This window comes from Salvelinus alpinus, chromosome 38 (assembly GCF_045679555.1).
Source record: "Salvelinus alpinus chromosome 38, SLU_Salpinus.1, whole genome shotgun sequence".
Lineage (NCBI taxonomy): Eukaryota > Metazoa > Chordata > Actinopteri > Salmoniformes > Salmonidae > Salvelinus > Salvelinus alpinus.
This window is the reverse complement of record NC_092123.1, coordinates 13,870,646-14,014,824: the sequence shown is the minus strand read 5'-3', so window position 1 is coordinate 14,014,824 and position 144,179 is coordinate 13,870,646. Positions and strand designations below refer to the sequence as shown.

The window sequence follows — 144,179 nt, the reverse complement described above, 5'->3', positions numbered from 1 at the left end:
TTAATGCCTCAATTTCACACAAATGATCAATGAACCAACCAGGTACAACCCCAAATCCGTAAACACATGCACCCTCATAGATATCATCCTAACCAACCTGCCCTCCAAATACCTGTCTTCAACCAGGATTTCATCAATCACTGCCTCATTGCCGTTATGGGTCTGCTGTCAAACGACCACCCCTCATCACTGTCAAACGCTCCCTAAAACACTTCAGCGAGCAGGCCTATATAATTGACCTGGCCCAGGTATCCTGGAAGGATATTGACCTTATTCCGTCAGAAGATGCCTGGTTCTTTAAAAATGCTTTCCTCTCCATCTTAAATAAGCATGCCCCATTCAAAAAATGTAGAACCAGGAACAGATATAGCCCGTGGTTCACTCCAGACCTGACTGCCCTTGACCTGTGATAGTCAACTTTTCAGGGAAGTTAGGAACCACAGGCAGTTAGGAAAGCAAAGGCTAGTTTTTCAAACAGAAATTTGCATCCTGCAGCACAAACTCCAAAAAGTTCTGGGACACTGTAAAGTCCATGGAGAATAAGAGCACCTCCTCTCAGCTGCCCCCTGCACTGAGGCTAGGAAACACTGTCACCACCGATAATTGAGAATTACAATAAGCATTTTTCTACTGCTGGCCATGCTTTCCACCTGGCCAACCCTACCCTGGTCAACAGCTCTGCACCCCCCACAGAAACTTGCCCAAGCCTCCCCCATTTCTCCTTCAGCCAAATCCAGGTAGCTGATGTTCTGAAAGAGCTGCAAAATCTGGACCCCTACAAATCAGCAGGGCTAGACAATCTGGACCCTCTCTAAAATGATCAGCCCAAATTGTTGCAACCCCTATTACTAGCCTGTTGCCTGTTCAACCTCTCTTCCGCGGTCATCCCTCTCTTCAAAGGGGGAGACTCTCTAGACCCAAACTGCTACAGACCTACATCTATCCTACCCTGCCTTTCTAAGGTCTTCAAATGTCAAGTTAACAAACAGATCACTGACCATTTCAAATCCCGCCGTACCTTCTCAGCTATGCAATCTGGTTTCTGAGCTGGTCATGGGTGCACCTCAGCCACGCTCAAGGTCCTAAAGATATCATAACCTCCATCGATAAGAGACAATACTGTGCCGCTGTATTCATAACCTGGCCAAGGCTTTCGACTCTGTCAATCACCACATTCTTATTGGCAGACTCAACAGCCTTGGTTTATCAAATGACTGCCTCGCCTGGTTCACCAACTACTTAGACAGAGTTCAGTGTGTTAAATCGGAGGGCTTGTTGTCCAGACCTCTGGCAGTGTCAATTCTCGGGTCGACTCTTTTCTCTGTATACATCAATGATGTCGCTCTTGCTGCTGGTGATTCTCTGATCCACCTCTACGCAGACGATACCATTCTGTATACTTCTGGCCCTTCTTTGGAAACTGTGTTAACTTCTTATGGCTGCAGGGGCAGTATTGAGTTGCTTGGATGAAAGGTGCACAGAGGTGCCCATATTAAACAGCCTGCTCCTCATTCCCAGTTGCTAATATATGCATATTATTATTCATATTGGATAGAAAACACTGACGTTTCTAAAACTGTTTGAATTATATCTATGAGTATAACAGAACTCACATGGCAGGCAAAAACCTGAGAAGTTCCACTTCCTGTTTGTATTTTTTCTGGGGGTGCCAATTTTCAACCAAGCTCTCAAAGAAATCACAGCGAGCCATTGATGAGTTTTCACTTCCTACGGCTTCCACTAGATATCAACAGTCAATAAAACTTTGTCTGATGAATCTAATGTGAAGGGGGGCCGAAGGAGACAAATGATTCGCCACTAGCCGACCATGCTTTCACCTTGCGCGTTCACGTGATAGGCATCTCCGTTCCATCTCTCAATTGAAGTCGATGTAATTCTCCGGTTGGAACGTTATTCAAGATGTATGTTAACAACATTGTAAAGATTGATTCAGTACATCGTTTGACATGTTTCTACTGACTAATGGAACGTTTGGACATTTCGTCATGTTATAGTGGTCGCGCTTTGAGACTTTGGTTAGGGCGTTTGGTAAACAATTCGAAAGTAGCTAATTTGACATAAATAATGGACATGAACGAACAAATCAGGCATTTATTGTGGATCTGGGATTCCTAGGACTGCATTCTGATGAATTCATCAAAGGTAAGGAAACATTTATCATGTATTTTCTGGTTTCTGTTGAGTCCAACATGGCGGCTAATTTGGCTATTCATCTGAGCTCCGTCTCAGATTATTGCATGGTTTATTTTTCCGTAAGGTTTTTTTGAAATCTGACATAGCGGTTGCATTAAGGAGAGGTATATCTATAATTCCATGTGTATAACTTGTATTATCATCTATATTTATGATGAGTATTTCTGTTGAAACGATGTGGCTATGCAAAGTCACCTGATGTTTTTGCAACTAGTGAATGTAAACTCAGATCTTTTGATATAAATATGAACTTAATCAAACAAAACAAATGTATTGTGTAACATGAAGTCCTATGAGTGTCATCTGATGAAAATAATCAAAGGTTAGTGATTAATTTTATCTCTTTCTGGTTTTTGTGAAATATTTCGCTGGAAAAAATGGCGGTGGTTATTGTGGTTTTGTGGTGACCTAACATAATCGTCTGTAGTGCTTTCGCTGAAAAGCCTATTTGATATCTGACACTTTGGTGGGATTAACAACAAGATTACCTTTAAAATTATATAAGACACATGAATGTCTGAGGAATTTTAATTATGAGATTTCTGTTTTTTGAATTTGGCGCCCTGCACTTCAACTGGCTGTTGTCATATCGATCCCGGTAGCGGGATGCAGCCATAAAAGGTTAACTAACCTCCAGACATGCTTCACATGCCAAACAACTCTCCTTCCGCGGCCTCCAACTGCTCTTAAATGGAAGTAAAACTAAATGCATGCTCTTCAACCGATCTCTACCAGCACCTGCCTGCCCGTCACTACTCTGGACATTTCTGACTTAGAATATGTGGACAACTACAAATACCTAGCTGTCTGGTTAGACTGTAAACCCTCCTTCCAGACTCACATTAAACATCTCCAATCCAAAATTAAATCTAGAATCAGCTTCCTATTTCGCAACAAAGCATCCTTCACTCATGCTGCCAAACATGCCTTCGTAAAACTGATGTCATTTACAAAATAGCCTCCAACACTCTACTCAGAAAATTGGATGTAGTCTATCACAGTGCCATCCGTTTTGTCACCAAAGCCCCATATACTACCCACCACTGTGACCTGTATGCTCTCGTTGGCTGGCCCTCGCTTCATGCTCATCGCCAAACCCACGGGCTCCAGGTAATCTATAAGTCTTTGCTAGGTAAAGCCCCGCCTTCTCAGCTCACTGGTCACCATAGCAGCACCCACCCGTAGCACGCACTCCAGCAAGTATATTTCACTGGTCACCCCCAAAGCCAATTCCTCCTTTGGCCGCCTTTTCTTCCTGTTCTCTGCTGCCAATGACTGGAACGGATTGCAAATATCACTGAAGCTGGAGACTCATATCTCCCTCACTAACTTTAAGCACCAGCTGTCAGAGCAGCTCACAGATCATTGCACCTGTACATAGCCCATCTTGTAAATAGCCCATCCAACTACCTCATCCCCATACAGTTTTTTTTTTGCTCCTTTGCACCCCTGTATCTCTACTTGCACATTCATCTTCTGCACATCTATCACTCCAGTGTTTAATTGCTAAATTGTAATTATTATGCTACTATGGCCTATTTATTGCCTTATCTCCCTTGTCTTACATTATTTGCACACACTGTATATATATACTTTGTTTCTATTGTGTTATTGACTATGTTTATTTATTCCATGTGTAACTCTGTGTTGTTGTTTGTGTCACACTACTTTGCTTTATCTTGGCCAGGTTGCAGTTGTAAATGAGAACTTGTTCTCAACTAGCCTACCTGGTGAAATAAAAAATACATAAAAAAAATGTACTGTCAGGGCCCAGGTCTAGCAGAATCTGTGCAGAAGATTTAAATGCTGCTGTAGGCCCTCCTTGGTTGGTGACAGAAGCACCAGATGATCAGCAAACAGTAGACTTTTGACTTCAGATTCTAGTAGGGTGAGGTCGGGTGCTGCAGACTGTTCTAGTGCTCTCGCCAATTTGTTGATATATATGTTTAAGAGGGTGGGGCTTAAGCTGCATCCCTGTCTCACCCCACGGCCCTGTGGGAAGAAATGTGTTTTTTGCCAATTTTAACCACACACTTGTTTGTGTACATGGATTTTATAATATTGTATGTTTTTCCCCCAACACCACCCTCAATTTGTATAGCAGACCCTCATGCCAATTTGAGTCAAAGGCTTTTTTTAAATCAACAAAGCATGAGTAGACTTTGCTTTTGTTTTGGTTTGCTTGTTTGTCAATTAGGGTGTGCAGGGTGAATATGTGGTCTGTCGTATGATAATTTGGTAAAAAGCCAATTTGACATATGCTCAGGACATTGTTTTCACTGAGCCAATGTACGAGTCTGCTGTTAATGATAATGCAGAGGATTTTCCCAAGGTTTCAGTTGACGAATATCTCACGGTAGTTATTGGTGTCACATTCGTCTCCACTTTTTGGATTGGGGTGATCAGTCCTTGGTTCCAAAGATTGGGGAAGATGCCAGAGCTAAGGATGATGTTAGGGGGGTTTAAGTATAGCCAATTGGAATTTGTTGTCTGTATATTTTATAATTTCATTGAGGATACCATCAACACCACAGCCCTTTTTGGGTTGGAGGGTTTTTATTTTGTCCTGTAGTTCATTCAAGGTAATTACCAGAACCCACTGGATTATCCAGTCTTTAATAGTGATCATGTATATGTTTTTGTTCTTCGCTGTTTGTTCTCCGTTTTGGATAGATAATTCTTCGTGATGTTTGTTTAGTGTTTCCCAATTTCCCAGAAGTGGTTAGTCTATGGATTCTTCAATTACATTGAGCTGATTTCTGACGTGCTGTTCCTTCTTTTTCCATAGTGTATTTCTGTATTGTTTTAGTGATTCACCATAGTGAATGCGTAGACTCAGGTTTTCTGGGTCTCTAAGTTTTTGGTTGGACAGGTTTCTCAATTTCTTTCTTAGGTTTTTGCATTCTTCATCAAACCATTTGTCATTGTTGTTCATTTTTTCGCAAAATAAACATATCAGAAAACCTATGAGGTTATGACATAGGTAATTCAAGGACAGGTAAAAGAACACACTGTCCAACAACTAAGACCTTAAATGAAAAAGTTCCACTAATTATAGTATATTCTAAGTGACATAAAAAAAACACTGTCATGTTAGACAACAACAAAATGGACTTATTGATAGTGATATAACCTTCCTTCTAATAGAGCAGACTGATGAGCACAGCAGGTCCCGGCTGGAGCATTTAAATGTCAAAGATGACAATTGGAAATCAAAGCACTCGGCAATGGGAACAAAAGCATCATCTGTGTTAAGAGTCTCATTTTAGACAGTAGAGAAGGAGATAAAAAGTAAGGGCATTGACAGAATAGGCTCGACCAGACTCTGGCAGATAACACTGAATTTGAAATGACATTGGTATGGAGAGAGTCGCAACATATAAACCGGATTTAATTAAAGTGGAAATCTGGGATTGATATATACATTTTTGTACTTATGAAAGCTATATATTATTTAAGCAATAAGGCCCGAGAAGGTGTTCGTATATGGCCAATAAACCACGGCTAAGGGCTGTTCTTAAGCACAACACAACGCAAGGTGCCTTATTGCTATTATAAACTGGTTATCAATGTAATTAGAAAAGTAAAACGTTTTTTTTTGTTGTCATACCTGTGGTATACGTTCTGATAACACATATTTCAGCATTCAGGGCTCGAACCACCCGGTTTATAATGAAGAATATAACGTATTAATGTGTCATGAGCTGAGTTCCACTGTCTTACCCCATCAGACCCCTAACTATAACCTTGCTTTACTCCATTGCTTGTAAAAAATGTAATAAAAAACGTTATAGCTTCAAAACATTGTTAAAACGACAATTTCTTCTCACCCTGATCTGTTTCACCTGTCTTGTGATTGTCTCCAACCCCTACCAGGTATCTCCCATTACCTCATGTGTATTTTTACCTGCAATTTCTGTTTGTCTGTTACCAGTTTGTCTTATCAAGTACAACCAGCATGTTCCCGTGTTTCCTGTGCTCTAGTTTTGGCTTTTTCTAGTCTTTCCAGTTCTTTCTGTCTGTCCTGACCCTGATCCTGCCTGCCGTCTTGTACCTGCCTGACTCTGACTTGGATTATGACTCTTTGCCTGCCTTGACCTACCGATTGCCTGCTCCTGTACTGTAAAAAAAACTAACTCGTACTATCCGCCTCCTGTGTCTGCATATGGGTCTTAGTCTGAGCCGTGATACATTTTGAACTACCATGGATGGTCATTCCTTGCATACATTTCTCCAGCCCCATCCCTCAACTGTTTACTCCAAGAAGTGGCTGGGTGGCGGCTTTGTTGTTTTTTAAATAAGTACTTTAAAGGGGCAATCTACTATTCAAAGGGTGTATATGAAAAGGTGTCATGGAGAAGGAAATCCTTTACCAGGCACCATAGTATTGTTTTTCAATCTATTCAATCTATTTATATCCCTAAAAATAATCTATATTCATTTTATACCAACGGGTTGAAAAGTGCTTTTGAACGTTCTTGACGTTCTGAATGAATGGACGTCACTCGGAAACCAGTTGATCAACTGCAGCATATTACTATAGCAGATGCCATAGAAATAACTGGGAAAAGGATGAATATTTTTGTTGAAATGATAGCCAGTTGCCTAATACCATGATTTAGATGGACCTGCCTATTCATTCATATAGGTGTTGCTGATTCTAGAAATAAAAATACAGCTACTGTAGCATTCAGACCTTTAAAAAAAGTATATTTTTATTTTTATTGAATATCCGAAACATACAATATACTTGCAGTGAACAGCTCAACAACTACATCATACCAGTCATCCAACAGACTCCCATTCAGAGCAACACACAGAAGCATCCAGGGTCAATGCCATGCTCAAGGGCACGTTGACTGATCTCCCTTCAGGCCAAAAAACGTGAACCCGAACCCTCCAAGATCCCCCAACAGTTCACCAATAGCTGTCCCTCAACCATTCGAGACCCCTCCCACAGCCAAGAAGAAAAATTAAAAATACAATTAATTCCATTCCCCACCCTCAAGAACCCTCCAATGCACCAACACACCAAGAGAATGAACTGAAGAGAAAAAGATAGACACAAGAAAACAGCAAACAACAATGTAAAATTCAACAACAAAAAAAAACATTTAAAACAAGGACATCAAGGACAACTAAAATCATAATAGCAATGTATATGTTTGTGTGCATGTCTGGCACTATTACATATATGTGTGTGTTCTTGTATGCGTTTATTTGAATGAGAGTGTGTGTATATGTACAGTGGGGAGAACAAGTATTTGATACACTGCCGATTTTGCAGGTTTTCCTACTTACAAAGCATGTAGAGGTCTGTAATTGTTATCATAGGTACACTTCAACTGTGAGAGACTGAATCTAAAACAAATCACATTGTATGATTAAGTAATTAATTTGCATTTTATTGCATGACATAAGTATTTGATACATCAGAAAAGCAGAACTTAATATTTGGTACAGAAACCTTTGTTTGCAATTACAGAGATCATATGTTTCCTGTAGTTCTTGACCAGGTTTGCACACACTGCAGCAGGGATTTTGGCCCACTCCTCCATACAGACTTTCTCCAGATCCTTCAGGTTTTGGGGCTGTCGCTGGGCAATACGGACTTTCAGCTCCCTCCAAAGATTTTCTATTGGGTTCAGGTCTGGAGACTGGCTAGGCCACTCCAGGACCTTGAGATGCTTCTTACGGAGCCACTCCTTAGTTGTCCTGGCTGTGTGTTTCGGGTCGTTGTCATGCTGGAAGACCCAGCCACGACCCATCTTCAATGCACTTACTGGGGGAAGGAGGTTGTTGGCCAAGATCTCGCGATACATGGCCCCATCCATCCTCCCCTCAATACGGTGCAGTCGTCCTGTCCCCTTTGCAGAAAAGCATCCCCAAAGAATGATGTTTCCACCTCCATGCTTCACGGTTGGGATGGTGGACTTGGGGTTGTACTCATCCTTCTTCTTCCTCCAAACACGGCGAGTGGAGTTTAGACCAAAAAGCTCTATTTTTGTCTCATCAGACCACATGACCTTCTCCCATTCCTCCTCTGGATCATCCAGATGGTCATTGGAAAACTTCAGACGGGCCTGGACATGCGCTGGCTTGAGCAGGGGGACCTTGCGTGCGCTGCAGGATTTTAATCCATGACAGCGTAGTGTGTTACTAATGGTTTTCTTTGAGACTGTGGTCCCAGCTCTCTTCAGGTCATTGACCAGGTCCTGCCGTGTAGTTCTGGGCTGATCCCTCACCTTCCTCATGATCATTGTTGCCCCACGAGGTGAGATCTTGCATGGAGCCCCAGACCGAGGGTGATTGACCGTCATCTTGAACTTCTTCCATTTTCTAATAATTGCGCCAACAGTTGTTGCCTTCTCACCAAGCTGCTTGCCTATTGTCCTGTAGCCCATCCCAGCCTTGTGCAGGTCTACAATTTGATCCCTGATGTCCTTACACAGCTCTCTGGTCTTGGCCATTGTGGAGAGGTTGGAGTCTGTTTGATTGAGTGTGTGGACGGGTGTCTTTTATACAGGTAACGAGTTCAAACAGGTGCAGTTAATACAGGTAATGAGTGGAGAACAGGAGGGCTTCTTAAAGAAAAACTAACAGGTCTGTGAGAGCCGGAATTCTTACTGGTTGGTAGGTGTTCAAATACTTATGCCTTGCAATAAAATGCAAACTAATTACTTAAAAATCTGGATTTTTGTTTTAGATTCCGTCTCTTACAGTTGAAGTGTACCTATGATAAAAATTACAGACCTCTACATGCTTTGTAAGTAGGAAAACCTGCAAAATCGGCAGTGTATCAAATACTTGTTCTCCCCACTGTATGTGTACAAACACCTGCACGGCATCAGCCTCAGGCAAACCGGCATTAGTTGTAAAAACACTGCCCCTCAGTGTCATTCAAACGTACTGACTGTACACTCTCAGTCAGTAGCCATATGGGTAGGCTACGCTACTCCCCTGGATAGGCCTCGAGTTGGACAGTGAATGGGTTGTTTGTTGACTGAACATCCCCTGATCAATCCATCCCTGCATCTCATATATTATATTACAAAATTATGTTATTATTATGATATTACAGCTGTTATGATCGGCACATTTCAGTGATGAATAGCTTGCAAATCACCTCGTCATGTATTTATCACTCTATCATAGGACATGGACATCTGTAAATTATCCAAAATGTTGTGATGTAATTGGCTACTGGGCTATTGTTTTAGGAAAAAAAATTACAAAATGATTTCATAGAATGATCTAAAATGCTAAACATGTGTGCAAGGTTTGCAGTTCCAGTGCACTCAGTCGCATCAATTCCTATGCCACCAGTTTAGCGAGTTGTCCCCCCAGTGATTTCACAGAGCAATTGACAGAAACCAACAGTTTTTCAAAATGTCTCTACAAATGCACATACAAAGTATTGTAATTTAATTTTTTATTGGCTGTGAATAGGCGACTTTGTTTCAAAAAGTCCTTTAACAAAAAGATAATATGCCTACTAGTATATTCCCTGCTATTATCTGTGTGAAAGCAAAGACGAGAAACACCTTGACTCAAACTACTCCCTGCAAATAGGCTATATATCTTGAACTCCCACAGAAATATGTAGGGCCTCCACTGTGGGTTTCACTGTGTATTTTACAGACTCCATCATGCAGGGTCACACATTTCATAAAGAATATTCCTTACCTCTAAAACCCCTTTCAAGGATGTCTCAGAGGCGTGGTGTACAGTGGGAGGAAAGGGAAAAGTGCCATATGGATGCCCTCCAGTTCAGCTTGCCATCTCAATCAGCTCCCTAAATCAAATCTGCTACATCAGTCACGCTTAAATAGCATGGACACCATATACCATATGTAAGACATTTTGGGGGGATATTATATATTATCCTCAGACAGTACAAGTCATTCCCGATCCATGTTGACATGAATCTCTTGATTTAGAGGTAGCAGGCAAAACAAAAGTTCTGGTTGATGTGTTGTTATTGTTGATGCAAAATTATTTCAGATAACCAGATAGATTACACCCAGGTAAAGATATATTTCTGGACACAATTATGTCTAAACACAAAACCGGGTAAGTAAGTAAGCCTTGGACAAGTTAGCTTTGTCAGTGCCAGACCAGTCAGGTCTGTAGCGTGAGGCAGCTTGATGTACAAGTACACTGCCTGGACAGGATGCTAGTCTATCACAGAGCCTTTCCCCTTAATCCATCTCTTTAATGCTGTGTGCCAAGCAGACATCAGGTCCCATTCTTGGAGTCTTCGGTATTACTCAACCCAGGATCGAAACCCCAACCTTCCAATCTCAGGTTGGACACCAAACCAAAAAGCCTCTGAAAAAACTGTGACAAACCCCAATTGGCCCCATGTTGGGGAATAAGAAATTTGAACATCTGGTTTTGAGATAAAATATGGTCACGAATTTTTGTCAGATCTTTCATCTTATGGTTGCACTCTAAACATATGCAAATTCCCATTGGTACAGTACACAGCCATTTTAAAAGTGCAGGGCTTGTGCAATGTGCCATAGATTCTTATGACATTGTCAGCAGTAAGACTTGAAAGCCAACGGTCCAATATTTTAGAACACTGCTGTGCCTACGCGTACACGTTTGGACAATGATAAACCTTTAATCCCATCTGCTTGCTGGTCACTGGTGTTTCTGACAGACCACTTCACCTCAGATCTGATCATTGGATCCTTTCAGTCATTATTCCCCTGTCTACACGGCATGAGGAAAGGGCAAGGGCAAAGTAAAGAAAAAATACAGCCTCCTGCAGGCTTACAATGTATGATTCTAAACACATGATTCCAACAGGTACACTCTTAGAAAAAAGTGTTCCGAAAGGGTTCAACGGCTGTCCCCATAGGATAACCTTTTTTTGTTCCAGGTAAAACTCTTTTGGGTTCAATCTAGAACCTTCTGTAGAAAGGGTTCTACTGTACATGCAACCAAAAAAAGTTATTCAAAGGGATCTCCTGTGGGGACAGCCGAAGAACCCTTTAAGGATCTAGATGGCTTTTTTAAGTGCCATATCAGCATCCCTAAGACAGTTCCTGTGCCCATTTTAGCCCACTTTCATCCAAAACTTTTTCATTCTCATCTGCAGATACAAACCATATTAGCATATATATTGTGCTGCCCCTCTGTGCCTCAACATGGGTGTTTGTTCAAATTATATTTTTCTCTTCTGATTCTCCCAGCACAGCTCTCTACATTAGAGTCCCTGCTTTGGTGTTAAGAACTGTCATATTCAGTCAGTTTCACATACCGATATACATATTAGTAATAATAACTTGGTTGTTATTGTTGAACACGTGGGTGGTAATCAAAAATTGCAAAACTCTACAGCCAACTTAATTTGACAACTTTAGAAGGACAGCAGAGTGGTTGGTTTATGTTTTAAATGTAATATTTAGTCATATTTGATTTGTTCACGTTTCTTTTTTTTAAACACTGCTTAGAAAACCTAAACTGGCTTAGTACTGCTTCTTACCATATCATAATCCAAAATACAGTAGTTTCAAGGACATAATGAAGTTTTCTATTGCTACTGTTTTTTGCTATTGTTGTCAACCTCCCAAATGAGAACCAAACGTAATTCAAGAAGTTGTGTACACAACAACAGCCGGACTGTCACGTTCCTGACCTGATTTCCTTTAGCGAAAGCACCACAATAGATTATGTTAGGTCACCGCCAAATCACAGAAAAACACAGCCATTTTTCCAGCCAAAGAGTGGAGTCACAAAAAGCAGAAATATAGATAAAATTAATCACTAACCTTTGATGATCTTCATCAGATGACACTCATAGGACTTCATGTTACACAATACATATATGTTTTGTTCGATAAAGTTCATATTTATATCCAAAAACCTCAGTTTACATTGGCGCCATGTTCAGAAATGTCTCCAAAACATCCGGAGAAATTGCAGAGCCACATCAAATAACAGAAATACTCATCATAAACTTAGATGAAAGATACATTTTTTACATAGAATTAAAGATAATCGTGTTCTTAATGCAGCCGCTGTGTCAGATTTCAAAAAGCTTTATGGCAAAAGCACAATATTCAATAATCTGATTACAGCGTTCAGCCACAAAAGCAAGCCATACAGTTACCCGCCAAATTGTGGAGTCAACAAAAGTCAGAAATAGCATTATAAATCTTCACTTACCTTTGCTGATCTTCGTCAGAATGCACTCCCAGGACTCCCACTTCCACAAGAAATGTTTGTTTTGTTCGATTACGTCCATATTTATGTCCAAATACCTCCGTTTTGTTTGCGCGTTTAGTTCACTTTTCCAAAGGCACAATGCGCGAGCGCAAAATCCAGACAAAAAGTCAAAAGAGTTCCATTACAGTTTGTAGAAACATGTCAAACGATGTTTACAATCAATCCTGAGGGTCTTCTTAGCTGTGAGATGGGGGGCTGTCTCTATCAATTTCCTTTATAATTTGGGTTAAATCTGTATACCTAGACTTTGTTTTAGCTTTTCCTGATTTATTCGGCAAAATTTAAATATATAAACTTGTTGAAAATGCTATTGAATATGTACTGCTATGCGTAACACTCGTGGCTCCGTCAAGTAGGATTTGCAATGGCGAATTAACCTCTTTTACGCCAGAGTTTACGACAAAGGCTGGTCTTCAAACGTATAACCATTACATATTGCCGTTTACCTCAGCTCATTGGCTATCTTCCAAGCTAGATTTCAAGATGATCAGTGGTCATTGGGCCAAAATACAGTCAATCAACGATAGACCGGTCCTACCATTGGTGTGGAATTAGGTCATTGATTGGTGTCTTCAAATCGGTTTGTTTCGGTCAATACGTCCCGGGAAAAGAGCCATCATGTATGGTTGTGTTAGTAACAACCAGAGGATTGCAATGAAACCAACCATGACTGGATAAACGTTTGTTTAGTGTGTGTAATTACCACGAACGCTTCGTCCGATGTTGAATGAGACGGAAATCACGACGCAACCGGTTTACAAATGTTTCGTGTTAGGCTATAAAAAATGATTTTATCAAACAAAACGAACATTCACTGTGTAGTTAGGACACTTGGCATTGCCACCAGAGGAAGATCTTCAATGGTAAGCGATTTATTCTATTGTTATTTCTGACTTTCGTGATGCTAATGCTTGGTTGGAAAATGCTAGTAATACTTGTGTGTGTGTGGGGCGCCGTCCTCAGAAAATCGCATGTTTGCTTTTGCAGTAAACCTTTTTGAAATCTGACACAGCGGCTGGATTAATAAGACATTCATCTTTTAAATAATGTAAGATACATGTATTTACAAGAATGTTTAATACAACGAAGGGTGTATTTAAAATGTTAGCTCTCTGCAGTTTCACCGGATGTTGGCCTGGTGGGACGTTAGCGTCTCACCTACCCTAGAGAAGTTAAAGAAAAAAATCTTCTACTAGTTTGAGGTGAGTAATCGCTGTTCTGATGTCCAGAAGTTATTTTCGGTCTTAAGAGATGGTAACAGCAACATTATGTACTAAATAAGTTTAAAAAATAAGTTTAAAAAAAATGCTAAATGTTTATAAAATAGCACAGTTGGTTAGGAGCACGTAAAACGGCAGCCATCCCCTCCGGTGCCATTCTGTCCTCTGTCAAGGCAAACTCCAAGGTGCTGTCAAGTTCCTTTTACAGAGGAGTGGCTTCCGTCTGGCCACTCTACCATAAAATTCTGATTGGTGCTGCTGAGATGGTTGTCCTTCTGGAAGGTTCTCCCATCTCCACAGAGGAACTCTGGAGCTCTGTCAGAGTGACCATCTGGTTCTTCGTCACAACCGTGACCAAGGCCCTTCTCCCCAGTTGCTCAGTTTGGCCGGGCGGCCAGCTCTAGGAAGAGTCTTGGTGGTTCCAAACTTCATCCATTTCAGAATGATGGAGGACAGTGTTCTTGGGGACCTTCAATCCTGCAGAAATGTTTTGGTACCCTTCCCCAGATTGTGCCTCGACACAATCCTGTCTCGGAGCTCTATGGACAATTCTGTGCAACCTTATATAGACAGGTGTGTGCCTTTCCAAATCATGTGCAATCAATTGAATTTACCACAGGGGGACTCCAATCAAGTTGTAGAAACATCTCAACATGATCCATGGAAACAGGATGCACCTGAGCTCAATTTTGAGTCTCATAGCAAAGGGTTGGAATACTTAGGTAAATAAGGTATTTCAGTAAAAAAAATTATACATTTCTAACAACCTGTTTTCGCTTTGTCACCTAATCAATAGATTATTGGTGTCCTTCGTGGTTTCTTTGCAGCAATTCAACCACGAAGGCCTGATTCACATAGTCTCCTCTGAACAGTTAATGTTGAGATGTGTCTGTTACTTGAACTCTGTGAAGCATTTATTTGGTCTGCAATTTCTGAGGCTGATAACTCTAATGAATTTATCCTCTGCAGCAGAGGTACCTGTGGGTCTTCCATCCCTGTGTCGGTCCTCATGGGAGCCAGTTTCATCATAGCGGTTGATGGTTTTTGCAACTGCACTTGAAGAAACTTTCAAAGTTCTTGAAATTCTCCAGATTGGCTAACCTTCATGTCTTAAAGTAATGATGTACTGTTGTTTCTCTTTGCTTATTTGAGCTGTTCTTGAAATAATATGGAATTGGTCTTTTACCAAATAGGGCTTTATCCTGTCTAGGAACGGGGTTCCGCTAGCGGACCCCTCGCCAACAGCCATTGAAATTGCAGGGCGCCAAATTCAATTAACAGAAATCTCATAATTCAAATTTCTCAAACATACAAGTATTAGACACCATTTTAAAGATAAACTTCTCGTTAATCCAACCACAGTGTCCGATTTCAAAAAGGCTTTTCGGCGAAAGCAGAACATATCATTATGTTAGGTCAGCATCTAGTCACAGAAAATATACAGCCATTTTCCAACCAAAGACAGGAGTCACAAAAAGCAGAAATAGAGATAAAATGAATCACTAACCTTTGATATTCTTCATCAGATGACACTCCCGGGACAACATGTTATACAATACATGTATGTTTTGTTCGATCAAGTTCATATTTATAATCCAAAAACCTCAGTTTACATTTGGCTTCCAAAACATCCCGTGAATTTGCACAGAGCCACATCAATTTACAGAAATACTCATAAAACATTGATAAAAGATACGAGTGTTGTTCACAGAATTAAAGATATACTTCTCCTTAATGACGCTGTGTCAGATTAAAATAAAAACAGATAAAAAAAAAAAAAAAGCACACCATGCAATAATCTGAGTACGGCGCTCAGAGACCAACACAACCCAAACAGATATCCGCCATGTTGGAGTCAACAGAAGTCAGAAATAGCATTATAAATATTCACTTACCTTTGATGATCTTCATCAGAATGCACTCCCAGGAATCCCAGTTCCACAATAAATGTTTGATTTGTTCGATAAAGTTCATCATTTATGTCCAAATAGCTCCTTTTTGTTAGCGCGTTTAGCCCAGTATTCCAAATTCATGACGCGCGATCACTAGGAGCAGACGAAAAGTCAAAAAGTTCTGTTAGTCAGTAGAAACATGTCAAACGAAGTATAGAATCAATCTTTAGGATGTTTTTAACATAAATCTTCAATAATGTTCCAACCGGAGAATTCCTTTGCCTTCAGAAATGCAATGGAACTCAAGCTAACTCTCACGTGAACGCGCATGGTCAGCTCATGGCAATCTGGGAGAGACCTTACTCAATCCCCTCTCATTTGCCCCCACATCACAGTAGAAGCATTAAACAAGGTTCTAAAGACTGTTGACATCTAGTGGAAGCCTTAGGAAGTGCAAGATGACCCCATAGACACTGTGTATTCGATAGGCCAAGAGTTGAAAAACTACAAACCTCAGATATCCCACTTCCTGGTTGGATTTTTCTCAGGTTTTCACCTGCCATTTGAGTTCTGTTATACTCACAGACATCATTCAAACAGTTGTAGAAACTTCAGAGTGTTTTCTATCCACATCTACTAATAATATGCATATATTAGGAACTGGGACTGAGTAGCATCCAGTTTACTCTGGAAGGCCAGCATCCCAGAGTTGCCTCTTCACTGTTCACTTTGAGACTTGTGTTTTGCGGGTACTATTTAATGAAGCTGCCAGTTGAGGACTTGTGAGGCGTCTGTTTCTCAAACTAGACACTCTAATGTACTTGTCCTCTTGATCAGTTGTGCACAGCGGCCTCCCACTCCTCTTTCTATTCTGGTTAGTGCCAGGTTGTGCTGTGTAGGGAGTAGTACATAGCGTTGTACGAGATCTTCAGTTTCTTGGCAATTTCACGCATGGAATAGCCTTCATTTCTCAGAACAAGAATAGACTGACAAGTTTCAGAATTAAGTTCTTTGTTTCTGTTCATTTTGAGCCCACAAATGCCGATGCTCCAGATACTCAACTAGTCTAAAGAAGGCCAGTTGTATTGCTTTTTAATCAGAACCACAGTTTTCAGCTGTGCTAACATAATTGCAAAAGGGTTTTCTAATGTTCAATTAACCTTGGATTAGCTAACATAACGTGCCATTGGAACACAGGAGTGATGGTTGCTGATACTGGGCCTCTGTACGCCTATGTAGATATTCCATAAAAAAATCCAGCTACAATAGTTTCCAGCTACAATAGTAATTTACAACATTGACAATGTCAACACTATATTTCTGATCAATTTTATGTTATTTTAATGGACAAAAAATTTGCTTTTCTTTCAAAAACAAGGACAATTCTAAGTGACCCCAAACTTTTGAACGGTAGTGTATATGTGCCTAATTTTCCACATACCAATCATAACATGACTTCAAGCTTACATAGAAGCAATATCTGCTTTATTTACACAATCTTTGCATGCCAGAAGAAAGTCATTATTCAGATTTGATTAAATAACATTGAAGCTTCTCTATGAAATCAAAAACCTTGGTTCTCTGTGACAATTGTCTACCCATATTATTCCACTTTCTTCCCAATTGTTTGTCTATTTCAATCCACATTTTTCCTGAAACACAATAGAATTCACATTTGTCAATGTGGTAAAGAAACAATTGTTTCCCTCAGACAGCAAATTACATCCACAATATGCTCAGAGAATCAATAGCCTGGGCCCACAAAATAGTGTAGGTTTAACACAGAGAAAAAGTGAAAAGGACGCTCGACGGAAATGGGTAAAAATAATAGAGTGCTGTTGTAGGCTACTAGGGTAACTTCAGTATGATTATTTGACATTTAGTTGGTGGGTAAAATACTTCCTTTTAATTTGGCATTGATTGGATTAGCTGATATCGTGTGTTCATCAATCATAATGCATGGCCGTAACTATCCATTGTACAAAAAAATCCTCTGTGATACTACTTTAGTTGTAATGACATTAAATCAATTAACTCTTTCCAAATAGGACCATACAGTATTCTGCCAGCTTGCTAATTGTGCAGTAGAAATGCTGAATAAGGAGGAATAGATATTGAAGGGATAATGTACTCTGGGATTTCTGGTTATGTTGAACTGTTGGGCCTTAGTGCAGACTCCTGACAGGTGTAGCAATTGAATGGGGTGGGGGGAGGAATAGAAAAAAAGCGAGTGAGTGAGAAGGAGAGATTAATATTATTTGATTGCCTTGCAAAGGTCTCTTTAAAACCATTTTTTGTTGTTGTAAGAGACCTTCTTTTTATGTAAAAGTAGTATAAAATCATAATTAATGTACACCATTTAGCAGTTAGCTACTAAACAACCTACTCTTCATCAGAACATCCAAACCCCACAGGACTAGCTCTCACCTCACTTTCTGAGTTGAAGAAACTTCTTCAAACAAGCCTGAATAAAAAGGGGTGCTGGGGGATTCCAGTCCGCTGAACACGCTCATCACTATTGAAATCGATTGGCCCTTTCTCAGGTCCATGCAGATTGGCAGCCCATCCCCCTCATCCTCAAGCTGTAACTGGCCATGATTGAGATTCTGAGTGCACCCAGACTGGCTAGCCTACTGTATTCCCATCTCTCTCTCTCTCTCTAAAGAAAGGGCAGAGAAAAACACAAGACCTTGGTGGTGAACTGCATAAATCATGCAGCCCTGTCGTAAGCGATAGCTCTGGATAAGAATCACTGAAACAGAGCGGGTAAACAGCAGTGCTAGAGAATGAAGGAAACTTGAATGGTGCATGTTTTTTTTCTCCGTACACTAAAAAGATTTGTACAGCTGGCTGAATTTTCTCCCAATAACATTACATAACATGTAGTTGGAGAACACAAATAGCATGTCTATGCTTTTTTGAACTACTACAAGTGTTTGAAAAGTATACATTGCTCTTATGCATACAGCCAAATTGGGCCCAAGGATTGCAGAGTTTGGTTCCTCTTGACAGAGATTTGTTCACAATACTGCACTCTGTATTCATAAAGGAGAGCAGAGCATTCCTCATGTATGCAGAGATATTGCTGACTCGTAATTTATCAGCACTAGCGCTTGCCACCGAACAGAAATGAGGTGTGGTCATATGATAAAGCTAACGCTTGCTTACATGGTCTCCTCCCTCCTCCACAGTATAGGGCCATTTGCACCACACATATCAGCAGGCAGACAAAGTAATGGGAATTTTAATGTTTGTGCTTTTCTTATAACTAATTTCAGTGTTCTATTCATGTGCTGTTCTATAAACCAATGTGTTCATGCAAGTGGCTGACTACAAATCACACCTATCAGTAGCTGTAATTTGCAGTCCAACAGTCCAGGTCACAACAGGCAATCACACAGATTTTGCTCTCATTTTACCTCCTCTACCCTGTTGTGCAGGGTGCTTCCCCCTTTAATCCCAAAACAATTACTGGCTTAACGAGTTACAGTCTTGCCTCGTTGGGGCAGGAAGTCCATATAAAGCTTGGGGGTGGAGCCAACGGACTGCCAGATATCTCCCCTAAATCACCACTTAAACAAATCCAAATATACACTGCTCAAAAAAATAAAGGGAACACTTAAACAACACAATGTAACTCCAAGTCAATCACACTTCTGTGAAATCAAACTGTCCACTTAGGAAGCAACACTGATTGACAATAAATTTCACATGCTGTTGTGCAAATGGAATAGACAACAGGTGGAAATTATAGGCAATTAGCAAGACACCCCCAATAAAGGAGTGGTTCTGCAGGTGGTGACCACAGACCACTTCTCAGTTCCTATGCTTCCTGGCTGATGTTTTGGTCACTTTTGAATGCTGGCGGTGCTTTCACTCTAGTGGTAGCATGAGACGGAGTCTACAACCCACACAAGTGGCTCAGGTAGTGCAGCTCATCCAGGATGGCACATCAATGCGAGCTGTGGCAAGAAGGTTTGCTGTGTCTGTCAGCGTAGTGTCCAGAGCATGGAGGCGCTACCAGGAGACAGGCCAGTACATCAGGAGACGTGGAGGAGGCCGTAGGAGGGCAACAACCCAGCAGCAGGACCGCTACCTCCGCCTTTGTGCAAGGAGGATCAGGAGGAGCACTGCCAGAGCCCTGCAAAATGACCTCCAGCAGGCCACAAATGTGTATGTGTCTGCTCAAACGGTCAGAAACAGACTCCATGAGGGTGGTATGAGGGCCTGACGTCCACAGGTGGGGGTTGTGCTTACAGCCCAACACCGTGCAGGACGTTTGGCATTTGCCAGAGAACACCAAGATTGGCAAATTCGCCACTGGCACCCTGTGCTCTTCACAGATGAAAGCAGGTTCACACTGAGCACGTGACAGACGTGACAGAGTCTGGAGACGCCATGGAGAACGTTCTGCTGCCTGCAACATCCTCCAGCATGACCGGTTTGGCGGTGTGTCAGTCATGGTGTGGGGTGGCATTTCTTTGGGGGGCCGCACAGCGCTCCATGTGCTCGCCAGAGGTAGCCTGACTGCCATTAGGTACCGAGATGAGATCCTCAGACCCCTTGTGAGACCATATGCTGGTGCGGTTGGCCCTGGGTTCCTCCTAATGCAAGACAATGCTAGACCTCATGTGGCTGGAGTGTGTCAGCAGTTCCTGCAAGAGGAAGGCATTGATGCTATGGACCGCCCGTTCCCCAGACCTGAATCCAATTGAGGACATCTGGGACATCATGTCTCGCTCCATCCACCAAAGCCACGTTGCACCACAGACTGTCCAGCTCCTCATCAGGAGCATGCCCAGGCGTTGTAGGGAGGTCATATAGGCACGTGGAGGCCACACACACTACTGAGCCTCATTTTTACTTGTTTTAAGGACATTACATCAAAGTTGGATCAGCCTGTAGTGTGGTTTTCCACTTTAATTTTGAGTGTGACAACAAATCCAGACCTCCATAGGTTGATAAATTTGATTTCCATTGATCATTTTTGTGTGATTTTGTTGTCAGCACATTCAACTATGTAAAGAAAAAGTATTTAATAAGAATATTTCATTCATTCAGATCTAGGATGTGTTATTTTAGTGTTCCCTTCATTTTTATGAGCAGTGTATTTTACATTTGAGAATCTTTAAAGTAGCCACCCCTTTGCCTTGGTAACAGCTTTGCACACTCTTGGCATTATCTCAACCAGCTTCATTAGGTAGTCACCTGGAATGCATTTCAATTAACAGGTGTGCCTTCTTAAAAGTTAATTTGTGGAATTTCTTCCCTTCTTAATGCGTTTGAGTCAATCAGTTGTGTTGTAACAAAGTGGGGGAGGGTATACACCACATAGCCCTATTTGGTAAAAGACCAATTCCATATTATTTCAAGAACAGCTGAAATAAGCAAAGATAAACAACAGTCCATCATTACTTTAAGACATGAAGGTTAGCCAATCTGGAAAATTTCAAACATTTGAAGAAGTTTCTTCAAGTGCAGTCGCAAAAACCATCAACCGCTATGATGAAACTGGCTCTCATGAGGACCTCCACAGGAATGGAAGACCCAGAGTTACCTCAGCTGCAGAGGATAAGTTCATTAGAGTTACCAGCCTCAGAAATTGTAGCCTAAGTAAATGCTTCAGAGTTCTAGAAACAGACACATCTCAACATCAACTGTTTAGAGGGAACTGCATGAATCAGGCCTTCATGGTCGAATTTCTGCAAAGAAACCACTAATAAAGGACATCAATAAGACTAAAACACTTGCTTGGGCCAAGAAACACGAGCAAAGGACATTAGACCGGTGGAAATGTGTCCTTTGGTCTGGAGTCCAAATTGGAGATTTTTGGTTCCAACCGCCGTGTCTTTGTGAGACGCGGTGTGGGTGAACAGATAATCTCCGCATGTGTATATCTCACCGTAAGCATGGAGGAGGAGGTGTTATGGTGTGGAGGAGCTTTGCTGCTGACACTGTCTGTGATTTATTTAGAATTCAAGGCACACTTAACCAGCATGGCTACCACAGCATTCTGCAGCAATACGCCATCACATCTGGTTTAAGCTTAGTGGGACTATTATTTGCTTTTCAACAGGACAATGACCCAACACACCTCCAGGCGGTGTAAGGGCTATTTTCCCAAGAAGGAGAGTGATGTAGTGCTGCATCAGATGACTTGGCCTCCACAATCCCCTGACCTCAACCAAAATGAGATGGTTTGGGATGAGTCGGACCACAGAGTGAAGGAAAAGCAGCCAACAAGTGCTCAGCATATGTGGGAACTCCTTCAAGACTGCTGGAAAAGCATTCCAGGTGAACCTGATTGAGAGAATGCCAAAAGTGTGCAAATATGTCATCAAGTCAAAGGGTGGCTATTTGAAGAATCTCAAATATATAAAATATATTTTGATTTATTGAACACTTTTTTGGTTACTACATGATTCCATATGTGTTATTTCATAGTTGTAAAAATAAAGAAAAACTCTTGAATGAGTAGGTGTTCTAAAACTTTTAGTATACCCAATACACACAAATATAAGTAGGAATGAATTAAGACTATATACATATGGACGAGCGATGTCAGAGCAGAACGGACTTAGATACAGAATAGTATAGAATACGGTATATACATATGAGATGAGTAATGCAAGATATGTAAACATTGTTAAGTGAATGAGATACCGTAGAATAGTATAGAAAACAGTAGAATAGTATAGAAAACAGTATATACATATGAGATGAGTAATGAGTAATGCAAGATATGTAAACATGATTATGTGACTAAGATACCATAGAATAGTATGGAATACAGTATATACATATGAGATGAGTAATGCCAGATATGTAAACCTTATTAAAAACTTCTTGTCACTATTTTTTAAATACTGTTCCCAAGGTAAACGGACTATTTCTCAGGTCCAGATCGTAGAATATGCATATAATTATGCATATAATTACAGATTAGGATAGAAAACACTCCAATGTTTCCAAAACTGTCAAAATATTGTCTGTGAGTATAACAAAACTGATTCTGCAGGTGAAAACATGAGAAAATCTAACCCGGAAGTGATTTTTTTTTTTTACTGTGTTTCCGGGCCTGTCTTTCTTCCATTTAAAGGGATATCAACCAGATTCCTTATCCAATGGCTTCCTCAGGCTGTGACCAGGCTTTAGACATAGTTTCAGGCTTTTATTTTGAAAAATGAGCGAGATTTTTAAAACTAGTCAGGTGTCCTCTGATTAGTTCATGCGCGCGAGAGGGCAGCTCTCCATTTTCTTTTTCTCTCTTATTGAATAGGTTACTGTCCGGTTGAAATATTATCGATTATGTTTGTTAAAAACAACCTGAGGATTGATTATAAAAAACATTTGACATGTTTCTACGACCATTACGGATACTTTTGGGAATTTTCGTCGAACGGAACGAGGCTTTGGTTTTCTGAACATAACGCGCAACCCAAATGGCGTTTTTTTGTTATAAAAGTAATATTTATCGAACAAAAAGAACATTTGTTGTGTAACTGGGAGTCTCGTGAGTGCAAACATCCGAAGATTATCAAAGGTAAGCGATTAATTTAATAGCTTTTCTGACTTTCGTGACCAAGCTAACCAAGCTAATATAAGGCTAACTGTTCTAGCATTGATTGATACACTCACAAAAGCTTGGATTGCTTTCGCTGCAAAGCATATTTTCAAAATCTGACACGTTAGGTGGATTAACAACAAGCTTGGTATATTTCACTTGTGATTGCATGATTATAAATATTTTTTGTAATATTTTTGAATCTGATACATTTGGGAATTTTCTTCTGCCTTTCAGGACCGGAACGAGGCTTTGGTTTTCTGAACATAACGCGCAACCCAAATGGCGTTTTTTTGTTATACAAGTAATATTTATCGAACAAAAAGAAAATTTATTGTGTAACTGTTATCAAAGGTAAGCGATTCATTTTATTGCTTTTCTGACTTTCGTGACCATGCTAATTTGGGGCTAGCTGTTCTAGCATTGATTGATACACTCACAAAAGCTTGGATTTCTTTCGCTGTAAAGCATATTTTCAAATCTGACACGATAGGTGGATTAACAACAAGCTAAGGTGTGTTTTGGTATATTTCACTTGTGATTGCATGATTATAAATATTTTTAGTAATATTTTGCGCCCTGCAATTCAGCGGTTGTTTAGGAAAATGATCCCGTAAAAGGGATCCGTAGCGCAGAGAAGTTAAAGTGACTAGTGTTCCGTTCCTTAAAGTGGCCAGTGTTTTCTAGTCTAGTCCTACAGGCAGCAGCCTCTAATGTGCTAGTGATGGCTGTTTGACAGTCTGGTGGACTTGAGATTAAAGCTTTTTTTCAGTCTCTCAGTTCCAGCTTTGCTGCTCTGTACTGACCTTGCCTTCTGGATGAAAGCAGGGTGAACACAGCTTGTGGTGGGATGTAAATGGCCGTGGCGATGACGGAGGAGAATTCTCTTGGGACATAATATGTGAGGTATTCTCGGTCGGGTGAACAAAAGGACTTGAGTTCCTGTATGTTTCTAGAATTACACCATGAGTCGTTAATCATGAAACACACCCCTCCACCCTTCTGCTACTCTGAGAGATATTTATTCCTATCTGAGCAATGTACTGAGAATCCTGCTGGCTTTACCGACTCTGACAGAGTATCCCGAGAAAACCATGTTTCCGTGAAACAAAGTGTTACAGGCCCCAATGTCTTTCTGGAAAAAAATCCTTGCTCTAAGCTCATCAATTTTGTTATCCAAAGACTGAACATTAGCGAGTAATATACTCGGGAAGCGGTGGGTGGTGTGCGAGAGTGAACAAAGGATCTGCTCCAGGGAAGTCGTAATGCTGGTAGTTCTGGTGAATTACCTCCCCTCTGTTATCCAATAGTCCTTCCCGGTTGTATGTAATGACACAAAACATTTCCCGAGCTAATAATGTACAAAAATAATACATAAAAAAAAATGAAATACTGCAAAGTTTCCTAAGAGAACTCATTTGGCAGCAAACTTCCAGACAGGAAGTGAAAATTCTGAAAATGGGGCTCTGTTTCAGGGCCTGCCTATTCAACTGGCTTATATTTATCGATATACATGCACTTCATACGCCTTCCACTAGATGTCAACAGGCAGTGGAAGGTGGAATGGGGTGTCTAGCTTGATCTGAGGTCGAACAAGAGCTTTTGGACCTTTCTCTACCAAGGCGCGCGAAGCACCTCGATATTGTCTTCTGATAAGCGTTCGGTTTACACAGCGAATATCTCCGGCTCTGATTTTATTTGATACATGTGATAATAACATCATAAAGTATGTTTTTTCAACCGAGTTTTATCAGATTATTCAACGTTTATTGGGACTTTTGGAGTTTTCCGTTCTTTGCGTAGAGAGAAGATGGGAACGTTATCAAGCTTGGCTAGCATTGTGGCGCAAATTCGACAGAAGAAAAGGACATTCTAAAACCAAACAACGATTTATTCTGGACCAAGGACTCCTTGTACAAGATTCTGATGGAAGCTCAGCAAAAGTAAGAACAATTTATGATGTTATTTCGTATTTCTGTGGAAAATGTTGATTCCTATTCTCTGCCGTTTTGGCGAGCGCTGTCTCGCAATAACGCAAGCTGTTTGTTATGGTAAAGTTATTTTTTTAAATCTAACACGGCGGTTGCATTAAGAACCAGTGTATGTTTCATTTGCCATACAACAAGTATTTTTATGTAAAGTTTATGATGAGTTCTTTGGTCAGATTAGGTGAGTGTCCAAAATATCTCTGGAGATTCTGGTGAATCGATGCTACGTATTCACAATGTATAATCAGGATTTGTAGCTCTAAATATGCACATTTTCGAACAAAACATAAGTGTATTGTATAACCTGATGTTATAAGACTGTCATCTGATGAATTTGTTCAAGGTTAGTGATTAATTTTATCTCTATTTTGTCGGTTTTGTGCAAGCTATTTTTGCGGGGAGTAAATTGCGTTGTGTGTTTGGCTACTGTAGTGAGCTAATATAAATATATATTGCGTTTTCGCTGTAAAACAATTAAAAAAAATCTGAAATATTGGCTGGATTCACAATATGTTTATCTTTCATTTGCTGTACTGTCACGCCCTGGCCTTAGTTATCTTTGTTTTCTTTATTATTTTAGTTAGGTCAGGGTGTGACATGGGGGATGTATGTGTTTTTGTATTGTCTAGGGGTTTTTGTATGTTTATGGGGGCATTGTCTAGTATAGGTGTTTTTATGTCTATGGCTGCCTAGATTGGTTCTCAATTAGAGGCAGCTGTTGTTCATTGTCTCTGATTGAGAGCCATATTTAGACAGCCATATTCATTGGGTATTTCGCGGGTAATTGTCTATGTCTATGTTTTGACGTTAGTTGCTTGTGTCTGCACTTTCGTTTTGTAGCTTCACGGTCGTTTGTTGTTTTTGTCTAGTTTGTATTAGTGTTCGTGTTCGTTTTCATCTTCAAATAAAATATGTATTTATATCACGCTGCGCCTTGGTCCTCTCTTTCACCTAACGACGATCGTGACAGAATTACCCACCATACCAGGAGCAAGCAGCGGGGTAACGGGCAGCGGCAGCAGGAGCAGCGCAAGGAGGAATGGCAATGGGAACAGAGTCTGGACTACACTACGTGGGAGGAGATCGACAGGTGGGCGATCGACCCAGGGAGAATGCCGGAGCCCGCCTGGGATTCTCTGGAGCAGTGTGAGGAGGGATCCCGGCGAATGGAGGCAGCACGACGACGCGGTAGGAAGCCCGAGAGTCAAGCCCAAACATTTCTTGGGGGGGGGGGGGGGGGGCTACAAGGGAGTGTGGCGAAGTCAGGTAGGAGACCTGCGCCAACTCCCCGAGCTTACCGGAGACCTGCGCCAACTCCCCGAGCTTACCGTGGAGAGCGAAAGTACGGGCAGACACTGTGTTATGCGGTAAAGCGCACGGTGTCTCCTGTACGTGTGCATAGCCCGGTGCGGTACATTCCAGCTCCACGTAACGGCCGGGCTAGATTGAGCATTGAGCCAGGTGCCATGAAGCCGGCTCAACGCGTCTGGTCTCCAGTGCGTCTCCTCGGTCTGGCATACATGGCACCAGCCTTACGCATGGTGTCCCCGGTTCGCCAACACAGCCCAGTGCGGGTTATTCCACCTCCCCGCACTGGTCGTGCTACGGGGAGCATTCAACCAGGTAAGGTTGGGCAGGCTCGGTGCTCAAGGGAGCCAGTACGCCTGCACGGTCCGGTATATCCGGCGCCACCTCCCCGCCCCAGCCCAGTACCACCAGTGCCAACACCACGCACCAGGCTTCCAGTGCGTCTCCAGAGCCCTGTTCCTCCTCCACGCACTCGCCCTATGGTGCGTGTCTCCAGCCCGGTACCACCAGTTCCGGCACCACGCACCAAGCCTCCTGTGCGTCTCCAGAGCCCTGTGCGTCCTGTTGCTGCTCCCCGCACTAGCCTTGAGGTGCGTGTCCTTAGCCCGGTACCACCAGTTCCGGCACTACGCACCAGGCCTACTGTGCGCCTCAGCCGGCCAGAGTCTGCCGTCTGCCCAGCGCCGTCTGCGCTGTCCGTCTGCCCAGCGTCGCCTGCACTGCCCGTCTGCCAAACGCCGTCTGCACTGCCCGTCTGCCCAGCGCCGCCTGCGCTGCCCATCTGCCCAGCACCGTCTGAGCTGCCCGTCTGTCCTGAGCCTTCAGAGCCGCCCGTCTGTCCTGACCCTTCAAAGCCGCCCGTCTGTCCTGAGCCTTCAGAGCCGTCCGTCAGTCAGGAGCCGCTAGAGCCGCCCGCCAGTCAGGAGCAGCCAGAGCCGCCCGCCAGTCAGGAGCAGCCAGAGCCGCCCGCCAGTCAGGAGCAGCCAGAGCCGCCCGCCAGTCAGGAGCAGCCAGAGCCGCCCGCCAGTCAGGAGCAGCCAGAGCCGCCCGCCAGTCAGGAGCAGCCAGAGCCGCCCGCCAGTCAGGAGCAGCCAGAGCCGCCCGCCAGTCAGGAGCAGCCAGAGCCGCCCGCCAGTCAGGAGCAGCCAGAGCCGCCCGCCAGTCAGGAGCAGCCAGAGCCGCCCGCCAGCCAGGAGCAGCCAGAGCCGCCCGCCAGCCAGGATCTGCAAGAGCCGCCCGCCAGCCAGGATCTGCCAGAGCCGCCCGCCAGCCAGGATCTGCCAGAGCCGCCCGCCAGCCACGATCTGCCAGAGCCACCCACCAGCCAGGATCTGCCAGAGCCACCCGCCAGCCAGGATCTGCCAGAGCCGCCCGCCAGCCAGGATCTGCCAGAGCCGTAAGTCAGCCAGGAACCGCCAGAGCCGTCAGTCAGCCAGGAGCCGCCAGAGCCGTCAGTCAGCCAGGAGCCGCCCGCCAGTCAGGAGCTGCCAGAGCCGCCCGCCAGTCATGAGCCGCCCCTCAGTCATGAGCCGCCCCTCAGTCATGAGCCGCCCCTCAGTCCGGAGCCGCCCCTCAGTCCGGAGCCGCCCCTCAGTCCGGAGCTGCCCCCAGTCTGGGACTCGCTGAAAGGGTTGCCGCTCCAGAAGCGCCACCAAAGCGGGTTTTGACTATGGTGGAGTGGGGTCCACATCCCGCACCCGAGCCACCGCCGTAAGAAGGCCCACCCCTTCTGTGTCAGGTTTTGTGGCCGGAGTCCGCACCTTTGGGGGGGGTACTGTCACGCCCTGGCCTTAGTTATCTTTGTTTTCTTTATTATTTTAGTTAGGTCAGGGTGTGACATGGGGGATGTATGTGTTTTTGTATTGTCTAGGGGTTTTTGTATGTTTATGGGGGCAGTGTCTAGTATAGGTGTTTTTATGTCTATGGCTGCCTAGATTGGTTCTCAATTAGAGGCAGCTGTTGTTCATTGTCTCTGATTGAGAGCCATATTTAGACAGCCATATTCATTGGGTATTTCGCGGGTAATTGTCTATGTCTATGTTTTGACGTTAGTTGCTTGTGTCTGCACTTTCGTTTTGTAGCTTCACGGTCGTTTGTTGTTTTTGTCTAGTTTGTATTAGTGTTCGTGTTCGTTTTCATCTTCAAATAAAAGAAGATGTATTTATATCACGCTGCGCCTTGGTCCTCTCTTTCACCTAACGACGATCGTGACAGAACACCATGTATTTTTCATAAATGTTTTATGATGAGTATTTAGGTATTTCACGTTGCTCTCTGTAATTATTCTGGCTGCTTTGGTGATATTTTTGATGGTAGCTGCAATGTAAAACTATGATTTATACCTCAAATATGCACATTTTCGAACAAAACATACATTTATTGTATAACATGTTATAAGACTGTCATCTGATGAAGTTGTTTCTTGGTTAGTGACTAATTGTATCTCTATTTGGTCGGTTTTGTGACAGCTACCTATGCGGTAGAAACATGGTGAAAATATGCGGTTGAGTCTTTGGCTATTGTGGTTAGCTAATAGAAATACATATTGTGTTTTCGCTGTAAAACATTTTAAAACTCGGAAATGATGGCTGGATTCACAAGATGTTTATCTTTCATTTGCTGTATTGGACTTGTGATTTCATGAAAATTATATTATATGATATCCCTGTCCCGTTAGGCTAGGCTATGCTAGTCAGCTTTTTTGATGAGGATGCTCCCGGATCCGGGATGGGTATCACTGAAAGGTTAAGAAATAAGGTTAATGAAATCAATAATTTGCCAGTAACAGATGACATTCATATTCTGACTATTTCTGAAACTCACTTAGATAATACCTTTGACGATACAGTAGTAGCAATACAAGGTTATAACATTTGTAAAAAAGATAGAAATGCCAATGGTGGAGGTGTTGCTGTTTGTATTCAGAACCACATTCCTGTAAAGATTAGAGAGGACCTCATGTCAAATACTGTTGGAGTAATATGGCTACAGGTTCATCTGAATCACCTAATGCCAAATCTGGTGGGAAGCTGCTATAGACCACCAAGTGCTAACAGTCAGTATCTGGATAACATGTGTGAAATGCTTTAAATTGTATGTGATATCAACAGAGGGGTATATTTTCTGGGTGCTTTTTCAATATTGACTGGCTTTCATCAAGCTACCCACTCAAGAAAAAGCTTCAAACTGTAACCAGTGACTGCAACCTGGTTCAGGTTATCAGTCAACCTACCAGGGTAGTTACAAACAGCAGAGGAATGAAATCATCAACATGTATTGATCACATCTTCACTAATGCTGCAGAAATTAGCTTGAAAGCAGTATCCAGATCCATTGGATGTAGTGATCACAATATTTTCTTCTTTTTTTAAAAATGTCACCTTTATTTAACCAGGTAGGCTAGTTGAGAACAAGTTCTCATTTGCAACTGCGACCTGGCCAAGATAAAGCATAGCAGTGTGAACAGACAACAACACAGAGCTACACATGGAGTAAACAATAAACAAGTCAATAACATGGTAGAAAAAAGGAGAATCTATATACAATGTGTGCAAAAGGCATGAGGAGGTAGGCAATAAATCGAATAATTACAATTTAGCAGATTAACACTGGAGTGATAAATCATCAGATGATCGTGTGCAAGTAGAGATACTGGTGTGCAAAAGAGCAGAAAAGTAAATAAATAAAAGCAGTATGGGGCGTGAGGTAAGTAAATTGGGTGGGCTATATACCGATGGACTATGTACAGCTGCAGCGATCGGTTAGCTGCTCGGATAGCAGATGTTTAAAGTTGTTGAGGGAGATAAAAGTCTCCAACTTCAGAGATTTTTGCAATTCGTTCCAGTCGCAGGCAGCAGAGAACTGGAAGGAAAGGCGTCCAAATGAGGTTTTGGCTTTAGGGATGATCAGTGAGATACACCTGCTGGAGCGCGTGCTACGGGTGGGTGTAGCCATCGTGACCAGTGAACTGAGATAAGGCGGCACTTTACCTAGCATAGCCTTGTAGATGACCTGGAGCCAGTGGGTCTGACGACGAACATGTAGCGAGGGCCAGCCGACTAGGGCATACAGGTCGCAGTGGTGGGTCGTATAAGGTGCTTTAGTAACAAAACGGATGGCACTGTGATAAACTGCATCCAGTTTGCTGAGTAGAGTATTGGAAGCTATTTTGTAGATGACATCGCCGAAGTCGAGGATCGGTAGGATAGTCAGTTTTACTAGGGTAAGTTTGGCGGCGTGAGTGAAGGAGGCTTTGTTGCGAAATAGAAAGCCGACTCTAGATTTGATTTTGGATTGGAGATGTTTGATATGAGTCTGGAAGGAGAGTTTGCAGTCTAGCCAGACACCTAGGTACTTATAGATGTCGTAGATATAGTAGACATATCTAGGAAAACCAAAGTTCCAAAGGCTGGACCTAATATAGTGTATAAGAGGTCAGACAAGAAGTTTTGTAGCGATTCCTATGTTATTGATGTAAAGAATATCTGTTAGTCCGTGGTGTGTAATGAGGAGCAAACAGACACTGCACTTGACACATTTATGAAATGACTGTAAAAACGGATTAATCCCCATGGATTGATGAGGAATTGAAAAATTGTATTGTTGAGAGGGATGAGGCAAAAGGAATGGCAAATAAGTCAGGCTGTACAACCGAATGGCAAACTTATTGCAACTTGAGAAATCATGTGACTAAACTGAATAAAAAGACGAAACTACACTATGAAACCAAGATAAATAAAATAAAGAATGATTTGGAGAAGCTTTGGAGCACCCTAAATTAAATTCTGGGTTAAAAGGCAAACTCTGCTCCATCATTCATTGAAACTCATTCATGGCTCTTTCATTACAAAACCCACTGATATTGCCAACTACTTTAATGATTTTTCCATTAGCAAGATTAACAAATTTAGGCATAACATGCCAGCAACAACTGCTGACACTACACATCCAAGTATATCTGACCAAATTATGAAGGACAAACATTGTCATTTTTAATTCCGTAAAGTTTGTGTGGAAGAGGTGAAAAATTATTGTTGTCTATTAACAATGACACGCCACCGGGGTGTGACAACTTGGATGGAAAATTACTGAGGATAATAGCGGACGATATTGCCACATCTTCAATTTAAGCCTACTAAAAATTGTGTGCCCTCAGGCTTGGAGGGAAGCAAAAGTCATTCCATTACTTAAAAATAGTAAATCCCCCTTCACTGGCTCAATTAGCCGACCAATCAGCCTGTTACCAACCCTTCGTAAACTTTGTGTTTGACCAGATACAATGCTATTTTACAGTAAACAAATTGACAACAAACTTTCAGTATGCTTATAGAGAAGGACATTCAACAAGCACAGCACTTACACAAATGACTGATGACTGGCTGAGAGGAATTGATGATTAAAAGATTGTGGGTGCTGTTTTGTTAGACTTCAGTGTGGCCTTTGACATTATCAATCATAGTTTGCTGCTGGCAAAACATACGTGTTATGGCTTGCTATATACCCTGCTATATTGTGGATAAACAGCTACCTGTCTAACACAGAGGTTGTTCTTTAATGGAAGCCTCTCCAACATAATCCAGGTAGAATCAGGAATTCCCCAGGGTAGCTGTCTAGGCCCAATAATTTTTTCAGACTTTACTAATGACATGCCACTGGCTTTGAGTAAAGCCAGAGTGTCTATATATGCGAATGACTCAAAACTATACATGTCAGCTACTATAGTGACTGAAATGACTGCAACACTTAACAAAGAGTTGCAGTTAGTTTCAGAGTGGGTGGCAAGGAATAAGTTTGTCCTAAATATTTCTAAAACAGAAAGCATTGTATTTGGGACAAATCATTCACTAAACCCTAAACCTCAACTAAATATTGTAATAAATAATGTGGAAATTGAGCAAGTTGAGGTGACTAAACTGCTTGGAGTAACCCTAGATTGTAAACTGTCATGGTCAAAACATATTGATACAACAGTAGCTAAGATGGGGAGAAGTATGTCCATGATAAGGCACTGCTCTACCTTCTTGACAGCACTGTCAACAAGGCAGGTCCTACAGGTCCTAGTTTTGTCGCACCTGGACTACTGTTCAGTTGTGTGGTCAGGTGCCACAAAAATGACTTTGCAATTGGTTCAGAACAGGGCAGCACGGCTCATGATGTGAGTCATGTGTCCAAAGGGGGAATTTCCGGGCCCTTCACCGGGCCCTTTGTTTACATACAAAAATGTATTTTATTCACATGCCTGTCTGTAAAAGAGAAAAAGAGATGTTGGTGATGGATAACAGTTACTTCAATGAATTGAAGTTATCCCCACCTCGAGTGATAGACAAGTATTGCTGTTGTTGTTTTATTTTATTTTATTTGTTTTTGTCTCGCTTCAATAACAAATCTCACCAGATTTGGTCTGCTGGATGGTCGGGATTTCTCCCTAAGGATTAGCCCTCTGACTCCCTGACCTGTAACTCCGCAATGAGATCGCCAAGATGATAGGGGAGTATAAACCAATTTGGGGGGGAATAAATAGATTTCCTGAATTACAAGTGACCTAAAGTAAACTGTTGTTCTGGTAGGTCCTCTCTCGAGGTAATGGCAGAGATGGTATCTAGATGCATGGAAGATCATTCGGTCGATGAACAGTGTGAACCTCAACACCCCCTCTAACCGGCTGAAAATGGCATTCAGTGTGGTCCACTCACTACCGTGAGATCTGAGTCCGAGCCAGGTGAAGATATCAACTGCCTTTTGTTTTTTTCTCTCTCACGAGTGACATGCGGTGCATGTGGAGTGAGCATGGAGAGAGATCCAGTCCAAACTTCTCTCATGCTGCTGGTGTACTGGTCGAAAAATGGACAAAGACATAATGGACTGTAAAGGATACTGAGAGACATTATCAAGGCCCATCCACTTTGAACATGTGCCATTTAAAGGACGAACAGAAGCCGTATCTGAGAAGAACAAGAAAGAATAATGAGTGCCGTGAAGGGGGGTGGTCAACCGTGCCCGTAATTGATTTAGGCTTGTCCAAAAATGTTTATTTGGGGTATCAGGTTTATTGTGAAGATCTGCACAGTGCAGAATGTAGTAATTTAGACTAAGAATGCAATGAAATACAAATCTGTCATTACCACAAGTGATGAGAAAAGTGAGGGTCTTAGATGAAAGTGATAGAACCAACGTGAAGCACTAAGGACTGTCATTCTAAATTTGTGTTGGATAATATATCAATAGTTATAATTATGATTTGGAAAGGCAAGACTTCTAGAGACAGAGCTGTGCCCTAAAAAATGCAAGGAGAGACACTAGATTGTAGCTTTGGGCTAACCTTGCAGCAATCTCATTCTTAGCTAGGTTGGTGTGAAACTGTTATAACGTGTTCTCTTTCTCTTCCCTGTGAATTGTTATTAACATGCTGTATGGCGTTGTGCTTCTCTGGCTGATAGGATTTCAGTAGCTATATCTTGTTTTCTACTCCTCCAGAGGATGGTGAAACAGTTAAATGCCAACTCTGGATGAGCCCCATTTACCTCTGTAGATACAGGACGATGAGTAATGATTGAAGGTTGTTTTCTTTTAACAAATTGAGAGTAAGGTAATCTAAACCGTTAACTTGTTTACATTAAGTGGAACACTGAGCTGATGAGCAAGCACCAACCTTTTGAAGATCTTAGCAGAATTGTTAAACAACTGGGTTTTATATTTTGACTAGGTGGATGTCCCAGGGACAGTTACTGAAACCATAGGTCAATGCAACCCGACTGTGGTAAGAAATATGGAAACAATGGTTAACGTTGAGATATTTATTCACCTCTGAATCTGCAGATCTCTTGTGTACGTGTGTATTGTTTATACACACTCCCATTAATTAAGTTTAACTTTATTATAATTATAGTATTACCATACTAAGTGGATTGTACAACCCAGAATGAAGGGTCTGAAATGGAATGTCTGTTTTTTTCTGTGTTGATTTCCCTTGCTTTAATAGAGTATAGAATATGTTGATATAGAAGCTAACATCTAAATGCTTACATTAAAATGTAATGATTATTATCACACATAGTGATAAGAGGATGGAATGTAATGGGAATTTCTTAAATCTAATTTTGGTGTTCTATTCATGTGCTGTTCTATAAGCCAATTTATGTGTTCATGCAAGCGGCTGACTGTACAAATCACACCTGTCAGTCGCTGTAATTTGGCAGTACGCCCAGACCGTGTTTTGAAAGTGAACGACCGTGTTTTGAGAACAAACAAAAGATATCTCAGTTTCACTGTCTCAGCTTAGAGAGGTGAAGCCCCGTGAGGTGTTGGTCTGTCACATGTTATGAAACACTATTGGTTGGTCACATGAATGAAACAACACTTTAATGATTAATTAATTATGCAAAATCATGCAAAAATAACTTGTCTGTGTATAGCCGTATACAAGACAACTGCTGGGTCTGCCAAAGGAGAGCTCCTGATTAACCTGTGTATTATGGTGCATTGAGTTGGAACCTCTCCAGCATGCTGACAAACAATGATTAATTTAAGATTTACTTCGAGTGTCCCTGTGTAAGATTTTTTTGCATAACAAGACGGAATCTTTCACTCCTAGCAAAGTGGTTATTTTGTAGTAAATGTGGAGCGACGGGTAATTTGTGCTCGTGGAATATGAGCCTCTGTCCGTCTTTCCTTGGGTGATTTAACAGAGCATGAGAATGCCTCTTCTCGGCTCTAATGCGGATCCACTTTGTAATAGATCATTGAGGTTGAAGTGCAGGAAGAGGGGGACATTAGCTGACACCGCAGACATACATCGCTCTGGCGAAGACCATGCCTGATCCAAAATGTAACGTACAGTTGAAAGTTTACATGAACTGAGTTTAAATGTATTTGGCTAAAGTGTTTCACAATTCCTGACATTTAATCCTAGTAAAAATTCGGTCTTTTAGGTCAGTTAGGATCACCACTTTATTTTAAGATTGTCAAATGTCAGAATAATAGTAGAGAGAATTATTTATTCAGCTTTTATTTCTTTCATCACATCCCCAGTGTCAGAAGTTTACATACACTCAATTAGTATTTGGTAGCATTGCCTTTAAATTGTTTAACTTGGGTCAAACGTTTTGGGTAGCCTTCCACAAGCATCCCACAATAAGTTGGGTGAATTTTAGCCCATTCCTCCTGACAGAGCTGGTGTAATTGAGTCAGGATTGCAGGCGTCCTTGCTGGCACACGCTTTTTCAGTTCTGTTCACAAATTTTCTCTAGGATTGAGGTCAGAGCTTTGTGATGGCCACTCCAATACCTTGACTTTGTTGTCCTTAAGCCATTTTGCCAACACTTTGGAAGTATGCTTGGGGTCATTGTCCATTTGGGAAAGCCATTTGCGACCAAGCTTTGACTTCCTGAATGTCTTGAGATGTTGCTTCAATATATCCACAAAATTGTCTTCCTCATGAAGCCATCTATTTTGTGAAGTGCACCAGTCCCTTCTGCAGCAAAGCACCCCCACAACATGATGCTGCCACCTCCAAGCTTCACAGTTGGGATGATGTTCTTTGGCTTGCAAGCCTCCCCCTTTTTCCTCCAAACATAAATGGTCATTATGGCCAAACAGTTCTATTTTTGTTTCATCAGACCAGAGGACATTTCTCCAAAAAGTATGATCTTTGTCCCCATGTGCAGTTGCAAACGTAGTCTGGCTTTTTATGGCGGTTTTGAAGCAATGGCTTCTTCCTTGCTGAGCAGCCTTTCAAGTTATGTTGATATAGGACTCGTTTTACTGTGGATATAGATACTTTTGTACCTGTTTCCTCCAGCATCTTCACAAGGTCCTTTGCTCTTGTTCTGTAATTGATTTGCACTTTTCGCACCAAAGAACGTTCATCTCTAGGAGACAGACGCGTCTCCTTCCTGAGCGGTATGACGGCTGCGTGGTGCCATGGTGTTTATACTTGCGTACTATTGTTTGTACAGATGAACGTAGTACCTTCAGGCGTTTGGAAATTGCTCCCAAGAATGAATCAGACTTGTGGAGGTCTACAATTTATTTTCTGCTGTCTTGGCTGATTTCTTTTGATTTTCCCATGATGTCAAGCAAAGTGGCACTGAGTTTGAAGGTAGGCCTTGAAATATATCCACAGGTACACCTCCAATTGACTCAAATTATGCCAGTTAGCCTATCAGAAGCTTCTGAAGCCATGACAATTTTCTGGAATTTTCCAAGCTGTTTAAAGGCACAGTCACTTTGTGTATGACACATCTACTTTGTGTCATACACAAAGTAGATGTCCTAACCGACTTGCCAAAACTGTAGTTTGTTAACAAGACATTTGTGGAGTGGTTGAAAAACGAGGTTTAATGACTCCAACCTAAGTGTATGTAAACTTCAACTGTAAGTAGCACCATCTCACCTCAGCCAATATCTCAGTGCAAACATGACACTTAGCCCATAAGTCTGTCCCTAGCAGCTCATTCACCTTGTTTGTCACTACAGACACCTGCCTGCAGCCGTATACACTGCACTAGCACACGTACAGCCACAGACGCCTGCACACTTACCACATGCATGCACATACACATTCATACTCACACACAAAGCAAGAGGCGTTTCATTAGCTCTTTCCTTCAATTACTGTAATGACATACTGTAGATTATGTTGCTTTCGCTCAGTATAAATACTTACAATTTGAAGGGCCATAGGGTATGGGTAAAAAACTGATATATCATAGGCAGCAGCACTTGATCAGAATGAAGGCCTTTGAGTGAGACAAAAAGACAATGTGTAGACCAAACATAATGAGGATTTGTCTGAGAGATTAAGTCAATTTGTTCAGGAGCCAAACTGAACTGTACAGCTGATTCAGTGATTCTATAATGACGCTGTATGAAATATCGGGAACAATTCGTAGAAATCGTCCTAATTAAGAAAGTGCTTTGAAGCAATGGACAATTATTATGAGCGAGACATTTCCTCATTCAGCCATTTCTGTAGTTTGGTTATTGCTGTAATGCAGTGTAATGACATCCACTCATCAGGACTCTAATGACTTGTGTCTGTGCTTAGTAGGAAAGACAGAGAAATACCTGTTATTGCTATTATTTTTTGTGGAAGGACTACCAGGGGGCAGGCTGGTCCCACGGATAGTAGCCCAGCCCAGAATGTGAGTCAAGGTGATCAGAAGCAATTAAGCACAGCTGACGGTACTAATTGACCTAGCCTCTTCCCCCTACAAGAGAGAGGAGGGAACCGGCAGTGGAGGGGACTGGAGAAAAAAAAGAGTGATTGCTTCTCCAAAGGAGAGGACTTAATGGATGGAAGGAAGAAGAAGTGGACAAACTACCTCTTGGGAATGACAACCACGGATCTGCACCACTGCCCGAAGGGAGCTCTCCACAAATGGATAGTTAAAGCAGTGACACACCCGTAATTTTTTTATTTTTTTGTTGTTGCTAGGGACATTCCTGAAAGAAGCTAGCTAGCTAACAAGGAGTGTCTAGTTGGCAGAAGAGAAGAAGGGACAAAGAAGGGACAAAGTGGGACAAAATAAGGACAGAAGAAAAGGGAAAGGGGACATTAAGGTGAAGCAGTCCTCTAAAGACACAAAAGACAATAATACAAGAAACAACACTTCTTTTGCCTCTCCCTCTACGATACGCACTTCCGGTTTGGTTTGGAGCGAGTAGTTGCATTCCGCTTTGCTCCACAGGTAGTATTACAGGTAGTATTACATTTCATTTCATTACAGTACAACAGTTTGATTTGTTTGATCTTAGCTGGCTACATAGCCGTCTTTGTATCCAAGATAATTGTGTAGTCTAGAGTAATTGTCGAGGTTACCTAGCCAGTTAGAGGTTACCTAGCCAGCTACACTTTCAAACAAAGTCAACAACGCAGCCACTGCTAGCTAGCCTATTTCACCAGCCAGCAGTACTATATCATTTTAGTCAATAAAATTTTTTGCAACGTAAGCTTAACTTTCTGAACATTCGAGACGTGTAGTCCACTTGTCATTCCAATCTCCTTTGCATTAGCGTAGCCTCTTCTGTAGCCTGTCAACTATGTGTCTGTCTATCCCTGTTCTCTCCTCTCTGCACAGACCATACAAACGCTTCACACCGCGTGGCCGCTGTTACTCTAACCTGGTGGTCCCAGCGCGCACGACCCACGTGGAGTTCCAGGTCTCAGGCAGCCTCTGGAACTGCCGATCTGCGGCCAACAAGGCAGAGTTCATCTCAGCCTATGCTTCCCTCCAGTCCCTCGACTTCTTGGCACTGACGGAAACATGGATTACCACTGATAACACTGCTACTCCTACTGCTCTCTCCTCGTCTGCCCACGTGTTCTCGCACACCCCGAGAGCTTCTGGTCAGCGGGGTGGTGGCACTGGGATCCTCATCTCTCCCAAGTGGACATTCTCTCTTTCTCCCCTGACCCATCTGTCTATCGCCTCCTTTGAATTCCATGCTGTCACAGTTACCAGCCCTTTCAAGCTTAACATCCTTATCATTTATCGCCCTCCAGGTTCCCTTGGAGAGTTCATCAATGAGCTTGACGCCCTGATAAGTTCCTTTCCTGAGGATGGCTCACCTCTCACAGTTCTGGGTGACTTTAACCTCCCCACGTCTACCTTTGACTCATTCCTCTCTGCCTCCTTCTTTCCACTCCTCTCCTCTTTTGACCTCACCCTCTCACCTTCCCCCCCTACTCACAAGGCAGGCAATACGCTTGACCTCATCTTTACTAGATGCTGTTCTTCCACTAATCTCATTGCAACTCCCCTCCAAGTCTCCGACCACTACCTTGTATCCTTTTCCCTCTCGCTCTCATCCAACACTTCCCACACTGCCCCTACTCGGATGGTATCGCGCCGTCCCAACCTTCGCTCTCTCTCCCCCGCTACTCTCTCCTCTTCCATCCTATCATCTCTTCCCTCTGCTCAAACCTTCTCCAACCTATCTCCTGATTCTGCCTCCTCAACCCTCCTCTCCTCCCTTTCTGCATCCTTTGACTCTCTATGTCCCCTATCCTCCAGGCCGGCTCGGTCCTCCCCTCCTGCTCCGTGGCTCGACGACTCATTGCGAGCTCACAGAACAGGGCTCCGGGCAGCCGAGCGGAAATGGAGGAAAACTCGCCTCCCTGCGGACCTGGCATCCTTTCACTCCCTCCTCTCTACATTCTCCTCTTCTGTCTCTGCTGCTAAAGCCAATTTCTACCACTCTAAATTCCAAGCATCTGCCTCTAACCCTAGGAAGCTCTTTGCCACCTTCTCCTCCCTCCTGAATCCTCCTCCCCCTCCTCCCCCCTCCTCCCTCTCTGCTGATGACTTCGTCAACCATTTTGAAAAGAAGGTCGACGACATCCGATCCTCGTTTGCTAAGTCAAACGACACCGCTGGTTCTGCTCACACTGCCCTACCCTGTGCTTTGACCTCTTTCTCCCCTCTCTCTCCAGATGAAATCTCGCGTCTTGTGACGGCCGGCCGCCCAACAACCTGCCCGCTTGACCCTATCCCCTCCTCTCTTCTCCAGACCATTTCCGGAGACCTTCTCCCTTACCTCACCTCGCTCATCAACTCATCCTTGACCGCTGGCTACGTCCCTTCCGTCTTCAAGAGAGCGAGAGTTGCACCCCTTCTGAAAAAACCTACACTCGATCCCTCCGATGTCAACAACTACAGACCAGTATCCCTTCTTTCTTTTCTCTCCAAAACTCTTGAACGTGCCGTCCTTGGCCAGCTCTCCTGCTATCTCTCTCAGAATGACCTTCTTGATCCAAATCAGTCAGGTTTCAAGACTAGTCATTCAACTGAGACTGCTCTTCTCTGTGTCACGGAGGCGCTCCGCACTGCTAAAGCTAACTCTCTCTCCTCTGCTCTCATCCTTCTAGACCTATCGGCTGCCTTTGATACTGTGAACCATCAGATCCTCCTCTCCACCCTCTCCGAGCTGGGCATCTCCGGCGCGGCCCACGCTTGGATTGCGTCCTACCTGACAGGTCGCTCCTACCAGGTGGCGTGGCGAGAATCTGTCTCCGCACCACGTGCTCTCACCACTGGTGTCCCCCAGGGCTCTGTTCTAGGCCCTCTCCTATTCTCGCTATACACCAAGTCACTTGGCTCTGTCATATCCTCACATGGTCTCTCCTATCATTGCTATGCAGACGACACACAATTAATCTTCTCCTTTCCCCCCTCTGATAACCAGGTGGTGAATCGCATCTCTGCATGTCTGGCAGACATATCAGTGTGGATGACGGATCACCACCTCAAGCTGAACCTCGGCAAGACGGAGCTGCTCTTCCTCCCGGGGAAGGACTGCCCGTTCCATGATCTCGCCATCACGGTTGACAACTCCATTGTGTCCTCCTCCCAGAGTGCTAAGAACCTTGGCGTGATCCTGGACAACACCCTGTCGTTCTCAACTAACATCAAGGCGGTGACCCGTTCCTGTAGGTTCATGCTCTACAACATTCGCAGAGTACGACCCTGCCTCACGCAGGAAGCGGCGCAGGTCCTAATCCAGGCACTTGTCATCTCCCGTCTGGATTACTGCAACTCGCTGTTGGCTGGGCTCCCTGCCTGTGCCATTAAACCCCTACAACTCATCCAGAACGCCGCAGCCCGTCTGGTGTTCAACTTTCCCAAGTTCTCTCACGTCACCCCGCTCCTCCGCTCTCTCCACTGGCTTCCAGTTGAAGCTCGCATCCGCTACAAGACCATGGTGCTTGCCTACGGAGCTGTGAGGGGAACGGCACCTCCGTACCTTCAGGCTCTGATCAGGCCCTACACCCAAACAAGGGCACTGCGTTCATCCACCTCTGGCCTGCTCGCCTCCCTACCTCTGAGGAAGTACAGTTCCCGCTCAGCCCAGTCAAAACTGTTCGCTGCTCTGGCACCCCAATGGTGGAACAAACTCCCTCACGACGCCAGGTCAGCGGAGTCAATCACCACCTTCCGGAGACACCTGAAACCCCACCTCTTTAAGGAATACCTAGGATAGGATAAAGTAATCCTTCTAAACCCCCCCCCCTTAAAAGAGTTAGATGCACTATTGTAAAGTGGTTGTTCCACTGGATATCATAAGGTGAATGCACCAATTTGTAAGTCGCTCTGGATAAGAGCGTCTGCTAAATGACTTAAATGTAAATGTAAATGTAATTTATGTAATAGTTAAAAGTTACTCACCTTGTGTTCCTTGTTCCTGTAAAGAAGAAGATTTGTGAGTTGTGAGATCATCCTTGATTGTGTGGGATTGTTTGAGAAGAAAGAAATACCTCAATAGAGAACTTTATTCAATGTAAGAACCTGCTCCCGAGTCATTTATCCCACCTTTTCGCTTTAGAGCAACCTCAAAGTACTTGCTCCGTTCACATTTATTATATTGCAGTCAAAGGAAAAGCAATTAGCAAGTAAGTAATGTTTAAGTGTTCATACTGATGTACTTTATTTTTTACTTTTGTCACAATGAAAGCCCATTGTCACAAATGCTGTACTGTACCACCACTTCAAGGATGGAAACCAGCTAAGTGCAATCAAGAACACTATTGATCTCTCAAACTGTCTGACTCATCTTAGAAGTAGTTCTTGAAAGAAGTAAAAATTGCGTGTGTCACTTCACTTCATTCTGAACAATAAATAATCACACCAATCAAGAAAGCAATGTTTTAATGTGAAATGCTCAGGCCAATCCCAAGGGCTATGCCTCAAGTGACACTCTATTCCCAATAGTACACTACTTTTGAGCAGACCCCTATGGTCAAAATTAGTGCACTACTGTATATTGGGGATAGGGTGCCTGTGTTACAATTGATGTGTGAGAACTGACTGAGTCATGTTGGTTGTTTCCACCAGTTATATGTGCTTGTGTCTGTGTGTGAAAGCATGGCAGAGGCACTGAATCGAACCAGCAGAGCTAAGAGGTCTGTTCTGCATGGCGTGTCCTGATAGATGTGCTGCTTCCCTGGCAGAGAAGGGAAGGTTGGGATTGAGGGCTAAAATTAGGGCCTCAGAGCCAGCTGATAAGGCAGGAATCTAGCTCCGTGAAGAGCAATGTAACAGGATTCTGCTTCTCTGAACCCATTGTTGTCATTAGAGGATGACTTAAGTTCCTTACCCCTTCACATGAGCCATCAACATGGGAAATCTTTCTGCACTTGAAACACCACACCACTGAAACCGTCTCTAAGTGTGTGTGGGCATGCATGTTTGTGTGCGTGTGTCTACTGTATGTCCTCCAGGGGAAGGGACGGCGGGGTATAGCATGGTATGTCAGACAAATGTCACCATTCTTTTAACCCAGTTCAAGTGTGGCCACTGGAATGTGAAAGGATTTAAACCTCATAAAAATACACTCTTGCATCAAACCACACAACTACTGTAAATGTAGTCAAAGCCAGAGTCCATGTCACCTACAGGCGACAAAACCGATTTCACCTCAGGATAAATACATTCAGCTTTACTGAACACTTTTGATGCGCACCTGTGGGTTGAGAGAATTATTTTCAAGTCTATTGTGATTTGTATACTGCCTGGCTCTCTGTTTTGGCGTAGCAAGCGTGCCAGAGAGGAATAGATCTGCTATTGGTTGTGTGATGTTTTCTGACCCCTGAAATGTATCCTGATGGACCATGATAATGGGCTTTAAAAATAAAGATTCCATCTGTTTATCGATCAGATCATCAAGGCGCTATGCCCCACCCCTGTTCCAGTGAAGAGGATGTTGCATTTGGTTTATTGGGAATGTCACAGAGTATTAAAACACACAGCTCTTTTGCTTGCTGTGAAATGTAATGACTGACAACGAACACAACGGACAGTTTTTCTGAAAAGTAAATTCCACAACTGTTGTAGAGACACCGCACAATGGCTGTTTAAACATTTCTGTGCAGACAAACTTTCTGTTGTATGAAATGCGTTATCAAATTGTTGTACAACTTGAGTGTTTACGGGGCATGTGAGGGAGGCATCAATATCCTGTTAGGAGGGTTGCTAGTTCGAATAAAATCAAAGTTTGTCACATACGCCGAATACAACCAGTGTAGACCTTACAGTGAAATGCTTACTTACAGGCTAAAACCAATAGTGCAAAAAATGTATTAGGTGAACAATAGGTAGGTAAAGAAATAAAACAACAGTAAAAAGACAGGCTATATACAGTAGCGAGGCTACAAACATACCGGTTAGTTAGGCTGATTGAAGTAGTATGTACATGTAGATATGGTTAAAGTGACTATGCCTATATGATGAACAGAGAGTAGCAGTTGCGTAAAAGAGGGGTTGGGGGGTGGGACACAATGCAGATAGCCCGGTTAGCCAATGTGCGGGAGCACTGTTTGGTCGGCCCAATTGAGGTAGTATGTACATGAATGTTTAGTTAAAGTGACTATGCATATGTTAAACAGAGAGTAGCAGCAGCGTAAAAAGAGGGGTTGGAGGGGCACACAATTTAAATAGTCCGAGTAGCCATTTGATTACCTGTTTAGGAGGCTTATGGCTTGGGGGTAAAAACTGTTGAGAAGCCTTTTTGTCCTAGACTTGGCACTCCGGTATCACTTGCTATGCGGTAGTAGAGAGAACAGTCTATGGCTGGGGTCTTTGACAATATTTAGGGCCTTCCTCTGACACCGCCTGGTGTAGAGGTCCTGGATGGCAGGCAGCTTAGCCCCAGTGATGTGCTGGGCCGTACGCACTACCCTCTGTAGTGCCTTGCGGTTGGAGGCCGAGCAATTGCCGTACCAGGCAGTGATGCTCTCGACGTTGCAACTGTAGAAACCATTTGAGGATCTCAGAACCCATGCCAAATCTTTTTAGTTTCCTTAGGGGGAATAGGATTTGTCGGGCCCTCTTCACGACTGTCTTGGTGTGTTTGGACCATTCTAGTTTGTTGTTGATGTGGACACCAAGGAACTTGAAGCTCTCAACCTGATCCACTACGGCCCCGTCGTTGAGAATGGGGGCGTGCTCGGTCCTCCTTTTCTTGTATTCCATAATCATCTCCTTAGTCTTGGTTACATTGAGGGATAGGTTGTTATTCTGGCACCACCCTCCCAGGTCTCTGACTTCCTCCCTATAGGCTGTCTCGTCGTTGTCGGTGATCAGGCCTACCACTGTTGTGTCGTCTGCAAACTTAATGATGGCGTTGGAGTCGTGCCTGGCCATGCAGTCTTGGGTGAACAGGGAGTACAGGAGGGGACTGAGCACGCACCCCTGGGGAGCTCCAGTGTTGCGGATCAGCGTGGCAGATGTGTTGCTACCTACCCTCACCACCTGGGGGCGGCCCATCAGGAAGTCCAGGATCCAGTTGCAGAGGGAGGTGTTTAGTCCCAGGATCCTTAGCTTATCCTTGCTGGCATCAATATCTCAGGTGCCCTTGAGCAAGGCACCTAACCCATAACCTGCTCCAGGGGCGCTGCTCTGTGGCTGACTCTACTGTTCCCAACCTGTTGTCGGGGTGAGTCAGGGTACTGTGACAGCAAAACCTTTAGTATTTTTATTTTCAGAAAATTTCCATAATACTGTATATCTGCAGGAATAGTGGAATGATACCGTTTCAGAGTATTACTTATGATTGGCTCTGATATTCACCTATTGATTTCTCTCACCGGAGCGGCATCTGATGTCAATATGGGAAAGCTGGTTTGACTTTGTGGCTGTGTTATCTACTAGAAATCGGATCAAGTGGACAATATTGAAATCGCTCTGTCGTTTACTGTTTCTTTACGGAACAAAAATATAAACGCAACATGTAAAGTGTTGGTCCCATGCTTCATGAACAGAAATAAAAGATCCTAGAAATGTTCCAAAAGCACAAAAATGATTTCTCTCAAATGTTGTGCACAAATTTGTTTACGTCCCCGTTAGTATGCATTTCTCATATGCCAAGATAATCCATCCACCTGACAGCAGTACTGGTGGTCTAGATGATAGGAACACTATGAGACAATTTTCAGCAGTTGGCAACTGTGAAATATAGTTATGAACAGTTTTCAATAAACAAGGTCTAAAAACATGTTTGATGCAATGTGGAAGTCAAAGGAAACAAACAGGTACAAACAGGTGGACAACAGAGGACTCTGGGTGAGAATATTGCAGACTCTGCCTGCTGCCTCGACTCCCAGAGAGACCAACCCGGCACCGACCGGCAGTGTGCCCTCTGCGGCCACAGATGGTGCTCGTGAAGGCCCCTCCTCTAGCCTCCCTACGCACAGCCCCTCCCAACTCCATGGGCACCAGAACGGGAGTGCTGGGAGATGGAACCGACAAAGCCCCCTCAGGACGTCCACGGATGACCAGCAGGTTATCCAACCGGATGGACAGATCCACCAGTTGGTCAAAGGTGATGGTGGCATCCCGGCAGGCCAACTCCCGTCGGATGTCCTCACGCAGGCTGCATCGATAGTGGTCGATGAGGGCCCTGTCGTTCCATCCTGCTCCGGCGGCCAAGGTCCGGAACTCCAGTGCGAAATCCTGTGCGCACCTCGTCCCCTGCCTCAAATGGAAGAGTCGTTCCCCCGCCGCTCTACCTTCGGGCGGATGGTCAAAGACGGCCCGGAAGCGGCGGGTGAACTCCTCAAAGTGGTCCAACGCTGCGCTTTCCTCTCCCCACACGGCGTTTGCCCACTCCATGGCTCTCCCCGAGAGGCATGAGACGAGGGCGGATACTCTCTTCCTTCCTTAGGGAGCTGGGTGAACGGTGGTCAGGTATAGGTCCAGTTGTAAAATGAACCCCTGGCACTGTGCGGCCGTCACATCATACTCCCTTTGGAAGGGAGAGACGCATCCCACTGGAGCTGGATCCGGACGGGACGGGTAGAGGTAACCCCGGTTGCGCTGGTCGGAGCGGGATACTTCCTGTCTCTCCCAGCGGTCCATGGTCTGCACAACGCGATCCATCATGGCACCGAGATGATGTAGCATTGCCGCGTGTTCCTGGACGAGCTCTTCGACTCCTCTGACCGGGGTACCTGCTCCTGCGGACTCCATGGTTGGTGAAAGATTCTGTCAGGTGTTTGCGTACTGGTAGCGAAGTCAGGTGCAGGAGAGCAGAGATTTGTGAACAGGCGCACACTTTATTTAGGCAAAAGTGCAAAACAGTCACAAGAATTATGTTTAACAATAAACATCTTCGTGAAATACCACAGAAAAAACAAACCAGTCTGGCGCGTCAACAATAAACACGTAACACAAACAATCCTTCACAAAGACATGATGGGGAACAGAGGAATAAATACATGTAGATTGATTGGGGAATGAAAACCAGGTGTACAGGGAACAAGACAAAACAAATGGATCCATGAAAAATGGAGCGGCGATGGCTAGAAAGACGGTGACGTCGACTGCCGAATGCCGCCCGAACAAGGAGAGGAGCCGACTTCGGCGGAAGTCGTGACAATTACTGGTAGTAGAGATGATAGGAACACTATGAGACAATTTTCAGCAGATGGCAACTGTGAAATATAGTTATAAACAGTTTTAAATAAACAAGGTCTAAAATCATGTTTGTCAGCAATCATGTTCAGCAGTTTGCAACTTTGAAATATAGTTATAAACAGTTTTCCATAGAGAAGTTCTAAAAACATGTTTGATGCGATTTGTAATTAAAAATGTGTGCAGTACTGGTGGTTGAGATGATAGGAACACTATGTGACATTTTTATGCCTTTTGCAACTGGGAAATATAATTATAAACAGTTTTCCAGAAACAAGGTCTAAAACATGTTTGATGCATTTTGTAAGAACAAATTTGTGCAGTACTGGTGGTCGAGATGATAGGAGCACTATGAGATCATTTTCATCATGTTGCAACTGTGAAATATAGTTATAAACAGTTTTCAATAAATAAGGTCTAAAAACATGTTTGATGCAATTTGTAAGAAAAAAGTACTCCAGTACTGGTAGTAGAGATGATAGGAACACAATTTGACAATTTTCAGCATGTTGCAACTGTGAAATATAGTTATAAACAGTTTTAAATAAACAAGGTCTAAAATATGTTTGATGCAATTTGTAAGTCAAAGTTACTGCAGTACTGGTAGTCGAGATGATAGGAACACTATGAGAACATTTTCAGCATTTTGCAACTGTGAAATACAGTTATAAACAGTTTTCCAGAAACAAGGTCTAAAACATGTTTGATGCAATTTGTAAGTAAAAATTTGCGCAGTGCTGGTAGTAGATGATAGGAACACTAGAGACAATTTCCAGCAGTTGGCAACTTTGAAATATAGTTATAAACAGTTTTAAATAAATAAGGTCTAAAACATGTTTGATGCAATTTGTATGTCAAAGTTACTGCAGTACTGGTATTTGAGATGATGGGACCAGTATGAGACAATTTTCAGCATGTTGCAACTGTGAAAAATAGTTGTAAGCAGTTTTCAATAAACAAAGTCTTAAACATGTTTGATGCAATTTGTAAGTAAAAATGGATGCAGCACTGGTAGTGGTCCGCTGGTCCGCGACGCATATAAGGCCCTCCCCCGCCCTCCTTTCGGAAAAGCTGACCACGACTCCATTTTGTTGATTCCAGCCTACAAACAGAAACTAAAACAACAAGCTCCCGCGCTCAGGTCTGTTCAACGCTGGTCCGACCAATCTGATTCCACGCTTCAAGACTGCTTCGATCACGCGGATTGGAATATGTTCCGCATTGCGTCCAACAACAACATTGACGAATATGCTGATTCGGTGAGCGAGTTCATTAGGAAGTGCATTGACGATGTCGTACCCACAGCAATGATAAAAAAAATCCCAAACCAGAAACCGTGGATTGACGGCAGCATTCGCGTGAAACTGAAAGCGCGAACCACTGCTTTTAACCAGGGCAAGGTGACCGGAAACATGACTGAATACAAACAGTGTAGCTATTCTCTCCGCAAGGCAATCAAACAGGCTAAGACCCAGTACAGAGACAAAATAGAGTCGCAATTCAACAGCTCAGACACAAGAGGTATGTGGCAGGGTCTACAGTCAATCACGGATTACAAAAAGAAAACCAGCCCCGTCGCGGACCAGGATGTCTTGCTCCCAGACAGGCTAAATAACTTTTTTGCTCGCTTTGAGGACAATACAGTGCCACTGACACGGCCCGCTACCAAAACCTGCGGGCTCTCCTTCACTGCAGCCGAGGTGAGTAAAACATTTAAACGTGTTAACCCTCGCAAGGCTGCAGGCCCAGACGGCATTCCCAGCCGTGTCCTCAGAGCATGCGCAGACCAGCTGGCTGGTGTGTTTACGGACATATTCAATCAATCCTTATCCCAGTCTGCTGTTCCCACATGCTTCAAGAGGGCCACCATTGTTCCTGTTCCCAAGAAAGCTAAGGTAACTGAGCTAAACGACTACCGCCCCGTAGCACTCACTTCCGTCATCATGAAGTGCTTTGAGAGACTAGTCAAGGACCATATCACCTCCACCCTACCGGACACCCTAGACCCACTCCAATTTGCTTACCGACCCAATAGGTCCACAGACGACGCAATCGCAACCACACTGCACACTGCCCTAACCCATCTGGACAAGAGGAATACCTATGTGAGAATGCTGTTCATCGACTACAGCTCAGCATTTAACACCATAGTACCCTCCAAACTCGTCATCAAGCTCGAGACCCTGGGTCTCGACCCCGCCCTGTGCAACTGGGTCCTGGACTTCCTGACGGGCCGTCCCCAGGTGGTGAGGGTAGGTAACAACATCTCCACGTCGCTGATCCTCAACACTGGGGCCCCACAAGGGTGCGTTCTGAGCCCTCTCCTGTACTCCCTGTTCACCCACGACTGCGTGGCCATGCACGTCTCCAACTCAATCATCAAGTTTGCGGCTGACACTACAGTGGTAGGCTTGATTACCAACAACGACGAGACGGCCTACAGGGAGGAGGTGAGGGCCCTCGGAGTGTGGTGTCAGGAAAATAACCTCACACTCAACGTCAACAAAACAAAGGAGATGATTGTGGACTTCAGGAAACAGCAGAGGGAGCACCCCCCTATCCACATCGACGGGTCAGTAGTGGAGAAGGTGGAAAGTTTTAAGTTCCTCGGTGTACACATCACGGACAAACTGAATTGGTCCACCCACACAGACAGCGTTGTGAAGAAGGCGCAGCAGCCTCAGGAGGCTGAAGAAATTCGGCTTGTCACCAAAAGCACTCACAAACTTCTACAGATGCACAATCTCCAGAGGGTAGTGAGGTCTGCAGAACGCATCACCGGGGGCAAACTACCTGCCCTCCAGGACACCTACACCACCCGATGTCACAGGAAGGCCATAAAGATCTTTAAGGACAACAACCACCCAAGCCACTGCCTGTTCACCCCGCTATCATCCAGAAGGCGAGGTCAGTACAGGTGCATCAAAGCAGGGACCGAGAGACTGAAAAACAGCTTCTATCTCAAGGCCATCAGACTGTTAAACAGCCACCACCAACATACTGACTCAACTCCAGCCACTTTAAAAATGGGAATTGATGGAAATTATGTAAAAATGTACCACTAGCCACTTTAAACAATGCCACTTAATATAATGTTTACATACCCTACATTACCCATCTCATATGTATATGTATATACTGTACTGTATATCATCTACTGCATCTTGCCATCTTTATGTAATACATGTATCACTAGCCACTTTAAACTATGCCACTTTATGTTTACATACCCTACAGTACTCATCTCATATGTATATACTGTACTCTATACCATCTACTGCATCTTGCCTATGCCGTTCTGTACCATCACTCATTCATATATCTTTATGTACATATTCTTTATCCCTTTACACTTGTGTGTATAAGGTAGTAGTTGTGGAATTGTTAGGTTAGATTACTTGTTGGTTATTACTGCATTGACGGAACTAGAAGCACAAGCATTTCGCTACACTCGCATTAACATCTGCTAACCATGTGTATGTGACAAATAAAATTTGATTTGATTTAGTAGATAGGAACACTATGAGACCATTTTCAGCATGTTGCAACTGTGAAATATAGTTAAACAGTTTTCCAGAAAAAAGGTGTCACGACTTCCGCCGAAGTCGGTCCCTCTCCTTGTTCGGGCCGTGTTTGGCGGTCGACGTCACTGACCTTCTAGCCGTCGCTGATCCATTTTTCATTGGTTTTGTCTTGTCTTACATCACACCTGGTTCCAATATCATCAATTACATGTTGTGTATTTAACCCTCTGTTTCCCCTCATGTCCTTGTCGGTAATTGTTTGTTTGTTTGTATGTGATGTGCAAGTTATGTTCTAGTGCGCGACGGGTGTTGTACCCACTTTTATTATTTTGTATATTTTGGTTTTCGTTGTTTTGTGAGCACTTATTAAACGACTCCGTTTATACCAAGTTTGTTCTCCTGCGCCTGACATCCCTGCCACCAGCACGCACCCATTACAGAATCACCGACCGGCACTATGGATTCAGCAGGAGAAGGTACCCCGGCAAATTGAGGTGGAGGAGCGCGTCCAGGAGCATGCAGTACTACTTCACCATCTTGGTACCGCCATGGATCGCAATGTTTGGACAATGGACCGCTGGGAGAGACAGGGAGTTCTTCCAGCGCCTCCACCAGCACAACCGGGGTCTCTCGAGCACCCCTTTCCCGCCTGAACCCAGTGGGATCCGTCTCTCCTTGCCCCAGGAGTACGACGGGGGAGGGGGGGGGGAGGGGCTGCAAACTGCCAGGGGTTCTTATTACAATTACACCTCTATCTGGCCACCGTTCACCTGGCGTCCGCCCTCATCTCGTGCCTCACCGGGAGAGCCCTAGAGTGGGCCAACGCCGTGGGAGACAGGGAGATGCAACGTTGGACCAGTTTGAGGAGTTCACCCGCCAATTCCGGGCAGTCTTCGACCACCCGCCCGAGTGTAGAGCGGCGGGTGAGCGCCACTACCATCTGAGGTAGAAGACGAGGAGCGCCCAGGAGTTCGCCCTGGAGTTTAGGACCCTGGCTGCCGGCGCAGGATGGAACAACAGGGCCCTGATCGACCATTACCGCTGCAGTCTGCGCAAGGACGTCCGTCATGAGCTGGCTTGCAGAGACACGTGGACCAGCTGGTGGACCTGTCCATCCGGCTGGACAACCTGTTGGCTACTCGCGGACGTTCAGATCGGGGTCTGGTAGTTTCATCCTCCCGTACCCCCTCTCCGATACCCATGGAGCGGTGAGGGGCGTTGCGCAGGGAGACCGGAGGGGGTTCCCGCTCGTGCACCATCTGTGGCCCTGCCGGTCGGTGCCGGGTTGGTTCCTCTGGGAGTCGAGGCAGCAGGCAGGGCGCTCTGGCGTCACCCCAGGTGAGCCGGCACCATTCTCACCCAGAGTCTTCTGTTGCACAGATGTTTGTGTTCGTCACGTTCCCTGAGTTTTCCCCGCATTCCCAGCATAAGGCGCTAGTCGATTCAGGCGTGGCTGGGAATTTTATTGATAGTGCTTTAGCCCATAGTTTAGGGATCCCCATCGTTCCCGTGGATGTGCCCTTCCCTGTTAACGACTTAGATAGTCGACCATTAGGGTCAGGGTTAATTAGGGAGGTCACCGCGCTTTTGGGCATGGTGACGCAGGGGGGGTCATACGGAGAGAATTAGTCTCTTCCTTATTGACTCTCCTGCGTTTCTCGTGGTGCTGGGCCTACCCTGGTTAGCTTGTCATAACCCCACTGTTTCTTGGCCACAGAGGGCTCTCTCTCGCAAGAGTGCTCAGGTTTCCGTTGGTGCTACTATGATGGAACGTCCAGACCAGGTCTCCACCGTGCGCATTCCCCCTGAATATGCCGATTTGGCTCCGTATTGCAGCCGTGCGTAATTGGCCGACTCCCACCACGGTAAAGGAGGTGCAGCGGTTCTTAGGGTTTTCCAACTACTACCGGAGGTTTATCCAGGGTTTTGGTCAGGTAGCGGCTCCCATTACCTCGCTGCTGAAGCGGGGCCCGGTGCGCTTGCAGTGGTCAGCTGAGGCGGACAGGGCTTTTTAGTCACCTGAGGGCTCTGTTTACCTCGGGCTCCCGTGTTGGCCCATCCGGATCCCTCTTTGGCGTTCATAGTGGAGGTGGAGCTATGCTCTCTCAGCGCTCGGGTACGCCACCGAAGCTCTGCCCCTGTGCCTTCTTCTTGAAGAAGCTCAGCGGAGTGAAACTATGATGTGGGGGACCGGGAGCTGTTGGCTGTCGTAAAGGCCTTGAAGGCGTGGAGACATTGGCTTGAGGGGGCTAGACACCCTTTTCTCATCTGGACTGACCACCGCAATCTGGAGTACATCCGGGCGGCGAGGAGACTGAACACTCGCCAGGCAAGGTGGGCCATGTTTTTCACCCTTTTTGTGTTTACCCGTTCCTTCAGACCAGGCTCCCAGAACGTTAACGCATTGTCCCGGCTGTATGACAGAGAGGAACGGCCCATGTATCCCACTCCCATACTCCCCGCCTCTTGCCTGGTGGTGCCGGTGGTGTGGGAGCTGGACGTGGACGTTGAGCAGGCGTTATGTGCAGAGCCCGCTCCCCTCCAGTATCTAGCTGGGCGTCTGTACGTTCCGTCTGCTGTCCGCGACCGGCTGATCTATTGGGCCCACACGTCACCCTCCTCTGGTCATCCTGGGATCGGTCGGACGGTGCGCTGTCTTGGTGGGAAGTACTGGTGGCCCACTTTGGCCAAGGGTGTAAGGGTTTATGTTTCCTCCTGCTCGGCGTGCGCCCAGTGTAAGGCTCCTAGGCACCTGCCCAGAGGTACAGCCCTTACCCGTTCCACAACAGCCGTGGTCGCACCTGTCAGTGGACTTCCTGACCGATCTTCCTCCTTCACAGGGTAACACCACGATCCTGGTCGTTGTGGATCGTTTTTCTAAGTCCTGTCGTCTCCTCCCTTTGCCCGGTTTCCCTACGGCCCTACAGACTGTGGAGGCCCCGTTTACACACGTCTTTCAGCACTACGGGGTGCCTGAGGATATAGTGTCTGATCGGGGTCCCCAGTTCACGTCGAGGGTCTGGAGGGCGTTCATTGAACGTCTGGGGGTCTCGGTCAGCCTTACCTCAGATTTTCCCCTCGAGTAACGGGCAGGTGGAGAGAGTTAACCAGAATGTGGATAGGTTTCTGAGGTCTTATTGCCTGGACCGGCCGGGGGAGTGGGCAGCGTTTGTGCCCTGGGCAGAGATGGCCCAGAACTCGCTCCACCACTCCTCCACTAACCTCTCTCCCTTCTAGTGTGTATTGGGGTACCAGCCGGTTCTGGCGCCTTGGCATCAGAGTCAGACCGAGGTTCCTGCGGTGGACGACTGGTTCAGGCGCGAGGAGGAGACATTGGAAGCTGTCCGTGTTCTCCTTCAGCAGGCCGTGATGCACCAAAAGGAGAACACAGAAACCTGCCCCTCTGCCTGCCCTGCCGGAAGCTGGGTCCGCGGTTTGTGGGGCCATTTAAAGTCCTGAGGAGAGTGAACGAGGTTTGTTATAAGTTACAACTTCCACCCGATTATCGTATTAACCCCTCGTTCCATGTGTCTCTCCTCAGGCCGGTGGTGGCTGGTCCGCTCCAGGAGTCTGAGGTGCGGGAGGTTCCTCTGCCCCCTCTGGACATCGGGGGGTCCCCGGCGTACTCCGTTCCCTCCATACTGGATTCGAGGTGCCGGGCGAGGGGCCTTCAGTATCTCGTGGAGTGGGAGGGGTACGGTCTGGAGGAAAGGTGCTGGTTTCCGGTCGAGGATGTGTTGGACCCTTCAATGCTGCAGGAGTTCCACCGTCTTCGCCTTGCGCCTCGCCCTCCAGGTCGTCCCCGAGGTCGGTGTCGGCGCACTGCTGGTGCCGCGCATCGGGGGGGGGGGGTACTGTCACGACTTCCACCAAAGTTGGTCCCTCTCCTAGTTCGGGCGGACTTCGATGTCACCGACCTCTAGCCTTCGCCGATCCATTTTCCATTGGTTTTGTCTTGTCTTCCATCACACCTGGTTCCAATTCCATCAATTACATGTGTATTTAACACTCTGTTCCCCCCCATGTCCTTGTCCGTAATTGTTTTCTTGTAGTGCTTGTGCACGTTATGCTGGGGGTTACCGGGTTTTGTTTGACCCATTATTATATTATTCTGTCTACGGTGGTTTTTATGTGTATTAAACGACACCGTTGTAAATCAGTTTTCGCTCTCCTGCGCCAGACTTCTCTGCCGCCAGTATGCACCACGCTACAATCTTGTTATTAGTCCCACCCTTCAGCTCCATTCAACCCCTCCCATCTCTTAACACCATCCATTTTGTATTTCTATTTGCCATATATTTTTCAACTGTGCTGTGATGTTTCACAAAAGTAATGAACCTTTCTATTCTCATAGCTTCCACAGATTGTACATTTAAAATAATATTATTGATATTATATTGTTGATTGATTGACTCTGGCTTTTCAAATCACCCAGTATTGCTATGTGCAGCGTTAGTTCTAGGCAAATGTTGCAATTCTTCAGCCATTCCTGGACCTGTGACCATAAACAAGATACATATGGACAATACCAAAGTAAATGATCTAATGACCCTGCCTCCTCACAGCAAAATCTGCAGAGCTGGGAAGATTGTATCCCCCATATATATAACATTCTATTGACTGCAAGAATTTTGTATAGTAATTTAAATTGAAGAATTCAACATTTTGAATCCGGCATTGTTTTCTTTATCAATTCATAAACCATGTGCCATGGAATGGGTACATCGAAAATCTCTTGCCAACTATTTAGAAATTTATAATGGCACAGCTGTCAGTTTTTGGTCCTTAAATGAAACTGGTATACTTTATTATTTATCACACTTTTCTTCAACCATTTATGTTCTTTAATACAGGGCCGACATACAAGTTCCTTACTTTTTCCCCTTCTACTTGCCTCTTCCATTTTTGTGGTAATGCTGCAATTAGTTGGTTGAAATTTTGGGTAGAGCAGACGTTTCCATATGTCTGTGTTAGCTGCATGTGTGACATAACTCCACCAGTCCTAATTATGATATCATTCACAAAAATGTTTCCTTTTTAAAACATATCTTCAAAAAATACATTTTTTTTATCAATTAGTATATTTGAGTTTAACCACAATATTTGTTGTATTATTTGTTCTGTCTTTTCAGGCAGATTAAACTGAAATTGCAACTAACTTTCTAAGGCTTTAAAAAAAATATTTTGCAATATTTTGGAGATGATTGTCACGAAGGAGTGGACCAAGATGCAGCGTGGTATGTTTCCATCCTTTTTAATTTGGAAGAGAAACTCAAAGGAAAAAACTAAACGTGAGGCTCAAAGTAGTGCTCGCAGGCAACTATACCTAGACAAGATTCCACAAAGCACAATGGGAAATGGCTGCCTAAATATGATCCCCAATCAGAGACATCGATAAACAGCTGCCTCTGATTGAGAACCATACCAGGCCAACATAGATAATTAATCACCTAGATAACCCACCCTAGTCACTGTCAATGATTTCTTCATCAAACAACCAAAAGTGAGCAGGTGTAATCTGAATAAAGGGAAAAAGGCCATTCTTGAACATTGGTAGGAATGTCTCATCCTACTTACTAGAGAATCAGTTTGGATTTAAGTATATTTTTTGTCTGACTGATGCCTTTAGTGAGAAGTCTAATGCTTTAATAGTTAATAATTTCTGCCATCCGAATTCATATTCGTTATATAAATAGGCCCTTTTAATTTTGTGTGGCTTGCCATTATAAATAAAATGGAATATTTTTTGTTCATATCATTTAAAAAGCAGGTCACTAGGTGTAGGCAAAACCATATATATGAATTACAAATCAATCATGTTTCTAGTCTATTGCATAGTTACAATGTGTAATCATTGATGTCCCAGGAGCAGTAAACACTGTTGAAGTGTATAATTGTAATACATACATGCAGACACAGCATCATTCAAATAATGGAGTTTGATATGACTGAAAAAGACTCTCAGAGATTCATACCTGAACCACACCTTTATTTGTCAAGGAAGAGTACATGATCAGTGAATATTCAATGTACAGGCTACAATGTGGGAATCTCATGTGTGGTAATAACTACAGTACGTGTGTATATAGGACTTGCATCCTTGGCACAATACAGTTATTATATTTTACTCTATCCACATGTAACAGTATAGCTTCCGTCCCTCTCCTCGCCCCTACCTGGGATGGAAACAGGGACCCTCTGCACACATCGACAACAAGCACCCTCAAAGCATCGCTCCACAAAAGCCGCGGCCCTTGCAGAGCAAGGGGAACAACTACTTCAAGGTCTCAAAGAGAATGACGTCACCGATTGAAATGCTATTAGCGCGCACCCCGCTACCTAGCTAGCCTCTCACACCAGTTACACAGAGTACATGATCAGTGAATATATTCAATGTACAGACTACAATGTGGGGATATCATGCATTACCACGCATGATATCTACAGTACATGTATATAGGAACTACAGTACATGTATATAGGACTTGCATCCTTGGCACAATAAAGTTATTATATCCTACTAAATCCATAGGCTTCATTAATGCCATTCAGACTTGAAGTTGATACAACAACTCTGATAGCTGAGGTTCATAGATTGGTATGAATATCAGTTCAGAACCTAACGTTTTAGGGTCCATACACAGATCGGCTACATACTGTAGCTTGCTACACATCCATAGGCATACAGTTATTTTTATCCTCCACTACACAATAAGCAAGTATATAGTTAGCTATTTTACTTCAGCTGCATTGCATGGCAAGCTTACACAATTGTACATTCAATTTGCAGTAAATGCTTTAGCTAGCTAGATTCTTTAAATCCACTGTTTCACAAGACGACAGCCTGGTTTGCTGGTTTTCTAAAGACTCCCTAAAACATTAAACACAAATTACAAATTAATTATCCTAACACAAGCTAGCTGGCTAATGTTAGCTAGTCAGATAATTTACTAAAATCGCTATATAGCAAGTTAATGTAGAGACTTTTTGTCATGAAGTTAACATATTCCTCTCAATTGCACATTTTTTGTTTGACTCGTTATGTTATAACAACTTACATTTGGTTCCGCCGTAATGTTTTGTCAGCCATCTTCACCCAGGGACGTGTGGCTCGCGTCAAAATTCGTAATTGGAACCACTTAATATGATTGGTCATATAAAAACCTTGGGACCCAAATGCATAATGAGTGCTCTAACTCCCCCTTGTGGAGGTCTGGAGCAATGCAACCATGACGCTGGGTATCTCTGAGTCCCGTGGTGCAAGCTCACAACTTTTAAAAGGAGGAACCACTCTGTAGTCCCCTCCAAATTCATCATTAAGCTCGAGACCCTAGGTCTCGACCTTGCCCTATGCAACTGGGTCCTGGACTTTGACGGGCCACCCCCAGATGGTGAAGGTAGGAAACAACGTCTCCACCCCGCTGACCCTCAACACTGAGACTTCACAAGGGTGTGTTCTCAGCCCTCTCCTGTACGCCCTGTTCACCCATGACTGCGTGGCCATGCACGCTTCCAACTCAATCATCAAGTTTGCAGATGACACTACAGTGGTAGGCTTGATTACCAACAACGACGAGGGCCTACAGGGAGGAGGTGAGGGCCCTCGGAGTCTGGTGTCAGGAAAATAACCTCTCACTCAACGTCAACTAAACAAAGGAGATGGTCATGGACTTCAGGAAACAGCAGAGCGAGCACCCCCCCCCCCCCCCCATCCACATTGATGGGACAGTAGTGGGGAAGGTTGAAAGTTAAGTTCCTCGGCGTACACATCACTGACAAACTGAAATGGTGAACCCACACAGACAGCGCAACAGCGCCTCTTTAACCTCAGGAGGCTGAAGAAATTTGGTCTGTCACCTAAAACCCTCACAAACCTTTACAGATGCACAATCGAGAGCATCCTGATGGGCTGTATCACCGCCTGGTACAGCAATTGCACCGCCCTCAACCGCAAGGCTCTCCAGAGGGTAGTGCGGTCTGCACAATGCATCACGGGGGGGGGGGGGGGGGACTACCTTTCAGACCTTTTGGTCTGAAAACAGGTTTTAACATGATTCCTAGGACCTTTTCTGAGATGCTTTGTGGATATGGGCCCTGGACTAGTTCAAATCAAATAACATTTTATTGGTCACATACACATGGTTAGCAGATGTTAATGCGAGTGTAGCGAAATGCTTGTGCTTCTAGTTCCGATAATGCAGTAATATCTAACAAGTAATTTAACAAATTCACAACAACTACCTTATAGTAAGGTATGAATAAGAATATGTACATAGAAATATATGGATGAGCGATGGCCGTGCGGCATAGGCAAGATGCAGTAGATGGTATAGAGCAGTATATACATATGAGATGGTTGATGTAGGATATGTAAACATTATTAAAGTGCCGTTATTTAAAGTGACTAATGATAGGCATAGGCAAGATGCAGTAGATGGTATAGAACAGTATATACATATGAGATGAGTAATGTAGGATATGTAAACATTATTAAAGTGCTGTTATTTAAGGTGACTAGTGATACCTTTATTAAGTCCATTTATTAAAGTGGCCAGAAATTTGAATCTGTATGTTGACAGCAGCCTCTCTATGTTAGTGAAGCTGTTTTTCAGTCTCTCGGTCCCTGCTTTGATGCACCTGTACTGACCTCGCCTTCTGGATGATTGCTGGGTGAACAGGCAGTAGCTCGGGTGAGTGTTGTCCTTCATGATCTTTTTGGCCTTCGTGTGACATCGGGTGGTGTAGGTGTCCTGGAGGGCAGGTAGTTTGCCCCCGGTGATGCGTTGTGCAGACCTCACTACCCTCTGGAGAGCCTTACGGTTGTGGGCGGAGCAGTTGCCGTACCAGGCGGTGATACAGCCCGACAGGATGCTCTCGATTGTGCATCTGTAGAAGTTTGTGAGTGCTTTTGGTGACAAGCCAAATTTCTTCAGTCTCCTGAGGTTGAAGAGGCGCTGCTGCGCCTTCTTCACAATGCTGTCTGTGTGGGTGGACCAATTCAGTTTGTCCGTGATGTGTACACCGAGGAACTTAAAACTTTCCACATTCTCCACTACTGTCCCGTCGATGTGGATAGGGGGGTGCTCGCTCTGCTGTTTCCTGAAGTCCACAATCATCTCCTTTGTTTTGTTGACGTTGAGTGTGAGATGTGAGGTGGAATTGAAATACTGAAACACAATTGAAATACTGTCGAATTCCTTTCATTCCTATGGAGGACTGCTTCTTCTGGGGAGTGCCAATATGGCCGACCGGTGACTTCAAAGCCTTTCAATGGCCAAAACATAGCATCAGCAATCCAGGGTTTATATACATCATTGGGAATATCCAATCGTGATGAGGCATCGCCAGCTGTGAACTCTATAGCACGCTTCAGACAACCAAAGAGAATGTGACTGTACATCAAATGTTACAATGGTAAAACGTTTGATAAAATTTGCCTGACATGGTCACTTTGCCCCAAACTTTAAATCGCTTTGGCACAGTAGGCATCACGTCACTTGCCGATAATGTTGCATTCAACGCTGCATATAACATTTTAAAGGTCTATACTTTTCATTGAACACAATCAAAGTTGTGTTCAATTATATACAGTAAGCCCTAGATTCCTTCAATGGCCTCGTAGGCATGCCCAATTTAGGTGCCTGGCTACCCAGACTCCTTGCTCCAGCCAAACGCTACCCCGCGCCCACAGACATAGTTTCTTCTCCGCCCAATTATCTCCCATTCACTCCTTGAAGGAGAGCTTTCCTTGTCCCAGAATCGTCCAGAATGCACAGCGCGCCCAATTGACGAAATGGACAACGTACATAATATGCGATAATACGATTCCAATGGAGTTTCCCATCTCCTCAAAAGTATCCATGGTACCTCCCCAACCCTTCACCGAATGCGAACACATTCGGGACCGCTTGATTGGTCGAGAAGCCGATGGGTTGGGGAAGAGCCAGTACACGTGGGTAAAACAGCGATTCAAAAATGATACTCTGATCGTTTAGAGACAATCCTATCTCAGACTAAAGTATGTAGCGAACGACAGAGCACGTAAAAATCATCTGTCCTCAGTTGCAACACTCACTACCGAGTTCCAAACTGCCTCCGGAAGCAAAGTCAGCACAATAACTGTTAGTCGGGAGCTTCATAAAATGGGTTTCCATGGCCGAGCAGCTGCACACAAGCCTAAGATCACCATGCGCAATGCCAAGTGTCGGCTGGAGTGGTGTAAAGCTCATTGGACTCTGGAGCAGCGGAAACGCTTTCTCTGTTCTTGTGCTGACGTCTGGCAGTCCGACAGACGAATCTGGGTTTGTCGGATGCCAGGAGAACGCTACCTGCCCGAATCCAGTGTCAACTGTAAAGTTTGGTGGAGGATAAATAATGGTTCGGGCTAGACCGTTAGTTCCAGTGAAATCTTAACACTGATGTGCTTCCAACTTTGTGGCAACAGTTTGGGGAAGGCTCTTTCCTGTTTCACCCCCATTTGTCAAGATCAGTGTGGAAGAACTTGACTGGCCTGCACAGAGCCCTGATCTTAACCCCATTGAACACCTTTGAGATGAATTGGAATGCCGACTGCAAGCCAGGTCTAATCGCTCAACATCAGTGCCCGACCTCACTAGCAACTCCATACTAGTGTCCATGATTTTAAAATGAGATGTTCGACCAGCAGGTGTCCACATACTTTTGGTGATGTAGTGTATGTGGTGGTAAATGTTACCAGTGTGCACATGACTGTACAAAGGAATGATGAGGGGGCCATCTTGTGGCCAAGAAATGAAAAACAATAGGTCAATCCCCAAATTAGGTCAATTCTGGCTCGTAGAAATCATCAACATGTATTGATCACATCTTTACTGATACTGCAGAAATTTGTTTGAAAGCAGTATCCAAATCAATCAGATGTAGTGATCACAATATAGTAGCCATAAAACCAAAGTTCCAAAGGCTGGGCCTAATATAGTGTATAAGAGGTCATACAATAAGTTTTGTAGTGTTTCCTATGTTGTTGATGTGAAGAATATTTGTTGAACCGTGGTGTGCAATGAGAAGCAACCAGGCGCTGCACTGACACATTTATGCACCCATTAAGAAAATGACTGTACAAACTGTTAAATCCCAGTGGATTGATGGGGAATTTAAAAAATGTATATTTGAGAGGGATGAGGCTAAATAAATGGCAAATAGGTCTGGCTGCACAACAGATTGGCAAACGTACTGCAAATTGAGAAATCATGTGACTAAACTAAATAAAAATAAGAAACCACACTACGAAATAAAGAAGCATAGTAAAAAGCTTTGGAGCACCTTAAATTACATTTTGGGCAAAAGGACCAACTCTGCTCCATCATTCATTAAATCAGATGGCTCATTCATGACAAAACCCACTGATATTGCCAACTACTTTAAAGAAGATGGAAAATTACTGAGAATAATAGCGGATGATATTGCCACTCCTAAACTCACGAGAAAAAAAAAGATATAATTTTTTTCAGGACCCCGTCTTTCAAAGATAATTCGTAAAAATCCAAAATAACTTCACAGATCTTCATTGTAAAGGGTTTAAACACTGTTTCCCATGCTTTTTCAATGAACATGCACCTGTGGAACGGTCGATAAGACACAAACAGCTTAGGCAATTAATGTCAGTTATGAAAACTTAGGCCACCGACATCACCGGCAACAACGTCACCTATAGGCACAAACCCACCGTCGCTGGACTAGACAGGACTGGCAAAAAGTGCTCTTCACTGACGAGTCACAGTTTTGTCTCACCAGGAGTGATGGTCGGATTCACGTTTATCGTCGAAGGAATGAGCGTTACGCCGAGGCCTGTACTCTGGAGCGGCATCGATTTGGAGGGTCCGTCGTGGTCTGGGGCGGTATGTCACAGCATCATCGGACTGTGCTTGTTGTCATTGCAGGCGATCTCAATGCTGTGCATTACAGGGAAGACATCCTCCACCCTCATGTGGTACCCTTCCTGCAGGCTCATCCTGACATGACCCTCCAGCATGACAATGCCACCAGCCATACTGCTCGTTCTGTGCGTGATTTCCTGCAAGACAGGAATGTCAGTGTTCTGCCATGGCCAGCGAAGAGACTGGATCTCAATCCCATTGAGCACGTCTGGGACCTGTTGGATCGGAGGGTGAGGGCTAGGGCCATCCCCCCCAGAAATGTCTGGAAATTTGCAGGTGCCTTGGTGGAAGAGTGGGTTAACATATCACAGCAAGAACTGGCAAATCTGGTGCAGTCCATAAGGAGGAGATGCACTGCAGTACTAAATGCAGCTGGTGGCCACACCAGATACTGACTGTTACTTTTGATTTTGACCCCCCCCCCCCTTTGTTGAGGGACACATTATTCAATTTATGTTAGTCACATGTCTGTGGAACTTGTTCAGTTTGTGTCTCAGTTGTTGAATCTTGTTATGTCATACAAATATTTACACATAAGTTTGCTGAAAATAAACGCAGTTGACAGTGAGAGGACGTTTTTTTTTGTTGCTGAGTTTATTTGCCATATCTTTAATTTAAGCATACTAGAAAGTGTGTGCCCTCAGGCCTGGAGGGAAGCAAAAGTTATTCCCCTACCTAAGGATAGTAAAGCCCCTTTACTGCCTCAAATAGCCAACCAATCAGCCTGTTACAAACTTTTGGAAAAACATTTGACCAGACACAATGCTATTTTAAAGTAAACAAATTCACAACAGACTTTCAGCACACTTATAAGGAAGGGCATTCAACAAACTTACACAAATGACAGAGAAATTGACAATTAAAAAGATTGTGGGGGCTGTGTTGTTATTCAGTGTGGTTGACATTATCGATCATAGTTTGTTGCTGGAAAAACTTGTGTTATGGATCTACACCCCCTGCTATATTGTGGGTGTTCAACAAAATCCAGGTCAAATCAGGAATTCCCCAGGGCAGCTGTCTAGGCCCCTTACTTCTTTCAATCATTACTAACGACCCTTGCTTTTTATTTTTTTTTACTAACGACATGCCAGTGACTTTGAGTAAAGTCGGTGTATCTATGTATGCGGATGACTCAACACTATACACATTAGCTACTACAGCGACTGAAATGACTGCAACACTTAAAGAGCTGCAGTTAGTTTCAGAATGGGTCGCAAGGAATAAGAGTCCTAAATATAAAAAAAACGAAACGCATTGTATTTGGGACAAATAATTCACTAAACCTCAACAAAATTTTGCAATGAATAATGTCGTAACTGAGCAAGTTGAGGAGACTGAACTGCTTGGAGTAACCTTGGACTGCAAACTGTCATGGTCATAACATATTCATACAACAGTAGCTAAGGTGGGGAGAAGTCTGTCCATAATAGTGTTGCTTCGTATTCTTAACAGCACTATAAACAAGGCAGGTCCTACAGGCCCTAGTTTTGTCGCACCTGGACTAGTGTTCAGTTGTGTGGTCAGGTGCCACAAAGGAAAATTGCAATTAGCTCAGAACAGGGCAGCACGGCTTGCCCTCGCAAGTACACAGAGCTAACATTAATAATATGCATGTCAATCTCTCTTGGCTCAAAGTGGAGGAGAGATTGACTTCATCACTACTTGTATTTGTGAGAAGTATTGACATGTTGAATGCACCGAGCTGTCTGTTTGAACTACTGGCAGACAGCTCGGACACCCATGCATACCCCACAAGACGTCTCTTCACAGTCCCCAAGACCAGAACAGACTATGGGAGGCGTACAGTACTACATAGAGCCATGACTACATGGAACGCTATTCCACATCAAGTAACTGATGCAAGTAGTAAAATTAGACTTAAAAAACAGATACAAATACACCTTATGGGAGAGCGGGGACTGTGAAGCAACACAAACAGAGGCACAGACACATGCATACACACGATAACATATGCATTATACACACACGTACACAGAGTAGGGGCCAGAGAGCACACACTTAAGATGTTGTGAAATCTGTTGTAAATGTATTGTAATATTTAAAAAAATGTATAACTGCCTTCATTTTGCTGGACCCCAGGAAGAGTGGCAGTAGCTAATGGGGATCTATCCAAAAAGACATACAAATATTCACAGATAATGAAGGAAAAACTATTCCCCCCCTCCTAAGTCAAAAGACTTGACCATTTGGCCTTGTTTCTCTTTCAATGGTGTTCAGATTGACTTGGTTGGTGGCACTGCTCTGACTGCACATTTTCTGAAGCTGGGGGTATGAATCAGATGTTCCCTTTCTTAGTACATGTCTGAGGGGTGTCCTAGAAAGTAAGATCAATGACTTAGCCAGCTAACTTACAAGAATATTCTGAAAAAGCTATGTAATATTTTAAGAAGATAAGCATAACATGGTCTAACTGACTCATCAACCAAAAACACCTATGAACCAGAAAATCAATAGTTATTTCAGGTTGTTTATCAATTTTAGCTGGCTAACTCGTTGATCCTGCTTTGTGGTATATCCCTCTGGTCTGTCAGACGTGAAACTAGCTGGGTAGATAAGCATCCGAGTGGCCATCGATGAGCCTCCTCCCCGACAACTTGAAGTTAGTAAAACTAAATGAAAGACAACTGTTGCTCATGGAGTCAGTTTGCACAGTTGACGTTGAGTGGTGAGCGATGTGCACAAAAGGTTGAGAGTTTGTCACAGTTGGGATGGAACTCACTCTGGTACAATGGTCCGTCAACTGAATGCTGCTATATTTGGACTAACAGAGCAGTTTGATATAACCTATTGTTTATTTATGTTATGGAAGTTAGTGTAATTTTCAAAAATGTATAACATAAAGTAGTTAAGGTAGAACAATTTATAAACATTCCATAAATATGCAATAATTTTAATCATACCATATGGGCAGGTACAATGGTGAGTTAATGACACTGAGGCATCATGAGTTAGTAAAAAAATTATACTATGCTTTGTACAAACACCATCTGTTCGTCTTATTATATAGCTACCGGCAACAATGTTGAGTATCAAACCAAATTAGACGCATTTGTGTCAATAATTTGGCAAATATAAAAACCAAACTGTAAAAAAACACACAGAATAACCCATAAAAATCTAGAACAACCACTTAAATAAAATCACTGTTCATCATTAAAGCTCCGGTCAATAAACAGGCAACATGTTTGCATTATTAATAATAAAGATATTTAAAATTCAGCCCCCAAACATCAGAGATTGTTATTTTTCCATTACACCTTTTTCTCATGTTGAAAAACTGAAGCTTCTCATAAAAAAAATTGAATTTAGTAGTGTAAATCATATATTATTTTTTTTATCAAGCAAAACTCATAGGTTACTACTGTATGACTCTTTTAGGAAACGACAGGTCATTAATGCAATTTCACGAGGAGAAAAAAATGTATCCCACAATTTCATAGTGTAGTTTTAAGACCAAGTGAAATGAGCACATGGCAGTTTATGTTAGCAAGGCTCCTGTGGTCCACTTGATGTCCCATGTGAGGGACTTATGTTCTGAAGAGGAGACTTATGCAGAGGAGCTGATGCTCTGCTTGTAGACGGCGTGGTACGCGTTTCTCAGTAACACGTAGGGGAAGCATGACTCCAGGAGGTCCATGGTGAGGAATGGAGACTCTTGGACAATCTGAAACCAAACCAAATACATGTATTTTGTGCCGAAACCTAGTTGTAGCACTTCCGACTCCAGACTAAACATTGCCCCGTACAGCATGGGTTTAACGCACACCTGCACCTTGTGTATTTCTCTATCCGTCTTCCCCACTCATTTATGAATTTCTATCTCAAAAAGAAAATATGAATAAAACAAATACAGTATGCATAAAAAAGATTCTCAGAGAAAATGTGTGGGTGTGAACTTTTATTTATCATACATATGCATAATGATAATGGGTGACATTCATAGATGGGATGGGACATTATTTATGCAATTTGCTGTTCAAAATAATTGTCTACTTCCCACGAACATCACATAATAAAAGTAGCTAAATAAATCAATAGTTGCAGTATTTGGAAATCTCCTTGGGTGATGTGCCATACCGTATTGTGCCATCCCAAATATATTGAATCAGCACAAATACTCACCATGTCCAGCAGCAGGTACACAGACTCCCTGTTTCGTGTCGTCATTTTGTCAGTCTCCTGGCCGATCTTCAGCAAGCTGGAAGACGCCAGCTGTAAATACCAAAACAGCAGAGGATTAAAGGTCTGCAGCAACACTGATTGATTTTAAAGTTGCTCATCAATTTCAAAAATACGTTTGAAGTTTTCAAAGATAATGCATTTCAGAAACTGCTCAGTTGTGGGAAGAAAAAAAAGTTCTGACAAATCCATTTGTAATGTTAAAGTGAATCTGGGATTCAAACAACAAAGCGGTCACCTCGCCTCTTTTTTGACCAACAGCTGACGGATGGGGCTAGAGAAATGTAGTCACTCAAATTCATAGACAGAGCCATGATACATGAACTGGCCCTCCATGAGGTCAACATTATAGTTTTAACTATGTTCTGAAGCTATACAGTCTTTGCTTACAAACAATGAAGTAAAACAAGCTCACATTTTGGGTTTAGATGGGGTAAGAAAGTTGAACTAAACTCAAGAGGTATTTATTTATAAAGTTATATCCAAGAATCAATGGCTAAATATAATGAATGTAAAAGTACAAAAATGGATGCACCAATCCAATGTGATAAATCACAGGGAGGGAAAGGAAAATATGCATATAATATATCAATGTTGACAATTCATTGCATATGGTCGATAGGCATAAGAGCGACATGTTGCACTTACAGCCAGAAATTCTTTGAGACGATCTTCAATGCTTCCCTTGTGAATGGTGAACAAGGCAGCAGCTATCTGGTTGACAGCTTTCGCCAGACAGTGAATATTGTTGCAGTGTCCTTAGAATGATTGAAGAAAACATTTACTTCTCAGTTATCACAGTCCAACAACAATTGCTCGACTGTTTACCTTGGCTACCTCAATCACTCTATAGTTATACACAAAATCAAAAGAAAGTATTAGCCAAATAGTTATTGGTTACTACTTACTAAAACGACATACTGTGTACTAATCATAATACGTACAACTATGGAACATACCGTTTCAATAAAAAATATGCAGTAAGCAACACATATCAATATACTAGGCTCATTCATACTGAGAAAGAATCACATAATGTGCCATCGCGCCTGTTCCCCCCCGCCATTCATTTATTTTGGAAGTGCATGTCTCCTTATCTTATGATCAGCTGTTTTCGAACACACGTGGGTCTGAAAAGACATTTCTCTTGTCCAATAGAAAAAAATTGAAAAGCTGAAATGAGCATACCATACTGGCATATAAAGCATACCAAATGTTCCATATTTCACATAGACCTACTAAAAAGTATTATATTTTCGCATACCCGATCAGAGTACTTACTTTTTAGAAAGGGTATTCGGACATGGCCACTGTGTACTAACCATACTACTAGTGATGCACCGGTATGACATTTTTGCACGATACCGATATCCAATATTTTCTTTGCCAAAAAATCTGATACCGATATTTACATTTTTAGTGGCCTTTTAAGCATTCTAGTACAGTTAAATAGTACACACACACACACACACACACACACACACACACACACACACACACACACACACACACACACACACACACACACACACACACACACACACACACACACACACACACACACACAGCGGTCTAAGGCACTGCATCTCAGTGCAAGAGGCGTCACTAGTCCCTGGTTCGAATCCAGGCTGTATCACATCCGGCTGTGATTGGGAGTCCCATTGGGCTGTGCAATTGGCTTTAATGGATTTTGCCTTTGAGTTCTCTCGCTGAAATGTTCTTACTCTTTCAAATGACTGCTCGACTTGTTGACTGCTCGATCCACACAGCAGACATTTTGGCCTAGGTTAGGAATGCTGTGTTGCATGTGTAGGGCAGAATTTTATGTGGCGTCATTACGTCATGTACCTACGTTATATAGGTATGCACGGCAGTTTTGACATCAGTTTTTAACATCGGTGTTAAACTAGACATCGGGCCGATACCGTTGTTGGCATGTTTAGCTAATATCGGCCAATTCTGATATGTTCACCGATAAATCGTGCATCCCTACATACTATTAAGGATATACGGCCTGTCCTATAGGGCCTGTCCGAATACCCAGACGTGTGTTCTAAAAAGTACTCAGACAGATCTATATCTGCGCCTGGTGGGTTCTATGGTTAATCAGATATGGCCACTATTACCCAAACAGCCATTGACAAATAGAAATGATTAAAATACCTTCGATTGCAGGGCTATATTGAGACATGACGTTGCTGGCCAGAGTTGGCATGGAAACGGCAACGAAGACCATGAGCAGACAGGCGATCTTATACTCCTCCTCTGGGCTTATGTTTTCTGGAAACAGTGGTATTATGTACAGTTAATAACTGGACGGCAATCAAACAGTAGCTCTTAGAAAACAATGTCAAAGCTCTGCCAACTACACCATAATCATGTTTATGTTTTTCCAGATAGCAGTATTCAGTACAGCCAGGCTTTCCTTTTGTAATGAATTGAAGATACACATAAGAAACCTGCACACTGTGAACATACACATGAAATGAACATCTTCCTCAAATGTGTTGATCTCCATTGGCAAACACTGTCAGCCCTTTTGCAGGGGCCTAGTTGTGGCGCTCACCTGATTTCTGTGAAGAAAGGGCCACCACTAAGGCTGGGTCTATCTCACAGGGCAGGCCTGCTGCAGACGACAGCTCATACACATTCATGGCCACCTGACAGGAAGAGGAAATCATAGACTCAGCCAGAAAAACAACAGATCATCATCTTTAAAAGTTTCCAAAATCTATCCTCCAGCACAGGGGACACCAGTTCCACCTATTTTATGTATTCCAGAACTAGCACACCTGATTCAACTAATGCAGGACTTGGTGATTGGTTAACCAATTGAATCAGGTGTGCTCATACTGGAAAACATCTAATAAGTCAAACTGTATAGGGGGTACTCAAGAGAGGTTTGGGAAAGACTGATCTAGACTGTTGTCTCCATTGTAACCCACTGAGAAAGGTTCTATATACACACGTTGCCTCCTACCTTCATGTCAGTCTCTCTGGGAATGTGGTCCTTGAAATCCTCGACGGAGCTCACCAGGAAAGGAATGTGGAAGGACAGCACCTGACGACGGGTGAGGGGACAGAAAAATGGGTCACATTTGAGTGCCGGCATGTTGTCATGTTAAATCTAGTTACTGGCATCTTTCTTTCACATCTTATATATTTGTATACATTTTATTGGACAGAGAAAGTCGGGAATAATAGGACGAGAGTGTGTTTTCAAACCCATGTCGACACTGGTATAGAAGTGCTGTAGGCGGTGGCACTAACTGCTATACCACCCAAGCTACATTACTGACAATTTTGACTTGATCTTATTTGTACCCAGATATACAGCAGAGGACTTCAGTGATGATACAGAAGCCTAGTTAGTGACAGTGATACAGTATTGGCCAGGATAAGTGTTGTGACTGGACTTACGTCGCGGAGTGCTTCCTGGGCCAGTGATCGGAATGACAAGATGACTCCAATGATGGTCATCCTCTTCAGGACGCTGTCAACAGCTACAGAACACAGACAAGGACACAAACAAGGCTTTAACCTCCTGTAAAAGTGTTTCAAAATGAAAAACATATAACTAAAGAGAGTTCAATGCTCAGTGCTGATCTGATGGAAAACCATTTAGCGAGCACATCTTGAGTCATTACCATATACAGGATGTGTTTAATATGGCAACAAGCACACTGACAAACACACTGTTTCTTCTGTTTTGGGGCTACAAGAGTAAGACATGGGCAAGGCAAGAGAGAGACGTACATGAGAGCTTCTTAAAGAGGGCAGCCATCTGCTCTGGCTTATCAAAGCTGGTCCTCATCTGGTTCAGAACCTCCATGTTGTCCACCACCAGTTTCTATGGAAGTGAGAAGGAAGGGGGAAGAGCGAGAAAGACGGTGCCAGACAAAAAAAACAGAAAGAACAAAATAAAGGAAAGAGAGAGGTACTATTAATGAGATTCAACAGAGATAAAGAGCCCAGGGGCATCCACATCAGTACAAAAAGCTCTGAAGGAAAATAAAAACAAACGCCTCTGGTTCAGTCAGTGACCACACCTTGAGTTCTGCCACCTGGGAGGATATGTGCCACATGAGGCTCTCGCTGAGGAACTTCATGCCATAGGGTCCCAGCAGCTCTGACAGTGACCTCATCTCTGTGGGAAAGACAGAGAGCAGGGGGATGTTTTTGGGATTGCTTTTGGGATTTAAGTATGTAGGTGGCCATGATTAAAATGTACACATATTTAACCCGATAAAGGCAATGCTTTCCCCCAAAAATTACTTGTCCCAGAGTGGCGGAATATTCACAAAACTATATTCACTATACAGCAGCCTCAGCATACACTATACCCATCTCGTCACATTATCCTATTCAGGACAGGCTACAAATTCCTACTCAAAGTACTGCAAGCCTCTATTATGTCTAATAAATTATTCTGATGGTCTCACCGGATATATCTGAGTACTCCTCAGCATTAAAGGTGAGCTCGTTCTCCGTAGGCAGGTTGACAAAGGCCTTCATGGCCGGGAAGTAGGCAATGTGGCCGTTGCTTACCTGCCGGAGCAAGGTCTCCAGATACCTATGGACACACAAGCAGACTCAATCTCACTGGGTGACACGATAGAATGGATATCTATCAAGAGTGCTGATCTAGGATCAGGTCCCCCAGTCCATGTTACCTTATTCATTGTGATCCTAAATAAGCACTGCTACTCTGAGACGCTTAATACATACAGCCCAAATGGACATTTTTTTGTCCTGGTTTTGTGAGGAATCACCTAGGTGACATAATACAGTGCCTTGCGAAAGTATTAATCCCTCTTGGTGTTTTTCCTATTTTGTTGCATTACAACCTGTAATTTAAATGGATTTTATTTGGATTTCATGTAATGGACATACACAAAATAGTCAAAATTGGTGAAGCCAAAAAACATTACATGTTTCAAAAAATCCCCAAAAATTCTAAACGGAAAAGGGGTGCGTGCAAATGTATTCACCCCTTTGCTTTGAAGCCCTTAAATAAGATCTGGTGCAAACAATTACCTTCAGAAGTCACATAATTAGTTAAATAAAGTCCACCTGTGTGCAATCTAAGTGTCACATGATCGGTCACATGATCTCAGTACATATATATCTGTTCTGAAAGGCCCCAGAATCTGCAACACCACTGAGCAAGAGGCACCACCAAGCAAGCGGCATCACGAAGACCAAGGAGCTCTCCAAATAGGTCAGGGACAAAGTTATGGAGAAGTACAATTCAGGGCTGGGTTATAAAAAAATATCTGAAACTTTGAACATCCCACAGAGCACCATTAAATCCATTATTAACATCCCACAGAGCACCATTAAATCCATTATTAAAAACTGGCAAGATTGGCACCACAGCAACCCTGCCAAAAGAGTGCCGTCCACAAACAGTCACGGACCAGGCAAGGAGGGCATTAATCATAGAGGCAACAAAGACCCCAAAGATAACCTTTAAGGAGCTGCAAAGATCCACAGCAGAGATACACTCCATACACTCCACAGAGCTGGGCTTTATGGAAAAATACATTGCTTTAAGAAAAAAATAAGAAAACACATTTAGTGTTTGCCAAAAGGCATGTGGGAGACTCCCCAAACATAGGGAAGAAGGTACTCTGGTCAGATGAGGCTAAAATGTAGCTTTTTGCCCATCAAGGAAAACGCTATGTCTAGCGCAAACCTAACACCTCTCATCACCCCAAAAACCCCATCTCCACAGTGAAGCATGATGGTGGCAGCATCATGCTGTGAGGATGTTTTTCATCAGCAGGGACTGGGAAACTGGTCAGAATTGAATGGTGCTAAAGGGTGCTAAATACAGGGAAATTCTTGAGGGAAACCTGCTTCAGTCTTCCAGAGATTTGAGACTGGGATAGAGGTTCAGCTTCCAGCAGGACAATGACCCTAAGCATACTGCTGAAGCAACACTCGAGTGGTTTAACGGAAAACATTTAAATGTCTTGGAATGGCCTAGTCAAAGCCCAGACCTCAATCCAATTGAAAATCTGCGTTATGACTTTGCTGTACACCAGCCGAACCCATCTAACTTGAAGGAGATGGAGCAGTTTTGCCTTGAAGAATGGACAAATATCACAGTGGCTAGATGTGCCAAGCTTATAGAGACATACCCCAAGAGAATTGCAGCTGTAATTGCTGCAAACGGTGGATCTGCAAAGTATCACCTTCGGGGGGATGAATAGTTATGCATGCTCAAGTTTTCTTGTTTGTTTCACAATAAAAAATATTTTGCATCTTCAAAGTGGTAGGCATGTTGTGTAAATCAAATTATACAACAACCCCCCCCCCCAATAAATTTGCATTCCAGGTTGTAAGGCAACAAAATAGGAAAAATGCCAAGGGGGTGAATACTTTCGCAAGCCAACGTATGTGAACTGAGGACTGGTGTGTTGGTTGGGTGGGACTCACCAGTTGGTGTAGAGGCTGGTGATGGTGGGCTCCCCATGGCTGTCCAGGTGCTGGGTCTGCTGCAGCAGCACATTGTTGAACACCCGCGTGATGTCAATCTGCACATAGTTCTCGATGGACTGCAGCACTGTCATGTAGGAACGCACGCTGGTGAGCAGCTCGGAGGGCTTGGCGATCTCTTGCGTGGCCTGGTTGTACATGGTCATCCCCACAATGGACCTGAGAGAAGAGGGAGCATCATGAGTCTTGGATCGATCTATAGATTGTATCTTTCGATCACATTGTTTCAATCCAATAATGTATCATACAGTTGAAGTCAGAAGTTTACATACACCTCAGCCAAATACACGATTCTGCCACCCCTGTGCTTCACGGTTGGGATGGTGTTCTTTGGCTTGCAAGCCTCCCTCTTTTTACTCCAAACATAACGATGGTCATAATGCCCAAACAGTTCTATTTTTGTTTCATCAGACCAGAGGACATTTCTCCCAAAAGTACGATCTTGTCCCCATGCGCAGTTGCAACCCATAGTCAGTTTTTTTATGGATCAGTGGCTTCTTCTTTGCTGAGAGGCCTTTCAGGTTATGTTGATATAGGACTCATTTTACTGTGGATATAGATACTATTGTACCCGTTTCCTCCAGCATCTTCACAAGGTCCTGTGCTGTTGTTCTGTAATTGATTTGCACTTTCCGCACCAAAGCACGTTCATCTCTATGAGACAGAACGCGTCTCCCCTCCCCAATTTCGTGGTAGCCAATTGGTAGTAGTTACAGTCTTGTCTCATCGCTACAACTCCCGTACGGACTCGGGAGAGGCGAAGGTCGAGAGCCATGCGTCCTCCAAAACACAACCCAATGCTTCTTGACACAACGCACATCCAACCCGGAAGCCAGCCGCACCAATGTGTCGGAGGAAACACCATACACCTGGCGACCTGGTCAGCGTGCACTTCACCCGGCCTGGCACAGGAGTTGCTAGTGTGCGATGAGAAAATGATATCCCTGCCGGCCAAACCCTCCCTAACCCGGACGACGCTGGGCCAATTGTGCGTCGCCCCATGGACCTCCCGGTCGCGGCCGGCTGCGACAGAGCCTGGGCTCGAACCCAGAATCTCTGGTGGCACACTGCGATGCAGTGCCGTAGACCACTGCGCCACCCGGGAGGCCCCATGGTGTTTATACTTGCGTATTATTGTTTGTACAGATGAATGTGGTACCTTCAGGCATTTGGAAATTGCTCCCAAGGATGAACCAGACTTGTGGGGGTCTACAATTTATTTTCTGAGGTCTTGGCTGATTTCTTTTGATTTTCCCATGATGTCAAGCAAAGAGGCACTGGGTTTGAAGGTAGGCCTTGAAATACATCCACAGGTACACCTCCAATTGACTCAAATGATGTCAATTAGCCTAACAGAAGCTTCTAAAGCCATGACATACTTTTCTGGAATGTTCCAAGCTATTCAAAGGCACAGTCAACTTAGTGTATGTAAACGTCTGACCCACTGGAATTGTGATTGTGAATTATAAGTGAAATAATCTGTCTGTAAACAATTGTTGGAAAAATGACTTGTGTCATGCATAAAGTAAATGTCCTAACGAATTGCCAAAACTATAGTTTGTTAACAAGAAATTTGTGGAGTGGTTGAAAAACGAGTTTTAACGACGCCAACCTAAGTGTATGTAAACTTCCGACTTCAACTGTATATATCGTATCATATCCATAGTATTTATTGTATCGTATGATATCCTAACACAGCATAAATACTTGAAGACCAGAGGGATAGGAAACACTGCTGTTGAAATATACTGTGTCCCAAATGAAAGCCTATACCCTATATCGGGCACTTAGGGCCCTGGTCAAAAGTAGAGCACTAAATAGGGAAAAGCGCACCATTTGGGAGCCATTCTATGTGTAGGTGGGCGGACTCACTTGGTGAAGCGGATCTCCAGGTGGGAGGTGAGGTATTCGCGGGGGGTAAAGGTGTGTTCCCACACCACAATGTTGGGCACGTAGTTAATGGAGAAGCACAGCTCTGACAGCGCCGTGTGCAGCTTGTCCAGGCTGGAAGACACAACAAGATAGAAATGAACATCAGCAACTACTAACATACACCATCACACACACACACACACGCAGGAACAACTCACTTGGTGACCAGGAGCCTGTTCTTCCTCATGCTCTCAACACCCGGCTTCTCTCGCTCCGGCTCGCCTTTCTTCCCAGTCAGCTTTTTGGACTTCTTGTTCACTGCCTGACTGATGGTTTTCGCACAGTGTTTAGGGAGCAGCTGCAAAGAGATCAAATCTAATCTGAATGAAAATCCACGTGCAATAATTGTATCTATACTTTGATAAGGTAACATAGGACTCCATGAAACTGTCATATATCGTCAATAAGGCCTTACATCAATATGGCCCCTGTCCATTCATTATAAAAGGCAAAACTGATCCTAGAATCAGCACTCCTACTCTGGATCACATACTAAAAATATATGCATTCACTGTACTGAAGTCACTATGGAAAAAAGATACCGCTAAAGTGACAAACGCATCCTTATATACCCTGTTCCACAAGGACATGGTTCTCCATGCCGATGACCCCTCACCTGGTCACTGAGCATGCACTGCTCTGTGCAGATGTCGGTGATGAGGTTGCGCGCCTGCTTGGCCATCTCGTCCAGGAACATGTTGCAGAGCGACAGACTGCGGTCGCCAATGTGATGCCGCTGGGAGAACGCAGGGAAGGGGCAGGTAGTTAACCACTCAGGAACAGTGTGAGATGGGAATCTTAGGGCAACACTTCCGTAGTGCAAAATAATTATTCAAAGTGCAAAACTGACAATAAACCTCAATCTCGCAGTGATTTAACTTGAAACGTTTCTTGAACAATGTGCTTTATAAGCAGGCCTCTTTTTTTCTCTTCTTTTTTTTACTTGAGTAGTAAACTGATCAATACAATCACTTTGTTATGCACATTGCAAATTGTTGAAGAAAAGTTTCAAATTATATCACACTGAGATGATTATAATGACATGTTATAGTAAGTTTTGCACTTTGCACAATGAAAAATGCTGCCCTTAGTGTTTTATGAGAATCTCAAGTTGGGTTGCAAAAATCCAGAAACTTTCCCAAAGTTCCCCGGTTAAAAAAAAAATCCCAGTTGGAGGATTCCCAGAGTCAGAAGGGAAAATGCAGGGAGGGAACACTCCAAACGGGAATCCTGCAACCAGGACTTCTGGAAAACCAAGGAACTTTAAATATGTTTCCTGAATTTTGCACACCTAACCTTACAAAACAAATTGTAGATATGGATGTGATGTTACGCTTCATAAGGGTTTCTTTCAACCATTGGTTGTGGGGCCTTACCTCTTCGGGACAGAGCTCGTGGGTGCAGCTCATGAAGTGTGTGCACAGCAGGGGGAATGAGATAGAGTGGCGCGACTGTGAGGGCAGTTCCAAACACTGCTGAAACATCTTCTCAAATGCTCGGCTGTAGAAGCTATCACCACCAATGAGACGAGGACACCAAGAAAGACAAACTCAACATCCATCTAGAGCAATCATATCCAAAACAATAAATGAATTAATCTTGTTTTCATATCTTGTCATTAACATATATTTTCACAAATATTTATTTATGCAATTATTTTTTACATTTGTGTTATGCCCATTTATTATCGTTAGCGCTCATGTTTATGGCAAATTATTTGACCGAGCGCCTTGATGTCATTCATTGTTTTTTTGGTAAAAAATAAGCCCTTACTGGACTGTATTACTTACTATAACTCTATTACTAATTGCATTTATTGTAAGGTAAATTAAAACATGCTACGTGTTGCAGTAGGCCTTTAGAATAATGCAAAACATATCGTTGACTATCCGAGGTGACAAGTGAGAGGAAGCGAACTACACCTAAACAATACCGAAACTAATTTCACACATAAGTTAGCCTAAAGACAAGATTAAATTGACAATAATCTGATGACTGACAATACTATCAGTTGTAAATTGTACATGAAGAGATGGGCGCAGCTTGGAATTAATTGAACGAGGCAGGCACAGGAGCACCACTTTATCAAGTCCTCCTTCAGTCACATGCAGGTAGAACATTTGATATATTAGATTGAGCATATTCTGCAGTTTCTAAGATGCTTAGCTTTATCAAATAGCTCTCCAAATATCACTTTTTAAAAGAATAACAGTGCTGTGCCGTGTGTTCAGCACATGATAATCGCACCAGAGGGGATGGCTGCCGTTTTATGGGCCCTTAACTTCTTGGAACTATAGGGGGTGCTGTTCTGCATTAGCATATTTGGGTCTCCAAATTAAACTGCCTCGTGCTAAATTCTTGATCGTACAATATGCATATTATTGTTATTATTGGATAGAAAACACTTTCTAGTTTCTATAGAAGTTGGAATTTTGTCTCTGAGTGGTACAGAACAATATCTACAGCACTTTTCATGACAGGGGTCAGATTTCAGAAATGTTTACCCCTGATCTGGAGTCTGTTTTTAAGGCGACAGTGAATGCTATGAAGAAACCGACACTGCCTACGTCTTCCTCTGGGTGTCTGTACGTCATCACGTTTTGAATGGAATCGATTGCACAATCACAGCCATTATAAAAGAACAAAACGTATAGGTACCTCCCTTTCTCGTCGCGCGCCTGAAGCGTGAAGGACATCGGACTTGCCTCATTCCAAATCCTTGTCTAACCAGCAATATTTCTCCGGTCATGTTTTCAGTCGTTATAGTTGTTAAAAACATCATAATGTAGTTAATTTGAACCGTTTTATAGCAATTTATATCCGTTTAGTGCGATTTTGAGGAATTTCTTTGTTGTGCACTCTGAAACTTTGGACACGTTTTGTGGTCCCGTTCGATCGTTAGTGGATATTTCGAAGGACAGAGGACATCTATCGACCAAAAGAAGATTACAACATAGAAAGGATACATTGCCCAAGAATCTGATGGAAGAACAGCTCAAAGTAAGCAATATTTAATATGATAAATCGTTGTTCTGTCGAAATATTTTAAACGCATATTTCGCCATTTTGTTTGTTATCGCGTCACTTGGCGAACCCTGTATTGAAAAGTAAGGATAATTTTAAAAATGTAAGTCAGCGGTTGCATTAAGAACTAATTTGTCTTTCGATTCCTGTCAACCCTGTATTTTTTAGTCAAGTATATGATTAGCTTTCAATTAAACTAGATCACTCTGATAGATGACGTCAGACATATTGAGGCTTGATTTCCTAGTATTTTTATTGTGTAACCACGGTTTTGTATGGCTAAATATGCACCTTTTCGAACAAACTGTATATGTATGTTGTAAAATGATGTTACAGGAGTGTCATCGGAAGAATTCTGAGAAGGTTAGTGAAAAAATTAATATATTTTGGCGGTGATTACGTTATAGCGCTCTTTGGCTGGAATCGATGCTCTGGTAACGTTTTCACATGTGGTATGCTAACTTATCGATTTATTGTGTTTTCGCTGTAAAACGCTTAGAAAATCTGAAATATTGTCTGGAATCACAAGATCTGGGTCTTTCCATTGATATGCTTTGTCTATTCTTATGAAATGTTTTATTAAGAGTAAATTAGTCATACACGTTGCTCTCTATAGTAATTCTAGTCGTCTTGTGATGGTAGGTGCAATTGTAAACTGTGATTTCTACCTGAAATATGCACTTTTTTCTAACAAAACCTATCCTATACCATAAATATGTTATCAGACTGTCATCTGAAGAGGTTTTTTCTTTGTTAGTGGCTATCAATATCTTAGTTTAGCCGAATTGGTGATAGCACCTGAAGTAGTAAGAAACTGATGGAGTTAGAAAAGTGGTGTATTTTGCTAACGTGTTTAGCTAATAGATTTACATATTTTGTCTTCCCTGTAAAACATTTTAAAAATCTGAAATGGTGATCTGTATCTTTCATCTGGTGTCTTGGACTTGTGATTTAATGATATTTAGATGCTACTATCTACTTGTGAAGCTATGCTAGCTATGCTAATCAGTGTGTGGGGGGTGATCCCGGACCCGGGGTAGAGGCTCGTGAAAGGTTAACCAACCATGCTATTTTGTTTGTTTTTTCGCATTGTTTGTAACTTATTTTATACATAATGTTGCTGCTCGCTGTTGTTATTTTACTGCTACTCTTACCACTGCTCTTTAATTATTTGTTCTTTAATAATTCTTCTTAAAAACTGCATTGTTGGTTATACGGGATCGGTCATCCACGGGACGGATGAGCTAACATGCGCTAATGTGATTAGCATGACGTTGTAAGTAACAAGGACATTTCCCAGGGCATAGACATGTCTTATATGGGAGAAAGCTTACATTCTTATTAATCTAACTGCACTGTCCAATTTACAGTAGGTATTACAGCAAAAAAATACCATGCTGTTTGAGGAGAGTGCACAACAACAAAAAACTTTTCACGGTCACTGGTTTGGTGACCTCTGAAGGTAAATAATGTACTTACATTCAGTAATCTTGCTCTGATTTGTCATCCTGAGGGTCCCAGAGATAAAATGTAACAGTTTTGTTTGATAAAATCAATTTTTATATTCAAATGTAGGAACTGGGTTCTACAGTTGGAATCCCTGCTGTGTTTGCTGCACCCCCCATCTAGATGTGTGAAGGTTAGTGTCTTTTCTGTAGGGAAGCTAATTATCCATCATGTATGACATTCCTGAAAGTGTGTAAACTTATATTTTGTATTACCATATCATTTGTTAATAATGGCCTCTTGCATTTCAAAGGTGGAATATTTTTCTATTTAAACTGAAGTTTTTTTCTTAATAATATTTTACCAGATCTAATGTGTTATATTAATTTCACATTTCCACAAACTTCAAAGTTTTTCCTTTCAAATGATATCAAGAATATGCATATCCTTTCTTCAGGTCCTGAGCTACAGGCAGTTAGAGTTGGGTATGTCATTTTAGGCGAAGATTGAAAAAAAGGGTCAGATCCTTAAGAGGTTTTAAGGGCTTGTAGGTAAGCATTTCACTGTAAGGTCTACCAACGCCTGTTGTATTCGGAACATGTGACAAATAACATTTAATTTGATGAGTACTCGTGCAGCAGCATTGCTCAGGCTACTAGGCAAAGACTAGTAACAGACTTTAATAATAGACCTGCCAAAACAAAATTATAATGATTTCTGTTTTATGGTTTTCATTTTGTTTTTACTTATAGCCTACAGTAACAAACTAATAAATGCTATTATATTCTAATGTTACCTTAACACCTTCATAAACACAACCAAATTATTACTCTTCCGATTGCATATATGACATGTATTTATTAGACTGTTAGAATGCTGACCCGTCATTGGCTGGAGGCTATGCGTATGCTAATGGGGGTCCCCAGTGTAAGTAATGAGTGGTCCACGTCTCCCAGTCTGCTGAGGGCTTTGAGAACACCCAATGTGAGTCCAAGGCCCCCCACCCCCACCCTCAGCCCCAAACTCCAGCGATTTTTTGAAATGGGGGAGCAGCAGGAGATTCATCTGCTCCAGCTGGAAGGAATCGTCCTCCATGAAGCACAGGGCTCTGCAAACCTGTTCCTTGAAGTGTTACCGTCCTATAGGTTTTCACTCTGGGGTTGGAGCAAAAATCTACAGGAGGGTAAGCTCTCCAGGAACAGGGTTGGAGACCCCTGATCTAGCATCATTGCTGAAACCTCCATGGTTTGTCATGTGGCCGTCCCAGATACAAGTACTCTTGATTACCTGGGGGTGCGCATGATGGATTTACAAGAACTGTTCCCAACCATCAACATTCATGTCAAGTGAGTGAAAGCAGAAAAGCTCAAATCCATTTTCAAAACAGCTTATTGAGACCATACAGGATTCGGGTAAACAACCCATAATCTCTGGTCCTATTCCTTCTGCGCGTTGGAACTGCGAGAAATTCAGCCGTAAGTGGTCTCTACATGTTTGGCTAAGAAACCATTGTAGATCTATTTCACCCTAATGAAAAAGGATCCAGACTGCTATCACCAACATTTGCTCAGTACTAAGAGCTGTTAGGCTTACTCGAGCAAGAACCCTCACTAACGCTTATTATATTCCATGTCCTCGCTTGAGGCATATACCCAATGGTACAGTTTTATACAATCTTACATCTATAACAGGACAAAATGTGTGCTTATCAAATGTAGTTTCCTCAATATTAAGAAAGGAGTGCCGCAGGGGTCAATTTTGGCCTCCGTTCTTTTCACTATTTATATAGACAAATATTATCTTAAAACCTGTAACAATCATCTCTATAAGCAGATAGTACAGCAGGCCATTCATGACTTTCAACATTATTGACTCAATAAAAATTGCTTACTGATCTTAAACTAGTGCTTAATCCTAATAAAACCAGGTTTATGTTGTTCTCTGGGTCTCGTAATATTGACCCCGAGGACCTGCGTATTTGCACATTGAAGGGAACCCAAATTGAGCAAGTTCCCCATTATAAGTACCTGGACTGACGACGAGCTATTATAATTTTTTTAAACACACATTGAAAAGCAGATCTATAAAAAAAAAAATAATCTTAATGAAATACATCCTGCCTCAATTTTAAAAGTAGGAAGAAGGTTGTTCAAGCATCTTCTCCCAGTACTTGATTATGGTGATATAATCTACATTCACGCTGCAGTCTCGGTTTTAAAATCTTTAAATTCAGCACTGCGTTTTATTACTGGGGACAATTTCAGTACACATCACTGCATTTTGTATAGTTTTGTTGGCTGGGAGTCTCTGACTACCAGAAGGGTCCAGTATTGTATCCTTTTTAATATGAAGCGTTTTTTTTCCAGAGACTCCCCCACATCACGCAATAATTGGAGATCCAGCTAATTTTCAGACCCGCTCTTGGACTGGCTGGTTCTGGAGGTCCCACGGGGTCTCCACTGAGAGGGTGAAAAATACTTTGTTTTTATACCCCCAGCTCATGGAATAGCCTTGAGGCCATTGCTGGTCTGCATTGGACAGATTAGATCAAATTTAAGGACGGTGATATGTGAGACTTGTTTGTTTTGATTAATCTTGTTGTACAGATATTGTCATTGTATTGTATTACATTGTATTGTGCATGTACATGCTTACACAGCTCCCTTGTATATGATACCCTGGTATCAATGCTGACCTACCCTGTATGAACAAAATGAAATATGTATATATTTTCTGTCTGTTGGGTTATGTATTACCAGAAGATGGAGATGTCTGAGGTTTCCGCCAACATCTCCACCAGGGAGTCCACCATCTTGGTGTGGAATGTGATGGTGTTCATCATCTTGCCCAGTTCACGGTGGTCAGCGATGCCCAGAGAGGCTTTTGACACACTAGTGTAGGCCTGGAGAGAGCGAGAGAGACAGACAACCGTTTCATCACATCAATCAAAACACCTTGAATTTCAAATCAAAACCATTCTCCATTTCAGCTAGTATCATATTACAAGTCTCTCTTACAACTGGTGTTTAACCCCCTAGAGTCGATTGACACGTCAATCTAAGTTACATATCACATCCGGCTGTGATTGGGAGTCCCATAGGGCGGCGCACAATTGGCTCAGCTTCGTCCGGGTTTGGCCGGGGTAGGCCAAATAAGAATTTGTTCTTAACTGACTTGCCTAGTTAAACGGCCTCGTACTCAATTCTTGCTCGTACAATATGCATATTATTATTACTATTGGATAGAAAACACTCTCTAGTTTCTAAAACCGTTTGAATTATATCTGTGAGTAAAACAGAACTCATTATGCAGCAAACTTCCTGATCAGGAAGTGGAAAATCTGAAAACGATGCTCTGTTCTAGGGCCTGCCTATAAATGGGCTTGATACGTATAAATGCACGTCATACACCTTCCACTAGATGTCAATAGGCAGTGAGAGAAGAAATGGAGTGTTTATCTTGGTCTGAGGTGGAATAAAAGCTCTTGGCATGACGTGTCACCCATTTCCTGTTTTCTGGAAAGCGTGAGAAGGAGCCGGGGATTGCCTTCTGGAAAGCTGTCATTATAGACCACTAATATCTCCGGCTTTGATTTTATTTGATAAATGTGACAATATCATCGTAAAGTATGTTTTTTCAATATAGTTTTATTAGATTATTGACATTTTTTCGGGACGTTAGGCGTGTTGCGTTGTGTGCCTTTGTTCAGGAAGGAGAGCTTCGCGCTACTTTGCTAGCTTTCTGTGCTAATTGACTGGAGAAGAGGACGTTCTAAAACCAAACAACGATTGTTCACGACAAAGGACCCCTTGTACAACATTCTGATGGAAGATCGTCAAACGTAGGACCCATTTTATGATCCTATTTCATATATCTGTCGAACATGTGTACTATTAGGTAGCGCCCAGATTTTGGGCACGCTCTCGCTATAACATAAGCTGGATGTCGTAATGAAGTTATTTTTAGAATTCTAACACGGCGATTGCATTAAGAACTAGTGTATCTATAATTTCCTATACAACATGTATTTCTTAGTCATGTTTATGAATAGTTATTTGGTCAGAATAGGTGGGTTTTAGAAAAATATCCGCACATTCTGGGAAAAAGATGCTACGTTAGCACAATGTATAACCACTGATTTCAGCTCTAAATATGCAAATTTTCGAACAAAACATAAGTGTATGTATAACCTGATGTTATAGGACTGTCATCTGATGAAGGTTTATGAAGGTTAGTGAAAATTAATATATTTTGCTGGTTTATTCGCTATCGCTAACGTGCCTATTGCTATCGCTAACGTGCCTTGATGAATGAATGCGGTAGTGTGGTAGGCTATTATAGTAAGCTAATATAATGCTATATTGTGTTTTCGCTGTAAAACACTTTAAAAAAAAATCGGAAATATTGGCTGGATTCACAAGATGTTAGTCTTTAATTTGCTGTACACCATCGATTTTTCAGAAATGTTTTATGACGAGTATTTAGGTATTTCACGTTGGTCTCTATAATTACTCTGGCTGCTTCGGTGCTATTTTTGACGGTAGCTGCAATGTAAAACTGATTTATACCTCAAATATGCACATTTTTCAAACAAAACATAGATTTATTGTGTAACATGTTATAGGACTGTCATCTGATGAAGTTGGATCTTGGTTAGTTATGTTGGTTTTGTGCATGCTACCTGTGCTGTGAAAAATGTCTGTCCTTTTTTGTATTTGGTGGGGGGCTAACATAAATATACGTGGGCGGGACCCCGGAGCCAGACAGGTTAAATAAAGGTTAAATCTTTTATTTTTTATTAACGAAAAAAAAAGGGATATCAGTTTCTTGCATTGGATGAGTCTCAATTCACCGCATCTGCCAGTGTCACACTTCCGCTTCTTGGTCCCATGTTTAATAAGCTGGAGAAAAAAAATCCCAGAAATTTTCCATTCGCACAACAGAGCTTATTTCTCCCAAATGTTGTGCACGAATTTGTTTACATCCATGTTAGTAAGCATTTATCCTTAGACAAGATAATCTACCTGACAGGTGTGGCATATGAAGAAGCTGATTAAACAGCATGCTCATTACCCGGGTGCACCTTGTGCTGGGGACAATAAAAGCCCAGTTTAAAATGTGCAGTTGTGTCACACAACACAATGCCACAGATGTCTCAAGTTCTGAGGGAGCGTGCAATTGGCATGCTGACTGCAGGAATGTCCAGTAGAGCCGTTGCCAGACAATTTAATATTCATAAGCTGCCATAAACATTGTTTTAGAGAATTTAGCAGTACGTCCAACCGATCTCACAACCACAGACCATGTGTAACCATGCCAGCCCAGGACCCAGGGTGGGTGGAGTATTTCTGTCTGTAATAAAGCCCTATTGTGGGGGGGAAAAACTCATTCTGATTGGCTGGGCCTGGCTCCGCAGTGGGTGGGCCTGGCTGCCAAGTGGGTGGGCCTGGCTGCCAAGTGGGTGGGTCTATGCCCTCCAAGGCCCACCCATGGCTGCACTCTTGCCCAGTCATGTGAGGGCCTAATGAAACTCAGTAAAATCTTTGAAATTGCATGTGCCGTTAATATTTTTGCTCAGTACATTATGACCAATCTATGGAAAGGGGAGAATCTCATGAACACAATGGTGTTCTCCATTTTGCTCTTCGACCCCCAGAGTGTCACAGGACTCTAATGGAAGGATGAAGGTAGTTTTGTGCCTATAAAAAAAAGGGGTTAAATGTGTGTAAAAAATATATATATATACTGCAAATAGTGCATTCAGAAAGTATTCAGACCCCTACACCTTTTACATATTTTGTTACGTTACAGCCTTATTATAAAACGGATTAAATAATTTTTCACCCTCATCAATCTACACACAATAATCAGGTCGTGAGTGCTCTGGAGCAGGTTTTCAAAAAGGATCTCTGTATTTTGCTCTGTTTATCTTTCAGACGTGACACTTTGCATTCAGGCCAAAGAGTTCAATCTTGGTTTCATCAGACTAGAGAATCTTGTTTCTCATGGTCAGAGTCCTTTAGGGGCCTTTTGGCAAACTCCAAGTAGGCTTTCATTTGCCTTTTACTGAGGAGTGGCTTCCATCTGGCCACACTACCATAAAAGGTCTGATTGGTGGAGTGCTGCAGAGATGGGAGAACCTTCCAGAAGGACAACCATCTCCACAGAGTAACTCTGGAGCTCTGTCAGAGTGACCATCAGGTTCATGGTCACCTCCCTGACCAAGGCCCTTCTCCACCAATTGCTTAGCTTGGCTGGGTTGTCCTGGTGGTTACACATTTCTTCCATTTAAGAATGGAGGCCACTGTGTTCTTGGGGACCTTCAATGCTGTAGAAATTTGTCGGTACCCTTCACCAGCTCTGTGCCTCAACACAATCCTGTCTCGGCGCTCTACGGACAATTCCTTCGACATCATGGCTTGGTTTCTGCTCTCACATGCACTGTCAACTGTGTGACCTTATATAGACAGGTGTGTGCCTTTCCAAATCACGTCCATAGACTGAATTTACCAAAGGTGGACTCCAATCAAGTTGTAGAAAAATCTGAAGGATGATCAATGGAAATGCACCTCAGCTCAATTTCGAGTCTCGTTTTCGCTTTGTCATTATGGGGTATTGTCTGTAGATTAAAGAGAGACAGTTAATGTAATACATTTTAGAATAAGGCTCTAACGTAACAAAATGTGGAAAATGTCAAGGGGACTGAATACTTTCCAAATTAACAGTACATTTCCTGAGATTTTTATAGCTCCTAAATTTAGAACAGACACTTCAAAACCATGTTTCTTGTTTTTTTAACTGCCCTTTATGCCATTTATGAATGTGTTATTCAATGCATTTCTTTGGGATTTAGTAGAAAAGGTCAAAATCAACATTTTATCAAATATTTTTTTTATATACAGTACCAGTCAAAAGTTTGTTAACACCTACTCATTCTAGGGTTTTTCATAATTTTGACTATTTTCTAAATTGTAGAATAATAGTGAAGACATCAAAACTATGAAATAACACATATGGAATCATGTAGTAACCAAAAAAAAGTGTTAAACAAATCAAAATACATTTCATATGAGATTTTTCAAAGTAGCCACCCTTTGCCTTGATTACAGCTTTGCACACTCTTGGCATTCTCTCAACCAGCTTCATGAGGCATGCTTTTCCAACAGTCTTGAAGGAGTTCCAATATATGCTGAGCACTTGTTGGCTGCTTTTCCTTCACTCTGCAGTCCAACTCATCCCAGGCCAGGTCATCTGATACAGCACTCCATCACTCTCCTTCTCGGTCAAATAGCCCTTACACAGCCTGGAGGTGTGTTGGGCCTGGAGGTGTGTTTTCCTCTGTGTTTTCCTGTTGAAAAACAAACAATAATCCCACTAAGCGCAAACTAGATGGGATGGCGTATTGCTGCAGAATGCTGTGGTAGCCATGCTGTTTAAATGTCCCTTGAATTTTAATTAAAATCACAGACAGTGTCACCAGCAAGGCACCCCCACACCTCCTCCATGCTTCACGGTGGGAACCACACATGAGATCATCAGTTCACCTACGCTGCTTCTCACAAAGACACGGACAGATTTCCACCAGTCTGTCCATTTTTTGCCCAAGCAAGTCTCTTCTTCTTATTGGTGTCCTTAAGTAGTGGTTTCTTTGCAGCAATTCGACTATGCAGGCCTAAATCACGCAGTCTCCACTCAACAGTTGAGATGCGTCTGAAATCTGTGAAGCATTTATTTCAAATCAAATCAAAGTTTGTCACGTGCGCCGAATACAACAGGTGTAGACCTTACAGTGAAATGCTTACTTACAGGCTAAAACCAATAGTGCAAAAAAGTTATTAGGTGAACAATAGGTAAGTAAAGAAATAAAAACAACAGTAGAAAGACAGTGAAAAACAGTAGCAAGGCTATATACAGTAGCGAGGCTATAAAAGTAGTGAGGCTACATACAGATACTGGTTAGTCAGGCTAATTGAGGTAGTATGTACATGTAGATATGGTTAAAGTGACTATGCATATATGATGAACAGAGAGTAGCAGTATTGTAAAGAGGGGTTGGCGGGTGGCGGGACACAATGCAAATAGTTAGCGGTTAGCCAATGTGCGGGAGCACTGGTTGGTCGGGCCAATTGAGGTAGTATGTACATGAATGTATAGTTAAAGTGACTATGCATATATGATAAACAGAGAGTAGGAGCTACGTAAAAGAGGGGTTGGGGGAACACAATTTAAATAGTCCGAGTAGCCATTTGATTACCTGTTTAGGAGTCTTATGGCTTGGGGGTAAAAACTGTTGAGAAGCCTTTTTGTCCTAGACTTGGCACTCCGGTACCGCTTGCCATGCAGTAGTAGAAAGAACAGTCTGTGACTGGGGTCTTTGACAATTTTTAGGGCCTTCCTCTGACACCGCCTGGTGTAGAGGTCCTGGACGGCAGGCAGCTTAGCCCCAGTGATGTGCTGGGCCGTACGCACTACCCTCTGTAGTGCCTTGCGGTCGGAGGCCGAGCAATTGCCGTACCAGGCAGTGATGCAACCAGTCAGGATGCTCTCGATGTTGCAGCAGTAGAACCTTTTGAGGATCTCAGGACCCATGCCAAATCAGCTGTTTATAAATATGCACAGACCACCCCCCCTTGTCTTACCGGAGTGTGCTCTTCTATCTTGCCGGTGCAGCGTATATCCCGCTAGCTGAATATCCATGTGGTCATAGGATATTCCAGTTTTTGATGTCACGTTGGTAGGATATTCGTGATCGTACCTCGTCTAATGTATTGTCCAATGATTGCACGTTGGCGAGTAATATTGACATTAACGGCAGCTTTCCCACTCGCCTTTCTGCGGGTTCTCACAAGGCATCCCGCTCTGTGTCCTCTGTGCTTGCATTTCTTCCTCTTGCAAATAATGGGGATGTTGGCCCTGTCGGGTGTTTGGAGAATGTCCTGTGCGTCTTGCTTGTTGGAGAAAAATTATTTGTCTAATCCGAGGTGAATGATCGCTGTACTGATATCCAGAATAATTTTTGTGCCGTAAGATACGGTTGCAGAAACATGATGTACAATATAAGTTACAAATAACGCGGAAATCAACAACACATAATAGCACAATTGGTTGGGCGCCTGTAAAACTGCTGCCATTTCTTCCGGCACCAATGTATTTGGGCTGCAATTTCTGAGGCTGGTAACTCTAATGAACTTAACATCTGCAGCAGAGGTAACTCTGGGTCTTCCTTTCCTGTCGCCTTCCTCATAAGAGCCAGTTACATCATAGCCAATGATGGTTTGAACCTGAAGCAAGGATATGCATATTCTTGATACCATTTGAAAGGAAACACTTTGAAGTTTGCAGAAATGTGAAATTAATGTAGGAGAATAACACATTAGATCTAGTAGAAGATAATACAAAGAAAAAAACATGCGATTTCAAATTTTTTGTTTTGTTCCGTCATCTTTGAAATACAAGAGAAAGATTTATATTTTGCCCACTAGATGGCAGCAGTGTATGTGCAACGTTTTAGACTGATCTAATGAACCATTGCATTACTGTTCAAAATGTTGTATCAAGACTGCCCAAATGTGCCGAATTGGTCAATTGATACATTTTCAAGTACATAAATATAGAGAACATCCAAAAATGATATGGTAATAAAAAATGTAAGTTTACACACTCCCAGGAATGTCATAAATGATGGATAACTAGCATCCCATCACATTAGCTCAACCGTCCCGTGGGTGGGGACACACCGATCCCGTAGAGGTTTTAAAGTAATGATGGACTGTCATTTCTCTTTGCTTATGTGCTATTTGGTCTTTTACAAAATAGGGACATCTTCTGTATACCTTGTCACAACAAAACTGATTGGCTCAAACGCATTAAGGAAATAAATTCCACAAATGAACTTTTAACAAGGCACACCTGGTAATTGAAATGCATTTCAGGTGACTACCTCATGAAGCTGGTTGAGAGAATGCCAAGAGTGTGCAACGCTGTCATTATGGCAAAGGGTGGCTACTTTGAAGAATCTCAAATATAAAATATTTTTAGTTTACTACCTGATTCCATGTGTGTTATTTCATAGTTTTGATGTCTTCACTGTTATTCTACAATGTAGAAAATAGTACAAATAATGAAAAACCCTTGAATGAGTAGGTGTCCAAACTTGTGACTAGGTATAAAAGAATATACGGTACCAAAGGGGTCCTAAAGTTCTAAACCAAATAGCTAAATGATCCATAGTATGACCAGCTTATAACAATTCCATGTCAGTTCAGCAATCCCCCCTACCCCAGTCTTATACTGTAAAGAATTAAGGGGGTAAACACCACCGTTTATGTGCTGTAAATGCTGCAAACTAGCATATAGTAAACCAGGACACAATGCCAAAACGTAACTGTTTTGTTCAATTTATGTTGCTCTCAAAACATTTCACTCCCTAAATAGCGGCCAAATCGCTAGCTGTACCCCCCTATCGAATACGGCATGTAGCAGATTGTTTACAAATAGACTATTATTTATTTAGACTAAATATAATATTCATAGGGACAGCTATTAAACCTAATACTAGTCTAAAAAGCACTTCCAAAGGAGATTCCAATCTGGGTCAAAACAACTGGCCCATAAGGGTATAACTAGGGTAGCATAGAGTTATTGAGCTTTGTAATATGAGGACTGTTTTTGATATGGCTACCATAACCAGTCCTGGGCTGGCAGTGGCTTACCTGTAGACGGAACCAGTCAAGCCTCATGCCCCGGAAATCAAACACGTCTCCGTCCTCCACTGCAACACAAGCAGAGACACTCATATCCTGATGTCAACATCCGCACCCACCACAGTGTCTATACATAAAGCAACACTTGGGAAGGAGGTAGTGGCAGGCAGGCGAGTATCGTAAGTGTCAGGGCTGAATACCTTGCTTCACGCTGAGGGAGGTCATGGTGTTCACAAAGGAGGACATGATGATGGACTCGTCCTCAGGGCAGACGGAGAGGTTCTGGAAGGGGAGATCTACGTGTCACTGTCTTGTTGTTGCAAAATGTTGTTGAACGCAAAGAACGTGTATGCGTGTGTCAGCGTGCACATGTTAATGTGTGTATGGGGGGGGGGGGGTCTCACCTGCACAAGCTCGTTGAGAATCACAGCGTCAAAGCCAGACAAGTACTGCACATAGTACCGTTGCATTACGGGACCGTACTTCCTGATGTGTGCCCGGAGCTCCTCCATGTAGAAGATGAGCTCTGCAACATGCCTGAGAAGCAACAAGAGAAAAGGAGAAGTCAGGGGTCTATTGATTGGTGAACACTGTAGCAAAACAAGTGTTTCTTATGGAACGAGTTCAGGTTAGTCTAAGGCAGCCAAGCCATACTCAACAGTATTTCAACTTCAGGAAATCGGTCAGCTTTTATCTTACTGCTGTTGAGAGTTGTAATTGTAGAAGGCACAAGGTGCAATTTCAAAATGTGGTATTGCATGGGCAGTTTTCCTTGTTACGTTAGTCACTGACTGACCTTGGAGAGCTATTTATAACCGGTCAGAAATGTTCAGTTGATCACCTACTAGCCCATGTTAGTTAGGTAGGTAAGTAAGGCTAACCAGCCATCTAAATCTTGTAGTTATTATGGCCAGATTACGTGCCCAGGACCCTCGACCCCAAGGGGCCCCAATTTGCTTTTTATTTATTTTATTTATTAGGATCGCCATTAGCCGACGCCAATGGTGACAGCTAGTCTTACTGGGGTCCGACATATAACGAAAAATACATTAGACAAAATAATTTTTTATTTACACACTACATGTTAATGTTTTTAAAAATGTGTGTGTATGCGTCGATCAGTCACACATACATGTCAGTACATACACACAACAAGTAGGTCACATGTGGGAGAGGCGTTGTGCCGTGAAGTGTTGATTTATTTGTTTTTTTGAAACCAGATTTGCTGTTCACTTGCACTATATAAGAAGGGAGTTCCATGCTCTTATGGCTCTTTAAAATACTGTACCTTGAATTTGTTCTGGACCTGGGGACTGTGAAAAGACCCCTGGTGGGCATGTCTGGTGGGATAAGTGTGTGTGTCAGTGCTGTGTGCAAGTTGACTATGCAAACAATTTGGAAGTTCCAACACAATGTTTACTATTGTGACGCAGTCAGTCTTTCCTCAAGTCTTAGCCAAGAGAGACTGTCATGCATAGTATTAATATTAGCCCTAAGATTACAAATGAGTCGCAAGACGTGTCGCTCTGTTCTGGGCCAGCTGCAGCTTAACTATGTCTTTCTTTGCAGCACTTGACCAAATGTGTTTTTATTTATTTAACTAGTCAAGTCAGTTAAGAACAAATTCTTATTTACAATGATGGCCTGGGCCAATTGTGCGTTGCCCTATGGGACTCCCGATCACGGCCGGTTGTGATACAGCCCGGGATTGAACCGGGTCTGTAGTGATGCCTCTAGCACTGCGATGCAGTGCCTTAGACACCTGTGCCACTCGGGATCCCAATAATCAAGATCAGATCAAACTAGAGCCTGCAAGACTTGCTTTGTGGAGTGTGGTGTCAAAAAAGTAGAGCATATCTTCACTAACAGACCTCTCCCCATCTTTAACCACTGAATCTATATGTTAAGACCATGACAGTTTACAATCTAAGGTAACACGTAATTTAGTCTCCTCAACTTGTTCAACAGTCACACCATTCATTACCAGATTCAGCTGAAGTCTAGAACTTAGGGAATGATTTGTATCAAATACAATCCTCTTTGTTTTAGAAATGTTTAGGATCAGTTTATCACTGGCCGCACATTCCAAAACAGACTGCAACTCTTTGTTAAAGGGACTTCATTAGCTGTGGTTGCTGATACGTATATGGTTGAATCATCAGCATACATGGACAAACATGCTTTGTTTAATGCCAGTGGCAAGTCATTGGTAAAACTAGAAAAGAGAAGAGGGACTTGAGCTGCCCTGGGGTACACCACACTTTACATGTTTGACATTAGAGAAGCTTCCATTAAAGAAAACCCTCTGAGTTGTATTAGATAGATTGCCATATCGTGGATTCAGAGCTGAGGTTGAAAAGCCATAACACATAAGTTCTCAACAGGATATGATCAATAATATCAAAGGCTGCACTGAAATCTAACAGGACAGCTCCCACAATCTTCTGATTATCAATTTCTTTCAACCAATCATCAGTCATTTGTGTCAGTGCAATACATGTTGAGTATATGCTGAAAGACTGATGTTAATTTGTTTACAGAGAAGTAGCATTATCTTTGGTCAAACACCATTTTTTTCAACAATTTGCTAAGAGATGGCAGCAAGCTGATAGGTCTGCTGTTAAAACCACTAAAAGGCCGCTTTACCACTCTTGGGTAGCGGAATGAATTAGGCTTTCCTCCAGGCCTGAAGACAAAGACGTTCCTCTAGGCTCAGAATAAAGATATGACATATAGAAGGGGCTAGAGTCAACTACAATCCTGAGTAGTTTTCCATTTAAGTTGTCAATGTCAGGCGGTTTGTCATTTTTGATCAAAAACAAATCTACCAAACTAACTTTACAAAATTCTAACTTGCAGTTTTTGTGTTTATTATGGATTAGCTATTCCTGGGGCCCGTCAAAATTGAGGCAGTTATACATTTTTAAAAACAATACACAATTCACAAAACACTAAGTGTGTGCCCTCAGGCCCATGCTCCACAACCACATATCTACAATGCAAAATCCATGTGTATGTGTGTGTATAGTGTTAGATAATTTCCAGTCATCTGGTGATTTTCAATATTCAGGTCCCCAAGAGAGTAGACATCTCTGTTTACATCAGATACAATAACAAGCATTTCACACATATTATTTAGATACTGACTGTTAGCAATTGGTGGTCTATAGCAACACCCAAAAAGAAAAGGTTTTAGATGTGCCAGGTGAACCTGCAACCACAATACTTCAATAACACTTGACATAAGATCTTCTTCTATGCATTGCAGGGATATGGCTCTGAATATATACAGCAACACCTCCCCCATAAGCACCTGTCTCTTCTATAGATGTTATATCCTTGTATTGCTACTGCTGTATTATCAAATTAAGTATCCAAGTGAGTTTTGGAAATGAGTAATATATTAATGTTATCTGATGTTAGTAAGTTATCCATTAATCAGTTGGTGTGTAAGTGTGCGCGCTGTGGGGTTGAAACTACGAACCAATAAGCTTGGCTCTCGCATCCCTTCCAGGCTTTTGAGAGGAAGGGTGGACAATGAGCCTGTCATGGCGAATGCAAGCAATATCCCCACGAGCTCTGGCAGCTTTCATGGCTGGGATAAGTTATTTTCTCTTCTGGCGCACAGCTTCAGGATAGTCCTCGTTGAGGAAGATATACGTTCCCCTCAAGTTCTTGGTTCTTTCCAGAACAGCTACCTTGTCCTTGAACCTCAGGAACTTGACTACTATTGGCCTGGGTCTGTCACCTGAGCCGGTGGTGGGTTTTCCAGTCCTGTGGGCGCGCTCCACCTCAGTCTTCCTGTGGTCCATCTTCAGTTTCTCTGAGATCATTTCCCCCACTTTATCCTTAGACTCCGTCCAGGTCTCATGTGGAGATTCTGCAATTCCGGCCACAACCATGTTGTTCCACCTTGATTGTCCCTTGAGATAATCTGATTTCTCCGTCATTCACATCCAGAACTGATGTCCTCTTTCAATGACTTAAAGATTGCGGTCATCTTGCCGTTCTCCTGTTTAAACTCATCGAGCTGACCCTTGGAGAACTGCAAACTCTTCTTCAGGTCATGGATCTCTCGTCAGATCGTCAATTATTTTATTAGTTGACTCCACCAGTATTTGGACAAAACACTTGAAGCCATTTTCTTCTTGTTGTATCAACTGCTTGCAGGAGGTCTATTTGTTTATTTAACGGTACTCCAGCTGGCTTTGGTCTTTGTCATGGTAAGAATGTAGGTTAAACTGTTACACTTCGTAGTTTGACACAGGGCAGGTCGCAGAGAATATTGAAGACAATAACAACAAACAGCAGGGTCTAGACAGCCACAAGCCAGGGACAATCTGCAGTCCCAGCCACAATGGCTAAATGCGTTGCAGGCTGTGTTCAAGCAGCCTGCAACACATTTAGCAAGAAAACCATGCTAGCTTGATAGGCAGCTAGTTAGCAGCTAGGCCAAACAGCTCCTCAGATCCGGTCGGTAGGATCACTGGACAGATAGCAGCGGTCCCAGCAACTGATGCCAACCGCGTAGCGGGATCCAAACTCAAAAAAGTAGTTATGAGTCACTCAGGTATCATTATGACGACACATAAGACATTGCAAAATGTGTAGAATTGCAACATTTTCTCTGTCCAAAAAGAAGGGTGAGAAGAGTTTGGGGTACATGTGTTGCGAGGTGGGGGTTTGTTACTACGCCGATAAATAACAATATACATCCTGACCTATGCCACCTAGGAAATGTGCGTGACCGAACCTTCTCAAATAGTGTGAGTACCCCTTGTCTAGGGGTAGGCGATATTGCCTAAAAGTAAAAATACATGTTTTACTTATACACGGTATACAGTACCAGTCACAAGTTTGGGCACACCTTCTCATTCAAGGGTTTTTCTGTATTTTCTACACTGTAGAATAATAGTGTAAAAAAAACTATGAAATAACACATATGGAATCATGTAGTAACCAAAAAAGTGTTTAACAAATCTAAATATATTTTATATTTCAGATTCTTCAAAGTAGCCACCCTTTTCCTTGATGACAGCTTTGCACACTCTTGGCAGTGGAAACGCGTTCTCTGGAGTGATGAATCACACTTCACCATCTAGCAGTCCAATGGATGAATCTGGGTTTGGCGGATGCCAGGAGAACGCTAACCGCCCCAATGCATATTAGCTGTATAGTATAGAATGACATTCTAGACGATTGTTTGCTTTCAACTTTGTGACAACAGTTCGGGGAAGGTCCTTTCCTGTTTCAGCATGACAACGCCCCTGTGCACAAAGAGAGGACTATAAAGAAATGGTTTGTCGAGGTCGGTGTGGAAGAACTTGATTGGCCTGCACAGAGCCCTGACCTCAACCCTATCGATGAAATTGGAAATAGTGGAAAAGACTTCCCAGATGAGTAGAGGGTGTTGTAGCAGCTAAGGGGGACCAACTCCATATTAATGCCCATGACATGGAATGTGATGTTCGACGAGGTGGTGTCCACACTCTTTATCATGTAGTGTATATCGATATTTAAAACATTTCTCTAAATAAGCTTTTCTGTACAATGAAACATCAATATACAGCAAACAGTCAGCAATAATCGAAAGAGCTCAGGGCATGTAAAATGATACCTAGGATAATTATAAGCCTTCCACAACCATAAGAACCACTTATTAAATTCAATTAATTTATTAAAAAATGGTTTAACCTGCCTTTTTGCAGTAATGACGGATCTGGCAATGTTAAATTGATGAAGGCAATAAGGTGATAACTTCTCTTTCTTATCCAGCCACTGACAGATGAGATCGCTATATTATGAATGGCCCACCACTAGGTGGCACTGATGTAATACCATAACACTACTTTTATATCTACTGAAACAAGGCCCAAACCAAACGTCATCACGATTATATTTTAGACTAGAGTATTGGAACGAGGCCCATCAAAACGAGCAGATTAGCGATCTCACTGGCTAGCAAGCTAATAATAATGAAAACATACAGTTATAGAACAGTTATAGCATACTAACAAAACTTTATCTTCAGAAACTCTGAAGTTTCTAAAACTGTTTGAATGATGTCTGAGTATAACAGAACTCATCAGGCAGGCAAAAATCTGAGAAAAAAATCCAACCAGGAAGTGAGAAATCTGAGATTGGTCGATTTTCAACTCAGCTCCTATTGAAGATAGTGGGATATTGGTAATGTTGCACTTCCTAAGGTTTCCACTAGATGTCAACAGTCGTTAGAACCTTGACTGATGCCTCTACTGTTTAGTGTGGCCGAAGGAGAGAGGAATAAGAGGTCTACCAAGCTCTGACCATGCGCGTTCACGTGAGAGCATGGAACATTGAAGAATTATGTTAAAAACATCCTAAAGATTGATTCAACACTTCGTTTGTCATGTTTTTACGGACTGTACTGAACTCTAGAACAACAAGGAGGAATTTGGACATAAATGATGGACATTATCGAACAAAACAAACATTTATTGTGGAACTGAGATTCCTGGGAGTGCATTCTGATGAAGATCATCAAAGGTAAGTGAATGTTTATATTGTTAGTTCTGACTTCTGTTGACTGCATAATATGGCGGCTATATTTGTGTCTTGATTGGGCTCTGAGCACCGACTCTTTTTTGAAATCTGACACAGCGGTTGCAACTTCTTATGGCTGCAGGGGCAGTATTGAGTAGCTTGGATAAAAGGTGCCCATTTCAAACGGCCTCGTACTCAATTCTTGCTCGTACAATATGCATATTATTATTACTATTGGATAGAAAACACTCAAGTTTCTAAAACCGTTTGAATTATATCTGTGAGTAAAACAGAACTCATTTTGCAGCAAACTTCCTGTCAGAAAGTGAAAAATCTGAAATCGAGGCTCTGTTCCAGGGCCTCCCTATCAATTTGCTTGAAATTTATGACTATACATGCACTTCATACGCCTTCCACTAGATGTCAGTAGGCTGTGAGAGGAGAAATGGGGTTTCTAGGTATTTCTATGGTCAAAAGAGAGAGCTTGCAATGACATGACCCCGAATTCCTTTGTTCAGGAAGACGCATAAAGGTCATCAGTATTGGCTTCTGAAAAGCATTCGCTATAGACATTCGTCTAATATCTCCGGCTTTGATTTTATTTGATAAATGTGATAATATCATCGTAAAGTATGTTTTTTCAATATAGTTTAATCAGATTATTGAATTTTTTTCGGGAGTTTTGGCGTGTTCCGTTCTCTGCGTTTGTTCACGAAGGAGAGCTTAGCGCCACTTGGCTAGTTTTGCTTGCTAATTCGAGTGGGGAAAAGGCCATTCTAAAACCAAACAACGATTGTTCTGGACAAAGGACCCCTTGTACAACATTCTGATGGAAGATCATCAAAAGTAGGACCCATTTATGATGTTATTTCATATATCTGTCGAACATGTTTACTATTAGTTTGCGCCCAGATTTTGGGCGCTCTCTCGCTATAACGTAAGCTGCATGTCGTACTGAAGTTATTTTTAGAATTCTAACACGGCGATTGCATTAAGAACTAGTGTATCTATCATTTCCTATACAACATGTATTTTTTAGTAAAGTTTATGAATAGTTATTTGGTCAGAATAGGTGAGTGTCAGAAATATATCCGGACATTCTGGGAAAAAGATGCTAAGTTTTCACAATGTATAACCACGGATTTCAGCTCTAAATATGCACATTTTCGAACAAACCATATATGTATTGTGTAATATGATGTTATAGGACTGTCATCTGATGAAGTTTATGAAGGTTAGTGAAAAAATTTATATATTTTGCTGGTTTATTCGCCATCGATAACGTTGCGTTGAATGAATGGGGTTGTGTGGTAGGCTATTGTAGTAAGCTAATATAATGCTATATTGTGTTTGCTGTAAAACACCTTAAAATTGGAAATATTGGCTGGATTCACAAGATGTTTGTCTTTCATTTGCTGTACACCATGTATTTTTCAGAAATGTTTTATGATGAGTATTTAGGTATTTCACGTTGGTCTCTATAATTACTCTGGCTGCTTCGGTGCTATTTCTGATGGTAGCTGTGATGGTAGCTGCAATGTAAAACTGATTTATACCTCAAATATGCAAATTTTTCGAACAAAACATAGATTTATTGTATAACATGTTATAAGACTGTCATCTGATGAAGTTGTTTCTTGGTTAGTGACTAATTCTATCTCTATTTGGTCGGATTTGTGCAAGCTACCTGTGCTGTGAAAGAAATGTCTGTGCTTTTTTGTATTTGGTGGTGAGCTAACATAAATATACGTGGTGTTTTCGCTGTAAAACATTTTTAAAAATCGGACATGTTGGCTGGATTCACAAGATGTTTATCTTTCATTTGCTGTATTGGACTTGTTAATGTGTGAAAGTTAAATATTTCTAAAAAATATCTTTTGAATTTCGCGCCCTGCACTTGGACGGGCTGTTGTCATAAGTGTACCGACATTGGGCTTGCAGCCCAAAGAAGTTAAGGAGAAGTGCATCTAAAATTCCATGCATAACTGTTGTATCTTTTAGCAATGATTATTATGAGTATTCCTGTAAATTGATGTGGCTCTCTGCAAAATCAAAGGATGTTTTGTGACTTCTGAACGTAAGGCTCCAATGTAAACTCAGATGTTTGGATATAAATATGAACTTTACCAAACAAAACATACATGTATTGTGTAACATGAAGTCCTATGAGTGTCATCTGATGAAGATCATCAAAGGTTAGTGATAAATTTTATCTATATTTCTGCTTTTTGTGAATCCTCTCTTTGGCTGGTGTTATTCTGTGAATAGGCACTCACCTAACAATCGTTTGGTTTGCTTTCGTCGTAAAGCTTTTTTGAAATCGAATACTGTGGCTGGATTTAAAGTGTATCTTTAAAATGGTGTAAAATACATGTATGTTTGAGGAATTTTAATTATGGGATTTCTGTTGTTTTGAATTTGGCGCCCTGCACTTTCACTGGCTGTTGAAGACGTGGGACGCTAAAGTCTCACGTACCCTAGAGAGGTTAAGGGGAACTGACCAGCACCCCTCACCTCCTGACCTCAACCCCTCCACCTAATCCACAGATATCCATCCGTCTTCCCTATATCAACACATCGCTCTCCTCCATCAAACACATCCCAAAGCCTTCTGGCTTTCTACAGACTGTCTATTCAAGGCTTCTTCTCTATCATTTATGTAAAATCTCAATGTTCAAAGTTTAGCCGATTCCAACAAAAGTAACAAGGGATCTTCCATAGTTTGAGTAAAGAAGTATATCAAGTCAATTTAGTCAACTTTCCTGCTGTCTGTGATGATGGAACCAACCTCTTAGCACTGCTGCTGTTGATGCTTCATTCGATGGGTGCGGTTACAACATGTAGGTAAGGCAGGTCAGGATTGTTTGTGATTGGTAGATCACTTTTTGAAACACGGTGCATGTGCTGTGACACAGTTGAGGTGTGCTTTGGTTGATTATGGGCTGACAGACTCGATCCAGATGTGTGAGATGCCGCAAATGCTGATGTTATAACAAAAACATAAAAATGTGCTACCCGTGATACAGGCATTTCCTATTACACTCAAAAACTTTTGCAAATGAATAGCCAAAGCACGATTTATCGCCCACCGCTACCTTAGTCTAACCACATTTTGGCTGTTCCTAGTGAATACATCCCAGGTGAGGATTTCATATAAGCAAACCACTATTCATTTGAAGCTAAACATCTGCAATTATCCCCCACAGATGGTTTGTACCGTTAAGAATACAGCTTACTTGTCAATGAAGTCATCTGTGCTTTTCTTCTGTATGTTGTCTGCATGGCGGAGGAGCCAGATGATCTCGTCTCGTGCGAAAGAGAGAGCCATGAACACAAACAGAGCCTGTGGGAAAAACAACCTGGCCTTTAGACTCAGACATCCTATCACACAAAAGGGATCACAGATGCAAAACACATGAATTGAGGAGCAAACTGAAGTGAAGAGGAAATTCAGCAACTCTTGGGAGGACAGTGGAAGTTGATCAAAATAAGCCTTTATCAACTTCCACTGTCCTCCAAGTTTTGCTGAATTTCGTCTTCAGACTATCACACATAATCAATCAATCAATCAATTTTATTTTATATAGCCCTTCGTACATCAGCTAATATCTCGAAGTGCTGTACAGACACCCAGCCTAAAACCCCAAACAGCTAGTAATGCAGGTGTAGAAGCACGGTGGCTAGGAAAAACTCCCTAGAAAGGCCAAAACCTAGGAAGAAACCTAGAGAGGAACCAGGCTATGACATAACATAGATAACGTGTTATATTTATTGAAGATGACTTGTTAGTGACAGAAGCAAATTGCACACTTATTCAACATATCCATCGACAGATTAAAAAGGGGATATTTTTACCTTTGGGCCCAGCAGTCCAGGCTGGTCAGACAGAACTGTGGCCAACTCTTTCAGGGCAGACCTAAGATACTTGCGCCTTTCTCTATGCATGGATCCACTGCAATGAATGCAAAATGTATGTTTTATTTATTTAGCATGATGAACATTCTATTGCAAGGCAGTATAAAAAAAAAACTACTGGGGACAATGAGGACGATATACTTACGCTTGCGATAGTGCTTGTTCTTTGCATTCTTTGATGTCATTTAGACGTTTATTGTAGCTGGAAAACAACGGACGTTGTTAAAATGATGGAAGGTGAAGGGAGACTTCTGTACACATTTACTAAGGTACTTTCATTTTGTAAAAATGTCTCACACACGTTCTCAAGGCTCCAATTACAGTACAACAACAAAATGTGTCTGAATTCATTTATTACGTCTCTCTCTCTTTGCAAAGGTACTTGGTTCTTACATGGACTAGTTACTCCGCTATGATCGAAAATACACTCTGCCCTTGAAACTAATGCCTGAGTTCAAAGTTGCAGCTAGCAGTCTTTCCACACTGAGCTTTCAGAAGAGCAAGTTTGGATTTACACAGCAGTGAGTTGACACTTGACTTAGAATTCAACAGTCCTGTCGTTTGTGCTAGTTTGATGACATATCTGGCAGATTCATTGCCAGTACTGGTTGAGCAGATTTCAAAATCAAGGATCAACCCACCAGGAAAAAACATGTTGAATCAATGTTCTATCAACGTCATCTTTCGTCACATTTTAATGTTACGTTTTAGTTGACCATTCTGGTCCCAATTTAAATGCAGCTGATAACGGCTTCATAAACACTACATGCTTTATAAAGGGTTCATAAATGTGGCATAACAGTGTGACGTAACCCACTGTCAAATGACAAACCTGTGCTTTATAAAGGGTGGCAAAAGTACTGCTTAATAAAGGCCTTATGAATCATTAAATTGAGGCTTCACAAAGCATTTATAAGCAAGTCATGTATCTTGGTAGAGCATTGCAACGCCAGAACAGTGGGTTCGATTCCCGGGACCCCCCATAAGTAAAAATGTATTCACGCATGGCTAAGTCGCTTTGGATAAAAGCGCCTGCTAAATGTTATACATTTTATTATTACTCTTAAACATTTCTTGGATGGCCCAACTTCTTTCCCTATTGGGTGCATAGTCAATATTGGACCTGACCTCAACTTTCCCCAAAAAGCCATGCTGCAGGATGACAGCACATACACAGCAAAACACTTTGGTGAGGCCTTTGAAAGTCTGTTTACTTGTGTTTTTTCCCCAAAGTACATTTTCTCAGTTTGGTTTTTCCAAGTTTCGGATTTCCCATTTCTTCAGGTTTTCCCCCAGTTTGGCAACACTTTTTAAATATAAACACATTTCATTTTATGTATTCACAACAATGCTTTTGAGGTCTGTGAAAAATCTTAGAACATTTTATTTGAGTGTAGTTGCCCTTAAATTCAGTGTGTATGCTCTGCAGTGTGGTTTGGTTAGAAGGTTTTCAGCACGTGGTGATTATGTATTCCATATAGTGATTCGCATTGTGGCCGCCAATGGAATGGGTGGAGTAAAAGTCCAGCAACACTCCGTATTATTCAAAATTATTTTTGAACTGTCTAACTATCTGGTGGACGAACGGTTCTTGCCGTTCGTCCACCAGCTCGGGGACAAGCTACACTACTGTGTAATGTTCAATGTAATTGATTTGCTGGTGTGTAATATGACTTCACGAGCATTTCGCTACACCCACAATAACATCTGCTAAATATGTGTATGTGACCAATTAAATTTGATTCGACTTTAGAGCGTATTCTAACCGACCCAACCTGTCACCCTTTATAAAGCAAATGTTTATCATATTCTACATAGTGGGTTATGTCATATTTGACAATGGTGATTATGTCAGTTATGCCACATTTATGAACCCTTTATAAAGCATGATATGTGATTATAGATCCTTTGAAACATGTCGTGCTTATGAAGGCTTTATGAAGCCTTTATGAGCTGAACGTCATTTAACTAAAACTTAACCTAAAACAACAAAAAAACTTAGTATAATTTTTTTAATCAAAACTAACAAACAGAACTGTAAACTAAAATTAAACTTAAATGAAAAGTGAAAATGTATAATAACCTTGGTACAGATGACTTTGGAATGATACTTCAAATTCAGCATGAACAAAAAACAAAACAAAATAATTTAAGGGTTTCAAATGTATTTACTACTTGTATCAGTCATGTAAAACAAAACAATTACAAGACATGCTTCATGAATAATCCTGCAGCTCCTCATAAGAAAGACACAGAGCGGTGTATTCTGAGTGGTTTGAAGGTGGTGTGTTGGCGAGCGGCTTACCCACGGATGTTGACGAACAGGTCCTCACAGGACTTGTGAATGTGAAAGACCTCATCCCTGAAGAGACAGAGGCAGGTGCTGCTCTGGAGGGCCAGCTTCCACAGGCTCAGCGCTGCTGGGTCAGTATTCAGCACCGCGTGGCACAGGACGAACCCGACTAGTGGAGAAACGGGTTAGTACTGTAAAAACAGCTGAATGCTGCTCTACAATTGCAAATATAGTAACATTTATTATTATACTTATTATACTTTTTTCACAGTCCCACCTGAAGCATTTTAATATTTCTTGTGACTGTTATAAGACAGGATTTTGGAGCGGGGATCTAGTTTTAAGTAAGCAATCCTTGGACAAGTAAAGCCTTAGGGGCAAGAGCCTAACTCCTGTTAATGTAGCGCGAGGCAGATTGATGTACAAGTAAACCCCCTGGACAGTACACTAATCTGTCGCAGGGCCTTACCCCCAATTCAATCTCCTTATTGAGGAGTGCCAAGCAGAGGCATGAAGTCCCATGGTTCGGTATGACTTGACCAGGGATCGAACCCCCAACCAGCCAATCTCAGGGCAGACTCAAAATGAATCCTCCCTGACCAATTTGGGAAAAAAACTTAACACAATAACTTGAGCAGTAAACTTACACACAATCCATTTCTCCATACAGTCTAAGGAGAGGTATTCACAGGGCATCTAGAACAGAGACCAGAGATTTGTCAGGATGTATTCACAGATGAAGTTAACTGAAAATATATTATTGGCCTGTTAATAATGTGGACTATAAAAACAGCTTGTCCAAAACATCTATGAACACAATTGTCCAAACGGCAGAGCTGGCTAGTACATTTACAGAATGAGTAGAATAAATGGGAGAACACATGGCATGTCAACCAGATAAGGTGTTGGATGGGTGAGAGGTGTTAACTGATTGGTGTGAAAGTGGGTTTAGTAGCAGTTTAGTAGTAGTAGGGGCTTAGGAAAGTGACTGGGCAGTAGGCACTGACTGTGTCTGACTGGGCTGGGTTGAGCATGGTACTGGGGGCGCTAATCAGGCTCAGAAGCTGGGCGTTCCTCCACTGGTCTGCAGACAGGTTCCTCCTGGGGTAGACCATCTGCAGCGAGATGAGTGCGTCTGACAAAGACTATCGCCATTGGAACAGAAAGAGAAGGAGATAAATTGGAGGTATTTCTGGGTGCATAATCATTTCTATAGGTATTCACTTGCTAGTTAATAGGAAATTGTGGACATTTCTTACATGGTGCTATCTGTGCCGTGTATGTAAAAACAGTGCTATCTATTTTTCGTTTGTATATTAGTGTTATTGAGGAATATATTCACAGATGTCTAGTGTCTCACCTTCCCATGAGGGACAAACTCTTCCATCATCTTTTTCAGAGGATTCTCATAGTCCACGATCATTTGGCCCAGCCTTGGGTATTCCCTGTCACTGGTTGCGGAGGAGAGGGGGAAAAAAAGTCAAAAGACATCACATAATACATTTCACAGAGGATAATCCTGCTCATAGCTCTAGCTGTACCTGGCCCCGTGGGTCATTTCATGGGCGTAGTTGTAGAGTCCAATGATTGCTTTCCGCTCTTCAATACGGGACAGTAGCATCATTAGTGTAGTGTAGGTGACAACTAAGTCAAGGTAGTTCTTGGTGAGGTCAAAGTTAACCGTCTATAAAGACAGAAAGAAAAACTTCAGATAGCTTTGATTAGGATTATAGAAACGGTATAATCTGAGGAGATTTGAAAAAACATTTATTTGTATACTTACAACATCAAAGAAAACCTGGCAAGCGTCAATAGTGTTCAGCAATTCAGAAACATTGTCCTAAAAGTAATATAAAACACTCATGTCTGGATTGTATAGGTACAACATAGCTAAATCGTATATGATTGTACAGGTGCAGCATTTTCCTACCACTATTCAGAGTAATGAAGAAATGGCTACACAGACATTGATCTATCCTAATTAACACAGCTATATACACATCTATGAGCGTTGGACTTGTAACCGAAAGGTTGCAAGATCGAATCCCTGAGCTGACAAGGTAAAAATCTGTCGTTCTGGCCCTTAACCCACTATTCCTAGGCCGTCATTGAAAATAAGAACTTGAAAATTGAAAATAAGAACTGACTTGCCTAGTCAAATAAAAGGTAAAATAAATAAATATATATATAAAAAGCATATTACATTATGCTTATTATTACATGAATATACCTATTAAAGTAGTTTAACATTGAGTTAAAAAAAAGTATTTCCTTACCTTGAATTCCATGACATCCACAAATGTGAAGTAATATAGAGATAGATTCTTTAGTATTTCAGACTTTTCTTTTTGAAGCTGTGCAAGCTGTTGCTGTAAATGTAGAATAAACAATTTGTTAGTCTCTCAAGGAGCATGTCAAAGTAGTCATGTCAAACTTATCTGTAAGGTTCACTTCTTTCACCAGCAGTCACACACCATGTCATTCTCCTGGTTTGATGGTTGACATTTTACGGCACTATTATTTTCTATATTTCATATCTAACTTTTGAATTTGGCCAATAACCTATAACTTCTTGAGTAAACCATTTGTCAGTGTTAAAGTTTAGATAGTTTAAATACACCAGTCTCCAGATGTTATTAGCTAATGACTTCATGACAAAAATGCACTGTAGGGAACCCTTAGGTACTGAGTGACTATCCAGTATTAATTTTTTTTTAAATTATTATTATTACCCTTTTTTACTTATTATTAGCCAATTTCATGGTATCCAAATTGGTAATTACAGTCTTGTCTCATCGCTGCAACTCCCGTACGGACTCGGGAGAGGCGAAGGTTGAGAGCCGTGCGTCCTCCGAAACACAACCCAACCAAGCCACACTGCTTCTTGACACAATGCCCACTTAACCCGGAAGCCAGCCGCACCAATGTGTCGGAGGAAACACCGTACACCTGGCGACCGTGTCAGCGCCCACTGCGCCCGGCCCGCCACAGGAGTTGCTAGTGTGCGCCGCCCCATGGGTCTCCCGGTCACGGCCAGCTGCGACAGAGCCTGGACTCGAACCCAGAATCTCTAGTGGCACAGCCTTAGACCACTGCGCCACTCAGGAGGACGTTATCCAGTATGGTTTGTAGTTGTGGTATGTATGACTCTAATATTACCATGAGCTATGCTTTATTGCCAAATTGAGACTAAATATTGGTCTAGCTATGTTTATCTAAATCAGCTCTAGCATTAGCTATATACAATTATTAATTGTATTCTCTTACATATATTATAGGACTGTCTTGTATGTCAGTAAAATGTTAATGCACCGATAAGGACATGTTTGTTCTGACGTTAGTAAGTCATTTCAGGCAGTTAGATTACCGATGCCCTATATTCCATTTCATGGAAGACCAATACAATACAAATATTGTCTATTATTAATTCAAAAAACGTTTCTCTCCTGCGAAAATGGAAATACAGTCTTAGTTGTTACATTTTCACATGAATAATGCTCCAATCAACATCTCAACCATACAATTCAATATTAGATTTTTTTTAGCTGGGCCAACTAGTTCTGACATAACGTTGCCTCAGAGTTGAATAGCATGAGGGTAAAGGGGCTTAGCTTTCACATATTTTTAAGACAAATTAGCAAGAACAAGTTGTGTTTGCATGTTTCCCCACTGATATGTGGTGTTTACACAGGTAGCTCAACTCTAATATTTTTTTCTCCACTTTTGACCAATCAGATCAGATCTTTTGCAAAAAATATCAGAATTGGGCTAACTGTGTAAACCCAGCCATATAGGTCTAGCTTGTACGATAAATGTATAGTCTAATTGTTAAGAATAATGAGTATTCAAATAGAATGGTTTAATGACCAGATAACCTAGTTGTCAAGATGCATTACTAGGCTATACGAAGGAATCCAAGAGCTGAAGCAGAATTAAACTGATTTCCGCCTTAACCTAGATGGGGTGGGTAAAATGAAACTTAGATTCCTTTGCATAGTCTATCAGGATAAGAAGCAATAGGCTAGATGAGAACTAAAACTGTTTCACTACAAAAAGGCAGACTAAGCAAAGCAAAATGGCACTCCAAATAGCACAAAATCACCAAAAAGAACAATCCAGAAAAAGCCAAATTAAGCATGCAAAACATTGAACAAAAACAAACAAAGAAAAAAACATAAAGGGACATAATGACACAGTTAAACATAATTAAGCTCAAAGTCATTCCAATAGGCAGTAAGCTACACATTTCACACAAACACAGCAAAGGCAAATAGTAAAAAGTAGCATATATGACAACACAAATGTACAGTACACATAATGTACATACGGTATGACTGATATCATACATTTAGAAGTTACCATTTTTAAATATTGACAGACAATTTCCGGCGACACCATGGCTAAAGTAATTTTATATACACTGAGCGTACAAAACATTATGAACACATGCTCTTTCCATGACAGACTGACCAGGGTAATCCAGGTGAAAGATATGATCCCTTATTGATGTCACTTAAATCCACTTAACCTTTATTTCACTAGGCAAGTCAGTTAAGAACAAATTCTTATTTACAATGACGGCCCCCACCGGCCAAACCCGGACGACACTGGGCCAATTGTGCGCCGCCCTATGGACTCCCAATCCCGGCCGCTTGTGATACACCCAGGGTGTCTGTTGTGACGCCTCAAGCACTGAGATCTAGTGACACCTCAAGCACTGAGATGCAGTGCCTTAGACCGCTGCGCCACTCGGGAGCCCAGGTGAGGAGACAGGTTAAAAAAAGATTTTTAAGCCGTGCGACAATTGAGACATGGATTGTGTAATGTGTGCCATTCAGAGGGTGAACGGGGTATGGTAGTAGGTGCCACGCATACCAGTTTGTCTCAAGAACTGCAACGCTACTAGGTTTCACAGTCAACAGTTTCCTGAGTGTATCAAGAAGGTGTTCTTAATGTTTTGTACACTCAGCATATTACATTTTTTACAATTTAATCATTAAGCAGACTATCGTATCCAGATCGACTTACAGTAGTGAGGGGATACATTTTCATACTGTTCATCCGTGGGAATCGAACCCACAGCCCTGGCGTTACAAGCGCCATGCTCTACCAACTGACTATATGGCAGTTACTGCCTCTGAACGCTCACAGACAAAATCAATAACATTAATACAATATCCTACTACATAAGGTCATTTGAATAAACTTAAAACAGAACTTACATTATTGTTTCGTGTCTCTATTGCAGGGAATTTTCGTACGATAAACTTAACCACCGACTCCAAGTTTTTGTCTACCAGGTATGACGGCTTTGCTTTGGGGTCCCCGCATGCCTAAAGTGGAAAGGGAGGAGAACAGAAACAGCTAAAAATGCTACAGCAGTCATCTTTGAATACTGGCTGATTCTCATTGAGCAGCATTGTTAGTCAACTAAGAAGGTTGTTAATAAAGTTCATGATTGATAGGATGAACAGGAAGAGTGAAAAGTTTCATTTTTGCTGAAAAATGGAGTGAGCAGAGAGAGAGAGGAAGAGAACAAAACATTCTACACAAGGTCTCCTGTTTAGGTCTTGTAATTTAAAAATGCCATCTGGAATCAATAGGTTAAATGCAGTTTTTTGTCCTAAATTATGATCAGGTTTTCATTGGGCAGTTCTCTACAAAGGGGATTGTTCTTAAAGGGGAAGTATACCTAAAATAAAACATTTCCCAAGTGATTCCATATATTGAAACTAGTTAGGTGGAGTTAAGACTTCACCCCCTCTCTCACTGCAGTCTAGAACAGGAAAGCTGCAAAAACGTTTCTTTGGAAAGTAGTAGCTCTGCTCCGTTGTCATTCAAAGACATATTGTAGACATTCTTTGTTTAATTGAAGGCATACGACTAAATAGGTTACCACATTCATAAACAAAAATAATTCGTAAAACCCCAAATAACTTCACAGATCTTCATTGTAAAGGGTTTAAACACTGTTTCGCATGCTTGTTCAATGAACCATAAACAATTAATGCACCTGTGGAACGGTCGATAAGACACAAACAGCTTAAAGACGGTAGGCAATTAAGGTCACAGTTATGAAAAATTAGGACACCAAAGAGGCCTTTCTACTAACTCTGAAAAACACCATAAGAAAGATGCCCAGGGTCCCTGCTCATCTGCGTGAACGTGCATTAGGCATGCTGCAAGGAGGCATGAGGACTGCAGATGTGGCCAGGGCAAAACATTACAATGTCCGTACTGTGAGACGCCTAAGAAAGCGCGACAGGGAGACAGGACGGACAGCTGATCGTCCTCGCAGTGGCAGACCACGTGTAACACCTGCATGGGATCGGTACATCCAAATATCACACCTGCGGGACAGGATGCAACAACAACTGCCCAAGTTACACCAGGAACGCACAATCTCTCCATCAGTGCTCAGACTGTCCGCAAAAGGCTGAGAGAGGCTGGACTGAGGGCTTGTAGGCCTGTTGTAAGGCAGGTTCTCACCAGACATCACCGGCAACAACATCGCCTACGGGCACAAACCCACCGTCGCTGGACCAGACAGGACTGGCAAAAAGTGCTCTTCACTGATGAGTCACGGTTTTGTCTCACCAGGTGTGGTGGTCGGATTCGCGTTTATCGTCGAAGGACTGAGCGTTACACCGAGGCCTGTACTCTGGAGCGGGATCGATTTGGAGGTGGAGGGTCCGTCATGGTCAGACTGAGCTTGTTGTCATTTCAGGCAATCTCAACGCTGTTCGTTACAGGGAAGACATGCACTGCAGTACTTAATGCAGCTGGTGGCCACACCGGATACTGACTGTTACTTTTGACCCCCCCTTTGTTCAGGGACACATTATTCCATTTCTGTTAGTCACATGTCTGTGGAACTTGTTCAGTTTGTCTCAGTTGTTGAATGTGGTCATGTCATACAAATATCTACACATTTGATCAAAAGTAGTATCAGTTTTGAGTCAGGAAATGTATACTTTTCCACTTTAAATATTTATATAAAATAATCACAGATGTTTTATGTGGCCGACTGCAACAGCGGAGATGGTTAACAACTGCACATGTGCGCTCGTGGGGCAAACTCTGACGCACAGTGCATTCAGAAAGTATTCAGACCCCTTCCCCTTTCCCACTTTCTTTTAAAAACGTTACAGCCTTATTCTAAAATGGATTAAATTAATGTTGTTCTTCAACAATCTACACACAATTCCCCATTATGACAAAGCAAAAACAGGTTTACATTTTTTTGCAAATGTGTTAAATAAAAAACAGAAATGCCTCATTTACATAAATATTCAGACCTTTTGCTATGAGACTTGAAATTGAGCTCAGGTGCATCCTGTTTCCATTGATCATCCTTGAGATGTTTCTACAACTTTATTGGAGTCACCAAGACTCTTCCTAGAGCTGGCTGCCTGGCCACACTCAGCAATCGGGGGAAGAAGGGCCTTGGTCAGGGAGGAGGTGACGAAGAACACGATGGTCACTCGATAGAGCTCGAGAGTTCCTCTGTGGAGATGGGAGAACCTTCAAGGAGGACCTTTTCTGCAGCACTCCACAAATCAGTTCTTTATGGTAGAATGGCCAGACGTAAGCCACTCCTCAGTAAAAGGCGCATGACAGCATGCTTGGAGTTGGCCAATTGGCCCCTAAAGGACTCTCAGACCATGAGAAACAAGATCCTCTGGTCTGATGAAACCAAGATTGAACTCTTTGGCCTGAATGCCAAGCGTTAGGTCTGGAGGAAATCTGGCACCATCCCTACGGTGACGCATGGTGGTGGCAGCATCATGCTGTGGGGGTGTTTTTCAGCGGCAGGGACTGGGAGACTAGTCAGGATCAAGGGAAAGATGAACAGAGAAAAGTACAGAGAGATCCTTGATGACAATTAGAGCGCTCCAGAGCGCTCAGGACTTCAGACTAGGGCAAAGGTTTCACCTTCCAACAAGTCATTGACCCTAAGCATACAGCCAAGACAACGCAGGAGTGGCTTCAGAACAAGTGTCGGAATGTCCTTGAGTGCCCCAGCCAGAGCCTGGACTTGAACCAGATCGAACATCCCTGGAGAGACCTGAAAATAGCTTTGCAGCAACGCTCCCCATCCAACCTGACAGAGCTTGATAGGATCTGCAGAGAAGAATGGGAGAAACTCCCCAAACACAGGTGTGCCAAGCTTGTAGCCTCATACCCAAAGAAGACTTGAGGATGTAATCGCTGCCAAAGGTTCTTCAACAAAAGTACTGGGTAAAGGGTCAGAATACTTATGTAAATGTGATATTTCCATTTTTAAAACATTTAGAAAAATGTTTTTATATAATTTTTGCTTCGTCATTGAGGTTTTGTTAGTAGATAGATAAAGGAAAATCATTTCATACATTTTTGAATAAGGCTGTAACGTAACAAAATGTGGAAAACCTCAAGGGGTCTGAATAATTTCCGAATGCACTGTTTATGTCCTTTCCCTAGATGTCTTATATAGTGCATACCATGCGGCTTGACGCCACATGGTATGCACTATATAAGACATCTAGGGAAGAAGGCAAAGTTTCACTATTTTCCATTGAAAAATAGACAGATGCAGGAGATGGCTAGTAGCGATAAAAACATTAAATACTATGTAAACATTCCTACAGCCAATATTGCAAATGTATCATGAAGTCCCATTGTGCCACAAATAACGGAGGTCAATTTCCCCATCTCACTCACAGGTTCTGGCGTCAATAGATCGGTCTTCAAACGACTAAGCAACAGCAAGTACCTCTGGCACCCATTTGAGTTGATGTTGTCTACTGGATATGTTCACACCTTTTTCCAATGTGTTGGCTAGCCATGACTTATTTGCATGACAACATTTTAGGCAACTGTAGAGCCTTGTGTGGAATACCTGGCCGCAGGAACCACCTAGTGTAGATTATTTCCTGGTCTCTTGTTTATCTGCAACTCCCTCCCCCTGTCAATAGGGGGCATGATTATCCTAACAATATGTAGCACAATGGCCATAACAAAAAGGTTTTATAGGTTAGTAAACATGGCATCAATTGATTTATGTTTGGAAGTTAATCATTTCTCAATACACATAATACTAATTTGGAATATAATAAGGAAAATGTGGATAGGGAACAAGCTACTTGAATAACTTGATAAAAATACATATATAAAGAAAAGTAGGTCTATTATAAAATATATCACGCATGTACATCACATTTTGAATACATTATGTCTAGAATAATATGAAGTACCATATTTCCTGTTACAACATAAGCTACCGGTATTTTGTGAAACACAACAATTATCATTAAGAATAAGTCTGTGTGTGTACCATGTAAACATGTCTAGCTGCACTCTGCATTAATTGTGTAGGTGAGAAACACTTCATCCCAAAACAGTCCAACCAGTGGGTGGCCCCAAAAAAAACGTTAAAAAATGAACAAAACATTTTTTTGCAGTTCAGGGAGAAACTGGTTGACCAGGTGCTGGAATGGTAACAACACCCAATGGTGATTTACAAGAATCCTTCATCCCACCTGCCCAAGCCTACTTTAATCTTCCAGCCAACATTACTAGAGGAGAGACCTGAGAAAGAACCCGGTTAGAAGATATCACTCCAGAATGAAGTAGACACAAAGACTTTCATGATGCACATACAATAGGTTGCTAACATGTTGTATACTAGTTTTTAAAATATTTGTATATGTAACTAAAACAATGTTTGAATGTTTTGTATTCCAGTTTTTGTGGTCCATTTGCATGGATATTCTTTATTTTTGCAGTCATAGTACCTAACCTGACAAACAAATCACAGGCTGGGAGCATGCTATAATAATTTGTATGTTTTAAGATAATGGCTAAAGTGTTCCACTCTGAAACTGTATCACTGTGTGAAATGTATTAGAATTATAAGACTATAATCCAATAATGTGTATTTAAGACAAGTTAAGACAAAAACCACTTTGTTACTATGTAGCAATGTGAGAAATGTATAGTTGAGACATTCAAGGCCAACTGAACTGTCGACTTGTGATAACTCTGAAACCAATAACAGGAAAGAGGCCTCCCCAATCTAGGTAGGGGAGTAGCTGTTAGAAATGGCTAGGCTTACAGAAGATGAGAAATGATGTGTTCGTATTGTGGAAAAATACAGCCCACCTAAAGGGAGGTGGAGTTTCTACTGGTGTGTGTTTGTGTGTGTGTGGGTATGGGAGTTATACAATTACTGTGTTCTCATTTTTGACGGGAGAGTACTCTCTGAATAAAGTATTGATCTATTGCAGACTGGGTCTTTGAATAATTCTTTATTAACCAGGGCATTACAACCTCTGGGAATTATTTAAAGCTTGAGTGATAGTTGAGTTTAACAATTGGGATAAAAATTCTCGTGACAGAGCAGCACATACCTGGGAGTCTTTCACTTCCTGAAAACCAGGGTAGACCCCCTAAGGCAGTGGATATTTGGCTCGGACGGTATTTAAAACGCAGGATGGGAGAGGAATCCGGACTCCTGGACCCAGTGACTCACTGCAGAGGACCCACTTCAAAGCTATGCTGTATGAGACTAGGAATGGGCATTTGACTGTTGAGTACTCACATGAAATATCTAATTTACACCCAAGTCAATACTTTGTAGGAGTACTTTTGGCAGCGATTAGAGCTGTAAGTCTTTCTGTGTAAGTCTCAAAGAGCTTTCCACACCTGCATTGTGTAACATTTGCCAATTATCTTTTCAATATTCTTCAAGCTCTGTCAAATTGGTTGTTGATCATTTCTAGATAACCATTTTCAGGTCTTTCCATAGATCTTCAAGTAGATGTACGTCAAAACTATAACTCTGCCACTGTTACGGTCTTCTTGGTAAGGAACTCCAGCGTAGATTTGACCTTGTGTTGTAGGGTTATTGTCCTGCTGAAAGGTGTATCAGGTTTTCCTCTACGATTCTGCCTGTGTTTAGCTCCATTCCGTTTACTTTTAATCCTGAAAAACTCCCCAGTCCTTAAAGATTACAAGCATACCGATAACATGACGCAGCCACCACTATGCTAGAAAATATGGAGAGTAGTACTCAGTAATATGTTTGGGGCAAATCCAATACAACACACTTTATATTCAGGACAAAAAGTGAATTCCTTCCTCTGCGGCAACTGAGTTAGGAAGGACGCCTGTATCTTCATAGGTACTGGGTGTATTGATACACCATTCAGAGTGTAATTCATAACTTTACCATGCTCAATGGGATATTCAATGTCTGCTTTGTATTTTACCCATCTACCAATAAGTGCCCTTTTTTGTGCGGTATTGGAAAACCTCCCTGGTCTTTGTAGTTGAATCTATGTTTGAAATTTACTTCTCAACTGAGGGACCTTACAGATAATTGCATGTGGGGTATATAGATAAGGTTAGTTAAACACTATTATTGCCATGAGTCCATGAAACTTGTTATGCAAATGTTTACTCCTGAACTTATTTAGGCTTGCCTTAAAGGGGTTGGAAACTTGGACATTTCAGCATTTCATTTTTAAATAATTTGTAAACGTTTCAAAAAACAGAATTCCACTGTGACATTATGGGATATTGTGTGTAGGCCAATTACATTTTGTGTGTGTGCAATTTAATCCATTTTAAAATTCAGGCTATAACATGACACATTGTTAGTCTTTGAGAGTACTTATATATTTTTTGCTAATTCAGCCATATGCGTTCAAAAAAACAAAATGTGTCTCTGACTGACAGCAGAGCTAGCAGTGCACAAAGACACATCACGTGACCTGTTTTAGCAGCTTTCCAGTTCTAGACTGCAGGGAGAGAGAGGGGGAAGAAGGAAAACTCCACCTAACTAGTTTCAATGTATGGAATCACTTGGGACATTTGGGATTTTAGGTCAAATTCCCCTTTAACATGGTGGTAAAGAGGCATGCATTTGGGGTACACGTGTCATACGGTGAACAGGATGCTGTGCATGCATGTGTTGCCATCACATAGGTTAATAATGATAGTTACTAAACCTTATGGTGTGTGTGGACTCTAACTGGAATACTATACCACAATCATTGGAGGAAGTAGGCTTGTATATGAAAACGGTGGGCAGTCAAAGCATCAGGGTCAAGCTCATTAGGGCACGCAAGAGAAAATGTAAAATATTTAGAGTGTTTTGCCCACAGAAAGCGAAAATTTACACCCAGGATGTCCCTCCTTGTTTTAGTCTGTTTTCTTCCGTTTGATGCCTAAAGAACATGACCCTAATTGTAACTTACACAACCTTACTGTATTAATGTCAGACTTTCACCAAGTCTTGCCTTATCAAGCCTGAATAACCTAACAGTACAGCATGAAAACAATGCACAGTTTTTTGCATGGTGTTGCATACAATTTGCCACATCAACATGAAAATACACAGAATGATACACAATAGCCTCTGTAGGTGACGTATCTTCATCCACTATAAAGCCAGTCATCATTGGTCAACAATTAACTGCCAACAACAACTTTAAAAAGTATTCAAAAGCTTTCAATTAGACAATTAAGCTCTCTGTGTACTTAAAACAGTGATTGGATTAATTGGTTGAACTGGTTAATGTGGCTCTGTGGAGTGTCAAGCATTCTAATGCTGTCCTGGAGTTGCCTACAGTAGGGTTGTCACGATACCAGTTTTGCGATATTCACAACTATTATGACAAAGAAACAAAACATGATGCAGAAACAGCTCAAACACACCGGTAAGATTGTCAAATGCTTGCCTGCCAACCTCTGAACAGTGTCGGCAGTCAATCTCGTTTGTGTTCACACCTCAGACTTTGGAACTCAGCCTTGTTAAAATACTCCAAGCCAGAAGGTGGCAGTAGCGTTGTTTGACAATGCATATCCGTTCGTATTGCTTATAGTCTAGATTCCAAGTGATCTGCGCTAATGTTGCTATTTTGTAGAAAGCCCTTACTGTGGCCATCTGGTTAGTATCAACTAGATAATTACCTAGCAAGATGGCAAAGAAACAATTTAATTCACTCTCCATAATCCCATACTGCCAGTGTCAGACCATAGCCAAATGTTTAGCTAGCTAGCTAACGTTAGCATATTAACTAGCTAGCACAACCTAGCCAGCCAGCCAAGGACACTGCACTAACTTGGCAGCTAACAACCATTGTGATGAATTATAGTGCCAATACTAGCTACAGTGGTTAGCTAACTTGGAGGAAGTATTTAGTGTTGTGTGTGTAGAGGTCGACCGATTAATTGGAATGGCCGATTTCAAGTTTTCATAACAATCGGAAATCGGTATTTTTGGACACAGATTATTATTATTTTGTACATCTTTATTTATCCTTTATTTAACTAAGCAAGTCAGTTAAGAACACATTCTTATTTTCAATGACGGCCTAGGAACGGTGGGTTAACTGCCATGTTCAGGGGCAGAATGACAGATTTTTACCTTGTCTGCTCGGGGATTCAATCTTGCAACCTTACGGTTAACTAGTCCAACGCTCTAACAACCTGATTACATTCCACGAGGAGACTGCCTGTTACGCGAATGCAGTAAGAAGCCAAGGTAAGTTGCTACCTAGCATTAAACTTATCTTATAAAAAAACAATCAATCAATCATAATCACTAGTTAAACTAGTAAGATCATCAACAATGTGTAATTATCTAGCGTGTCCTGCGTTGCATATAATCGATGCGGTGCGTATTCGCGAAAAAGGACTGTCGTTGCTCAAATGTGTACCTAACCATAAACATCAATGCCTTTCTTAAAATCAATACACAAGTATATATTTTTAAACCTGCATATATAGTTAATATTGCCTGCTAACATGACTCGTTGCGAACTGTGAAGACTATTTCTTCCTAACAAAGACAGCCAACTTCAAACGGGGGATGATTTAACAAAAGCACATTTGCGAAAAAAGCACAATCGTTGAACGACTGTACCTAACCATAAACATCAATGCATTTCTTAAAATCAATACACAGAAGTATGTATTTTTAAACATGCATATTTAGCTAAAAGAAATCCAGGTTAGCAGGCAATATTAACCAGGTGAAATTGTGTCACTTCTCTTGCGTTCATTGCACGCAGAGTCAGTGTATATGCAACAGTTTGGGCCGCCTAATTATGACATAACATTGAAGGTTGTGCAATGTAACAGGAATATTTAGACTTAGGGATGCCACCCATTAGATAAAATACGGAACGGTTCCGTATTTCACTGAAAGAATAAACGTCTTGTTTTCGAGATGATAGTTTCCGGATTCGACCATATTAATGACCTAAGGCTCGTATTTGTGTGTTATGTTATAATTAAGTCTATGAGTTGATAGAGCAGTATTACTGAGCGGTGGTAGGCACCAGCAGGCTCGTAAGCATTCATTCAAACAGCACTTTCGTGCTTTTTGCCAGCAGCTCTTCACTGTGCTTCAAGGCTATCAACTCCCGAGATTAGGCTGGTGTAACCGATGTGAAATGGCTAGCTAGTTAGCGGGGTGCGCGCTAATAGCGTTTGAAACGTCACTCGCTCTGAGACTTGGAGTGGTTGTTCCCCTTGCTCTGCATGGGTAACGCTGCTTCGAGGGTGGCTGCTGGAGAGTGACGGAAGCTATACGCTTACACTGGCAATACTAAAGTGCCTATAACAACATCCAATAGTCAAAGGTATATGAAATACAAATCGTATAGAGAGAAATAGTCCTATAACAACTACAACCTAAAACTTCTTACCTGGGAATATTGAAGACTCATGTTAAAAGGAACCACCAGCTTTCATATGTTCTCATGTTCTGAGCAAGGAACTTAAACGTTAGCTTTTTGACATGGCACATATTGCACATTTACTTCTCCAACACTTTGTTTTTGCATTATTTAAACCAAATTGAACATGTTTCACTATTTATTTGAGGCTAAATTGATTTTATTGATGTATTATATTAAGTTTAAATAAGTGTTCATTCAGTATTGTTGTAATTGTCATTATTACAAATACATTTTTTTTTTTTTTTGTATTATTTATTTTATATATATATTTTTTTCCCCCGGATGATTAATCGGTATCGGCTTTTTTTGGCCCTCCAATAATTTGTATCGGCGTTGAAAAATCATAATCGGTCGACCTCTAGTTGTGTGCATTGCAACTCTACACTTAGCTAGCTACCATCCCATAGCCTACATTGCATATGAAGTGTGACTGGCTCATCCGTGGATGTACGAAGAAAATGCCCTTATTTGTCATTTTTTGTTGTTGACTCCCCCAGGTGGGGGTTCGTGCTCTCAGATTGGCTCAAAGTCAAGTTGTTGGCCACTGACGAGTATTGCGATTACTACTGAAGGGCAAGGATTTAAGAATGGGAGAGAAAAGTACAACACGAAACACCATGTTTCTCAAAACACACAGTAACACACAGTAGCTGTCAATCAAAAGCCTTTCTATTATAATTCTGCTTTTAAAGACCATTTTTCTGGCAATAGCTCAATGAGACGGGAAACAAAAGCGTTCCGATTTGGCAACACAGACCTCTTATAGCAGCTGTACAACACTATGTGCTAAGGCACTGTGGTTAACATAGAGAGGGGTCATGAAACATGAGACTAGGTAGAAGGCGATAGGAAAGGAAGGTTGAGATTTAGTGGAAGGCGAAAAGCTGTGCAAACCTTCCAAACTTGTCCTTGCTGGAGGAGAAGCATTGTAACAGAAAGAGAGAAAGGTATACATCAACACAGGCTCTTAAGTGACTAACATGCATATCTAATTGAAAAGAACTGGTTTTGGAGATAATACTACATTCTAATATGTTCGTTACAGGCCAAGGACATAGGCCTTTGTTATGCCACGTAGGGGGACCTTCTTATCTAGGCCTATGTGAGTGTCCCAAACTTTCATTCATTCAATACTGATGCTATTAAAACGTCTTAGGGATAGGGGGCACTATTTTCACGTGCCCAAAGTAAACTGCCTGCTACTCAGGCCCAGAAGCTAGGATATGCATATTATTAGTAGATTTGGATAGAAAATACTCTGTAGTTTCTAAAACCGTTTGAATAATGTCTGTGAGTATAACAGAACTGATTTGGCCCCCCCGAGCACAATCCATCCAGGGAATAATTGTTTTGAGGTCTGTGTTTTCCATTAGTTTTCTATGGGAAGCCCTTTTTAATAGAAATCTGGTTGCAGTTCCTATGGCTTCCACTAGATGTCAACAGTATTTAGAAATTGGTTGATGTTTTTCTTTTGAGAAATGAAGAAGTAGTCCTGTTCTTTCCATGTGTCACTCAGATGGACTCAAGTCTTTTGGTGCGCATGACATGGAACGCGCTTCACGTTGTTTTTATCCGGTATTGAACACAGTATATCCGTCTTAAATTTGATCGATTATTTACGTTTTAGGGTACCTAAGAATGGATTAAGAACGTTGTTTGAAATGTTCGGACCAAGTTTACGGGTAACTTAGATACTTTGTAGGCATGTTGGGCGAGTTGAAACCGGTGTATTTCTGAATCAAACGCGCCAAATAAATGGACATTTTTGGGGCATAAAGAAGGACATTATCGTACAAAAGGATCACTTGTGATGTTCCTGGGACATTTTGGAGTGCCAACAGAAGAAGATGTTCAAAGGTAAGGCATATATTAAATCGCTATTTCTGCCTTTTGTCACGCACCTGCCTGGTTGAAATATGATTTTCATGTGTTTGTATGCAGGGTGCTCTCCTCAGATAATCGAATGGTTTGCTTTCGCCATAAAGCATTTCTAAAATCTGACACAGCGGCTGGATTAACAAGAAGTTAAGCTTTATTTTGATGTATTAAACTTGTGATTTCATGAATGTTAAATATTTATAGTCTTTTAATTTGAATTTGGTGCTCCGCAATTTCACCGGATGTTGTCAAATCGATCCCACTAAAGGGATTTGATCCCTAAGAAGTTTTAATTATGGTGTAGTCTATGTTGTCCCTACTATAAGAACCTTGGCCTCCAGAAGTGGGATGCTCTGTAAGCTTCTCTCCGTCTAGCCTATAGGCTTCCTGAGGACACGGAAGATTAGAGGGTTGTAAGGGTGGATAAGCAGAAAGAACAGCATGCAAGAGATGCATAAATCAGGGATGCAAACTCATGAGAGCCAAAAAAGGCGACACTTTTTCCCTGCTTGGGGGAAATTCAGGTTTTAACTAATTAAAACACAAAGAATATGATCTACATGTTCAATCTCTGTAAAATAAAGTGGTTAATGTGAACCTAACTCACAGCTGAAAAATGTAAAGAAAGCAATCCAATGTTATTTGTTGCCTAGACTTTACTGCAAATGACACTCAAGTCTTGAGAAAAGAAACAGTACACCAATATTGCAGTTAGCATTGACAGCCTTTATAAAATAATTATTGTGACCACACACACATCTACAGTTGAAGTCAGAAGTTTTAATAAACTAGTTGTAATGACTCCAACCTAAGTGTTTCAACCACTCCACAAATTTCTTGTTAACAAACTATAGTTTTGGCAAGTCGGTTAGGACATCTACTTTGTGCATGACACAAGCAATTTTTCCAACAATTGTTTACAGACAGATTATTTCACTTATAATTCAATATATCAAAATGTCAGTGGGCCAGAAGTATACATACACTAAGTTGACTGTGCCTTTAAACAACTTGGATAATTCCAGAAAAATTATGTCATGGCTTTAGAAGCCTCTGATAGGCTAATTGACATCATTTGAGTCAATTGGAGGTGTAACTGTGGATGTATTTCAAGGCCTACCTTCAAACTCAGTGCCTCTTTGCTTGACATCATGGGAAAATCAAAAGAAATCAGCCAAGACCTCAGAAAAACGCCTGAAGGTACCACATTGATCTGTACAAACAATAGTACGCAAGTATAAACACCATGGGACCACGCAGCCGTCATACATATAGAACAGGGCTCCGGGCAGCCGAGCGGAAATGGAGGAAAACTCGCCTCCCTGCGGACCTGGCATCCTTTCACTCCCTCCTCTCTACATTCTCCTCTTCTGTCTCTGCTGCTAAAGCCAATTTCTACCACTCTAAATTCCAAGCATCTGCCTCTAACCCTAGGAAGCTCTTTGCCACCTTCTCCTCCCTCCTGAATCCTCCTCCCCCTCCTCCCCCCTCCTCCCTCTCTGCTGATGACTTCGTCAACCATTTTGAAAAGAAGGTCGACGACATCCGATCCTCGTTTGCTAAGTCAAACGACACCGCTGGTTCTGCTCACACTGCCCTACCCTGTGCTTTGACCTCTTTCTCCCCTCTCTCTCCAGATGAAATCTCGCGTCTTGTGACGGCCGGCCGCCCAACAACCTGCCCGCTTGACCCTATCCCCTCCTCTCTTCTCCAGACCATTTCCGGAGACCTTCTCCCTTACCTCACCTCGCTCATCAACTCATCCTTGACCGCTGGCTACGTCCCTTCCGTCTTCAAGAGAGCGAGAGTTGCACCCCTTCTGAAAAAACCTACACTCGATCCCTCCGATGTCAACAACTACAGACCAGTATCCCTTCTTTCTTTTCTCTCCAAAACTCTTGAACGTGCCGTCCTTGGCCAGCTCTCCTGCTATCTCTCTCAGAATGACCTTCTTGATCCAAATCAGTCAGGTTTCAAGACTAGTCATTCAACTGAGACTGCTCTTCTCTGTGTCACGGAGGCGCTCCGCACTGCTAAAGCTAACTCTCTCTCCTCTGCTCTCATCCTTCTAGACCTATCGGCTGCCTTTGATACTGTGAACCATCAGATCCTCCTCTCCACCCTCTCCGAGCTGGGCATCTCCGGCGCGGCCCACGCTTGGATTGCGTCCTACCTGACAGGTCGCTCCTACCAGGTGGCGTGGCGAGAATCTGTCTCCGCACCACGTGCTCTCACCACTGGTGTCCCCCAGGGCTCTGTTCTAGGCCCTCTCCTATTCTCGCTATACACCAAGTCACTTGGCTCTGTCATATCCTCACATGGTCTCTCCTATCATTGCTATGCAGACGACACACAATTAATCTTCTCCTTTCCCCCCTCTGATAACCAGGTGGTGAATCGCATCTCTGCATGTCTGGCAGACATATCAGTGTGGATGACGGATCACCACCTCAAGCTGAACCTCGGCAAGACGGAGCTGCTCTTCCTCCCGGGGAAGGACTGCCCGTTCCATGATCTCGCCATCACGGTTGACAACTCCATTGTGTCCTCCTCCCAGAGTGCTAAGAACCTTGGCGTGATCCTGGACAACACCCTGTCGTTCTCAACTAACATCAAGGCGGTGACCCGTTCCTGTAGGTTCATGCTCTACAACATTCGCAGAGTACGACCCTGCCTCACGCAGGAAGCGGCGCAGGTCCTAATCCAGGCACTTGTCATCTCCCGTCTGGATTACTGCAACTCGCTGTTGGCTGGGCTCCCTGCCTGTGCCATTAAACCCCTACAACTCATCCAGAACGCCGCAGCCCGTCTGGTGTTCAACTTTCCCAAGTTCTCTCACGTCACCCCGCTCCTCCGCTCTCTCCACTGGCTTCCAGTTGAAGCTCGCATCCGCTACAAGACCATGGTGCTTGCCTACGGAGCTGTGAGGGGAACGGCACCTCCGTACCTTCAGGCTCTGATCAGGCCCTACACCCAAACAAGGGCACTGCGTTCATCCACCTCTGGCCTGCTCGCCTCCCTACCTCTGAGGAAGTACAGTTCCCGCTCAGCCCACTCAAAACTGTTCGCTGCTCTGGCACCCCAATGGTGGAACAAACTCCCTCACGACGCCAGGTCAGCGGAGTCAATCACCACCTTCCGGAGACACCTGAAACCCCACCTCTTTAAGGAATACCTAGGATAGGATAAAGTAATCCTTCTAACCCCCCCCCCCCCCTTAAAAGAGTTAGATGCACTATTGTAAAGTGGTTGTTCCACTGGATATCATAAGGTGAATGCACCAATTTGTAAGTCGCTCTGGATAAGATCGTCTGCTAAATGACTTAAATGTAAATGTAATACCGCCCTGGAAGGAGACGCGTTCTGTCTCCTAGAGATGAACGTACTTTGGTGCGAAAAGTGCAAATCAATCCCAGAACAACAGCAAAGGACCTTGTGAAGATGCTGGAGGAAACAGGTACAAAATAATCTATATCCACAGTAAAACGAGTCCTTTTTCGACAGCAAGGAAAAAGCCACTGCTCCAAAACCGCCATAAAAAAGCCAGACTACGGTTTGCAACTGCACATGGGGACAAAGATCGTACTTTTTGGAGAAATGTCCTCTGGTCTGATGAAACAAAAATAGAACTGTTTGGCCATAATGACCATCGTTATGTTTGGAGGAAAAAGGGGGAGGCTTGCAAGCCGAAGAGCACCATCCCAACCGTGAATTACTTGAGTGACTGCCAAATTATTATTTGATATCTTACTTTGGTTTTGATTTTACAGATACAATACATAACATTTCCTGCCATTCAATAGAGCAATAGTAATAGCATATTTTTGTAGGCACTACTCCGCCATGGCTCTTTGGCCAAAGCTTACAGTGAAATTAATGTTTTTTATGGATAAACGCCGAAAATAAGGTCTGTAGTTTAACACAGGTTTAAGAGATCTTATTCCTTTTGTGCTATGAGATACAGTATGTAACCACTCTCAAATTCATAGACATAGCTTTGATCATTCATGATATCAAAATGATCGTTTTAACCATGTTGAGGCTATAGGCCTACAGTGTTTCTTTACAATTACATTGTTTACAAATAGTGGAGTAAAACAAGCTTATATTTTGGGTTCTGATAGAGTACAACAGTTGAGTTGAACTAAACTCATGAGGGATTTTTTTGTTATATCCTCAAGAATCATTGAGCTTGACATTAAACGCTTGTCCGCTTTGCAAGTAAAAAAAAAAAAGCAGATTATAGATTGTCCACATGGACAAGGGAAAAGAATTGCTTAAAAATAACGTTAAAATCTATGTCAAACAATTAGGCTACTCCGATCAGAACCGGATCAAAATGTTCTCCGGATGTGCTGTGTTGCGCACTGTCCTCCTAATCTTTGCAGAGCGCATCAGAGTATAATTATTGTAGGGCTTTCAATCCTGCAGTCAAGAGATGCGGGGTTTTTTTTATGTCAAAACGTGCCTAGTCACATGTGCAATATTCATTGCTAGTTATTGAGTTATTTGCCCAGTTATAGCAAATTTTTGGTGAGCAATGAAAATCCTGGAAAAGTCAAGGTGTGTGCCAGTGGGCCGTTGCCAGAGGAGAGAGAGAGACATTGCAGTAGCAGGTAAAATAATACAACAGACTAGCTAGATTCAATTCAAAACATAGTGTAGTTTGGCCGGTTATCTCGCTAGTTAACTATTAGCATGCATTAATATAATTGTCATGTGTGATGCCCCGCCCCTCCCCCAATAAAAATATTTTATAAAACCACTTTCCACCGGCACAAGTTTATAACCGCAAAAGGCCGACAAAGTTGATACGATGCACAGTTGATGAAACCAATGCTGCATACTCGTTGTAAAACCGCCTTCCAAGCGTTCAAAATTGGATGTTAAGAAATAATTCTGACACTCTGAGATTCTCTCCTCTATACAATGTACTTCTGACAACGTTCAAAAATATTGTCATACTGGTATCGTCCCGGTGTTGTGCCGAAAATCTCCCCCCTGCCTGAATTCTCCCCCCTTCTAATTTCCTTAATTTTGTGACTAGAGTCAAATACTTAGTGGAACACATCAGAGTCAAATACTTTCTATAGAACAAACATCACGTCAGGATAGGCAACCGAAATTAATAATGAATGTATGCGTTTTATTACACAGAGGGAGTAAAATGTTGGCAAGCAATAAACATTTCAGAACAACTCCGGCTGAATTATTATCCTTACACTTTCAAAAATACTAATCGAATAAGACATGGGAGACATTACGAATTTTGGTAGAGATTTATTCATAGACTAATACAAATCAGTAGCGGATATAGGAGGGGAGAAGAGAGGAGAGGAGAGGGGAGGAGAAGAGAGGAGAAGAGAGGAGAGGAGAGGAGAGGGGAGGAGAGGAGAGGAGAGGAGAGGAGAGGAGAGGAGAGGAGAGGAGAGGAGAGGAGAGGAGAGGAGAGGAGAGGGGAGGGGAGGAGGGGAGGGGAGGGGAGGGGAGGGGAGGGGAGGGGAGGGGAGGAGGGGAGGGGAGGGGAGGAGGGGAGGGGGAGGAGAGGGGGAGGAGGGAGAGGAGAGGGGGAGGAGAAAGGGGGAGGAGAGGGGGGGGAGGAGGGGGAGGAGAGGGGAGAGGAGGGGAGGAGAGGGGAGAGGGGGAGGAGGGGAGAGGGGAGAGGAGGGGAAGGGAGAGGAGAGGAGGGGAAGGGAGAGGAGAGGAGAGGAGGGGAAGGGAGAGGAGAGGAGGGGAAGGGAGAGGAGAGGAGGGGAGAGGAGAGGAGGGGAGGGGAGAGGAGAGGAGGGGAAGGGAGAGGAGAGGAGGGGAAGGGAGGTTTGCCCAGGGCGCCATATTGAAACAAATAGCCAAACCAAAAACTGCAGACAAAAATGCTTTCTGCTACTAAGATTTGAGAAATGTAGGCTAAACTGACAACGGAGTGAAGAGCAGAAATCTCAACTAGCAAGCAAGTCCCAGCAATGAAGAACGCGAAGGGGGGAAGAACTCTTGTCAGGGGGGGTGATTTTCGGCACAACACCATCCCAAACATGTCTTAGTTAGCTACTTTGCTTAGAAGTCGCCCACCTTAGCCATTTGGTACCTGGATCATTGAATGAGGGAATTATTTAATAAAGACAGAGTATTTGGTTGTAATTGTAATGGTGCATGCTGGCCAACAATCCAGGAGAGCTACTGGGTGTACAGGCTTTTGCTCAAGCCCTGCGCTAACACAACATATTAAAAAACAAGTCAGCTGCTCAACAAGACCTTGAAAAAGATTGGATCAAAATCATGCACACCCAGTATTGCGATAGTCTCCAAATGGAGGGTTTTATACCGTAGTCTATCATTGCAGTATTTTACTTTGCTGCACACCCAGTATTGTGATTTGATACTGTGATTTCATTGTGATTCGATGTTCCAAACATATTGCTCACCATGTCTCTGCTGCAGATGGACAAGAGCGAGCCATGAGAACTCGTTTTGATCAATCATGGAAATAAGTGCTCTAAACATATTGCGATAGTCAAAATGATATCGACTAAAATACCCCCCGCCCCCATCACTACTAGCATGCTACCTAAATTGCTGTCATCAACACGTTCACTTATCATCACACTCAACAGCAAACTATCAATTGAAGGGTTTGGGGGCTGATCATAGTTAGCTAGCTAACGTTGTGTGTTAACAGACGTACGGATTCTTGAAATCAGACCTAATATCTATAATGATAGTTAGATGGTAGACCGTACAGAATGTCGTTTCTGGCTATGCACCCACCCGAGCTTTCTGCCTAACGAGCTACTACAAGATGAGGACGATTAGCTAGCAGTCTGTCTACCATTAGAAGCAGGCTAGCTAGCATTAAGGCCTTGCACTGATTCCTGAACATTCCCGATGCTTTGCACCAGTCATGTAACGTTGTATTATTAGAACCAAACACAGGTTTCTAGTTACTTACCTAAGAATGGATGCATTTATATATACATTTATGAACTTAAGAAGAATGTAACAAAGACATATCTTAGTTACCTTTTTGATGTTATAGACCCGGGTGAGCATCCCGATTCCCCTGTCGTTAAGGATGGTAAATTTCTCTGCCAGCTTCTGCTGGCTCGGCTGCATTACCCCCCGTGACATTTTACTTGTTCAAGGTGTTCCTCAAACCAAAATGTGTCCTGTATCTTCGCAGTATAGTGTTGGTATATAATAAATACTTGCTATAATAAAAATCGTGTTATAGTGTTACAATTCGTCCATTTCAGGAAAACATCAAGGCTAACAAACCCACAATCCACCCGTCTCCCTGTTTTTCTTTCTCGCTACCTAGGTGTTGCCACCGCTCAGAACGAGGCTGCTCCCTGCAACACGACTCTGTTCACGTGACACAATCCCGTTCATATTTCCCATTTGTATGACTGTGACAGGTGGTAGCCCGATAACTAGCGTTCGGAAAGACGTTAGTTTGCAATAAAAACGCGAGCACTTCATTGGATTACAATATACTGCTAGCGAGATTAGCGGTTCTCAGTATTTGTGCTTGCAAAAACCCATTTGACAGATGCAATGCATTCACTTGCACAGGAAATTCAAGGATTTTCGAAAACAAAACTGAAAAAGCAAAGCACTGTTGTGACAACTGTGCTGGGGCGACGGCATATAGAAACAATGGACGACTCCAATGTGCACGAAATTGAGGAACCAGGGATGTCAGGCTGTGGATTTGTTCAAGATACCAGTTTGGATCTTCATGTTGGCATTATCAAGCCATTTCTACTGCTCTGTAAGGCATCATCATTAGTTGTTTACATTAAATTGTCCAGTGACATTTTGTTGTTGTCGACATTTAGAAAGTTTACATATAAAATAGATGCGAAAATTATTTTCTATCGAGCGTTTCCTTTTAACTGTCTCGTGTAGACAACGTCAGGACGTAATGACGTCACACACAAAGTGGGTCGCACCAACATAGATTAATTTAAACCATGTTTATAGTGAAACTAAATTTAGATTAGAGGAAGGATTTAATTTATTCTAGGTTTACAATTTGGTGCAACAAGATGAATTGTTGATTTTTAACCCAGTTTAAGAGTTGGTGCAACCCACCCAAGTGTTGAATAACAGTGTAGTGGGTGGGATAGAATACAATAATTTACTAATATTTGCCATATTCAAATAATCATCATGTGCCAATGTATCGCCATGGTCCGTGCCATGGTGAAATTTGCACTACTTTAGATCTTAAATAATTGGATGGTGAAACATGCCAGCCAACCAGAAAAGCAAGTCTTGAAAGTGTCTTGTGGGTGTAAAGAAACATTTTTATAGTTGAAAACATTTCTTTAAAAAGCAGTAGTCATTTAGAATAATCCTATTAAATGTAAAGTTCTCTGTTTAGGGGACCTGCGGGGTGCTGGTCCTGGTTCCAACCGCCATTTCCGCTTATAAATTGATCTGTGTACACCATAGATCGAAATGGCTTGCATTGAGCAATAGCCTTGGTTCCCACAGACAGAGTATATTTTCTGAGCCTGTGTGATGTAGGACATAAAATTGGAAACCACTTGAAGTTGGGATGGCCCTCCTACCATTTCATTTGCTCTTCCGACTGTCCATCAACTCCTGGCTGAGCCCTATGTATTCGTCTTTGATATATTGGCGATCGAACATTTTTTATGCACTGCAACCTAATATGCGGGACGGAAACAAGATTTCCAAACATGGAAACAACACCCCCAAAAAATGAGCAAAAATGTAACTAAATCAAACCACTTCTGTAAAAAAAAATATATACAGTATATATATAAATATATATATCTATATATATATATACACAGTTGAAGTTTACATACACCTTAGCCAAATACATTTAAACATTTAAACCCTATCAGAACCCAAAATATAAGCTTTTTCTACTACACTATTTGTAAACAATGTAATTGTAAAGAAACACTGTAGGCCTATAGCCTCAACATGGTTAAAACTATAATTTTGATATAATGAATATTCAAAGCTATGTCTATGAATTTGAGAGTGGTTACATACTGTATCTCCTAGCACAAAATGTATAAGATCTCCTAAACCTGTGTTAAACTACAGACCTTATTTTTGGCGTTTATCGATAAAAAACATTAATTTCACTGTAAGCTTTGGCCAAAGAGCCATGGCAGAGTAGTGCCTACAAAAATATGAATATTGCTCTATTGAATGGCAGGAAATGTTATGTATTGTATCTGTAAAATCAAAACCATAGTAAGATATCAAATAATAATTTTTCAGTCACTCAAGTAATCGAATACTAACGTTTATCCGGACGTGTCCATCCCTACGCAAACTATACTATGTTGGCTCTATTTTCATTTCATATTGTAATTTCCATCACAGTTCTAGCAACTATGGTGGATTTGTAACCAGGCAAGCCCAATACAGGCCTACAGTTCAGCTTTGCTTGGTTTGGCTGTAGGGCTATAGTGTAAATGAGGCAAAGTGAGCTGTTGGCCCAGCCAGTCTCTGTCTTTCTGAACCATAGCGACAGGACTGTGTCAGAGCCCAGTGTCAGCCATGTGATGCTTATATTCTATTCACTTTCCTGTCTGCGAAGTGTAGGCCATAATCCAATTTACTGAGTCAGGCAAACTGCCCTATTCACACAATCATGCACTAGTTTTGCTAGGATACTACAGTTGAAGTCGGAAGTTTACATACACCTTAGCCAAATACATTTTTCACAATTCCTGACATTTAATCCTAGTAAGAATTCCCTGTCTTAGGTCAGTTAGGATCATGGCTTTATTTTAAGAATGTGAAATGTAAGAATAATAGTAGAGAGAATGATTTACTAAAGCTTTTGTTTCTGTCATCACATTCCCACTGGGTCAGAAGTTTACATACACTCAATTAGTATTTGGTAGCATTGCCTTTAACTTGTTTAACTTGGGTCAAATGTTTGGGGTACCCTTCCACAAGCTTCCCACAATAAGTTGGGTGAATTTTGGCCCATTCCTCCTGACAGAGCTGGTGTAACTGAGTCAGGTTTGTAGGCATCCTTGCTCGAACATGCTTTTTCAGTTCTGCCCACCAATTTCTATAGGATTGAGGTTTGGGCTTTGTGATGGCCACTCCAATACCTTGACTTTGTTGTCTTCAAGCCATTTTGCCACAACTTTGGAAGTATGCTTGGGGTCATTGTCCATTTGGAAGACCCATTTGCGACCAAGCTTTAACTTCCTGACTGATGTCTTGAGATGTTGCTTCGATATATCCGCATAATTCTCCTGCCTCATGATGCCATCTATTTTGTGAAGTGCACCAGTCCCTCCTGCATAAAGCACCCCCACAACATGATGCTGCCACACCCGTGCTTCACGGTTGGGATGGTGTTCTTTGTCTTGCAAGGCTTCCCCGTTTTCCTCCAAACATAAGGATTGTCATTATGGCCAAACAGTTCTATTTTTGTTTCATCAGACCAGAGGACATTTCTCCAGAAAGTACGATCTTTGTCCCCATGTGCAGTTGCAAACCGTACTCTGGCTTTTTTATGGCGGTTTTGGAGCAGTGGCTTCTTCTTTGCTGAGCGGCCTTTCAGGTTATGTCAATATAGGACTGATTTTACTGTGGATATAGATTATTTTGTACCTGTTTCCTCCAGCATCTTCACAAGGATCTTTGATGTTGTTCTGGGATTGATTTGCACTTTTCGCACCAAAGTACGTTCATCTCTAGGAGACAGAATGCGTCTCCTTCCTGAGCGGTATGACGGCTGCGTGGTCCCATGGTGTTTATACTTGCGTACTATTGTTTGTACAGATGAACGTCGTACCTTCAGGTGTTTGGAAATTGCTCCCAAGGATGAACCAGACTTGTGGATGTCTACAATGTTTTTTCTGAGGTCTTGGCTGATTTCTTTTTGTTTTCCCATGATGTCAAGCAAAGAGGCACTGAGTTTGAAGGTAGGCCTTGAAATACATCCACAGGTACACCTCCAATTGACTCAAATGATGTCAATTAGCCTATCAGAAGCTTCTAAAGCCATGACATCATTTTCTGGAATTTTCCAAGCTGTTTAATGGCACAGTCAACTTAGTGTTTGTAAACTTCTGACCCACTAGAATTGTGATACAGTGAATTATATGTGAAATTGTTGGAAAAATTACTTGTGTCATGCACAAAGTAGATGTCCCACCCGACTTGCCAAAACTATAGTTTGTTAACAAGAAATGTGTGGAGTAGTTGAAAAACGAGTTTTAATGACTCCAACCTAAGTGTATGTAAACTTCCGACTTCAACTGTATATATACACTGCTCAAAAAAATAAAGGGAACACTTAAACAACACAATGTAACTCCAAGTCAATCACACTTCTGTGAAATTAAACTGTCCACTTAGGAAGCAACACTGATTGACAATAAATTTCACATGCTGTTGTGCAAATGGAATAGACAAAAGGTGGAAATTATAGGCAATTAGCAAGACACCCCCAATAAAGGAGTGGTTCTGCAGGTGGTGACCACAGACCACTTCTCAGTTCCTATGCTTCCTGGCTGATGTTTTGGTCACTTTTGAATGCTGGCGGTGCTTTCACTCTAGTGGTAGCATGAGACGGAGTCTACAACCCACACAAGTGGCTCAGGTAGTGCAGCTCATCCAGGATGGCACATCAATGCGAGCTGTGGCAAGAAGGTTTGCTGTGTCTGTCAGCGTAGTGTCCAGAGCATGGAGGCGCTACCAGGAGACAGGCCAGTACATCAGGAGACGTGGAGGAGGCCGTAGGAGGGCAACAACCCAGCAGCAGGACCGCTACCTCCGCCTTTGTGCAAGGAGGAGCACTGCCAGAGCCCTGCAAAATGACCTCCAGCAGGCCACAGATGTGCAGAGCACAAGTACATAGTGTCTAGTTTGAAAAGCAGACGCCTCACAAGTGCTCAACTAGCAGCTTCATTAAATCGTACCCGCAAAACTGATGAGTTTCAGAAGAAAGTAATTTTTTTCTGGCGTTTTGAGCCTGTAATCAAACCCACAAATGCTGATGCTCCAGATACTCAACTAGTCTAAAGAAGACCAGTTTTATTGCTTCTTTAATCAGAACAACAGTTTTCAGCTGTGTTACCATAATTGCAAAAGTGTTTTCTAATGATCAATTAGCCTTTTAAAATTATAAACTTGGATTAGCTAACACAACGTGCCATTGGAACACATGGTTGCTGATAATGGGCCTCTGTACACCTATGTAGATATTACATAAAAAATCAGCCATTTCCAGCTTCAATAGTCATTTACAACATTAACAATGTCTACGCTGTATTTCTGATCAATTTGATGTTATTTTAATGAAGAAAAGTCCTGGTGTGGTTGATGCCCGGCGTCTGACCCGCTGGGGGAATGGGGGGAAAAAAAATCTGTCGGTCCTGTTTTTTGATAAAGAGCAAATACCCACGCATATGAAGCTTGGTTATGTAAGATATGCTGTAAGAGCTTTCGTCCTCAAACCATTGCAGTGTAATAATTTTTAAGGATTTGGCCATGTTGCAAGGGTGTGCAAACGGACAGAGTATATTGATGAACGGTGTGTAGAAGGACGATGTTGTTGCACTTGTGGTGGGGATCATGATCCCGATTTCCTGAAGTTCCCTGTAAGGGTAAAGGAGATTGAGGTGGAAAAGGTTTGAGCGGTCAATCGAATCTCCTATGCGGAGGCGATTAAAAATAATTGAGAAAACAAGTGATGCTAGTGAACATATGTTAGTGGACACACCACAGGCTGTAGTAAATGTTTGCTGCCAGTCAAAAGATACATTGTGTGTTAAAGGGGATTTTGTGGAGTTCATTGCCACAGTTATAAACTGTACGGCACAAGTCTTAAAGAAATCTAAGGAACTGGACATTATTGTGAATGCGGCAGAAAAGTTTTTGGGACTCAAGGATTTTACATCTGAAGAGTTGCAAGGGGTACTGGCACCGGAAGACCCGCCCTCCCAAGTTCCCCTTGAGCCTGTGAAGGGATCTGATATACACTACCGTTCAAAAGTTTGGGGTCACTTAGAAATGTCCTTGTTTTTGAAAGAAAAGCACATCTTTTGTCCATGTGTTCAACCTTAATATCTGTCGTCACCCCTGAGATGACTCTTTTGATGGGTGCTCTACTCCGAAGTTCAAAACACAAAACTTCTGTTGTCCGGATTCTTTTGAGGCTCATGGTCACTCTGACAGACTCCCCTTTTCCCAGCGCATACTTCACCAGTGGACATCTCAAATGGGTTTCCCACATATGCATCCTTACTCAGCAAACGCATCCCAACAAGAAGCGATTCATTATCATTCACTCAGAGATTGATTTATATCCAATAATCTAAAATAATTAATACATTTTAAACAAACACTTTCTGAAATAAAAGTTCAGGAAGCCAAGTTAGAGCTCTAGACATTCACAGCGATGGGAGCAGACATTTTGATCAAGAGAGCCCTTTAGAAAATATGCACATAAACCTGGGTCAATGGAAACCTGCCTAGTGTCTATTGTGTTTATTCTAGACCCTAGTGTATATCAGTGGTTCTCAAACAGGGGTCCTAGGAAAATCAAAGAGACCTAGCAAATAGAAAATAACTGCACTAAGTCCAAAATATCTCACATTATGGAAGATAAGTGTTTTTAAATACTTTCAAATATTACAATGTTTTCAATTCCAGATTGAGTGTCGACAATAAATTACTATTGAGCAGACTGTTTACTCTTAAAAATGGGATCTCCGATGTAGGGGGTCCTCAGAATATCCGGAAGTGTTTTAAGGGGGACTTGGGACAACTTTTAGAACTGCTGTGAATGTGACTGGGTTCTCCTGTGTGCCACAAGACTGTAGGTTGTATTAGCCCACTGAGCTAAAGCTTAGGCTTAAGCTCAGGTCGATAACGCAATTCTTCAGGTCTCAGTCAAGGTTACTCATTACACAAGCGTGATTCACTGAACCATTCACTTCAGTCTAAATTATTATTTTCTGTACTGTCTAGTTAACACATAGTAGCCTGACTTGTTACAACAGTGTGTAGGCATGATATACTTTTTTTTCTTTTTTTTCAGCATCCCAAGACGCAGCCCAAGATATAGAAACTTTGAAGAAATTTAAGGTAAAAACTTGCCTAATGTGGTGTGCATTTCAATTAAACAATAAAAAATATACATTTCCCTAACGCAACACTTCTTCCTTCCAGGTTTCACATATATTGAATGTCGCCTATGGTGTTAAAAATAACTTCCCAGATCTATTCAGTTATAAAACAGTGACCATTCTGGATATTCCGGAAACAGACATCACCTCATATCTCCAAGAATGTTCACAGTTCATAGATCAAGCCAAAACTGAGGTAATATAAAAATGGTTATTGTGTGCATGTATAAATTAATGAATCTTTGTGTTAACTGACCGGGTAAGACAATAATTGAGATTTGCCGTAACAATAAAAACAAGTAAATAAGGAGTGGGTAGGGTATTTGCTATGAATAGTAACCTATGCACTGTATAACATTTTGTATAACTGTGTAACACCTTATTGCCACATTTCTCAAGTCGTTCATTTAGATTTCTTTCCCCATTTTTCTCCAGAGTGGGGTTGTCCTGGTCCATTGCAATGCCGGAGTCTCTCGTGCTGCCTCAGTATTAATTGGGTACCTCATGTACAGAGAAGGTTTGGGGTTTGATGAAGCATTTGCCGTTGTGAAGGAAGCAAGACCCTCTATCCGTCCCAATCAAGGATTTCATGAACAACTGAAGAATTACAAACCATAGGCAACTAACACAATGTAAATGCAAAACAAGAAATATAAATGCAGTGTCTTATGTAGGCCGAACATCCTGAACATGCAACACTCTAATAATAAAATAAAAATTATTACAAACCATAGGCAAATATGTTTGTTATGAAGCCAGTGGAACAGAGGGGTATACTACAAAGCAGGATCAAGTTAGCCAGCTAACTTACCTAAATATTCTTTCATAAATATTTTTTTTTTTGAAAGATAAGCTTGAAATAGGAATGGTCTAGTTGACTCAACAACCCCAAAAAATTTAAGTTTAGCATTGTTTATCAAAGTTAGCTGGCTAACTCATTGATCCTGCTTTGTAAGTATACCACTCTGATGGACAACATTGAAACTTTTATTCAGTGTATTGATAAGCATTCTCCTTCGATATAATGTATGCAAATTTCCCCTCAGCACTTCCTGTGGTTTTAGTTTTTGCCCTGATATTTTGAATTATATTCGACCAGCAGAAAATTAATGGCGAAGGTACGCTAAACCAATGTGAACTTTAATGCCTTTTCCTAACCCTTACCTTAACCTCATTCTCGTTCCTAAACCAAATTTTAATTAATTTCGAACCACTATGGCTAATCTTTTTTTTTTTTTTGCTGCTGCTGCTGGTCAAATATACACTTCCTAAACTTTATTGATCTCCGGAGGGGAAATTGGATTCATCACTAGCATAAGATTTTATACAGGGACAATAGACACCTTGTCAGACTGACTGTCAGCTATGTCTGACATCAAAATGAATGGGAAGTATTGGCATTGATGATGACAATTTACGTTTACTGGCTTGATTCAAATACAAATGTTGAGAAATGTATTCTCTTCTAATATAGAATATTGGTTGCATTCTATATGCTGTCAACTGTCAGTATACAGGAGTATTACTTTTTTTCAATGAGACCATGAATTTTATTGTAATTCTTTTATTTAACTAGGCAAGTCAGTTAAGAACAAATTCTTATTTACAATGACAACCTACCCCGGCCAAACCAGGACGACGCTGGGCAAATTGTGTGCTGCCCTATGGGACTCCCTATCATGGCCGGTTGTGATACTGAGATGCAGTGCCTTCGACCGCAGCGTCACTTGGGAGTCCCCCTATGAAGAAAGCAACCTTTCATAGTTAACTGTATCTGAGTGCTGCCTTGCATCGAAATTGTCAATACAGCTACAGCTTTTCCCTGAGTTCTTATTTTTTTATTTAACCTTTATTTTAACAAGACATATTGAGACATAGGTCACTTTGTCAAACGTGCCCTGTATAATACGCAACAATTAAAAAAATGTCACTGCGTAACAGTTAATGAGAAAATCACTCAATTGAAATTCATTAGGCCCTAATCTATGTATTTCAAATGACTGGGAATACAGATCTGTTGGTCAAAGATACCTTAAAAAAATGGGCCTCACAATGGGCCTCAGGATCTTGTCACTGTATTTTTGTGCATTCAAATTGCCATCGATAAAATTCAATTGTGTTCGTTGTCCGTAGTTTATGCCTGACCATACCATAACCCCACCGTCACTATGGGGCACTCTGTTCACAACGTTGACATCTGCAAACCGCTCGCCCACACGACGCCATACACATGGTCTGCGGTTGTGAGGTCGGTTGGATGTACAGTACTGCCAAATTCTCTGAAATGACGTTGGAAGCAGCTTATGATAGTGAAATTAACATTAAATTCTCCGGCAACAGCTCCGGTGGACATTCCTGCAGTCAGCATGCCAATTCCTGAAACGCATCTGTGGCATTGTGTTGTGGGACAAAACTGCATTTTTAGAGTGACCTTTTATTGTCTCCAGCACAAGGTGCACATGTGTAATGATCGTGCTGTTTAATCAGCCACTTGATATGCCACACCTGTCAGGTGGATGGATTATCTTGGCAGGGTAGAAATGCTCACTAACAGTGATGTAAACACATTGATGCACAAAATGTGTGCTTATGGAAAATTTCTGCGATCTTTTATTTCAACTCATGAAACATGGGACCAACACTTTATATGTTGGGTTTATTTGTGTTCAGTGTAGTTCATAAAATAGTTATGTAGTTGTAAGATCTCTTTACAGTTGGTCTTGTGTCTGTAGCTTAAACTGTTAAAGAGCTGTACCATTTTGAAAACCAACCACTTTAGGCTGCCATTGACACTCATGTTGTTTTACGCCTATTTCAAATAGTTATAATGCACAGTAATGTTTCTTGGCAGGACTTGTGCTGTCATCAGACCTTCCGTGAAAAGAACTCACCTTCCGTGAAAAGAAGAATATGTTGAAAGTTAAATATTAGCTTTTGTCTGAAGCTGAAAAGCAAATTTCACCTATGCACTGACAATGCAGCTTGACTACTGCTAGAGTACTGTAGCTTCATTGAGCTACTGTACTTCTACAACAGATGTACTCAAATTGGATGGGTTGATTAGGATTCAAACCTCTCAAACAGCCTACTCAATATTAGGAAGGTGTTCTGGATGTTTTGTACACAGTGTAGACACATTTTCACCTAACAGACTCAAACAGAAACATGCAATGCGTTACAGCTCTGACAGCTTTTTCCCGTCCAAATACAGGGAAACTCGCTGTGGTCTCTATCCACTGCGTTGGACCCTCGCTGTCGTGTTTTGGTCAAACAAAAGACATGCAATCTAGATATCTCTTAGCGCGGGAGTTGACACGTCCTGAGTGCATGAAGAATAATTGACCCATCCCATTATAGCTATTTCTGGAGGGATGAGAAATTATTACATGGTGCCTGTGAAATTTAATTCATGAAATTCTGAGTTATGCTACCTTTGATTTAGGATTTAAATAATAGTCTAGGATGTTTTATTTCCTGAAATGGGACTAGGCATTTTCTTTAAAGATGCAATATGTACAGTGAGGGAAAAAAGTATTTGATCCCCTGCTGATTTTGTACGTTTGCCCACTGACAAAGAAATTATCAGTCTATAATTTTAATGGTAGGTTTATTTGAACAGTGAGAGACAGCATAACAACAACAAAAAATCCCGAAAAACGCATGTCAAAAATGTTATAAATTGATTTGCATTTTAATGAGGGAAATAAGTATTTGACCCCCTCTCAATCAGAAAGATTTCTGGCTCCCAGGTGTCTTTTATACAGGTAACGAGCTGAGCACACTCTTAAAGTGAGTGCTCCTAATCTCAGCTTGTTACCTGTATAAAAGACACCTGTCCACAGAAGCAATCAATCAATCAGATTCCAAACTCTCCACCATGGCCAAGACCAAAGAGCTCTCCAAGGATGTCAGGGACAAGATTGTAGACCTACACAAGGCTGGAATGGGCTACAAGACCATCGCCAAGCAGCTTGGTGAGAAGGTGACAACAGTTGGTGCGATTATTCGCAAATGGAAGAAGAACAAAATAACTGTCAATATCCCTAGGCCTGAGGCTCCATGCAAGATCTCACCTTGGAGGTGGAAACGTAATGCTTTGGGGGTGTTTTTCTGCTAAGGGGACAGGACAACTTCACAGCATCAAAGGGACGATGGACGGGGCCATGTACCGTCAAATCTTGGGTGAGAACTTCCTTCCCTCAGCCAGGGAATTGAAAATGGGTCGTGGATGGGTATTCCAGCATGACAATGACCCAAAACACACAGCCAAGGCAACAAAGGAGTGGCTCAAGAAGAAGCACATTAAGGTCCTGGAGAGGCCTTGCCAGTCTCCAGACCTTAATCCCATAGAAAATCTGTGGAGGGAGCTGAAGGTTCGAGTTGCCAAACGTCAGCCTCGAAACCTTAATGACTTGGAGAAGATCTGCAAAGGGGAGTGGGACAAAATTCCTCCTGAGATGTGTGCGAACCTGGTGGCCAACTACAAGAAACATCTGACCTCTGTGATTGCCAACAAGGGTTTTGCCACCAAGTACTAAGTCATGTTTTGCAGAGGGGTCAAATACTTATTTCCCTCATTAAAATGCAAATAAATGTTATAAAATTTTTGACATGCGTTTTTCTGGATTTTTTTGTTCTGTCTCTCACTGTTCAAATAAACCTACCATTAAAATTATAGACGGATCATTTCTTTGTCAGTGGGAAAACGTACAAAATCAGCAGGGGATCAAATATTTTTTTCCCTCACTGTAACTATGGGAAACCCTACCAAATTCACATAGAAATGTGAGTTAGATCTGTCACTCTTTGAAAGCAAGTCTAAGAAGTGGTAGATCTCTTCTTTGTGTGCTATTTCTATGCTTCTCGCTCTTAAGTTTTGTTTTTGCTTCTTTTACTTTCGGTTTTGTACACCAGCTGAAAATACAATATTTTTTGTTATAGAAAATATATTTCACAGCATTTTAGATGGTACAATGATACTCTACATTATACATTGCTTGTTATGTCACAAACTGACATTAGGCAAACTATATTAGAATTTCAGCAACTAGGAAATGGCGACGCGATTTCTGCATATTGCACCTTTGTAAGGAGGTACAGTATCATGGTTTCAGACAAAATGTTCCACGTCAAATACAATGTAACATAATATTCCCACTTACTTTATATATTTTACTTACCTAGATACATTATTTACAAAATGTCTAAAACACCTTACTTTAATCAAATTTAAATTACATATGTCTCCCTTTCTGAAGATCTTGTCTTTACATTTAAAAAGAAATCCCTTTGTTGTACAATCCACTTAATATTTTTAAAGAAATAGGGTCCTGACCTCCTCAAATCGAATCAAATTTGATTGGTCACATGCAGATGTTATTGCGGGTTTAGCGAAATGCTTGTGCTTCTAGCTCCGACAGTGCAGTGATATCTAACAAATTACACAACATATACCCAATACACACAAATCTAAGTAGGAAGGAATTAAGACTATGTACATATGGACGATCGATGTCAGAGCGGAAGAGACTAAGATACAGTAGAATAGTGTAGAAAACAGTATATACACATATGAGATGAGTAATGCAAGATATGTAAACATTAAGTGACTAAGAACGTACAATACAGTATATACGTACATATGAGATGAGAAATGCCAGATTTGTAAACATTATTAAAGTGACTAGTGTTCCATTCCTTAAAGTGCACAGTGATTTATAGTCTATGCCAATATACAGCAGCCTCTAATGTAGTAGTGATGGCTGTTTAACAGTTCTAGGTTGTATGGCTCCCTGGGCGAACCCCACTCCCATAAAAAGCTCCATTCTGCACAAATTTTTATTCAGACATTTGGAACACAAATAATAATATTTACAGCTATATAAATCCAAAAATAAGACTCAAAAATATCAAAAAGTTGTAACAAAGACAAATGTTGATATGGCACTCGAGCATCAATACATTACCCATCCCCCAACACTGTCAACCAAGAGTCAAGACTAAACCAATTCATCTTGGTGGTGTGCAGACTGGTTTTATTTTATATTATATTTTGCACAAATCAGAAAAAAATGCAACAATATGTCTGTGAAACTATATATATTCACAGTATTATGAATGAATTGTGGTTTATTTGGTAGCATTTCGTAGTGTGACTGATTTACTAATTACATTACTACTGTACAAAGTTAGAGGTGCACTATTTGATAGATTCCCCCGCTCCCCCTACCTCGGGCTTCCAGTTGGGAGACTTGAGGTCAACCTACCCCTGCCTCATACTTCTGAGTGGGGGACCTTCCCAGGCAGTAGCCTGCCTAGCACACAAACTAGAATCAGGGCGCCCACTCCGATAAGGTTAATTGACCCACAGTCCCACACGATGACATGATATCATTGACGTGATGTGCAAATGAGCGATAGAAAACCGATCGCGCAAATGTCACCATTCCAATTTTTTGGGGTGCGGGGGCCCCGTGACATTTAACCTTAAGTATACTTCCTAACTGGCTTGCAGATAATGGTGTTACACTGTAGCCTGTCACAAGTTAAAGTTATTGGATGCTATATCCTGGGTTGTGTTTATTAGAGCACACAGCAGAAAACGTTTTAAAATACTTTGCAACAGAAAACAAAAGTGAGTAGTCCCTCCCTGTTCCAGTCCGTTTTCTTGGTGCTTAATGTTTACGACCCTGGACTCTTGTGAGAGTTTAGTTGGGAGGATTCATGTTGTGGTCTATCCATGAGCGGATTTCACTTAGCTTGGGCCTATGCCTCATCTCGCCATAACAAGAAGAGAAACCCTGTGATCTTGCATGCATTCACGATACAGATTGACCTGCAATCTAATTAAAGTGTCTATAAATAGACAATGACGGAGAGCACACATATGCACAGACTCTCCCGATCACACAAATACAGTATGCATGCATACACAAGATACACAGGACTAAAATCGAATCGACCTACACCGAATCGACCTACACACAGCTCATCACTAAGCTAAGGACCCTGGGACTAAACACTTCCCTCTGCAACTGGATCCTGGACTTCCTGACGGGCCGCCCCCCAGGTGGTAAGGGTAGGTAACAGCACATCCACCACACAGATCCTCATCACAGGGGCCCCTCAGGGTTGTGTGCTCAGTCCCCTCCTGCACTCCCTGTTCACTCATGACTGCACAGCCAGGCACGACTCCAACACCATCATTAAGTTTGCCGATGATGCAACAGTGGTAGGCCTGATCATCGACAACAACGAGACAGCCTATAGGGGGGTCAGAGACCTGGCCATGTGGTTCCAGGACAAAAACCTCTCCCTCAACGTGATCAAGACAAAGGACATGATTCTGGAGCACAGGAAAAGGAGTGCATAATAAATTTTACAAAAGATGTCTTATTAGGCTATACTGTGCCTTTGAATTCACTTTTAGAAACATGAGTTTGAAGAACATGCGGTGAGCTATGCATGCCTAATTTGTTAATTTAGCCTAGCAGATGCTCTTATATTCCTATGTCCTAATCACACTCAACACAAATATATTTTGTAAGAACAATATCATGGAATGAAATAGAATACATTTGAAGGTGCATATAGGTCTACCTGTGGCTGCTGTGTTAAACAATGGATGCCCCTTTCTAGAATTCATTGATGATAAGATACTTCAGTTCTAACTGGTTCTCTTGCACTATATTTTTACAGTTGATAGACAACTTTAGCACTGTTCCAAACTTAGACTATATTATTTTTTAACAATAGCCTTTATAGAAATCAAAATATTTAATGTGCTGCAGCGTGTGCTCATATCGTCACCATGCTCTGTTGTGGTGTTAAAAAAGATTCTGCTTGTCTCCAGTCATGTATAATTGCATAAGAGGATAGTTTCATGCAGTACTGTCAAGTTGGTTGTTGATCACTGCTAGACAGCCATTTTCAAGTCTTGCCATAGATTTTCAAGCTGATTTGAGTAGAAACTGTAACTAGTTCAATCAGGAAAATTCAATGTCTTGGAAAGCAACTTCAGTGTATATTTGGCGCAACTCATGGGTGCAACTTTCACTGGGGACGGGTGGACATGACCCCTCACATTCTAAAATGGCATTTTTGTCTCCCCCAGTTTTATCATTGCACTGTGATACAAATAGCTGCTTCGGTTGGGTAGGCTGTTTGGCGGTTTCAGACGGCTGGATTTAGGACTGTGCAGACACCACACAACTTGCAGACAGGCTGTATGAAGGAAAAGCTATTATAATAGGACCAGCACGGTGCTGCTGTCTGCAGCTGCTGTCTCTGTGTGTTGCACTTTTTCTCTGAGCTGTAAAAGCAAGCAGAGCAGAAACTGTCTACTCTTTATTTGACTGATGTAGCTGGCAAGGTAACAGCAGAGAGAGCACCCCCCATCCACATCGACGGGACAACAGTGGAGGAGGTGGAAAGTTTTTAATTCCTCTGGGTACCCATCACGGACAAACTGAAATAGTCCACCCACCAACACAGGTGAAGAAGCTTTTACAGATGCACAATTGAGAGCATTCTGTCGGGCTGTATCACCGCCTGGTATACACCTGCACCGCCCACAACCACAGGGCACTCCAGGGGGTGGTGCGGTCTGCACAACGCATCACCGGGGGCAAACTACCTGCCCTCCAGGACACCTACAGCACCTGATGTCACAGGAAGGCAAAAAATATCATCAAGGACAGCAACCACCCGAGCCACTGCACCCGCAGGACACCTACAGCACCTGATGTCACAGGAAGGCAAAAAATATCATCAAGGACAGCAACCACCCGAGCCACTTCACCCGCTACCATACAGAACCCGAGGTCAGTACAGGTACTTCAAAGCTGGGACCGAGAGACTGAAAAATAGCTTATTTTAAACTTTTAAACAGCCATCACCAACACAGAGAGGCTGCTGCCTACATACAGACTTGAAATCATTGGCCACTTTAAAAATTGGTTACTTTAATAATGCCACTTTAATAATATTTACATATCTTGCATTACTCATCCCATATGTATATACTGTATTTTATGCCATCTATTGCATCTTACCTATGCCGCTCGGTCATTGCTCATCCATATATTTATATGTATATATTCTTCTTCCATCCCTTTACGTAGATTTGTGTGCATTAGGTAGTTGTTGTGGAATTGTTAGATTACTTTTTAGATATTACTGCACTGTCGGAACTAGAAGGACACACATTTCACTACACTCACAATAACATCTGCTACATCTGCTGTATGTGGCCAATAAAATTTGATTTTGATTTGTTGTTTGGCTTATCAGTATGTTTTTATTTATTCACAGTGCTGAGCTAGTAGTGTAACTGACATGTAATGTTAGCTAATGTTTGATCCTCTCTCGACTGAAGTTCTTTCTGTCTGAAGAGAATGAACTAGCTAGCTAGTACCTTATCTAACATAGCCAGTTCAGCTCTAGCCTCTAACTATCTGTCAGGTAGCAGCATCTAGCAGCTGTTGTGTGAATGGAAATGTTGTCTAGCCTTTTTGTCCCGTTTCAAGATTAGTAAATTAACTAGTTATCTAGCTAGTTTTCACCAGTTGATGTACCATAAGAGCTAGCCAATACTTGGCTAACGTTAGCTGGCTAGCTCACTAACTTCAGTTATTATTTTTGCCTCAATCACACTAGACCTGTATCAAATGATGAAACCAGCGGCCAAACGATTCTGATGTTTTTCAATAGATGTGAGATTTTATTAGAGTCAGTATAGCAATGTATTGATCTGTCAGTTTCCCTAGTTAATTCCCTAATTTCCACACTGACACGGTATAATCAGCTCTACAGGCTTCACTATCATGGTGCACAGTCAGTACACAACACTGCTCATCATGTGTTAGCAAGATCAGATGGTGACAGGTGTCCCTGCAGAGTCAGAAAGCCAATGAAGGGCCAGTCTATGGATCTCAGGTGAATTTTGCAGTATATTATAACAATCAGTGAATGGATACGGAATTCCATCTTCAGTTGATGGGTAGGCTAGGATTTAGGTTTCATTTAGGTTTTTAGGTTTTATTTATTCTCAAAGATTAGAAGTGAAAGACAAAACAGTACAGATAAAAAACGGGTAAAAATGGTGTGTAGGTGAGGTTGGAAGCCCAAAAGAGCTTACAGTATATGAAAACCACACCACAAATATAAGTACAACAAAACAAAGTTTGTTCAATCAGTTAAAGAAAGCATATTAATTATAATTGTACAAGATATACTCAGTATACCAGACAAAAAAACATGTTTGATTATGTGTGTGTGTGTGTGTGTGTGAGAGAGAGTTACGCTACATGGAGGGGATTATTGGGTAGTTTTGTTCATCATGCTGACCCCCAGTCTTCGCTTGAAGTTATTGAGGGATGATGAGATTTTGGCAATGTGAAGATAACAATTCCAGAATATGGTAACTTTGTATCTGATAGAGAATTGACTATCTGAGGTGTGGCAGTGGAGAGAGTGAAGGTTTAATCTCAGTGTCTTGTGTTATATCGATGGATTTCAGAATTAACCTGGAAGAATCCATTGAAGGGTTTAGGTAAAGTGTCTGGGAGGTATGAGTATCTGAGGATGAAAGTGCATAATTGGCGTACATTAATATCG

General features: G+C 42.2%; 2 protein-coding genes across 6 annotated transcripts; one reads left to right on the top strand and one right to left on the bottom strand.

Annotated features, from left to right (window-relative positions):
- Positions 1-62,840: 62,840 nt before the first annotated feature.
- On the bottom strand, positions 62,841-126,752 carry LOC139566456 (nck-associated protein 1-like). Of its 5 annotated transcripts, XM_071387638.1 has the most exons (33): positions 126,436-126,752; positions 118,435-118,452; positions 108,031-108,141; positions 105,085-105,177; positions 104,592-104,648; positions 104,350-104,492; positions 104,169-104,259; positions 103,816-103,953; positions 103,456-103,504; positions 102,821-102,977; positions 102,599-102,625; positions 100,661-100,717; positions 100,456-100,552; positions 99,837-99,943; positions 90,483-90,615; positions 90,279-90,360; positions 90,088-90,146; positions 82,132-82,277; positions 76,282-76,414; positions 75,522-75,641; positions 75,064-75,203; positions 74,846-74,977; positions 72,914-73,132; positions 70,912-71,042; positions 70,519-70,616; positions 70,226-70,319; positions 69,890-69,972; positions 69,450-69,530; positions 69,036-69,129; positions 68,633-68,749; positions 67,118-67,227; positions 66,413-66,502; positions 62,841-65,954 (listed from the first exon to the last, which is right to left on the bottom strand). In XM_071387638.1, exons 1-33 carry the CDS (start codon positions 126,541-126,543, stop codon positions 65,838-65,840), a joined length of 3,432 nt encoding a protein of 1,143 aa, XP_071243739.1. In that variant the 5' UTR covers positions 126,544-126,752; the 3' UTR covers positions 62,841-65,837. The 5 variants fall into 5 exon arrangements, with proteins under 5 accessions (XP_071243739.1, XP_071243741.1, XP_071243740.1 ...); XM_071387640.1 differs by lacking the exon at positions 102,599-102,625; XM_071387639.1 differs by lacking the exon at positions 118,435-118,452.
- A 217-nt stretch (positions 126,753-126,969) lies between these two features.
- LOC139566458 (dual specificity protein phosphatase 19-like) lies at positions 126,970-134,290 on the top strand. Its single transcript, XM_071387643.1, has 4 exons — positions 126,970-127,186; positions 133,475-133,521; positions 133,606-133,758; positions 133,998-134,290. The coding sequence occupies exons 1-4, from the start codon at positions 126,970-126,972 to the stop codon at positions 134,178-134,180; spliced, it is 600 nt and encodes a 199-aa protein (XP_071243744.1). The 3' UTR covers positions 134,181-134,290.
- Positions 134,291-144,179: the final 9,889 nt, after the last annotated feature.

Bases quoted from the DNA above. Each gene is read 5' to 3' on its own strand.
- LOC139566456 (XM_071387638.1), bottom strand. From the start codon at position 126,543: ATGTCACGGGGGGTAATGCAGCCGAGCCAGCAGAAGCTGGCAGAGAAA. The intron at 71,043-72,913 runs GTGAGTCCCACC...GTGTGTCCATAG, and splicing joins ACCAGCCTCTACACCAACTG to GTATCTGGAGACCTTGCTCC. The intron at 68,750-69,035 runs GTGAGCGCCACA...CACTGTTTCCAG, and splicing joins CCTTTCTTCACAGAAATCAG to AAAACATAAGCCCAGAGGAG.
- LOC139566458 (XM_071387643.1), top strand. From the start codon at position 126,970: ATGCATTCACTTGCACAGGAAATTCAAGGATTTTCGAAAACAAAACTG. The intron at 127,187-133,474 runs GTAAGGCATCAT...CTTTTTTTTCAG, and splicing joins CAAGCCATTTCTACTGCTCT to CATCCCAAGACGCAGCCCAA. The intron at 133,759-133,997 runs GTAATATAAAAA...ATTTTTCTCCAG, and splicing joins TAGATCAAGCCAAAACTGAG to AGTGGGGTTGTCCTGGTCCA.